We start from the raw sequence: 144179 nt of genomic DNA, 5'->3' as shown, positions 1-144179 counted from the left end.
ATATGTATATGAACATATCACCAAACTAACATTCTTTTTATACATATATCGAGCGGGCCAGGCAGATGGCAGCGAGGAGTTCAGGGGCAGATAGTGCTAGGCCTGGTCGCTGTGCCGCCATCATACACGCCACCACTCACATTGATTGTAAAGGAACATTGAATTTTCTTTATTGACTTCCAGACCATATGTATATGAACATATCACCAAACCATCATTTTCTTTATACATATATCGAGCGGTCCAGGCAGATGGCCGCAAGGTGTTCATGGGCAGATAGTTCTAGGCCTGGTCCAAGATCCTCCGCCATACCCGTCACTACTCACAATGATTGTAAACGAACATTGAACTTTCTTTATTGATTTCCATGACCGTATTTATATCAACATATCACCAAACCAACATTCTCTTTATATATATATATCGAGCGCACCAGGTGAGATGGTGCAAGGTGTTCAGAGGAAGATAGTTCTTGGCCTAGTCCCAGCTCCTCATACCTGTCACCACTCAAAATAATTGTAAAGGAACTTTGAATTTTTTTTAATGATTTTCCAGACCATATGTATATGAAGATATCACCAACCCAACATTTTCTTTATACTTATATCGAGCGGGTGAGGCAGATGGCGGCAAGGAATTCAGGGGCAGATAGTGTTAAGCCTGGTCCGAGTTTCGCCCTCATTAGCGTCACCAATCACATTGATTGTAAAGGAGCATCGAATTTTCTTTATTGATTTCCCAGACCATATGTATATGAACATATGACCAAACCAACATTTTCTTTATACATATATCGAGTGGGCCACGCAGATGGCGGCAAGGAGTTCACGGGCAGATAGTGCTAGGCCTGGTCCCAGTTCCTCCACCATAACCTTCACCACTCACATTGATTGTAAAGGAACACTGAATTTGTTCTATTGATTTTCCTGGCTATATGTATATGAATATATCACCAAAACAACATTTTCTATTTACATATATCGAGCGGGCCAGTCAGATGGTGGCAAGGAGATCAGGTGCAGACAGTTCTGAGCCTTGTCCGAGGGTCGCCCTCATTACCGTCACCACTCAAATAGATTGTAAAGGAACATTAAATTTTCTTTATTGATTAACAGACCATATATATATGAACGTATCACCAAACCATAGCTCCCTTTTTACATGTGTTGAGCGTGCCAGGCAGATGGCGGCAAGGGGTTCAGGAACAGATTGTGCTAGGCCTGGTCACAGTGCCACCCTCATACCCATTACCACTCACATTGATTGTAAAGGAACACTGAATTTGTCTTATTGATTTTCCTGGCCACATGTATATGAATATATCACCAAACCAACATTCTCTTTTTACATATATCGAGTGGGCCAGGCAGATGGCGGCAAGGAGTTCAGCTGCAGATAATTCTAGACCTGGTCCGAGTGACGCCCTCATACCCGTCACCACTCGTATTGATTGTAAAGAACCATAGAATTTTCTTTATTGATCTCATAGACCATATGTATATGAACATATCAGCAAACCAACATTTTCCTTATACATGCATCGAGCGTGCCAGGCAGATGGCAACAAGGAGTTCAGGGGCAGATAGTTTTAGGCCTGGTCCGAATGCTGCCCTCATACCCGTCACCACCCACATTGAATGTAAATGAACATTAAAATTTCGTTATTGATTTCCAGACCATATGTATATGAACATATCACTAAACCAACATTTTCCTTATACGTATATCCAGAGGGCCAGGCAGATGGTGGCAAGGAGTTCAGGGGCAAATAAATCTATGCCTGGTCTGAGTGTCGCCCTCATTACAGTCACCACTCACGTTGATTGTAAACGAACATTGAATTTACTTGTTTGATTTCCCAGACCATATGTATATGAACATATCACCAAACCAACATTCTTTTTATACATATATCGAGCGGGCCAGGCAGATGGCAGCAAGGAGTTCAGGGGCAGATAGTGCTAGGCCTGGTCCCAGTGCCGTCGTCATACCCGTCAGCAGTCACTTTGATTGTAAAGGAACATTGAATTTTCTTTATTGATTCCAGACCACACGTATATGAACATATCACCAAAACCAACATCCTCTTTATACATATGTCGAGCGTGCCAGGCAGATGGCAGCAAGGAGTTCAGGAGCAGATAGTGCTCTTCCTGGTCGCAGTGCCGCCATCATACACGCCACCACTCACATTGATTGTAAAGGAACATTGAATTTTCTTTATTGACTTCCAGACCATATGTATATGAACATATCACAAACCATCATTTTCTTTATACATATTTCGAGCGGTCCAGGCAGATGGCGGCAAGGTGTTCATGGGCAGATAGTTCTAGGCCTGGTCCCAGATCCTCCGCCATACCCGTCACTACTCACAATGATTGTAAACGAACATTGAACTTTCTTTATTGATTTCCATGACCATATTTATATCAACATATCACCAAACCAACATTCTCTTTATACATATATCGAGCGCGCCAGGAGAGATGGTGCAAGGTATTCAGAGGAAGATAGTTCTGGGCCTAGTCCCAGGGCCGCCCTCATACCTGTCACCACTCAAAATAATTGTAAAGGAACTTTGAATTTTTTTTAATGATTTTCCAGACCATATGTATATGAAGATATCACCAACCCAACATTTTCTTTATACTTATATCGAGCGGGCGAGGCAGATGGCGGCAAGGAGATCAGGGGCAGATAGTTCTGGGCATGGTCCGAGAGTTGCTCTCACTACCGTCACCACTCACATTGACAGTAAAAGAACATTGAATTTTCCTTATTGATTTCCCAGACCATATGTATATGAACATATCACCAAACCAAATTTTTCTTTATACATATATCGAGGGAGCCAGGCCTATGGCGGCAAGGAATTCAGGGGCAGATAGTGTTTAGCCTGGTCCGAGTTTCGCCCTCATTACTGTCACCAATCACATTGATTGTAAAGGAGCATCGAATTTTCTTTATTGATTTCCCAGACGATATGTATATGAACATATGACCAAACCAACATTTTCTTTATACATATATCGAGTGGGCCAGGCAGATGGCGGCAAGGAGTTCACGGGCAGATAGTGCTAGGCCTGGTCCCAGTTCCTCCGCCATAACCTTCACTACTCACATTGATTGTAAAGGAACACTGAATTTGTTCTATTGATTTTCCTGGCTATATGTATATGAATATATCACCAAAACAACATTTTCTATTTACATATATCGAGCGGGCCAGTCAGATGGCGGCATGGAGATCAGGGGCAGAAAGTGCTAGGGTTGGTCCCTGTGCCGTCATACACGTCTGCACTCAAATTGATTGTAAAAGAACAAAGAATTTTCTTTATTGATTTCCCAGATCATATGCATATGAACGTATCACCAAACTAACATTCTCTTTATACATATATTGAGCGGGCCAGTCAGATGGGGGCAAGGAGTTCAGCGGCAGATAGTTCTGGGCCTAGTCCCAATGGAGGCCTCGTACCCATCACTACTCACATAGATCGTAAAGGAACAATGATTTTTCATTATTGATTTCCCAGACAATATGTATATGAACATATCACAAAATCAACATTCTCTTTATACATATATCGAGCAGGCCAGGTAGATGTCGGCAAGGAGTTCAGGGGCAGATAGTGCTAGGCCTGGTCATAGCGCCGCCGTAATACTCATCACCACTCTCATTGATTGCAAAGGAACACTGAATTTTCTTTATTGATTTCCCAGACCATATGTATATGAACATATCACCAAACAAACATTCACTTTATACATATACCAAGCAGGCCAAGCAGATGGTGGCAAGGAGTTCAGGGGCAGATAGTTCTGTGCCTAGTCAAAAAGCTTGCCTCATACCTGTCACCACTCATGTTGATTGTAAAGGAACATTGGATTTTTTTAATGATTTCCCAGACCTTATGTATATCAACTCATCACCAAACCAACATTCTCCTTATACATATATCGAAGAGTCCGTGCTGATTGCGGCAAGGAGTTCGGGGACAGATAGATCTGGGACTGGTCGGAGTACCACCTTTATTACCGTCACCACTCATATTAATTTTAAAGGCACATTGAATTTTCTTTCTTGATTTCCCAGACCATATGTATATGAACATATCACCAAATCAACATTCTCTTTTTATGAATATAGAGCGGGCCAGTCAGATTGTGGCAAGGAGTTCAGGGGCATGCAGTTCTGTGCCTGGTCCGAGTGTCGCCCTCATTACCGTCGTCAGCCACATTGATTGTAAAGCGACATTGAATTTTCATTATTGATTTCCGAGAACATATGTATATAAACATATCACCAAATGAACATTCTCTTCATACATATATCAAGTACGCCCGGAGAGATGGCGCAAAGAGATCATTGAAAGATAGTTCTGGGCCTAGTCCCAGTGCTGCCCTCATACCTGTCACCACTCACAATGATTGTAAAGGAACATTGAATTTCTTTAATGATTTCCCAGTCCATATGTATATGAACATATTACCAAACCAACATTCTCTTTATACATATATTGAGTGGGCCAGTCAGATGGGGGCAAGGAGTTCAGCGGCAGTTAGTCCTGGGCCTAGTCCCAGTGCCGGCCTCATACCTGTCACCACTCACATTGATTGTAAAGGAACATTGAATTTTTTTTTATTGATTTCCCAGATCATATGTATTGGAACATATCACCAAGCCAACATTCTCTTTATACATATATCGAGAGGGCTAGGCAGATGTTGGCAAGGAGTTCAGGGGCAGATAGTTATGGGCCTAGTCCCAGTACCGACCTCATACCCGTCACCATTCATATTGATTGTGTAGGAAAATTGAATTTATTTTAATGATATCCCAGACCATATGTATATGAACACATCACCAAACCAACACTTTCTTTATACATATATCAAGCAGGCCAGGGAGATTGCGGCAAGGAGTTCAGGTGGTAGGCCTGGCCCCAGTGCAGCCATCATACAAGGCCGCACTCACATTGATTGTAGAGGAACATTGAATTTTCTTTATTGATTTCCCAGACCATATGTATATGAACATATCACCAAACCAACATATTCTTTATACATATATCGAGAGGGCCAGGCAGATTGCGGCAAGGAGTTCAGGGGCAGGTAGTTCTGGGTCTATTCCCAGTGTCGCCCTCATTACCGTCACCACTCACAATGATTGTAAAGGAACATTGAATTTTCTTTATTGATTTCGCAGACCATATGAATATGAACATATCACCAAACCAACATTCACTTTATACATATATCGAGCGGGCCAAGCAGATGTCGGTAAGGAGTTCAGGGGCAGATAATTCTTAGCCTAGTCCCAGTGCTGGCCTCATACCTGTAACCACTCATATTGATTGTAAAGGAACATTGAATTTTTTTTAAATGATTTTCCAGACCTTATGTATATCAACACATCACCAAACCAACATTTTCTTTATACATATTTAAAGAGGGCCAGCAGATGTTTCAAGGAGTTCCGGGTCAGATAGTTCTAGGAATGGTCCGAGTGTCGCCCTCATTACTGTCACCACTCACATTGATTTCAAAGGAAAACTGAATTTGCTTTACTGATTTCCCAGATCATATGTATATGAACATATCACCAAACCAACATTCTCTTTATACATATATTTAGCGGGCCAGTCAGATGGGGGCAAGAAGTTCGGCGGCAGCTAGTTCTGGGCCTAGTCCCAGGGAGGCCTCGTACCCGTCACTACTCACATTGATTGTAAAGGAACAATGATTTTTCATTATTGATTTCCCAGACCATATGTATATGAACATATCACAAAATCAACATTCTCTTTATACATATATCGAGCAGGCCAGGTAGATGTCGGCAAGGAGTTCAGGGGCAAATAGTGCTAGTCCTGGTCATAGCGCCGCCGTAATACTCATCACCACTCACATTGATTGCAAAGGAACAGTGAATTTTCTTTATTGATTTCCCAGACCATATGTATATGAACATATCACCAAACCATTATTCTCTTTTTACATGTATCGAGCGGGCCGGGGAGATGGCGGCAAGGGGTTTAGGAGCAGATTTTGCTAGGTCTGCTCCCAGGGCCGCACTCATACCCATTACCATTCACATTGAGTGTAAAGGAACATTGAATTTTTTTAATGATTTTCCAGACCTTATGAATATGAACATATCACCAAATCAACATTTTCTTTATACATGTATCGAGCTGGCCAGGCAGATGGTGGCAAGGAGTTCGGGGGCAGATAGTTCTGGGCGTAGTCCCAGTGCCGGCCTCAGACCCATCACCACTCACATTGATTGTAAGGAAAAATTGAATTCCTTTTAATGATTTCCCAGACCATATGTATATGAACACATCACCAAACCAAAATTTTCTTTATACATACATCAAGCAGGCCAGGGAGATTGCGGCAAGGAGTTCAGGGGGTAGGCCTGGCCCCAGTGCCGCCATCATACCCATCAGCACTAACACTGATTGTAAGGGAACATTGAATTTTCTTTATTGATTTCCCAGACCATATGTATATGAACATATCACCAAACCAACATTCTCTTTATACATATATCGATCAGGCAAGGCAGATGGCGCCAACGAGTTCAGGGGCAGATAATGCTAGGCCAGGTCCCATTGCCGCCGTCATACTCATCACAACTCACGTTGATCGAAAATAAACATTAAGATTTCTTTATTGATATCCCACACCATATGTATATATAATATCATCAAATCAACATTCTCTTTTTACATGTATATTGTGGGCCAGGCAGATGGCGGCAAGGTGTTCGAGAGCAGATAGTGCTAGGACTGGTGACAGTGCCGCCCTCATAACCGTCACCACTCCCATTAATTGTATAGGAACATTGAATTTTCCTTATTGATCTCATAGACCATATGTATATGAACATATCACCAAACCAACATATTCTTTATACATCTATCGAGCGTGCCAGGCAGATGGCAACACGGAGTTCAGGGACAGATATTTCTAAGCCTAGTCTGAGAGCCGCCCTCATACCTGTCACCACCCACATTTAATGTTCCTTTACAATCAAATTTCTTTATTGACTGCCCAGATCATAAGTATATGAACATGTCACTAAACCAACATTTTCTATATACATATATCGAGTAGGCCAAGTAGATGGCGGCAAGGAGTTAAGGGCAGATAGTTCTAGGCCTGTCCCAGTGCCGCCGTCATACCTGTCACCACTCACATTGATTGTAAAGGAACATTGAATTTTCTTTATTGATTTCATAGACCATATGCATATGAACATATCACCAACCCAACATTTTCTTTATATATATGTCGAGTGGGCCAGGCAGATGGCAGGTAGGAGTTCAGGGGCAGATAGTATTAGGCCTGATCCCAGTGCTGGCTTCATACCCGTCACCACTCACATTGATTGTAAAGGAACATTGAATTTTCTTTATAGATTTCCCACACCATATGTATATGAACATATCACCAAACTAACATTCTCTTTATATATATATTGGGTGGGACAGACTCATGGCAGTAAGAAGTTCAGGGGCAGATAGTCCTGGGCCTGTTCCGAGTGTCTCCCTCATTACTGTCACAACTAACATTGATTGTAAAGGATCATTGAATTTTCTTTATTGATTTCCCAAACTATATGTATATGAACATATCACCAATCCAACATTTTCTTTACACATATATCGAGCGGGCCAGTCAGATGGCGGCAAAGAGTTCAGGGGCAGATAATTCTAGGCCTCGTCCAAGTGCTGCCTTCATACCCGTCACCACTCACATTAACTATAAAACAACATTGAATTTTTCATATTGATTTACCAGACCATATGGATATGAACATATGACCAATTGAACATTCTCTTTTTACATATATCGAGTGGGCCAGGCAGATGGCGGCAAGGAGTTAAGGGGCAGATAGTTCTAGTCCTGTTCCAGTGCCACCCTCATACCTGTCACCACTCACATTGATTGTAAAGGAACATTGAATTTTCTTTATTGATCTCCCAGACCCTATGTATATGAACATATCACCAAACAAACATTGTCTTTATACATATATCGAGTGGGCCAGGCAGATGGCAGCAAGGAGTTTAGGGTCAGATATTTCAAGGCGTGGTCCAAGATCCTCCCTCATACACGTCACCACTCACATTGGTTGTTAAGGAACACTCAATTTTTTTATTGAATTTCCAGGCCATATGTATATCAATATATCACAAAACCAACATTCTCTTTTTACATATATCGAGCGGGTCAGGAAGATGGCAGCGAGGAGTTAAGGGGAAGATGGTTCTAGGCTTGTTCCAGTGAAGCGCTTCATACCTGTCACCACTCACATTGATTGTAAAGGAATATTGAGTTACCTTTATCGATCTCCCAGACCATGTGTATGTGAACATATCACCAAACGAACATATTCTTTACACATATATTGAGCGGACCAGGCAGATGGTGCCAAAGAGTTCAGGGGCAGATTGTGCTAGTCCTGTTCCAGTGCCACCCTCATACCTGTCACCACTCACATTGATTGTAAAGGAACATTGAATTTTCTTTATTGATCTCCCAGACCCTATGTATATGAACATATCACCAAACAAACATTGTCTTTATACATATATCGAGCGGGCCAGGCAGATGGCAGCAAGGAGTTTAGGGTCAGATATTTCAAGGCGTGGTCCAAGATCCGCCCTCATACACGTCACCACTCACATTGGTTGTTAAGGAACACTCAATTTTTTTTATTGAATTTCCAGGCCATATGTATATCAATATATCACAAAACCAACATTCTCTTTTTACATATATCGAGCGGGTCAGGAAGATGGCAGCAAGGAGTTAAGGGGAAGATGGTTCTAGGCTTGTTCCAGTGAAGCGCTTCATACCTGTCACCACTCACATTGATTGTAAAGGAATATTGAGTTACCTTTATCGATCTCCCAGACCATGTGTATGTGAACATATCACCAAACCAACATATTCTTTACACATATATCGAGCGGACCAGGCAGATGGTGCCAAAGAGTTCAGGGGCAGATTGTGCTAGACCTCGTCCCAGTGCCGCCGTCATACCTGTCGCCACTCACATTGATTGTAAGGGAACATTGAATTTTTTTTATTGATTTCCTAGACCAAATGTATATGAACATATCACCAAACCAACATTCTCTTTTTACATGTATCAAGCGGGCCAGGCAGATGGTGGCAAGGGTTTCAGGAGCACGTAGCGCTAGGCCTTTCCCCAGTGACGCCCTAATACCTGTTACCACTCACATTGATTGTAAAGGAACCCTGAATTTTTTTTTATTGATTTTCCTGGCCATATGTATATGAATATTTCACCAAACATACATTATCTTTATACATATATTGGGCAGGCCAGGTAGATGGTGGCAAGGAGTTCAGGGGCAGATAGTTCTAGGCCTGGTCCCTCATACCCGTCACCACTAACATTGATTGTAAAGGAACATTTGATTTTCTTTATTGTTTTCCCTGACCATATGTATATGAACCAATCACCAAACAAAACCTTTTCAATTTACATATATCGAGCGGGCCAGGCAGATGGCAGCAAGGGGTTAGGGGCAGATATTTCTAGCCCTGGTCCGAGTGCCGCCCTCATACCCGTCACCTCTCACATTGACTGTAAGACAACATTGAGTTTTTCTTATAGATTTACCAGACCATATGTATATAAACATATCACCAATTGAACATACTCTTTTTACATATATTGAGGGGCCAGGCAGATGGTGGGAAGGAGTTCATGGGCAGATAGTTCTATGCCTGGACCGAGTGCCACCATCGTATCCATCACCACTCACATTAATTGTAAAGGAACATTGAATTTTCTCTATTGATCTCCATACCGTGTGTATATGAACATATCACTGAACCAACAGTTTCTTTATACATATATTGAATGGGCCAGGGAGATAGCAACAAGGATTCCATGGGCAGATAGTTCTATGCCTGGTCCGAGTGCCGCTCTCATATGCGTCACCACCCACATTGATTGTAAAGGAACATTGAAATTTCCTTATTGATTTCCCTGACCATATGTATATGAACATATCACCAAACCAACATTTTCTTTATAAATATATCGAGCAGGCCAGACAGATGGCGGCAAGGAGTTAAGGGCAGATAGTTATAGGCCTGTTCCCAGTGCCGCCCTCATACCCGTCACCAGTCATATTGATTGTAAAGGAATACTGAATTTTCTTTATTGATTTCCCAGACCATATGTAGATGAACATAGCAACTAACCAACATTTTCTTTATCCATACATCGAGCGGGATAGGCAGATGGCGGCAAGTAGTTAAGGGGCAGATAGTTTTAGACCTGGCCCGAGTGCCACCCTCAAACGCATCTCCACTCACATTGATTGTGAAGGAAGATTAAATTTTCTTTATTGATTTCCCTGACCATATGTATATGAACCAATCACCAAACCAACATTTTCTATATACATATATCGAGCGGGCCAGGCAAATGGCAGCAAGGGGTTCAGGGGCAGATAGTTCTAGGCCTGGTCCCAGTGTTGCCCTCATACCTGTCACCACTCACAATAATTGTGATTTAAAATTGAATTTTCTGTATTGATCTCCCAGACCATATTATATGAACATATTACCAACCCAATATATTCTTTAAACTTATATCGAGCGGGCCAGGAAGATGGCAACAAGGAGTTAAGGGCAGATAATTCTAGGCCGGTTCCGAGAGCCGCCCTCATACCCGTCACCACTCCCATTTATTGTAAAGGAACATTGAATTTTTGTTATTGATTTACCAGACCATATGTAAATGGACAGATCACCAAACCAACACTTTCTTCATACATATAACGAACAGGCCAGACAGATGGCGCCAAAGAGTTCAGGGGCAGATAGTTCTAGGCCTGGTCTGAGTTCCGCCCTCTTACCCGTCACCACTCACATTTATTGTAAAGAAACATTAACTTTTCTTTATTGATTACCAAGACCACATGCACATGAAAATATCAGCAAATCAACATTTTCTTTATACATATATCGAACGGGACAGGGAGATGGGAACAAGAAATTCAGGGCAGATAGTTATAGGCCTGGTCTGAGTGCTACTCTCATACCCGTCACCAGTCACATAGATTGTGAAGGAACATTGAATTTCCGTTATTGATTTCCCAGACCATATGTATATGAACATATCACCTATCCCACATTTTCTTTATACATATATTGAGCGGGCCAGGCAGATGGCGGCAACGAGTTCAGGGGCAGATAGTTCTAGGCCTGGCCCGAGTGCCGCCCTCATACGGGTCACCTCTCACATTGATTGTAAAGGAACATCGAAATTTCTTTACTGATTTCCCAGACCATATGTATATGAAGATATCACCAGTTGAACATTCTCTTCTTACATATATCAAGCTGGCCAGGCAGATGGCGGCAAAGAGGTAAGGGGCAGATAGTTATAGGCCTGTTCCTGTGCCGCTCTCATACCTGTCACCACTCACATTGATTATAAAGGAACATTGAATTTTCTTTATTGATCTCCCAGACCATATGTATATGAACATATCTCCAAACCAACATTTTCTTTATACATATATCGAGCGGGCTGGGCAGATGACGGCAAGGGGTTCAGTGGCAGATAGTTCTAGGCCTGGTCCCAGTGTTGCCCTCATACCCGTCACCACTCACGTTAATTGTGATTTAAAATTGAATTTTCTGTATTGATCTCCCAGACCGTATGTATGTGAACATATTACCAACCCAATATATTTTTAAACTTATATCGAGTGGTCCAGGAAGATGGCAACAAGGAGTTCAGGGGCAAATAATTCTAGGCCTGGTCCGAGTGCTGCCCTCATACACGTCACCACTCACATTTATTGTAAAGGAACATTGAATTTTTGTTATTGATTTACCAGACCATATGTATATGAACATATCACTAAATCAACATTTTCTTACTACTTACATCGAGTGGGCCAGGCAAATGGCGGGAAGGAGTTCAAGGGCAAATAGTTCTGGGCCTGGTCCGAGTGTCGCCTTCATTACCGTCACCACTCACATGGATTGTAAAGGAACATTGAATTTTCTTTATATATTTCCCAGACCATATGTATATGAACATATCACCAAACCAACATTTTCTTTATACTTATATTGGGTATGCAAGGCTAATGGTGGCAAGGAGTTCAGGGGCTGATAGTGCTAGACCTGGTCGCAGTGCCAACATCATACATGACACCACGCACTTTAATTGTAAAGGAACTTCGAATTTTCTTTATTGATCTCCCATACCATATGTATATGAACATACCACCAAACCAACATATTCTTTAAACATATATCGAGCGGGCCAGACAAATGGCAGCAAGGAGTTCAGGGGCAGATAGTTCTAGGCATGGCCCTTGTGCTGCCTTCATACCTGTCAACACCCACATTGATTGTAAAAGAACATTCAGTTTTCTTTATTGATTTCCCAGGCCATATGTATATGAACATATCACTAAACCAACATTTTCTTTATACATATATCGAGCTGGCCAGGCAGATGGCGGCAAGGGGCTCAGTGGAGGATAGAGCTATGCCTGGTCCCAGTGCTGCCCTCATACCCATCACCACTCTTTTTACATATATCGAGTGGGCCAGGCAGATGGCGGCAAAGAGTTAAGGGGCAGATAGTTCTAGTCCTGTTCCATTGCCACCCTCATACCTGTCACCACTCACATTGATTGTAAAGGAACATTGAATTTTCTTTATTTACACTCCTGGAAGTTGAAATAAGAACACCGTGAATACATTGTCCCAGGAAGGGGAAACTTTACTGACACATTCCTGGGGTCAGATACATCACATGATCACTCTGACAGAACCACAAACACATTGACACAGGCAACAGAGCATGCACAATGTTGGCACTAGTACAGTGTATATCAACCTTTCGCAGCAATGCAGGCTGCTATTCTCCCATGGAGACGATTGTAGAGATGCTGGATGTAGTCCTGTGGAACGGCTTGCCATGCCATTTCCACCTGGCACCTCAGTTGGATCAGCGTTCGTGCTGGACGTGCAAACCACATGAGATGACGCTTCATCCAGTCCCAAACATGCTCAATGGGGGACAGATCCTTAGATCTTGCTGGCCAGGGTAGTTGACTTACACCTTCTAGAGCACGTTGGGTGGAACGGGATACATATGAACGTGCTTTGTCCTGTTGGAACAGCAAGTTCCCTTGCCGGTCTACGAATGGTAGAACAATGGGTTCGATGACGGTTTGGATGTACCGTGCAATATTCAGTGTATTTCCCACAACATATGTATATAAACGTATCACCAAACCAAAATTTTCTTTATACATATTTCAAACGGAACAGGCAGATGCCGCCAAGGGGCTCAGGGTCACATAGTTCTAGGCCTCTTCAGAGTGTCACCCTCATACCCGTCACCACTCACCCTTAAATTGTAAAGGAACATTGAATTTTCTTTATTGATTTCCCGCACCATATATATATGAACATATCACCAAACCAAAATTTTCTTTATACATATATCGAATGGACCAGGCATATGGTGGCAAGGAACTCAGGGGCAGATAGTACTTGGCCTGGCGCTAGTGCCGCCCTCATACCCACCACCGCTCACATTAATAGTAAAGGAACATTGAATTTTCTTTATTGATTTCCCAGACCATATGTATATGAACATATCACCAAACCAACATTCTCTTTATACATATATCAAGAGGGGCAGGCAGATGGTGGCAAGGGTTTCAGAAAAAGATAGTTCTGGGCCTGGTCCGAGTGTCGCCCTCATTACTGTAACCACTCACATTTATTGTAAAGGAACATTGAATTTTCTTTATTGATTTCCCAGACCATATGTATATGAACATATCACCAAACCAACATTCTATTAATACATATATCGAGAGGGGCAGTCAGATGGCGGCAAGGAGTTCAGGGGAAGATAGTTCTAGACCTGGTCCAAGTGCCACCCACATACCTGTCACCACTCACATTGTTTATAAAGGAACATTGTATTCTTTTATTGATATCCCAGGCCATATGTATATGAATATATCACCATATCTAAATTCTCGTTATACATACATAGAGTGGACCAAGCAGATGGCGGGAGGGAGTTCAGGGGCAGATAGTGCAAGGCCCGCTCCCAATGCAGCCCTCATACCCGTCATCACTCACATTGATTGTAAAGGAACATTGAATATTCTATATTGATTTTTAAGACCATATGTATATGAACATACCACCAAACCAACATATTCTTTAAACATATATCGAGATGGCCACGCAGATGGCGGCTATGAGTTCAGTGGCAGAATGTTCCAGGCCTGGTAGGAGTGTCGCCCTCCTACCACACACCACTCAAATTAATGGTAAAGAAACATTGAATTTTTTTATTGATTTGCCACACCATATGTATATGAACATACCACAAAACCAACATATTCTCTAAACATATATTGAGCGGGCCAGACAAATGGCAGCAAGGAGTTCAGGGGCAGATAATTGCAGGCCTGGTCCCAGTGCCGCCCTCATACCTGTCACCACTCACATTGATTGTGAAGGAACATTGAATTTTCTATATTGATTACCAAGTCCTTATGTATTTGAAAATATCACCAAAAAACATTCTCGTTTTACATATATCGAGTAGGCCAGGCAGATGGCGGCAAGGATTTCAGGGGCAGATAGTTCTCGGCCTGGTTCCGGTGCTGCACTCATACCAGTTACACTCACATTGATTGTAAAGGAACATTGAATTTTCTTTATTGATTTCCCTGACCATATGTATATGAACAAATCACCAAACCAACATATTCTTTAAACATATATTGAGCGGGCCAGACAAATGGCAGCAAGGAGTTCAGGGGCAGATAGTTCTAGGCCTGGCGCTTGTGCTGCCCTCATAGCTGTCAACACCCACATTGATTGTAAAACAACATTCAATTTTCCTTATATTTCCCAGATCATATGTATATGAACATATAACCAAACCAACATTCTCTTTATACATATATAGAGTGGGCCAGGCAAATGGCAGGAAGGATTTAAGTGGCAGATAATTTTGGGAATGTTCGGAGTGTCGCCCTTATTACTGTCTCCACTCGCATCGCCCTCATTACTGTCTCCACTCACATTGATTGTAAAGGAACATTGAATTTTCTTTATTGATTTCCCACACCATATATATATGAACATATCACGAAACCAAAATTTTCTTTATACATATATCGAACGGCCAGGCAGATGGCGGCTTGCCGCTCAGGTGCAGATAGTTTCAGTCCTGGCCGGAGAGCTGTCCTCATACCCACCACCACACACATTGATTGTAAAGGAACATTGAATTTTCTTTATTGATTTCCCACACCTTATGTATATGAACATATAAGCAAACCAACATTGCCTTTATACATATATCGGGCGGGCCAGGCAGATGGCGGTAAGGAGTTCAGGGGCAGATTTTTCTAGGCCTGGTCCGAGTGCCGCACGCATACCTGTCACCATTCACATTGTTAGTAAAGGAACATTGAATTTTTTTAATGATTTCCCAGGCCATATATATATGAACATATCACTAAACCAACATTTTCTTTATACAGGAAGATGGCGGCAAGGAGTTCAGGTGCAGATAGTCCTGGGCCTCATCCGAGTGTCGCCCTCATTACCGTCACCACTGACATTGTTTGTAAAGCAACATTGCATTTTCTTTATTGATTTCCCAGACCATATGTATATGAATATATCACCAAACCAACAAATTCTTTATATATATATATATCGAGCAGGCCATGCAGATGGCGGCAAGGAGTTCAAGGACAGATAGTGCTAGGCCTGGTCCCAGTGCAGCGTTCATACCCATCACCACTCATATTGATTGTAAAGGAACATTGAATTTTTTTACAAATTTCCCAGACCATATGTATATGAACATATCACCAAACCAACATTTTCTTTATGCATATATCGAGCGGGCCAATCAGATGGCGACAAGGAGATCAGGGTCAGATAGTTCTAGGCCTGGTCCCAGTGCCGCCCTCATACCTGTCACTACTCATTTTGATTCTAAAGAAACATTGATTTTTTATATTGATTTCCCAGGCCATATGTATATGAATATATCACCATACAAAAATTCTCGTTATACATATATAGAGCGGACCAGGCAGATGGCGGGAGGGAGTTCAGGGGCAGATACTGCAAGGCCTGTTTTGAGTGCAGCCCTCATACCCGTCATCACTCACATTGATTGTAAAGAAACATTGAAGTTTTTTTACTGATTTCCCAGACCATATGTCTATGAACAGATGACCAAATCAACATTTTTTTTTTTATCATGTATAGAGCAGGCCAGTCAGATGGCGACAAGGAGTTCAGGGGTAGATAGTTCTAGGCCTGCTACCAGTGCCGCCCTCATACCCGTCACCACTCACACTGATTGTTAAGAAACATTGAATTTTTATTATTGATTTCCCGGGCCACCATACCAAACCAATATATCACCATACCAAAATTCTCCTTATACATATATAGAGCGGACCATATGTATATGAACATATCATCAAACCAACATTTTCTTTATACATATATCGTGTGTCCCATGCAGATGGCGGCAGGGAGTTCAGGGAAAGATAGTGCAAGGCCTGGTCCGAGTGCAGCCCTCTTACCCGTCATCACTCACATTGATTGTAAAGGAACATTGATTTTTTTTTACTGATATCCCACACCATATGTATATGAACATAACACCAGACCAACATTCTCTTTTTACCTATATCGAGTGGGAAAGGCAGATGTTGGCAAGGATTTCAGGGCCAGATAGTTCTAGGCCTGGAACCAGTGTTGCCCTCATTCCACTTACCACTCACATTGATAGTAAATGAGCATTGAAGTTTCTTTATTGATTTCCCACACCATATGTACATGAACATATCACCAAACCAACATTTTCTTTTTACATATATTGAGTGGGGCATGCAGATGGCAGCAAGGAGTTTAGGGGCAGATATTGCTAGTCCTGGTCCGAAATCCGCCCTCATACACGTCACCACTCACATTGATTGTAAAGGAACATTGAATTGTCTTTATTGATTGCCCAGACCATATGTATATGAACATATCACCAAACGATAATTTGTTTTATACATATATCGGGGGGGCGGGCAGTAGGCAGCAAAGAGTTGGTTGGTCATTACTGTCTCCACTCACATTGATTGTAAAGGAACATTGAATTTTCTGTATTGATTTCCCACACCATATATATATGAACATATCACGAAACCAAAATTTTCTTTATACATGTATCCTACAGGCCAGGCAGATGACGGCAAGGAGTTCAGGGGCATATAGTTCTAGGCTTGGTCCGAGTGTCGCCCTCACACCCGTCACCACTCACATTGATTGTAAGGGAACATTGTATATTCTTTATTGATTTCCAAGACCATATGTATATGAACATATCTCCAAACAAAAATTTTCTTTATACATATATCGAACGGGCCAGGCACATAGCGGCAAGGAGTTCAGGGCAGATAGTTCTGGGTCTGGTCCGAGTGTCGCACTCATTACCATCACGACTCTCATTGTTTGTGAAGGAACATTGAATTTTCTCTATTGATTTCTCAGACCATATGTATATGAACATGTCACCAAATCAACATTTTCTTTATACATATATTGGTCCGGCCAGGCAGATGGCGCCAAGGAGTTCAGGCGCAGATACTTTTAGCCCTGGTCCGAGTGACACCATCATACCTGTCACCACTCACATTATTTGTAAAGGAACATTGAATTTTCTTTATTCATTTGCCAGACCTTATGTATATGAACATATCACCAAACCAAAACTTTCTTTATACATATATCGAACGGGCCAGGCAGATGGCGGCAAGGAGTTCCGGGGCAGATTGTTCTGGGTCTGGTCCAAGTGTCGCCAACATTACAGTCACAACTCTCATTGATTGTGAAGGAACACTGAATTTTCATTATTGATTTCCCAGACCATATGTATATGAACATATCACAAACCAACATTTTCTTTATACATATATCGGGCATGCCACGCAGATGGCTCCAAGGAGTTCAGGGGCAGATACTTTTAGGCCTGGTCCGAGTGACACCATCATACCCGTCACCACTCACATTAATTGTAAGGGAACATTGAATTTTCTTTATTGATTTCCCAGACCTTATGTATATGAACATATCACCAAACCAACATTTTCTTTATACATGTTTCGAGCGGGCCAGGCAGATGGCGGCAAGGAGTTCAGGGGTAGATAGTTCTAGGCCTGGTTCCAGTGCTGCCCTCATAGCTGCCACCACTCACATTCATTGTAAAGGGACATTGAATTTTCTTTTTTGATTTCCCATACCATATGTATATGAACATATCACCAAACCAACATTCTCTTTTTATGTATCCTGAGCGGGCCAGGCAGATGGCGACAAGGATATCAGTGGCATATAGGTCTATGCCTCTTGCGAGTGCGCCCTCATACCCGTCACCACTCACATTGACTGTAAGGAACATTGAATTTTCTTTATTGATTTCCCAGAGCATATGTATATAAACATATCACCAAACCAACATTTTCTTTATACATGTTTCGAGCGGGCCAGGCAGATGGCGGCAAGGAGTTCAGGGGTAGATAGTTCTAGGCCTGGTTCCAGTGGTGCCCTCATTACTGTCACCACTCACTTTGATTGTAAAGGAACATTGAATTTTCTTTATCGATTTCCCAGACCATTTGCATATGAACATATCACCAAACCAATATTTTCCTTATACGTATATCGAGCGGGCCATGCAGATGGCGGCTAGGATTTCAGGGGCAGATAGTTCTAAACCTGGTGAAGTGCTGCCCTCACACGTTTCTCCACTCACATTGATTGTAAAGGAACAATGAAGTTACTCTATTGTTTCCCAGACCATATGTATATGAACATATCACTAAACCAACATTTTCTTTATACATATATCGAGCAGGCCAGGCAGATGGCGGAGAGGAGTTCAGGGGCTGATAGTTCTAGGCCTGGTACGAGTGCCGCCCTGGTATATGTCTTCACTCAAATTGATTGCATAGGAACATTAAATTTTCTTTATTAATTTCCCACACCATATGTATATGAACATGTCAGCAAACCAAAATTATCGTTTTACATTTATCGAGCTATTTAGGCAGATGGCGGCAAGGAGTTCAGGAGCAGATAATTCTAGGCCTGGTCTGAATGCCTCCCTAATACCCAACACCACTCCCATTGATTGTAAAGGAACATTGAATTTTCTATATTGATTACCCAGGCCATATATATATGATCATATGACCAAACCAACATTTTATTTATACATATATCGAGTGGGCCAAGCAGATGGCGGCACGGAGTTAAGGGCAGATAGTGCTAGGCCTGATTCCATTTCCGCCCTCATACCCGTCACCACTCACATTGATTGTAGAGGAACATTGAATTTTCTTTATTGATTTCCCAAACCATATGTATATGAACATATCACCAAACCAACATTCTCTTTATACATATATCGAGCAAGGCAGGCAGATAGCGGCAAGGATATCAGGGGCAGATAGTTCTACGCCTCTTGCAAGTGCCGCCCTCATACCCATCACCACACACTTTGATTGTAAAGGAACATAATTTTTCTTTATTGATTTCCCAGACCATATGTATATGAACATATCACCAAACCAACACCCTCTTTCTACGTATATTGATCGGGCCAGGCAAGTGGCAGCAAGGATATCTGGGGCAGATAGTTCTAAGCCTGGTTCCAGTGCTGCCCTCATACCTGTCACCACTCATATTGTTTGTAAGGGAACATTGAATTTTCTTTATTGATTTCACAGACCATATGTATATGAACATATCACCAACCGAACACTCTCTTTATACATATATCGAGCGGGCCATTCAGATTGCGGCAAGGATTTCAGGGGCAGATAGTTCTAGGCCTGGTCAAGTGCTGCCCTCACACGCTTCACCACTCACATTGATTGTAAAGGAACAATGAATTTCCTTTATTGTTTTCCAGACCATATGTATATGAACATATCAGTAAACCAACATTTTCTTTATACATATATCGAGCAGGTCAGGAAGATGGCGGAGACTAGTTCAGGGGCAGATACTTCTAGGCCAGGTCCGAGTGCCTCCCTCGCATATGTATTCACTCAAATTGATTGTGAAGGAACATTGAATTTTCTTTACTAATTTCCCACACCATATATATATGAACATGTCAACAAACCAAATTCTCTTTTTACATTTATCGAGCAGTCCAGGCAGATGGCGGCAAGGAGTTCAGGAGTAGATAGTTCTAGGCCTAGTCTGAGTGCCTCCCTAATACCCAACACCACTCCCACTGATTGTAAAGGAACATTGAAGTTTTTACATTGATTTCCCAAACCATATGTATATGAATATATAACCAAACCAACATTCTCGTTTTACATATATCGAGTGGGCCAGGCAGATGGTGGCAAGGATTTCAGGGGCAGATATTCCTAGGCCTTGTTCCACTGCTGCTCTCATACCTATCACCTCTCACATTGATTGTAAAGGAACATTGAATTTTCTTTATTGATTTCCCAGAACATATGTATATGAACATATCACCAACTCAACATTCTCTTTATACATATATTGAGCGGGACAGGCAGATGGCGGCACGGAGTTAAGGGGCCGATATTGCTAAGCCTATTTCCAGTGTCGCCCTCATACCCGTCACCACTCACATTGATTGTAAAGTAACATTGAATTTTCATTCTTGATTTCCCAGACCATATGTATATGAACATGTCACCAAAAAACATTCTCGTTTCACATATATCGTGCGGGCAAGGCAGATGGCGGCACGGGGTTAAGGGGCAGATAGTGCTAGGCCTGGATCCAGTGCCGCCCTCATACCCATCACCACTCACAATGATTGAAATGTAACATTGAATTTTCTTTATTGATTTCCCAGACCAAATGTATATGAACATATCACCAAACCAACACTCTCTTTTTACATATATCGAGCAGTCCAGGCAGATGGCGGCAAGGATTTCAGTGGCATATAGTTCTAGTTCTGGTACGAGTGCCACCCTCATACTGTCACCACTCACTTTGATTGTAAAGGAACATTGAATTTTGTTTTTTGATTTCCCAAACCATATGTACATGAACATATCACCAAACCAACATTCTCTTTATACATATATCGAGCTGGCCAGGCAGATGGCGGCAAAAATTTCAGGGGCAGATAGTTCTACGCGTCTTGCGAGTGCCGCCTTCATAACTGTCACCACACACTTTGATTGTACAGGAACATTGAATTTTCTTTATTGATTTCCCAGACCATATATATATGAACATATCACCAAACCAACATTCTCTTTATACACATATCGAGCGGGCCAGGCAGATGGCGGCAAGGAGTTCAGGGGCATATAGTTCTAGGCCTGGTGCGAGTGCCACCCTCATACCTGTCACCACTCACATTGGTTGTAAAGGAACATTGAATTTTCTTTATTGATTTCCCAAACCCTATGTATAAGAACATATCATCAAACCAGCATTCTCTTTATACATATATCGAGCGGGCCAGGCAGATGGCTGTAAGGATTTCAGGGGCAGAGAGTTCTACTGCTCTTGCGAGTGCTGCCCTCATACCCGTCACCACACACATTGATTGCAAAGGAACATTCCATTTTCTTTATTGATTTCCCAGACCATATGTATATGAACATATCACCAAACCAACACTCTCTTTCTACATATATCGAGCTGGCCAGGCAGGTGGCGGCGAGGATTTCTGGGGCAGATATTTCTAGGCCTGGTTCAAGTGCTGCCCTCATACCTGTCACCACTCACATTGATTGTAAGAGTACATTGAATTTTCTTTATTGATTTCCAAGACCATATGTATATGAACATATCAGCAAACCAACATTTTCTTTATACATATATCGAGCGGGGCAGGCAGATGGCGGCAAGGGGTTCAAGAGCAGATAGTTCTAGGCCTGGACTGAATGCCGCCTTCATACCCGTCACCAGTCACATAGATTGTAAAGGAACATTGAATTTTTTTTATTGATTTCCCAGGCCGTATGTATATGAATATATCACCAAACCCACCTTTTCTCTGCCTCGGTGAATACGTGCACGTCACTCAGTACTCGTTTGCATTTGGTGGGCCCATACAGAATCTCTCCATGCTGCCTAATGTTTTCCTAACGTCACACTCGTCACGTACTTCACTTTTATTTCATAATCATTTCTGAGAGGTAAAGGAATTGCATGAAAACCTGCAGAGCTAGTGGCTCAAAATTAACACATATACTTGATGTGACTCATAAGCTGAACGAGTTATTCCCCGACGTTGTCTTAGATGTGCAAGTGCCAGTCAAAACACGCGGCGACGGCACTCTGCCGACTATTTCGCCAGTTAACACCGGTCTTGTTGTGTGTGTTTCGAGCTCAAGAGCATCTCCAAGCATGAAATGGTCAACAGCAATATTCAGACGGTTTCGTACTGCTCAATTGCTACACTAAAACGGTATGTTTCTTTTCCAGAACTGGAAAAACACTACCGTGACAGGATTCGAACCTTCAATCTTCGCATCCGAAGTTCGACGCCTTATCCAGATTTTTTTTTTTATTTTAGCTCTCATTTTGTGTGCTTTTCTCCGTTGTATCTGCTCGGGGCTGACGTTGTAAGACATCCGATGAAGTTCATTGATGACTGATTAACTCAGTTTTTTTTTATGACAGAGGGTACGTAACCGTCTGACCGAACACGCTGAGCTACCGTGCAGGCAAAAATATCGTATTGTTCGTTTCATCTGCTCGTTGTGCACGTCGTAAGACGTCCATTTCAGTTCGTCGTTGATCCATTAACTCAGTTTTTTTTTATTGCAGAGGGCAGCTAACACTGTGACCGGACACGCTGAGCTACCGTGCTGTCGACACCATTTCGCTAGTTAACACCGGTGTTGTTGTGTGTGTTTCAAGCTCAAGAGCATCTCCAAGCAGGAAATGGTCAACAGCAACATTCAGACGGTTTCGTACTGCTCAATTGCTACACTAAAACGGTATGTTTCTTTTTCAGAACTGGAAAAACACGACCGTGACAGGATTCGAACCTTCAAGTCCGACGCCTTATCCATTTTATTTTTTTATTTATTTTTATTTATATTTATTTATTTATTTATTTATTTTTTTGATGGAGCAGGGAGGGGGCTGGCGGAGGCAAGGTGGGCAGGGGCCGCGACCCAAGGCCTGTCCACGATGCCTGCCCCCTCCCATCCTGGGGATGTGATGTGGTACAAAGGATACAGTTGGTGTATTATTGTGATTTTTTTATTTATTCATTTATTTATTTTTAATTTTTTTTAACAGTTAGGAACAGAAAACTAGTAAGTGCACTCCTTGCGTCGAGTTGGGGACGCACGTAACTAAAACCATGCTAATAGTTGTAGAAAAAGGCATAAATAAATAGAGCAAAGTGCGGGGCTAAGGAAACCATGAAACAAAACTGAAGGGTGGAATCCATACCACCATTAACCAGTGCTACATCTTGCACCGGATGGTATAACTAAAACTGCGAAGACCTTTTCGCACCGGGGACAAAAAGAGGAAACGGGACAAATACTGCTACAGAGTGTGAGAGTTCACAACGAAACTCTCCATCTGCTGTATCATCCAGGTATGACTTCTCGTAATGATGAAAGTAGATCCCACGTTGTACCGTGTAGTGTTCTATTATCGTATTGTAATTTTAGCTTCTCTTACCCGTGACGTTCCAGCTACGTGGAGGGTCGTGGAACGCACTCCACAAAAAATTGGAAAAATATTGTCGCTACTTTGGGTTACGGAGGATCTTGCAATGTCGTTCCCGCAAATAGTTCCAAAAGTCTAAAGTGTCCTTAGTGCCGTCTTGAAACAAATAATGCACTGCATGTCCACGAAGCCACGTCATTGCATTAGTTTTAGTCCGTGGGTAATACGTTTCATCCGGGTATAAGGTAGTCTTAGGGGCGATCTGATTTGGCGTTACCGGAAGGAAGTATGCTGACATTTGCCTCACTAAGTGCCACACTGCTGTAGACTCGCCACAGCTAAGACGGTGTTCATCGTTGTCTTGAACGCCACAGCTCGTGCACGTGGGTGAGTCTACCATGTGGTTCGCATGTAGCCTTGATCTGGTCACCTGCTTACCGTTGACAGTGATATACCACATCGCCGTGACGTCAGTGTCTAGTGTTACGTGGTGAATTGTCCTCCACACTACCCTCCAGTTGACGTTCGGGTGCTTCCTCTCCACTACGTTGTCGGGTCGTCCACGTTGCAGGACCCTACAAACCGTCTTTGCCGACGCCAGTTGAGTCGCTGGTAAGGCAAGTCGAACGTAACTGAGTTCGAGGTAAAAGACACCGATGTAGAAGAGCGAAGAGGGGACGTGGTGTATCGGCACAGGCGGCAACAGGGAGGGCGGTGCTAGTTCTTCTATTGACAAACTGGTCAGACTGTCCGGACGGCGGTGCCATAGTTTGACTAATGTGCTCACAAATAGGGCAACCGCTCTGTCATAAACGTGATAAAGGCCAAGCCCTCCCCGATCCGGGGGAAGGGTGAGAGTCTCACATTTGATCTTGAAAAGCATTCTAGAACTCACGAAGGACCCAAAAGCCGCAAGTATACGGCGAGCTAACATCACCGGTATAGGTAATATCTGGGCGTAGTGCGGAATGTGTGACGCTAAATGTGTGTTGACATACTGAGACCGTTGGACGATATCCAGGGCTCGTAGGCGGTTGTTGGCAATTCCAGTCCGAACATTTCGTAAAAGCCGTCGAAAGTTGTGAGCAGCAGTCCGTCGTATATCGTCTGTAAAATCAATGCCGAGACATTTCAAACTATCACTGAGCTGTAAGGGGGTGACACTGTTCTCAGACAATCCGACCCCGATGTTCATCGCCACAGATTTTGCGTTGATACGACTACCAGTGGCCATGCCATATTTCGCTATCCAAGTTAGTGCGCTAGCGGTGTCGTCACCGTTGCGGATGACAATCAGCAGGTCGTCAGTGTACGCTTTACATCGGAAAGTGTGGCCTCGTAACGTCATACCCGTTAGTCGTTGGCGCAGGCTGCAGAGGAGAGGTTCCATGGCCACAGCGTAAAGTAAAGTGGACAGAGGGCAGCCTTGGCGTATCGATCGAGAAATTGTGAGGGGCTGCGAAGGTCGGCCGTTGACGATCACCTTGGACGTCACGCCACGGAGTAGTCGCATGACGACAGTGACGAATGGCTGTGGGTACCGCATATGTTGGAGGACCGCTTCCAAATAGTTGTGGTCCACTCGGTCGAAAGCTTGACTAAAATCGATGGCCGCCAGTGCACCCTTCAGACGACATGCCCTCGCCAGTGAGATCAAGTCACGATATTCGCTGAGTGCCGTTTGAATATTATTGTCGCCTCCCAATTATGTCTGATCGGGTGAGATAACATTGCGTAGGGTCTGGCGTATCCGCGCCGCCAACAGTCGAGAAAAGATCTTAAAGTCGCAGTTCAATAGCGTCAACGGGCGGTAGTCCTGCAGTCGTCAGCCACCAGACGGTTTGTGAATAGGAATAATCATCCCTTCCGCAAGGGCCGCAGGGAGCGGCACGTCCGGGGATAGTAGTTCGCGACAGATGTCCGTCCATCGGGAGGCTAATAAATATTGAAAAGTCCGATAAAATTCCAAGGGGAGGCCATCAGGACCCGGAGACTTGTTGACAGCTCCTTTTCTAATGGCGTTGATCACTTCTTCTTCTGTAATTTCTTCCATCAAGGCCGCTTTTATTACCGGGGTGACGGTGCCGTAAATCGTCTGAGAGACGTCCTCCAGTGCTGTCGGATCACGGGTCTGAGCGGAATAGAGCTGGGCATGATGATTGTAGAACGCTGTGTTTATGTCTTGTTGCGTGGTGAGGCGATGACCGTCCTCCGTATCGATGAAGCGTATCAGCGCTCGTTGGCGTCGTTTACGTTCACGAAGGACGTGGAACATTGACGGGCGTTCGCTAGGTATCCGATCCTGCGTCCTCGAGCGGATGACTACCCCCTCTAGGTGGCGTCGCATATGAGCGAGGATCTGAGCCTTGGCACGGTGGACCGCCCTTTGTCGTTCCGGAGACGGCGCCATAGCATCGCAGGTGCGCAAGACCCGGAAGTAAAAGTCGAGTGTATGTCTTCGCCAAGTAGCATGGTCGCGACCGTAGGTTATCAACGTTCGCCTCAGTGCCGGTTTGGCGCAGTCCAACCACCAGCGGATCGTTGTGTGATACGCACGGAGGCGATTTTCACACGAATGCCACGTATCCTCAACGGCTTGGCGGCAATCCGGGTACGACAGGTGAGCGATTTTTAATTTCCACGGGCTGCGGCTTCTCCACATTTGTTGCCGCCGCAGGGTGACGGCACAAATGTAAGCTGAGTGGTCCGAGAATGCTGCAGGCCACAGTTCCACATCCTGTGTTCCAGCGGCGAGAGAGCGTAAGACATAAATCCTGTCGATACGACTGGAAGAGTGACTCGTGAAGTGCGTGAATCCCGGTCGGTGGCCGTGAAGATGTTCCCAAGTGTCCACCATCTGCAGGTCTCGAATTAGCGTCTCGAGTTCCGGGCACGGATTATGATTTGGTAGTTGGTCTCTGGGTGCCAGTACGCAATTGTAGTCACCTCCAAACAACAGACGGTCGTGGGGGCCTTGGAAGAGCGGGGCGACGTCTTCCGCAAAGAATCGTGAACGTTCGCGACGTTTGTCCGTCCCGGAAGGTGCGTAGATATTGATAAGGCGGACACCCAGTACTGTGAGTGCCATTCCTCTTGCCCCAGGCAGAAACATCATATCGTCCGCCACTATCCCTTCCCGAAGAAGTACAGCGACACCGATGCATGTTGGGGAAGCTGGAGAGACGCAAGCATCGTAACCGTACATGCCTGGGAAGTCGTTGACGTACACTTCCTGGAGGAGGGCTATGTCGATGGAAGCAGAGTTCAACATATCCTGAAGCAAGGATAACTTAGCGCGCGTCCGTATAGTGTTGATGTTTATAGTTGCAATGCGATAAGTTTGAGGTCTATCCACAGCATCCGTGTTGGCCATCAGTACCCCTGTAAGGCTGTCTCGTCACTCTAACTGATGGCGGGAAAGGGTCAGCACTGGTGGGATAAATTTCCCCCCGTGTCGTCCGACACGATGGGCAAGGAGTGTGCCACACAGTCGTCTGCCCAGTCGCCATGAAATACCATCGGCTGTTGGTGGCTGTTAGTGGCTGCTGCGGCACTCGGCGCTGACTCCATCGGCTCTTCTGGCTGGGAATCGGCAGCGGCTGCCTGCTTGTTATCCTGCTGTTCTGTGGGGTCGGAGGGGCTGAAGCCGTCACCACGGCGATCTGTTGAGTTTGAAGTTACAGCGGGCTCTGTACCGCCGGTACCGTCGTCGGAATTTCCACTGTCCATGTCACACGATCGCTGCAAACACTCGTCCGATGGAGCACGCCGCCGTCTCTTGTGTTTTCGCGGGGAACGCTGTTTACGGTCGTGTGCTTCAGTATCTGAATGTGGGTGGATTTCTTCAGCTGCTCCGGTGTCTGGAAGAAAAGCCGCTGTCGGCACAACCCGTGGGTCAATGTCCATCCTGGCATCCACGCCTTCTTGCATGGTCGGTCGGCGATTATCTTCAGGTGGGGGTGCCGTTGTAGAAACCGGATCCTGTACTGTAGAGGCCATTATGTTCTCGCCGTCGGGGGCGGCTATCGGACTAATGTCGTCAGTATCGGTAAAGGTTGCTTCCCGTGTAACTTCGGCGTAATTGAGAGGAAGGGTCGTCACCGTAGAAGGAGTCATAGATTCACCTGTCGGGATTTGAGTAAGCCGTCGTCGGGGACAATCCGAACGGACGTGCCCTACTTGACCACAACCAGAGCAAGTGCGTGGCTGACCGTCATACATAATGATCGCCCTACATCCGCCGATGACAAGATAGGACGGTACATGTTTGGTCAATTCAATTTTAATCTGTCGTACCCCGTTCTTAACGGGGTACGTTGTAAAGGTGGTCCATTTTTCTGCCATATGGCTGATCACTCCGCCGTAGGGCTGGAAAGCCGCGCCGAATACGTCCGGTGGTACTTCAAAAGGGAGTTCGAAGACGCGTATCGTACGTAGGCCAAGCCCCGCGTGATCGATAGAGACCGCCAAAATATGGCCATCAGAATGTTTGAATTTAAGACCGTTCGCATGTGCGCACACGATTCTGTTGCACACCTCGTCATTTACTAGCTTGACGTAGACAACACTGGTCGTGATAGAGAGATGGATACCAATTATGTCTCGCGGGTCAATTTTAACGTCGTCACGTAAGAAACGTTCCACTTCAAAAGCTCGCGGTCGTGCATGATCGGGTTGAAAACTGATCTTGATGGTGGTTTGTCTGTATGAATGTGCCATGGTGCGTCGGTAGTGACAACGCAGTAGTAAACAAGTACGAGCACTCGCGACCACGCGGACGGGACGTAAACAAGACGTCCTCGCCGCAGCGCTGCGGAAAGCAGACTGACCATTAGGCCACACGGTCACTGACGACCATGTATAACTTATATACGACTCATCTCGAAACGTTCACACCCCGGAGGAATTGTGTTTTCGTTCTACACAGACGCTGCCCCTTGCTGTTTCCCACCCTTTCGTCACATTCAACCTCTTACGAGACCGACCAAATATAGACTGGGAAACAAAACCACACACTTTGTGCATTCGCAATCGAAGACAGGGCGTCTCTCGCCGCATTTGCTACGATGGCCATTTGCTACTTCTGCAGAAGCGGCGGCGACGACGACGACCGAGAGAGACTCTGAGATATATGAAAAATACATCTACTGCCTCGTCCCACATTATGCTGTACCGCTTTGACAAATGCTTTATCTGCTCCATTCGCCTTAATCACATCTGAGAGTAATTCTTAATAAAACGCCTGTCGCTAAATGTTCGTCATCCCAGTTACTGTTTGCTATACGGCCACGACGCGCAACTGATTTCCAAAATTCGTCTGCCTCCTGTGAGAATCGAACTCATGACCCCTGGTTTACTAGACCAGTGCTCTGTAACTTCTTTTTTTTTTTTTTTTTTTTTTTTTTGATGTGGGGAGAGTGATATTGCCCCAGCGAGTAAAACGTGTACCTCTGGTGGGACTCGAACCCACAATCCCCAGTTTAGGAGACCGATGCCTTACCCATTTTCTATAACGCGCATTTCCGGTACCTGGAATCGAACCCGGGCCTCTTGGGTGGGAGCCAGGTATCCTAGCCACTTATTTTTCTTTTTATCTTTTTTTTCCCCTCCTCTGAGGATTGAACTCACGACCTCTGGTTTACCACACCAGTGCTCTGCCACTTTTTTTTTAATATACAATCATCTATATGAAGGAGATTATAACTGAAAATTATCGCGGCTCCATTGCCTTGTGGTAACAGAAAAAGAAGTGAAAGGAAAAGGGAAAATCAATCCACTGAGGTAAAGATGCGCGGCCTAGCGGTACTTTTGCGTACTTCGTCCTTACGGTCGTCTGGATAATCAGTCTTCAGCTGACAACACTTCATATTGCCGACTAATATTTGCAGCTATGGCTACCCATTACTGCTTGGCTACACATCTGACACGTAACCGCTGTGATCTCCAACCAACACCACTTCCATTTCAGAACATGTCTTTCAAACATGTCTACAAAATCACCTTCACCTACAAATACAGTTTCCTTGCGACTGACGGAGACTTAGGCAAAGTTTAAAGTTGCTATTTCCATTAAATCACGTTAATCAGAAAAACGGTAATTTACATCTGCAGCGGAACCAAATTCCGTTCCGCCCAGCGTGGGGCTCGAACCCACGACCCTGAGATTAAAAGTCTCATGCTCTAGCGACTGAGCTAGCCGGGCTGCCTCTGTGAATATATGCCGGGTACCACGTCACACAGTACTCGTTTGGGTTGGGTGGTCCCATACAGAATCTCTCCATGCTGCCTAATGTGTTCCTAACGTCACACTCGTCACGTACTTCACTTTTATTCCATAATCATTTCTGAGAGGTAAAGGAATTGCATGAAAACCTGCAGAGCTAGTGGCGTCAAAATTAACACACATACTGGATGTGACTCATAAGCCGAACGAGTTACTTTCCGACGTTGTCTTAGATGTACAAGTGCCAGTCAAAACTCGCGGCGACGGTACTCTGCCGATCATTTCGCTAGTTAACACCGGTCTTGTTGTGTGTGTTTCAAGCTGAAGAACATCTCCAAGCAGGAAATGGTCAACAGCAACATTCAGACGGTTTCGTACTGCTCAATTGCTACTCTAAAACGGTATGTTTCTATTTCAGAACTGGAAAAAACACGACCGTGACAGAATTCAAACCTGCAGTCTTCGGATCCGAAGTCCGACGCCTTATCCTTTTTTTTAAAAAAAATCTCATTTTGTGCGCTTTTCTTTGTTGTATCTGCTCGGGGCGGACGTTGTAAGACATCCGATGAAGTTCATTGATGATCGATCAATTCAGTTTTTTTTTTTGTTTTTTTTTTTTTATGACAGAGGGTACGTAACCCTCTGACCGAACACTCTGAGCTAACGTGCCGGCAAAAATGTCACATTGTTCGTTTCATCTGCTAGTGGCGGACGTCGTAAGACGTCCGTTTCAGTTCGTCGTTGATCCCTTAACTCAGTTGTTTTTTTAGTACAGAGGGCAGCTAACACTGAGCGAACACGCTGAGTTACCGTGCTGGCAAGACCATTTCGCTAGTTAACATCGGTCTTGTTGTGTGTGTTTTAAGCTCAAGAGCATCTCCAAGCAGGAAATGGTCAACAGCAACATTCAGACGGTTTTTGTAGAGCACAATTCCTACACTAAAACGGTATGTTTCTTTTTCAGAACTGGAAAAACACAACCGTGACAGGATTCGAAAGTGCAATTTTCGGAATCGAAGTCCGACGCCTTATCCATTAGGCCACACGGTCACTGACGACCAAGTATAACTTATATACGACTCATCTCGAAACGCTCACACCCCTGAGGAATTGTTCTTACGTTCTACACAGCCGCTGCCCCTTGCTCTTTCCCACCCATTCGTTACATTCAACCTCTTACGAGAACGACCAAATATAGACTGGGAAACAAGACCACACTCTTTGTGCATTCGGAATCGAAGGCGGGGCGTCTCTCGCCGCATTTGCTACAATGGCTATTTGCTACTTCTGCAGAAGCGGCGGCGACGACGGCCGCGAGAGGCTCTGAGATATCTGAAAAATACATCTATAAGATATAATTCAGACTGCCTCGTCCCACCTTATGCTGTACCGCTTTGGCAAATGCTTTATCTGCGCTATTCGCCTTAATCACATCTGAAAGTAATTCTTAATAAAACGCCTGTCGCTAATTGTTCGTCATCCCAGATACTGTTTGCTATACGGTCACGACGCGCAACTGATTTCGAAAATTCGTCGGCCTCCTGTGAGGATCGAACTCACGACCCCTGGTTTACTAGACCAGTACTCTGCCACTGAGCTAAAGAGGCGCGGCCTAGCTGTTCTGTTGCGTACTTCGTTCTTACGGTGGTCTGGATCATCAGTCTTCAGCTGACAACACTTCGTATCACCGACTAATATTTGCAGCTTTGGCGACCCATTACTGCTTGGCTACACATGTGACACGTAACCGATGTGCTCTCCAAACAACAACACTTGCATTTCAGAACATGTCTTTCACACATGTCTACAAAATCACCTTCACCTTCAAATACAGTTTCCTTGCGACTGACGGAGACCTAGGCAAAGTTTAAAGTTGCTATTTCCATTACATCACTTTAATCAGAAACACGGTGATTTACATCTGCAGCGGAACAAAATTCCGTTCCGCCCAGCGTGGGGCCCGAACCCACGACCTTGAGATTAAGAGTATCATGCTCAAGCGACTGAGCTAGCCGGGCTGCCTTTTAAAAATTTTTTTAATTTTTTTATTGTTTATTTTTTTTATGCATCTCAGCGCTAGGCAGTCGGCGGCAAGGCGGGCAGGCGTCGCATCCTGAGGCCTGGCCACGATGTCACCGCCATACCCCGCACTCATTCGCATGGTTTTGTGATTTTATGTTATGGCTATTTGTGTATTATTCATTTTTGTATTAATTTTCAAAGTGGCATCATGTGCGCCAGTGTTTTTATACATATAAACAGAATGTTAAAATAAATCCATGTATGGTCTTAGGATTACGCAGCACACTATGAAATCCAGCACAGCAGATACTCTAAGTTGGTCTTCGCGTACAAATAATTTTCCCAGTTTCCATGTCGTTTATTGGTATGGTGAATTCTGTTGCCAGATGGTTGATTGTGGATTTCTGCTTCTCAAAACATTGAGCATGCTATGCGTTTGAAGATGCGCGCTGGTAACGTGGGGGCACCATAGAGCAGGGACATGCCAAACAACCATTTCCCGTATTATAAGTCCTCTTGATAGGAATAATAGAAGCTGCAGAAAACTTCTGGTTCTTACTAAATCTTTGTGCAGCTTTGATGAAAGATAATGCGAAATGAAAGTAAACAAATGAGGATCCTCTTCTGGGTGTCGCACTGCGGAACCAAAGGTAAAGTGCTTTCATTGCAAAACGAAAAGGAACACCAAAATACAATTAAATGTTCGAGGCCGAGTGCACGATGTACTCTGTACCGTCTATTGATCCATGATGCAAATCACCCACATCTGACGGTGCGGAGCAGACCAATCCATGGAAACAATAACAATAATAACAAAGTAGTGAAAAAAAAAGAAAAACTCCGCCCAATGTATTTAGAAACTTAAATTCTTCCATCTCTTAAAGCAATAGTGAGAAAATATTGGAACTGGTCTTTATACTCTCGCAATTTCTTAATCGCATAGTACTCTTCTATGAGGTACATCTGATAATCGTGTAGCGTTGCCGTTGTATGGACGAGCATGTAATAGACGAACTGGCCTATGAGCCAGACATAACTATTATTCTTAGATTGAGGATAAAGCTGCCAGTCCGGTCGGAGCGCGTCTTGAAGTTGAATGGAAGTATCCGACGTCCTATTAATGACAGCGAGTTTCTTTCGTGTCCACTGCCATATCTGTGTTTGATCCCTGCAGTGGAAGAGATGCGGCAGGGTTTCCACTAGGTTACACTTGGCACAAAACGGGGTGGGCCGCAGCTTGATTTTGTGCAATTTCTCTCCAGTGGGAATCACCTTATTGACAGCGTCATACCAAACAGATCCAACTCTGGAACGAAGGAACGGATAACTAATGTTCTTCCATATATTTCTATAGTTCATGCCTAAATGTTTCTTCTCAATTGGGTTATTCAGCTGCCGTTTAGTAAGAGCACGATAGATCTCCGCCGTGTGGAACGGATGCGGGTTATCCTGAACATAGCTGAGCTCCACATAATATCGCCAGACATAGCTGAGCTCAGGATGAATGTGTCCCACATACGTTGGCGCAGACAACTCCTTTGGACGTAAGGTCTTGAAAAGCTGTTCCGTAAGGCTATTTTGGTTACTGTGTAGTATGCGGGAAGTACGAGTTAAAAAAGTAGCCACACATTGGGATTCAACGTCTTTGACGCCTAAGCCACCTCTGGAACGAAGTAACGAGGTAGCTTTAAAGGAAACTTTAAAGATGTTCCCTCTCCAGACATACCAGCAAGCAAGTGCTAAAAATTTTTTCGCAATGGCTGTTGGGATTGGTAAAACAGCGGCAGTATGATAGAGCTTACTGAAAACGTAACTATTAATAAACTGTGCCCTCTGCATCCGGTCTAAAGACCGCATGTTATGTTCTTTGATCACCGCACGTAAGATGGTAAGCTTGCGTTCCCAATTCGCGTTGAGCATTGCCTGGGGATGTGGTGATATAACCAGGCCTAAATGCCACAGATGTTCGGTCTTCTCCAACCAAGAAATATCGATGGAGTTCGGATTACGACCCAACGGCATGATTTTGGACTTTCGCTCATTAAGTCTGGCGCCACAAGCGACAGAGTACTGATGGACAATCCGACGAACTGACCCCAGCTCTTCGGTGGTAGTAATAATCACACTGATATCGGCGGCATAGGCGTGGCAGACCGTTTTGTTGTTTAACGTTTGCAACCCATGTAAAGTTATGTAAAACTTTTTAAGAAGTGGCTCAATAGCAATCGAGAATAAAGTCATGGAAAGGGGGCACCCTTGTCGTACTGCTTGTCGTATAGGCACAGGGGCGGTTAACTGGCCGTTAACCTTCACGCGTGAAGACGTTCCGCAGATACATTTCTTAATAAGCTGTCGAAAACGCTGACTGAATCCCATTTTACTCATTGTGCGCAATAAAAATCCGTGATTAATTCTGTCAAACGCCTTATCGAAGTCGAGAAATAGTAACGCCAAATCAGTGTTGGTAATCCAAGTTAAATAAGCCAGGTCACGATATTCACACAGGGCATTTAACATAGATCGACCACTGACTGAACTCGTCTGATAAGGGCCAAGTACTTTGCCAAGAAGCACTTTAAGCCTGTTGCTTATAATCCTAGTCAAGATCTTGAAATCGGAGTTAAACAACGTAATGGGCCGAAAATCATTTAACATAGTCGGATTTGATGTTTTAGGAACCAGGACAACCATTCCTTGCGTGAACTGCGGGGGGAAGGCAGCATGCGAGAGCAATTCATTGTACATTCGGGTCAATTCGTCGCCGATCACATCCCAATACCGTGAATAAAATTCGACCGGTAAGCCGTCTAAGCCAGCAGCTTTGTTCTTGGCAGCGCACGCAATAATGGACTTCACTTCAGAGTTGGTGACATTGGCCAAGAGATCAGCGTTATCATCCTGATCCACTTTGGAGGCGATGTCGGTTAAAAATCATCCCCCGCCGATAGATCGGTATCTGACTCGGAATAATGTTCTCGAAAATAATTGAAGACATACGCCTTGATAGCACCCTGCACATTGTACAGATGCCCCCCAGCATCCGTAAGATGAGCAATAAGTTTTTGTTTACCACGTTTCTTTTCCCGTATGATATGGAATAACGATGTGGACTCGTGGGAAACGTCATCAGAAGAGCGCGATCGTACCCGTTTACCAACAAGTGCTTCACGAACTAAAGCTGTAAGTTTTGCTTTGATACGCTTGATGCGGATCAGGTTGTCGGACAATGCGGAGGGATCGCTGTACAGCTGGCGTAAACCGAGGAAATAAAATTCTAGAGACTGTTTCCTCCAATAAGCCCTGGTCCTGGCAAACTGGCAAAGACATTTCTGAATCCGCGGCTTAACAAAATCCGTCCACCAAAGAATGCGCTCCCTATACCGAGCTTGCCTCTGGAGGCACTGCTGCCACGTGGCAACGAGGCAACGCCTTAAGTCCGCTTCTTCTAGCAGAGAGACATTCAGCTGCCACGTGCCGCGTCCCAAAAATGTCTTCTGTCGCAAATGCCTTAACGTTATGTGGTATGCGGAGTGGTCACTAAAACTGCGCGGCCATAGTTCACAATCACGAATGGTATTTAAAAGATCTTGAGAAACATAAAACCTATCCAGACGGCTGGAAGAAGCAGCGCTCACATAGGTATATCCCATCGTGTGTGGTCGAAGGTGACACCAACTATCTTTTAAATGCAGTCCATCTGTTAACATTAGTAGCTCGGGACAAAAATTAAAATTCGGACGTTGATCTGCTTTGCGCAAAACGCAGTTAAAATCCCCACCCAGGATGATCTTCAGACGAACGTTTGTCAATAATGGCACAACTTCAGCCCTAAAAAAATCACTTCTGTCCCGTCTGCCAGCGGACCCTGTCGGGGCGTACACGTTCAGGAGAAGCAAATCCTGTAATTGGGCGGCAATGCCGCGTCCCGTTTCTAAGATCGCTGTAGGTTGGTAAGCGATGCCAGCTTTGAATAAAATCGCAGTTCCCGTCTCAGTGCCTAGATTTAATATGGCATCATACCCAGGTATTTCTCTAACCTTGGGTGACACAACTTCTTGGAAGAAAACTATATCGATATCTGCTGCATGTAGAGAGTCGGTCAAACATTTAAGTTTGACATCGGATGCGATCCGATTTAAATTAACTGTGGCAAGTGTGTAATCTTGCATGGTGGGGATAGGAAGGGTCCGTTTTATTCACTGTCGTCGGCCCAAGACTTTTCGGATGGCGTATGCTGATGGCCAGTATCCATCAGCTCAGGACTCGGACGGTCGACATGCATGTCCATATCGGCCTCCCCCACGTGGCGCGCGACGGAACCCATTTCATCTGTGCTGCCGCGGTCACTGCCGTCTTTTCGGATCTGCTTTATGGTGCGCTGCAGTTTCTTTTCCAGAGTGCGTATCTCCTCCTCACTCTGCTTCCGTGCCGCCCGCTTAGATTTCCCCGTTCTTTGGGGAGGTGCGTCGGCGTCAGAAACGGTTTTGGTATCCGTCAAGAGGCTGTGCGTAGAGCCTTCCTCAGATTGGTCACTGCCGGGAGGGAGGGGTGTGGGGGCGCAACGTCAGGGGTGCAAGAAACGCGCGACCTGTCGCCACCATCCGACAACTGTTTCAGCTCAGCGAACATGGTTGGAGTAATGACGGGAGTCGGTCCTGCATGGTCGGCACGACGGCAGACAGTCGTGGAAACCTGCAGGTGTGCAGCGTGGCTGTCGGCATCGGTGACATCACTACGAACGGGACATTGGGGGGTTGTCGCAGAGTTGTTGACAACAACTGCGCCGGCGTCTGGGGTCACCGCAGCCGCTTGGTGGAGCGTCGGGTGTGTCACAGGCGACTCCATCAGAGTCTGGGCGTAAGACAACCGATTGTCATCTTGCCCATCGAGAGGCGTAAGACGATGTTGCGTTCTTCGTCGACCCGCCCGGACACGGGGACAAGCAGATTTTAAATGGTCGGTAGAACCACAAATTACGAAAGTTCTCGGTTGTCCTTCGTACAACACCACCGCTCGAAAACCCTGCACCAAAACGTTGGACGGGATGTGCTTCGTCAAATCAATTTTCGCATTCCTAAAGCCATTATCTACATTGAAATGTCTGTAACCCCTCCACTGCTCGGCATGAATTTGCAGGACATTACTGTAGCGAGACAAAGCTTGCCGAATTCTATCGAAGCTAACTTCGAAAGGCAGATTAAATATCCGGACGGTTCGTAGCCCTAGGCCAGCATGACTAACAGACACTTTGCATATTTCGCCTTTAGAATTCACAAAATCCGCTGTGCCCTCCGTGAGGGTCATAATACAAACGCAAGGATCGTCACTAACAAATTTTACATACACAGCGTTCGCAAGAAAATCATATGAAAAGCCAAGAACTTCTTCATCTCGCAGTCCTAAACGATCGTAAAACCAGTCAACGAGTTCGTGAACCTGAGGTCAAGCATATCCATACGGAAATCCAAATCGTAGCGTGTACCGTCTCAACTCATCTTCCATCACTTTCTTGAAGTACTACTTACAGTACCAACAGCTGCGGGCGACGCCAAGCACAGGCGAAGCGACCACTACCGCACGTCTGCACACGGCCGCGGCCGCGGCGGAACTATGTGCCTAGGTGAATATGTGCCGGGTAGCACGTCACACAGTACTCGTTTGGGTTGGGTGGTCCCATACAGAATCTCTCCATGCTGCCTAATGTTTTCCTAACGTCACACTCGTCACGTACTTCACTTTTATTTCATAATCATTTCTGAGAGGTAAACGAATAGCATGAAAACCTGCAGAGCTGGTGGCGTCAAAATTAACACACATACTTGATGTGATTCATAAGCCGAACGAGTTACTTTCCGACGTTGTCTTAGATGTGCAAGTGCCAGTCAAAACTCGCGGCGACGGCACTCTGCCGACCATTTCGCTAGTTAACACCGGTCTTGTTGTGAGTGTTTCAAGCTGAAGAACATATCCAAGCAGGAAATGGTCAACAGCAACATTCAGACGGTTTCGTACTGCTCAATTGCTACACTAAAACAGTATATTTCTTTTTCAGAACTGGAAAAAACGACCGTGACAGGATTCGCACCTCCAATCTTCGGATCCGAAGTCCGACGCCTTATCCATTAGGCCACACGGTCACTGACGACCAAGTATAACTTATATACGACTCATCTCGAAACGCTCACACCCCTGAGGAATTGTGTTTTCGTTCTACACAGCCGCTGCCCCTTGCTGTTTCCCACCCATTCGTTACATTCAACCTCTTACGAGACTGACCAAATATAGACTGGGAAACAAGACCACGCATTTTGTGCATTCGGAATCGAAGGCGGGGCGTCCCTCGCCGCATTTGCTACGATGGCCATTTGATACTTCTGTAGAAGCAGCGGCGCCGCCGCCGCCGACGACGACGCCGACCGCGAGTGGCTCTGAGATATGTGAAAAATACATCTATAAAATATAATTCAGACTGCCTCGTCCCACATTATGTGTACCGCTTTGGCAAATGCTTTATCTGCGCCATTCACCTTAATCACATCTGAGAGTAATTCTTAATAAAACGCCTGTCGCTAATTGTTCGTCATCCCAGATACTGTTTGCTATACGGCCACAACGCACAACTGATTTCCAAAATTCGTCTGCCTCCTGTGAGGATCGAACTCACGACCCCTGGTTTACTAGACCAGCGCTCCGCCACTTTTATTTTTTTATTTTTATTTTTTTTGCAGGCTGTGTGTACTATGTCCCTCTTGTTGTAAGCACTAGACAATCAGAACAGCTACAGGGCGGAGTAATTCACATCCTCAGCGGTAATTGCATTGTCACAAAGGCAGAGCAATTCCATAGGCGTCAGCTTCAAAAAGATCGCATGCCGATACCCGGGTTCGAACTAGGGACCTTTAGATCTTCAGTCTAACGCTCTCCCAACTGAGCTTTTTTTTTTAATCAACAACTAAAACACTCTTCTTTGCTTGTCTCTGATTGCTTCTGGAGAAGTATAGAAAAAAAAAATAGCACCGTTGCTAACACAAGAATTGTCCTCATTTTCCGGCGTACTGGAGTCTGCGAGTGGCGGGGGTGGGAACCAGGACGCGTCACAGAAGCAGTGGGGCCTCTTCGCGGCACCACTGGTGTCCTGCGGCCCGGGCCCACCCACTTACACTCACATGTCTCACCCTATACCCATTCTATTAAATGTTAATTTAAGCATATTGCCGAAAATGTTGCCATGATTAGGATATCCGCAGGTTTTTGCGAATTCGATGTCCATAAACAGCTTGAATTCTAAGTGATCGTCACCACCAAGTTTATTAAAAACATAGCTGGAATAGGTGCCCAGCAACCACATAACTACATTACTTTTCGACGGCGGATAAAATCGCACGTCGGGTCGAGACAACATAGTTGAAGGTATGTTGGTGGTTGTGGTCCTCGTAATAATAGCTAGTTTTTTTCTCAGCCAACCCCAATTTCGTGCACGTTCTCCGCAGGTATAACGGTGCATAACGGTATCCACCAGTTGACGGCTATGGCACAGAGTTGTATCACTGAGTCCGATTTTATGTAGCCTCTCACTTGTACTAATCACTTCATTGATTGCTTTGTACCATGCAGTTCGAGCGGCTGAAGTAAGGATCCTGGAACTGACATTACGCCACACTATATCCCAGTTGATGCCACTGCACTTCGTAACAATTGGATTTGGTCCTTCATGTTGTCGCCAGTATGCCAATACTGATGATGTAGCTGCATGCTGATGTAGCTGCATGCAAGGAAATAGTCGTGGATGTATTTGAGCTTGTAACTGATGGTCTGAATGTTCAGCGGGGGGTCAAGACTTTGCGGCCTGACAGCATAGAATAATTGCGCCGTAATGCCCGAAGGGCAGTTGGTAAGGATAGAGACCGTCCTTGTGACATAGAGAGCCGCTGCCTTTTTCTTGATGTCGACTAAGCCCATCCCTCCGTTCAGGGGGTGGAGTGTAGTAGTTTTGGCAGATACACGAAAAATTTCCACGCGCTAAATAAAATTTGTTATCGTCGACATAATATTTCTAGCAATGACAGCAGGGAGCGGCAGAAGCTGCGCCATGTAGTAGGCTTTTGATAAGATACAGGCATTGATAAGTTGAATGCGATCAAATTGGTTGAGGCTGCGATGGTAATTATCAATTAGGGCTTTATTTATTTTACGTGCTACATCTCGCCAGTTAGCCGCTATCTTCTGTAGAGAGGACGCCGTCAACATGATCCCCAGAGCCTTGTGTTCTCTGACTTGTTTAGCATAATCAACACGCAAATGCTGGAGGCCACAGAGGTTCAGAAATTTGCTTTTGTGTTCATTTAACTGCGCCCCTGACACCAGACAGTATTTCCGAAGTTCAGCCTCTAATACGGTGACATCATCGACATCGCGAATCACCACACCCACATCGTCGGCATAAGCTCCGATTACACTTTTTACCCCAGAAATTGTAATCCCAGTGAGTTTCGTCTGCAACTGTTGTAACAGAGGTTCAAGGAAAAGTACAAAAAGCAACATAGACAGAGGGATCGCTTGTGGAACCCCACGGTTGATTGGTATTGGTCGCGTCAGGTGTGAGTTGACAGAAAGTTTTGCAGTGATTCCCATGGCCGCGTTTTTAATCATGTCAATCGTGTTCCGAGAGTAGCACAATCTTTGCATAGTCTCGAGAAGGTAAGTATGATTTACGAGATCAAAAGCTTTAAAAAAATCAAGAAAGATCAGCCCACATTTCATTTTACTAGCGTTCGTTAACGCAATGACGTCGTGGTAAAAAGCAGCCGTTTGCAGAATTGTTCTCCTGAAGGCGCATGTCTGCTGTTGGCCAATGATTTTAGCAGTGAGTGGCGTGAGTCTCATGTTAATTGCGCGAGCCACGATCTTATAATACGAGTTTAACTACGATATTGGCCGGAAATTGGTGATAGTTTTAGTACCTCTGTTTTTAGGGAGAAGCACAATTTTACATTCCTTAAAGAAGGGTGGGACAGACGTTCCTTGCAAGACTTCGTTCACGACGTGAGTGATTTTGTCCCCGATAATGTGCCAATATTGCTTGTAAAATTCAATTGGTAAGCCATCAGGGTCCGGCGATTTCCCAATCGGCGAACTGCAGACAACCCCCAAAACATCTTTATTACTGAAGGCCAACGAGATAGAGTCATTGTCTTCCCTAGTTACGGTAGATGAAATGGCACTAAACAGTCCATCATAGCAGTCATCGTGTAGAGTCACTGATGCGTAGGTGTTGACAAAATAGTTGTGCAGTGCTGTGACAATCTCTCGTTGTGTGTCAACCGTTGTTCCATCCTCGAGTTTCAGGGCGTCAATAAAAGTCCGCCTCCTGTTCCTTGTATGTTTGACGAGGTGGTACAGAGCCGCTGCTTCATCATCTCTGACCGACGTCACTTTAGATTTTATCTTAAGGCCGTCCAGTTGCATCCTCTTCAGACTGATTAATTTTGCCTTTATTTTCCGAATGTCGTCAATTCTGGTGGCCGTCGCGTCTGCACGATCGTACAGGTCCCGTAAGATTGTGTAATAAAATTCCATCGTCTTTTTGATTTCCGCCGCCCTTTCAATTCCGAATGACATGATAACTTTTCGCAGTTTCGGCTTTGCCTGCAGAGTCCACCACTCTATAGTGCTGCGAAACTTGTGAGTAGTGCGCACCACCTCCTCCAGCTCAACATCCGATAACAAAGACACATTCAGGTTCCATTGATCTTTATACCATCGCGTGGGTTGGGGACGTAATTTCAAGCACGCGATGACACCACTGTGATAGGAGAAACTGGAGGGGATCGTCTCTACTTTTAATAAATCATTCTCGATAACATCGGAAACATAAATCCGGTCGATTCTGCTACAGGAATTTGCGACGATGTGAGTGAAGCGTACCAATGTCGGGTACCTAATTTCCCACGCATCTTTAAGTTTGAGGTCGGTCACGAGGCGCTTTAATTCAGACGAATAACTAAAAGTTGGGGACTGATCTTTCCTGGATAAGACACAATTAAAATCACCACCAACGATAATGTGTCGGGGATTTTTCCGAAAGAAAAAAAGTAGATCGTTCCGCTGTATAGGTATTACCAGAAGGTGCGTACAAGTTGATGATGGTGACGCCGAAAACGGTGATCCCGATCCTTCTACCCGATTCCAATTTGTCGATCTGAGTAACTGGAATCCCTTCTCTAATTAAGACTGCGGTGCCCACGGTCGTTTCCAGGGAAAAATTTGCAATGCCGACAAACCCAGGAAGAGTAAATTGTGGCATCGACACCTCCTGCAAAAGTGGTATATCAGTACCGGGCTCATATAGATATTGTTTTAATGCATGCAGTTTCACTTCTGATCTGATTTTATTAATATTGAGGGTCGTGATCGTATAGGCCTGTGACATAATAACAGGACGTCTGAGAGAAGGAGGGATCAACTGCCGTTAATTGCCCACATCTCCATGCCATTCCATGTGAGTAGCGGCCGCGGAATTCCTGTCTGGAACGTCACTGAGTTGATCTCTTGCATCTTTGTTTTTACTCTTTTTCCGGACAGCATTAACATTGGGTGGTACTCGGATCCTGTGACGGACACTCTGCAGCACCGCTGCAGTCGGAGGTGTGGGAGGGTCTTGGGTGATGTCAATCATCTCTCCCGACACATCTTGCGCCGGGAGCGCATGCGCCGAAACCGCTGGCGAGCGATCAGCTGAGCCACCACTTTCACTATCAACTTGTTTGGCAACCCTCGCTGCAAGAAGTTGTTTGTTGTCACTGACAGTCCCAGGCTGCTGTGTTTGTATACCGTCGCGGAGTTGCTGACATTCATGTTGTTCTGAGGCTAGGGTCGGAGCAGTTGCCACGTGTTGTGTACCGTCCGCTCCCGGAGACATTGTTTGTATACCATCACGGCGAGCCGCGATGTGAGTACTTCCAGTAGATACGTGAGCCACATCTACTTGTTGACTTTCCTGAGTGTGCTGTTGCGGAAGTTCTGAGACATGAGCCTGTGGTAACTGAACGGCTTCGACGGAAGTATCGACGCTTGAAATTGCGGTAGAAGAATCGTCCACAATCGCTGCACCGGTTATAACTTTAGTATCCGAAGCGATCCCCCGTACGACCGATTCCGCGGTCTCGTGCGCACTGAAGGTTTTATCATCAGAGTCACGGCTGTCACAAGTTCAACGCCTCTTATTAGTCGTGGCATCGACCTTCGCGGGTGGCTTAGCACCATTGTCTCTCCTAACCAGAGCTGGAAACTCTTCAGGGCGAAATTCTTATATCTCTTCCGAAGGTACGGCAGAACTAGGGACCTCACCCTCTACGATAGGGTTATCCGAAACTACATCAGCCAACGTAAGACTTTTACGCTTCTGTAGCGAATTTTTTAGCACAAACATTCGCCTGGGACAGTCATGACGCAGGTGACCACTCTCATTACATATATGGCATGTGGGAGTTTGGCCACTGTAAGTAACATGAGCCCTATAGTCACAAACGGTAACATGCGAGGGTATATTCTGCTTTATATGCATTTCTACTGATCGGACGCCACTGTAACATTGTAACCTGTGCTGGTCTGACCACCGTTCGTTACGAATCTGCTTGATATCCCCGAATTTGGACAGAACTTCCTTCAGATAACAATTTTCTACTTCAAGGGGTAGGTTAAAGATACGCACATTGGTATACTCCACATCGGCATTGGAAATGAGCACAGTACTTACAGACTCGTCCCGGTGTCGAAAAACAGCTCTCCCTCCCTGTTTCGTCAGAATCTTTTCCAGTAATACAGGATTCAGCAATTTTACAAAGAAGCAATATTGCTCGGTATCATAATACGCCATGTGCACTTGATCAGAGGTAATTCCAATGACATCCACAACCCAATCTGGTATTTCCAAGGAACTAGGCTGCACAGAACGGGTAGACTTGTCAAATTCAAATCAGAGTGTACACTTTCTCGAAAATAACCTGGACATTGCAAAATGATAACTAGCAAAGGAACCGCTAGAAGAACACAAGAATGAAAATCAAACTCAAGAACAATATACACTAAATAAAAACACTTCACGATAAAGAGAAAACTTAAGTTGTTATCACTACTTGTAAACACGTGGCGGAGTGGAGAACTTTACACGTCCGATCAGCACGGTGTCACAGGCGCGACTTCCACTGAGCTAAAGAGGCGCGGCCTAGCGGTTCTTTTGTGTACTTCGTCCTTACGGTCGTCTCGATCATCAGTCTTCAGCTGACAACACTTCATATCACCGACTTATATTTGCAGCTTTGGCGAACCATTACTGCTTGGCTACACATCTGACACGTAACCGATGTACTCTCTAACCAACACCACTTGCATTTCAGAAAATGTCTTTCTCACATGTCTACAAAATCACCTTCACCTTCAAATACAGTTTCCTTGCAACTGACGGAGACCTAGGCAAAGTTTAAAGTTGCTATTTCCATTACATCACGTTCATCAGAAAAACGGTTATTTACATCTGCAGCGGAACAAAATTCCGTTTCGCCCAGTGTGGGGCTCGAACCCACGACCCTGAAATTAAGAGTCTCATGCTCTAGCGACTGAGGTAGCCGGGCTGCCTCGGTAAATATGTGCCGGGCAGCACGTCACACAGTACTCGTTTGGGTTGGGTGGTCCCATACAGAATCTCTCCATGTTGCCCAATGTTTTCCTAACGTCACACTCGTCACGTACTTCACTTTTATTTCATAATCATTTCTGAGAGGTAAAGGAATTGAATGAAAACCTGCAGAGCTAGTGGCGTCAAAATTAACACACATACTTGATGTGGCTCATAAGCCGAACGAGTTACTTTCCGACGTTGTCTTAGATGTGCAAGTGCCAGTCAAAACTCGCGGCGACGGAACTCTGCGGACCATTTCGTTAGTTAACACCGGTCTACCGGTCTTGTTGTGTGTGTTTCAAGCTCAAGAGCATCTCCAAGCAGGAAATGGTCAACAGCAACATTCAGACGGTTTTTGTACAGCACAATTGCTACACTAAAACGGTATGTTTCTTTTTCAGAACTGGAAAAAAACGACCGTGACAGGATTTGAACCTGCAATCTTTGGATCCGAAGACCGCCGATTATCCATTTTTATTATTATTATTATTTTTCTTCTGCTTACGAGATGAAGCTTGAAAATCTTGCCAATCGAATCCTTCAATATGGTTGTAACTTGGGAGTCGGTCAACATGATATATTATTCGCCTTATAGATGGTCCGCCTTTTTGCAGTGAATATCTGCTGAACGTTCTGTAACATGAAATTCAATCAGTTGACCTGTTAGTTTCTTTATTTTACGTCACAGTTTAGAGCAGGTAGTTGGCGAAGTGATCCTTGTAGTTTTGTGTTTTCATTAGCAGATGGTGCTGAGTTGTAAGATAGACCCAGAAGTCTTCTTTACTCTTTTCTTCTTTTGTAAATAAGTAGTGTACTGTAGCGGATTTTAACCAGTTTAGTGCGTTCCTTCTCGTCCGTGGGTACGGAGTATCATCCGGCGTTAGAAAGGCAGCAGGCGTTATATATCTGGGAGATGTTCTGCTGATGAGCGCCAACTTGTTCGTGATATATGCCCATATATCTTTTACTTTGTCGCACACAAATCTGTGTTCATCAGTATCTATTAAATTACACGTGATGCATAGAGGTGATTCTGCGAGGTGTATGTTATGTAGTTTGAAGTTAGTGGCCAATTTTCTGTTAACTGCGAAATACCAAGTGGCTTGCATTGCTGACGGCTAGTGTGGACAATGGATGTTCACCCAGATTACCTTCCAGTCGTAAAAATTGTATTTGTCTTCGACGTTATTTGGCTTCTTATCTTTCATGAGTTCCTGGTACACGCGTTTCACTGCCGTCATTGCTTGTACGGGGATCCTTGTCTGTGCATAACTGTACTCCAATAAAAACCGTTTTAAATGATGAAGTCCGTTTGGAATATGTTGCACCGTGATGGGTGGACTGAGGTCGGCCGGAGCTATCTCAGTAAGCAGGTGAGCAGCGAGACTATCAGCTGAGTGTTTACATTGGTGGAAAGTTTTTGATATGTATAAAGCTTGCGCCTTCTCTCCAACATCGACAAGCTTTAAGCCACCATTTTTTGTGGCCAGCGTTAAGGTGTCAAACTGAACTTTAAAAATGTGACGATGGCTGACAAATTGTCCTAATGCTGACATAATTCGTTTTGCAGTGAGTGCAGACATTGGTAAAATTTGAGCGATATAATTGAGTTTTGAGGTGAGATATACATTTGCGACCGTGACTTTCTGAATTTCATTTAGTTTTCGTACACTGTGTTCCCGTATGCCGGCACGAATAGTCTGTAGAAGCTTTCTATAGTTGGTTGCAATTGTGTGCCGGATATTACGCTGAAAATCAATTCCAAGACACTTGAAGATCTTCAGCTGACGTAGTTGCCTGTGAAGGCGCGATCCTAGGCCGCGGCCAATATTGAATATTCCAGACTTTGTCCAGTTTAGCTGTGCAGCGGACGCTTGCTCATATTGCCTGACTGTCTGTAGTGCGGTTTCCACTTCAGTTCTATTTATGATAAGGAAACCGACATCATCTGCATACGCCTTGCACACAACTCGGGATCCATGTATGACGATGCCCTGTAAACTTTTCGTCAGGGTAGCTAACAATGGCTCAATGGCAATCGCAAAAAGCGCCATGGACATTGGGCAGCCCTGCCTGACGGAACTGACTATCTCTATTGCTCGGGTAGGCTGGCCATTGATGATGATTCTGGATGAATTAGTCGCTACCATCTGTTGTATAATGGCAACGAACCCAGGTGGAAAACCCATCGCAGACATGTTACGAAAGAGATACTGGTGGTTTACCCTGTCAAAGGCTTTGTCGAAATCTAAGGACATGATGGCACATTTCAGTTTACAGACTTCCGCAATGGAGATTAAATCACGGTAGTCGCATAAAGTCTGTTGAATTTTGCGATCCTTGCCCACGCTGGTCTGGTAAGGGCCAATGATGCTGGTCATCGTGGATTTAAGCCTTTGGGCCAATAGTCTCGCAAAGATTTTATAGTCGCTGTTGAGCAGCGTTATCCGTCTTAGATTTTTTACCTTGGCACCGCCTGAGTTTTTTTTAATTAGAACGATTGCGCCTTCACAGAAGCTGGTGGGGATCACGTTGTTGTGGTCTAGAAGTTCGTTACACATGCAAGTGATCTTCGCCTTTATGGTGTTCCAGAATTTTTGATAGAATTCGGCGGGAATTCCGTCAGGTCCGGGGGATTTATTCTTAGCACTTTCCCAGATGACATATTCCACGTCGTCTTCGGTTGCCACGGCTAATAGCTGTTCCGCGTTCGCGAGACTGACTCTGTTGTGCAAATTATTCAAAAGATCGTCCCGCACTTGCACGTTAACTTCTATTTTTGACATCAAGGTGGTGAAGTAGTTTAGCACCGCCGCCTTAATCTCATTGTGCGTAGTCAGCGTTGCGCCATCCTCAGCAGTTAACTCCGTCAGAATTTTACGGGATCCTTTCCTACTTTCTTGGATCATATGGTAGACTGAGATGAGTTCTTGGTGTGCAGTAGTCTGGACCCGCGACCTGAATTTGTAGCCTTCTAGCTGCGTCCTCCTTAGGGTTAGGATTTTAGCCTGGATTTTCTTAATTCGTTTACATTGCTCGACGGCCGAAGTGCCGAGCGCATAAAGTTCACGCAGACAATGAAAATAGAAATGGATCGTCCTGTGAAGCCAAAAGCTCCTTTCCCGTGATTAGTTCATGAAACACCACCTAATTTTAGGTTTGGCGCACCTGAGCCACCAATCAATGGCTGTATTGTAAGAGGCAAATCTTTGTTCACATTCTCGCCAGGTTTGGAGGTAGGCTTCTTGACACGCCGAGTCTTGAAGATGTGAAATATTTAATTTCCACAGGCCCCTGTATCGATACGTTCGTTGTCGGTCTAGAGTGATAGTACAGATGTATGCAGCATGATCTGAGAACGCCACTGGCCATACTTCTGACTGCAGAATGTTATTCCTCAAATTAGGTGTGACATAAATTCGATCGAGACGGCTTGCCGAATGGGTCGTAATATGGGTAAACCCAGGTGCAGCCCCATGCTTGAGCTCCCAAGAGTCAATTAAGCGTAAGTCTCGTACAATTAGTTCCAGTTCAAGTGATCTGTTAAGATTGGGAGTCTGGTCCTTTGCACTGATGACACAGTTAAAGTCACCTCCGAAGATAACATTGTCGTGGCGGACGCCAAAGATTGGAACTATTTCTCCTTTAAAAAAATCTGCTCTTTGACGTCTATTACTGGAACCGGATGGGGCATATACATTAATTAGTCTGTTGTTATAAAAAGTGCCCGCAATGCCCCTACTGTTCGGCAATTCTGTGACGTCAGTGATAATAATACCTTCCTTGGCAATAAAAGCTGTACCTAGTTCACAACCGGCTCCAGGATTAGTAATCATATTATAACCTGGTATGCAATCAAGTCCGACCTCTGTTACTTCTTGGACAAATAAAATGTCTACATCAGCTGCATATAAAAAGTCCTTTAAATGTTGTAATTTACAAGCGCTACGTATCTTATTAATATTTAGAGTAGCAAGTCGATAGGCCTGTGGCTGAATTGTGGGTGACTAAACAGAAGCAATGCCTAAAATCCGTCCAATATCAATCATAAATAGCGCTGGAAAAGCAAACCACGTCGAAAATGCACTGTGCAAGCAATTTAAAAACATCTATGGACAGTCACTGTAAAGGCAGAGTTAAAAATATTCTCCGTTTGAAAATGGATCAGTCGCGAGTTCTTTTTGCACAGTAGTTTCTGTCGAGGCGTTACCTTTCTCATTAACATCGTCGTCCTTGGGGACCGAAGTTATGGCTGTCACCGTTTCTGAAGTATCCATACTGTCTACTTCGACATTGGATTCTGTATCGTCTGCCCAACTAGTTGGCTGTGGGCCTGTCGAGGTGGTTATTGACGCTTCAACAGGATAGAGGTCGATCATGTGGTTATCACGGTCGGCTCGAAGTGTAGCTGACTGTTCGGGGTTCAGAGGTAGAGCATCGGAGACATTGTCAAGGACTGATGGTAAACTAGCTGAGGGATGATCATGGTTTGTGCTATCAGATGCTTTTGCACTGATTTGTTCACCGAGCCTTTTCGCGCAGAACCGGTGCAATCAGTTCGGCACCCTGGCGGGCAACTCTCCGTTTTTTAGTTTTTCTGGGAGATGCACACTTTTGTGGGCTTTTATCATCACCTGCTTGAGATTCCCCCCGTGGAGTAGCATCGGCCGGTGGAGACGCAGCCGTTTGCAACGCAGATGCCCGTTCTTCGGTGACTACGATAGACGTCGATATTTCTGCTGGTTTAGGTTGACTCTGATCAGGCGTTTCAGCAGTCTCTATTCGTCTCACAGTCGCAGGCAGTTAAGTGGTTTCACTAACTTCTGGGACCGTGGGTGTAGCCGAAAGCCCACGCGCCACGGCCACATACGTTACAGACAGTGTTGTCATTGAGGGGGGCGTGGCAGCCCCGCCGATAGGCAGCTGCGCCACTCGCCTCTGCATGCATTCGGCTTGCACGTGACCTGTCGAGTTGCATGCTGCACATGTTCGAGGCTGGTCATCGTACATTACTATCACACGATACCCGCAAACGTGAACATAAGACGGGATGTGCTTCTGCAGCTCGATTCTTAATTGCCGCACCCCGTTAAGAACTGGGAATTTATGTGCACTAGACCAGCGTTCGGCAATATTGCTTATGATTTTACCGTAAGGACAAAGCACTGCGTTTATCTGTTCACTGGTTATTTCAAATGGAAGTTCAAAAATTCGAACAGTCCGTATTCCTAGGCCGGCATGCGAAACAACAACTTCTCCCACATTTCCATCGCTATGTTTAAACGTTAGGATACCACCACAAGATGCAACAATTTTCTCGCACATGTCGGATCTCGCTAATTTAACGAAAACGGTGCTACTGACAATCGAAAGATGTCCTGGCGACTGACAGAGACGTAGGCAAAGTTTAAAGTTGCTATTTCCATTACATCACGTTAATCAGAAAAACGGTAATTTACATCTGCAGCGGAACAAAATTCCGTTCCGCCCAGCGTGTGGCTCGAACCCACGACCCTAGGATTGAGTGTCTGACGCTCTACCGACTGAGCTAGCCGGCTACCTCGTTGAATACCTGCCGGATAGCACGTCACACAGTACTCGTTTGGGTTGGGTGGTCCCATACAGAATCTCTCCATGCTGCCTAATGTTTTCCTAACGTCACACTCGTCACGTACTTCACTTTTATGTCATAATCATTTCTGAGAGGTAAAGAAATTGCATGACAGCATGCAGAGCTAGTGGCGTCAAAAATAACACACATACTTTATGTGACTCGAAAGCCGAACGAGTTACTTTCCGTCGTTGTTTTAGATGGGCAAGTGCCAGTCAAAACTCGCGGTGTCGGCACTCTGCCGACCATTTCGCTAGTTAACACCGGTCTTGTTGTGTGTGTTTCAAGCTCAAGAGCATTTCCAAGCAAAAAATGGTCAACAGCAAAATTCAGACGGTTTCGTACTGCTCAATTGCTACATTAAAACGGTATGTTTCTTTTTCAGAACTGGAAAAACACGACCGTGACAACATTCGAACCTGTAATCTTCAGATCCGAAGTACGACGCCCTATCCAGACGGTTTCGTACTGCTCAATTGCTACATTAAAACGGTATGTTTCTTTTTCAGAACTGGAAAAACACGAGCGTGACAGGATTCGAACCTGTAATCTTCAGATACGCAGTCCGACGCCTTAGCCATTAGGCCACACGGTTTCTGACGACCAAGTATAACTTGTATACGAATCATCTCGAAACGCTCACACTACTGAGGATTTGTGTTTTCGTTCTACACAGCTGCTACCCCTTGCTCTTTCCCATCCATTCGTTACATTTAACCTCTTACGAGACCGACCAAATATAGACTGGGAAACAAGACCACAAACTTTGTGCATTCGGAATCGAAGGCAGGGCGTCCCTCGCCGCATTTGCTACGATGGCCATTTGCTACTTCTGCAGAAGCGGCGGCGGCGACAACCGACGACCGACGACGACGACGACGACGACGACCGCGAGAGGCTCTGAGATATGTGAGAAATACATCTATAAAATGTAATTCAGACTGCCTCGTCCCACCTTATGTTGTACCGCTTTGGCAAATGCTTTATCTGCGCCATTCGCCTTAATCACATCTGAGAGTAATTCTTCATAAAACGCCTGTCGCTAACTGTTATTCATCACATATACTGTTTGCTATACGGCCACGGTGCGCAACTGATTTCCAAAATTCGTCTTCCTCCTGTGACGATGGAACCCACGACCCCTGGTTTACTAGACCAGTGCTCTACCACTTTTTTTTTTTTTTTTAGTACTGGGTGAGAGCCAGGTATCCTAGCCACTTTTTTTTTATTGACCCCTGGTTTACAAGACCAGTGCTCTCCCCGTTTTTTCTTTTTTTTCCATTATTTTGTGTCGTTTTCGTCTGCCATTGTTTAAAAGTTAGGGGTGACAATCAGATTCAGGCCTACGGAAACAAAGCGGGCAGGGGTCGAAACTCGTGGCCTGGCCACGATGATTCCACCGTCCTGTTTCCGAATGGCACCTGTACAACGGCGTCGTACTTACCCCTACTGTCCCGGTTCTTGGTCTTACGTTTGTTTCTCTTGTTCGCCCTAAAGGTCCACGGAAACTTCAGTCCAGGTGTAGAGAAGAATTTTACATAAAGGCGGCAAAACCAGCTACAGTATAAAAGAAATCGGCTAACACAGGCGACCTTAGCCAACACCCTCCCTTTCAAATGTCAGGCTAAGCATATTTGCAAAATCTTTACGGAGTCCTGGCAAGCGCAATCGGTTCCAGTAAGCAGTAACGATGTACTGCCGAAACGTTAGGTGTTCATGCTCTTCATGACAACTATTGACAAAATGTACGAAGTGTCCAAACAACCACATAACGGTATTGAGCTTCGTTCGCGGATAAAAGGAAGATTCGGGCCGTACGATGATGTCAATGGTATAAGCGGTTTCAGCAGTCCTAGTGACAAAAGCCAGTTGTTTCCTGAGCCAAAGCCAATTAGCAAGGTGCCCACTGCAGGTGAATCGATGCTCAAGTGTGTCCAGGAGACCACACCGAGTGCAGTTGTCCGTGTCGGAAAGACCAATACGGTGCAGTCGTACGTTGGTGGGGACCAAACAATTAACTACCCTATACCACGTGGACGCCACAGCCATAGAGTGGATCGGCAGACTAACATTCTTCCAGACGTTCCTCCAGGACACTGATGGAGACGCCAGTTCGATTGGATTGGGACCAGCCAGCCCCTCACAACGGGCAATCAAGCTCTTGGTCGTTGGCACCGGTCGTCGCAAGAAGACGTCACCGACGTAACTAACCGCAATATAAAATTCCCGGACGTGTTTCAACTTAAAATTGAGGCGACCGACGTCGACAGGTGGAGCAAGGCTCTTCGGACGCAGAACAGTAAAAAGTCTGGATGTAATTGAAGTCACTTCTTGCGTAACAATTAGAGTCGTACGGTGGACGTACAAGGCAGATGCCTTGCGAGTAATGTCAGTGAGGCCCAAGCCTCCGGAGATACGCGGTTTCGTCATAACCTCGTAACGCAACTTGAATAGATGACCCTTCCATATAAACCTGCTAGATAATTGGCGCAACCTTTTCGCCACCATAATGGGAAGTGAGAACAGCTGAGCAACATAATAGGCTTTACATAACACGTATGTGTCTAAAATTCTGACTTCTTGCAAAATGGTAGCAGAGCGCTGCTCATGGACCATCAGAGCCCCCTGTATCTTCTCGGTGACAGATTTCCAATTAAGAGCCGCCATTTTTATAGGACACCGATCAACGGTAATCCCCAATGACGTATGGCGATCGACAAAAGTGTCCCAAGGGACACCAGCATCGCGCAACTCTCGAATATCAAGGAACTTACATTTACCCTTATTGAGACGCGCTCCAGAGACACAACAGTATGCATCAACTGCCCCTTTCAACAATGTGATATCATCACGTTGACGGAGGAGAACAACGACATCGTCCGCGTACGCCTTAACAGTGAGCTTCCCACCAGAGAGGGTCATACCCTGAAACTTGAAAGCAAGAGTCCGAAGCAGCGGTTCCAGGGACAATATGAATAGAGACATAGTGAGCGGACTACCCTGAGGTACCCCTCGGCGGATAGCAATGGGCGGCGTCAGCTGCCCATTGACTGACACCCGAGCAGTTATTCCCCTATACAAATTGCCAAGAACACCACGTGATGAAGCGTTAAAACCTATTGTATCTAAAACACGATCTAAAAACACATGACTGACGTGATCAAAAGCCTTATAAAAATCGAGGAAAGCAAAGGCACAATGAACATTTGTAACCGCCGCAACCGAGACAACATCCCGATATTCGGCTACTGGGGTCAGAATAGATCTACCAGGAAAACAACATTGATGTGCACCAATCACACCCCGAAGCAGAGAAGACAATCGACTATTGAACGCTCTAGCAGCTGTCTTGTAATCAAAGTTCAGCAATGTGAGCGGACGAAGATTGGCAGCAGATAAACGACCAGTGGGCTTCGGAATTAAAACAATTTTCCCTACTTTAAAATCGGCTGGCACATCCATCCCCCTGACAATGTAATTTAAAATCTGAGTGAAAGTGCCACCCAAAAGAGGCCAAAAACGGAGATAAAATTCTTTAGGCAGGCCGTCTGGACCCGGCGATTTACCGGACGGAGAGCAAGCAATAAAATCAAAAACATCATCTACCTGGAACTCCCGGAGAAAGTCGCCGTTCGCGTCAGGCGAGATCGTCGCAGGAAGATCCTCAAGGACATCATCAGAAAGTGACGCACCAGAATCATCGGCAGAATAGAGACTAGCGTAATACTGATGAAGAGCACGAGTCATTTCCTCCTGTGCAATAAGCTGTTGTCCATCATCCACCATAAGAGAAGAGATGAAGGAGCGACGACGTCGAGTCTGATGCCGCAGCAGGTGGTACAAAGAAGTCAGTTCACCTTCAACAAGAGAGTGAGTTTTCGACTTTACTCGCAGACCATCCAACTGTCGTCGTTTGAGGGTCAAGAGCTTGGCTTTAATACGACGAACATCATGGATCCGCAGAGGAGAAGGACCCGCCGCGTCATACAGTTCACGCAGGACAGAGTAGTAAAATTCATACGTGTTCTTAAAATCACGCGCCCTTGCGGCACAGTAAAAAATCAAAGACTGACGAATCTTGGGCTTGGCAAACGCAGTCCACCAAACGAGCAAGGAGGGGTAACGCGGGACAGAGCGAAGACATCGCTCCCACACGGCACTTACAACTTCATCAATGGCGCTGTCGGCAAGGTGGGAAACATTTAACATCCACTGGGAACGATAAAGTTTTGCAGGTTGGTGACTAAGATTTACAGTTGCAGTAAAAGCACAATGGTCAGAAAAACTAGTAGGAATAACATCGACAGAAAGAATGTTATCACATAAAAAATCAGAGAAGTAGAATGTGTCGAGTCTACTGCATGAGGACGCGGTAAATACGTAAATTTCACCAGGGTTGGATATTTGTGTTCCCAAACATCACGCAGGTGCATCGTACGAACCAAGTCATGTAAATCACGGCAATAATTAAAATTGGGGGACTGGTCTTCAGGGCGTAAAACACAATTAAAATCGCCTCCGAGCAGGAGACTACGAGGACTCTTGCGCAAAAGATAAATAAGCTCTTCCTTATAAAAGCGCGATCGAGCCACAGTGCGACCCGAACCAGAGGGGGCATACAAAACAACTAGGCAGATATCAAAAAGACGACAACCAATCCCACGGCCAGAGTCAAGGAATTCAATGTCAGTAACAGGAATACCTTCTCGAAAGAAAAGAGCAGTTCCTGTTGAATTTTCCGGTGCGACATTAAAAACAGTTTGAAATCCAGGTAGAGAGAGATCAGAAAACAATACTTCCTGCAAAAATACCACGTCCGCACAGGAGTCGTAGAGAAACTGCCGCAAAGAGGCAATGCGAACATCGGACTCAATACGGTTAACATTTAAGGTAATAAAGGTGTATGCTTGAACCATGGAGAGAAAAGCGGGAGAAGAAACCACCTACACCGACGCATCAACAGCACAGTCCATATCAGGGGAGACGGAGGCATCCGAGGGAGGGGGACTGCTACCCCCTTCCGCGGATCCCTTACGTTTCGGTTTTTTACGAACAGCATTGACGTTCGGCTGAACGCGCAACTTGCGTCGGCTGACGGGCAAGGAAGCGGCAGCCGCCGGTGACGTAGGAGGGTCAAGTTCTGTATCCGACACCACCCGCGCCGGTCCACAGTCAGGGTCCGGCGTCGCGGGGGAAACATCCGACGAAACGGACTGGTCTACACCAATACTAGCTTCCGGCAAACATGGACTACACGGAGGCGAAACGTGAGCAGGAAGCTCCGAAGCTGCTAAGTTGGAAGGAAGCGGAGCAGCTCCGCTGGCAGAGGTGTGGGGCAGCGAAGCAGGAAGTTGTTGCGACTCAACTTGTTGTGACAACGAAATCGGTTCGGAAGGCGGCGCCAACAGGCCCGACCGACGAGCCGACTCGAGAGAAGCCGCGTCGGAAGCCGGAGGGGCGTCAGCAGCCGCTACTGGAACAGCTACTTCAGGGGAACAGGGAGCATCTACACTACTCTGTGGCTCGGAGTATGTCGGTCTCTCGGAGTGGGGCATCTCGGGGAGATCCTCATCCGTACTATTTCCATCTTGTGCGCGACGCCGTTTATTATTCAAAAGCGGCACACCCACCTGAAGAACAGACGGAACAACATCAGATTTGGCACGCAAAGGAGGAAATTCTGTGTCAGGGGCGTGCAAAACCTGCGGCTGGGTGCTTCTACCACTGGACTGTTCGACACCAAGAGCAGTACCACCTGCAACGAGGTCAGCGACCGTTAACTTGCGACGCTGTTCGAGAGAATTTTTTAACACAAAAAACCTCCGCGGACAGTTGGTACGCACGTGGCCACTCTAATTACACAAAAAACAGGTGCCAACCTGACCACTATATGTTACATGGACACGATATCCAACGATCTGCAGGTGCGAGGGAATATTCTGCTTCACGTGCATTTCGACGGAACGAATGCCACTGTAACACTGCAGGCGATGTTGGCTGGATCAGCGTTCAAGGCGAATACTCTTAACATCACCATACGTGAGTAAACCCTCCCTAAGATACACATTATCAACCTCCGGCGGAAGGTTGTAAACACGAACACTGGTGTACGTAATGGAAGCATTTGAAAGCAGTACGGTACTGACAGAACCATCCCGATGCCGAAAGAGAACCTGATGACCAAATTTGGAAATAATTTTATCAACCTGAAGGGGGTCCAATAAATTTAACAAAGAAAACATAGAGTTCTGTATCAAAATAAGCAGTGTGCACCTGATCGGAATGAATGAAAAAGGTATCTACTAACCAATCATGAATCTCAAGGCAACTAGGTTCCACATGGCGGGTGGACTTGTCAAAAGCAAAATTAACTGTAGCCTGACGAGGAATAACCTGAGACGACATATTCAAAAACTACGCGGTATAAACCGCTACACAAAAAAACACTGAAATACACACAGAAAGTAACACAAGGAACGAAACAAAGACGGAGAAAAACTCACAAAAGGTACAACACTACACATAACCAAACGATATCCCACTATACGTAACGCTACGGCGGAGCGGAAGACTAGGCACGTCCACACTGCACGGCGTCTGAAGCGGAACTGTCACTGAGCTAAAGAGGAGCGGCCTAGCGGTACTCTTGCGTACTTCGTCCTTACGGTCGTCTGGATCATCAGACTTCAGCTGACAACACTTCATATTACCTACTAATATTTGTAGCTATGGCGACCCATTACTGCTTGGCTACACATCTGACACGTAACCGATGTGCTCTCCAAACAACAACACTTGCATTTCAGAACATGTCTTTCACACATGTCTACAAAATCACCTTCACCTTCAAATACAGTTTCCTTGCGACTGACAGAGACGTAGGCAAAGTTTAAAGTTGCTATTTCCATTACATCACGTTAATCAGAAAAACGGTAATTTACATCTGCAGCGGAACAAATTCCCGTTTGTCCCAGCGTGGGGCTCGAACCCACAACCCTGAGATTAAGAGTCTCATGCTCTACCGACTGAGCTATCCGGGCTGCCTCGGTGAATACATGCCGGGTAGAACGTCACACAGTACTCGTTTTGGTTGGGTGGTCCCATACAGAATCTCTCCATGCTGCCTAATGTTTTTCTAACGTCACACACGTCACGTACTTCTCTTTATTTCATAATCATTTCTGAGAGGTAAAGAAATTGCATGACAACCTGCAGAGCTAGTGGCGTCAAAATTAACACACATACTTGATGTGACTCAAAAGGCGAACGAGTTACTTTCCGACGTTGTTTTTGATGTGCAAGTGCCAGTGAAAACTCGCGGTGACGGCACTCTGATAACCATTTCGCTAGTTAACACCGGTCTTGTTGTGTGTGTTTCAAGCTCAAGAGCATCTCCAAGCAGAAAATGGTCAACAGCAACATTCAGACGATTTCGTACTGCTCAATTGCTACATTAAAACGGTATGTTTCTTTTTCAGAACTGGAAAAACACGAGCGTGACAGGATTCGAACCTGTAATCTTCAGATACGCAGTCCGACGCCTTAGCCATTAGGCCACACGGTTTCTGACGACCAAGTATAACTTGTATACGAATCATCTCGAAACGCTCACACTACTGAGGATTTGTGTTTTCGTTCTACACAGCCACTGCCCCTTGCTCTTTCCCACCCATTCGTTACATTCAACCTCTTACGTGTCCGACCTAATGTAGTCTGGGAAACAAGACCACACACTTTGTGCATTCGGAATCGAAGGCAGGGCGTCCTCCGCCGCATGTGCTACGATGGCCATTTGCTACTTCTGCAGAAGCGGCGACAACGACGACGACCGCGAGCGGCTCTGACGTATGTGAGAAATACATATATTATATGTAATTCAGACTGCGTCGTCCCACCTTATGCTGTACCTTTTATTTTCTTTATTGTTATTTTAAACCTATACATAGGTAGGCCAGCAGCGGCGTAACTAAGCCGCTCTTCGTCCACAGACATGAACATAGTACAAGCAGTAATAGGGACACAGAGACATGGAAGTTAAAAAACAATAGGCAAAACAGAGTAAAATAACAGAAGCCGTTCACTGTGGAGCAGTCAAGTTAAAAGTGATTCACAATGCACATAACGGAGAGATACAAAGTAGCACACGTGAACGATGGAGCACGGAACAAGGGACACGGATGCACTAGCAGGACGGCAAGACACATAAGCACTGCGGTGACAATCTCTGGCAGTCGGTGATGTACTTGTCACACGAGTAAGGCCGGGGACCTGCCAGAGGGAAGGGGCGAGGGTAGGAGGGAATGAGGGAGGGGTTGATGCCAATGGGGAGAGGATGGGAGAGGGAGGGGTGGTGTGCCGAAGCCCAGGGAGAGGTGGAGGGGAGGGAAGGAGGGAGGGAGAGAAGGGAGAGAGGTTGCCCACAGGATAAGGAGAGGAGAGGGAAGGCAAGGCTCAAAGTTGGTAGGAGGGGTAGATGGAGAGGAGGAGGGCATCATCTGGGAGGGGGAGTTGGCGGAAGCCACCTTGGGAGAGGGTGTGGAGAGTGTGAAGATGGAGAGCAGGTGGGATACAGGAGTACAGGTGCGGCAGCGGGTTGGGGTGGGAGAGGATGGGAGAGACAAGCGGGTGGGGAGGATCAAGCTTGCGGGAGGTGTAGAGGATCCGTATCCGTTCGAGGAAGAGGAGGAGGTGTGGGAAGGGGATGAGGTCATAGAGGATCCGCGTGGGGGAAGGAAGGCGGATGCGATAGGCGTGGCGGAGTGCATGGCGTTCAAGGATTTGAAGGGATTGGTAAAAGGTAGGAGGGGCGGAGATCGAGGCGGGATGGGCATAACAAAGGATAGGACGGATGAGGGATTTATAGGTGTGGAGTACGGTGGACGGGTCCAGACCCCATGTGCGGCCAGAGAGGAGCTTGAGGAGGCGGAGTCGGGAGCGTGCCTTGGCTTGGATTGTCCGGAGATGAGGGGTCCAGGAGAGGCGACGATCAAGGGTGACGCCAAGGTACTTGAGGGTGGGGGTGAGGTTAATAGGACGGCCATAAATGGTAAGATAGAAATCAAGGAGATGGAAGGAAGGGGTGGTTTTGCCTACGATGATTGCCTGGGTCTTGGAAGGATTGACCTTGAGCAACCACTGGTTACACCAAGAGGTGAACCGGTTAAGATGGGATTGGAGAAGGTGCTGGGAGCGTTGCAGGGTGGGGGCGAGGGCTAGGAAGGCGGTGTCATCGGCGTACTGGAGAAGGTGTAGGGGGGTGCATTCGGAGGCATGTCCGCCATATAAAGAATGTAAAGAAGAGGGGAAAGGACGGAGGCTTGGGGCACACCGGCAGAGGGGTAGAAGGTGTAGGAAACCGTGTTGTGGATGGTGACATAGGAAGGACGGTGGGAAATGAAGGAGGCGACCAGACAGACGTAGTTTATAGGAAGGGCAAAAGTTTGGAGCTTGAAGAGGAGACCAGAATGCCATACACGGTCATAAGCGTGTTCAAGGTCGAGGGAGAGGAAGATGGCAGAGTGACGGGAGTTGAGTTGTTCTGAGAGGAGGTGAGTGAGGTGAAGGAGAAGGTCATCGGCAGAGAACGATGGCCGAAAGCCACATTGGGTGGAGGGAAGGAAGCGGTGCTGGTGGAGGGGCTGGTGGATGCGGCAGGTAAGAATGGATTCCAGGACCTTGCTGAAGACCGAGGTAAGGCTTATAGGACGGTAGGAGGAGACAGCGGAAGGTGGTTTATCAGTTTTGAGGAACATTAGGATCCGGGAGGTTTTCCACAGGTCGGGGTAGAAGCCGGTGGACAAGACCACAGTGTACAGTCTGGCCAGGGTGGAGAGGAAGGAGGCGGGAGCTTCACGGACGTGACGGTAAGTAACACGGTCGTGACCAGGAGCGGTGTTGCGTTTGGTGCGGAGTATAGCTAGGATGTCTTGAGTAGTGATAGGGGTATTGAGTTCGGTGTGTGTAATATTGTCCAAGTATTGGAAGCCAGGAGCGTGTGGAGGTTCAGAGGTGTCAGTTCGATCGCGGACATCGGGGAAGAGGGAATAATCGAACTGGGGATCGTCAGGGACGGTAAAGATATCCGTGAGGTAGGAGGCAAAATGGTTGGCCTTACTAAGGTTGTCAGGAAAGGGACGGTCATTATGGAGGATAGTAAGGGGGGGAGGTTTAGATCCGGTAATGCGGCAGAAGGCAGACCAGTACTTGGACGAGTTAAGAGGTAAGGTAGCATTAAGACGGGTGCATGTCTGTCGCCAGTCCCGGCGTTTCTTAGCCGCGAGCAAGTTCCGGATGTGTCTCTGGAGTTGCCGGTGGCGTCGTAGTGTGTCCCGGTCACGCGTGTGAAGGAGGGCACGGTAAAGACGACGGGATTCTCGAAATAGGAGAACGGCCTGTGGGGGTAAAGTGGGACGGTGCGGGTGAATAGCGACGGTAGGGGTGTGGGCCCCCACGGCCTCAGACAAGGTCTGCTGGAGAAAGGACGCGGCATGGGTGATGTCATCAGGTTGGTGGTAGGTGAGGGGGTGGCTATCGACTCGGGCCATAAGGGTATCCCGGTAGGCATTCCAGTCGTCACGGGAGTAATCATTGACATACTTGCTGCGTGGGTCAAGGCAAGGGTCGGGATCGGGGCGACGACAGTCAGATATGGTAAGGAGGACAGGGAGATGGTCACTGCCAATAGGATCAAGGACGTCCACCACTATGCGGCCAAGGAGTTTGGGGGAGGCCAGGACAACATCGGGAGTGGTATTGGATTCAGGGCGGGTGTGTTGGGGAAGAGGAAGGACATCTCTTTGGAGGGTGGCGAGGAACCGATGCCACCACCATAGCTGGGCAGCGGAGCGACTATGGATGTTAAGGTCGGCGGCAATCACGTAGGAGGAGAAGGTACGGTCGATGTGAGAAAGGAAGTCGAAAGGAATAGGGGCAGTGGAGCGGACATAAATGGTGGCACAGGTAATGGTGAGGCCGGGGAAGTAGAGGCTGAGGATCAGATGTTCTGTGGGATCAGGAAGGAGGGGTTGGAGCCGAACAGGGATCTGGCGGTGGTGGCCAATGGCGACTCCACCACGCGCTATCGGGAGGGGATTGTCGGAGCGATGAAGGAGGTAGGGGGAGGTGTGGACGGTGATGTGGGGCTGGAGAAAGGTTTCGTTCAGGAGGAAGGCATCCACGCAGTGGGTCGTGAGGGTATGCAGAAGGAGGTTCTTGTTGACAGGAAGGGAGCGGATGTTATTGAACAAGATACGGTGCTGTCGCGCTATGATGGGAATTTAGATGAGGGTGTCAAGACGGGAGAAGGTGAAGTGGGCCTGGTTATGGGAGTAGGTGGCATAGGTATTGAGATGGAACACGGAGCGTGTGGCGAGGGATATCTGCTGGAGGGTGTGGGGGCGCTGAAAAGGATGGACGTTTTGGAGGACAATGGTGACAAAGTGGATGATGTCCTCAGAGGTGGGGGGGGGGCGAAGGGAGTTACCAGGGGGGGTAGGGTCATCCAGAGGGCAGACAGGAACGGTGAGTTCAGGAGTGGAAGGGGCTGGTCGAGCCTTGCATTTCTGGGAGTATGTGGGGTGAGGGAGGTTACAGGTGTTGCAGGATGGAGGAGACTGAAGTTTGGGGCACTGCCGGAGGAAGTGCGCTTGCTTGCAGTGCGGGCAGACAGGGGCCTCGCGGCACTCAGATGTTAGGTGTGCATTATAGCGCAGGCACGTCTGGCATCGGATGGACTGGGGAGGGGAGCGGGAAGGGTCGACCTTGTAGCGGCGGTTGAAGAGGAGGGCACCCTCCTTAAGGAGAAGGTCGATTGAAGGAGCGTGCTCAGAAAAAACCCGCATAAAGCAGGTGGGGCCAGCAGGGTTGTGGATCCGGCGAACGGCACGAACATCGAGGTAGGGATGCGCCTTAAGCTCTGCCAACACCTCCTCCTCCGCGATCGTCGGACTAAGCCGAGTGATCACGGCGGTGAGGGTTGGCAGGCGTCGCGGGGGTTGGGGTTGACGGGAGGAGGAAGGGGAAGGAGCAGAAGCGAGAGAGGCATTGGGGCCGAAGCAGGTAATGGAGATGCGGGATAGGATGTCGGTGTGGAGGGTGGGGCTATAGGAGGTGATAAGGACGGAGTCCCTACGGGGGGTGAGAAGGGAGATAGGGGCGCCAGGAAAGTGTTGGCAGAGGAGCAAGGTGAGGTTGCGGGCCTCCAGGAGAGAGGGATCCGCATGGGAAAGGAGGTAACTGTAGGAGGGGGTGGTAGAGGAAACAGTAGAAGGGGCGGGCGGGGAGTCTTCCATGGCATCTTTGGGGGGAGGAGGGGGAAGGGGCTGCGATTTCTTGGGAGTGGAGTGGGCAGGGGTGCCACTTGGACGTTTTACAGGATGGGAAGAGGGGCGGGGTACTGGAGCAACCGGGAGATGGTGGGGGGAGACAGGTACCGGCAGTGGAGCTGGGGCCGGTGCTGCAGATGATGCAGGTGCGGGCGCAGGTGCTGGTGCTGGTGCTGGTGCTGCTGAAGGTGCGGCAGGGGTGGTGGCTCTCCGAGCCACAACCCTGGCGGGGGCTGCATGAGCGGATGAAGTGGCGTGGGGGAGTGGAGGGAAGGGGTCAAGTGAGGTGGTTGGGGGAGAAGGAGTGACAAAGGGAGCTGGGGAGGGAAGGGTGAGGAGGGGTGGGATGTAGGGGGCGGGGGGTGTTTGAGCACACCAAGTTATGGTGGTGGTAGCTGCTGAGGGGGAGGTGTAAGTTATGGCTGTGATAGAGGCGGTGGTGGTAGGGGTGGTCATGGTGAAATGAAACAACTGAACGGGATGAGGGAAAAGAAACACTAAGGATGACAGACAACGAAGACGAAGATGAAGACGAACACTACACTACACTGCACAAGTCCAGGAAGGCGAAGGCGGCGGCGGCGGCTGCTGCTGCGACGGCGGGGAGCGGGGTCCGGGGCCCCGCCCTGCTGCTGCGGCGGCGGAGGAGGACGGGCTCGGCGGCGGGCTGGCGGAGGCGGTGGCGATGACGACGAACGGGGCAAACTGCGTCAGCCGGCGACGAGAACGGCGAGCAGGAAGGGCTGCACCGGCGACAGGAGTCGCGCTGCGGGGGCGGCGGCTGCTGCTGCTGCTGCTGCTGCTGCTGACACTGGTGCCTGCGCTGCCGAAACTGCTGCTGCTAAATCTATCGCTTCGACGATTGCGGAAATCAATCCTCGAAGTGCGCAACTCTCTCTAGTTCCGATGAAGAAATATGCTGTACCGCTTTGGCAAAGGCTTTATCTGCGCAATTCGCCTTAATCACATCTGAGAGTAATTGTTAATAAAAGGCCTGTCGCTAATTGTTCGTCATCACAGACACTGTTTGCTATACGGCCACGACGCGCAACTGATTTCCAAAATTCGACGTCCTCCTTTGAGGATGGAACTCACGACCCTTGGTTTACTAGACCAGTGCACTACCACTGAGCTAAAGAAGCGCGGCCAAGCGGTACTTTAGCGTACTTCGTCCTTACGGTCGTCTGGATCATCAGACTTCAGCTGACAACACTTCATATTACCGACTAATATTTGCAGCTATGGCGACCCATTACTGCTTTTCTACACATCTGACACATAACCGATGTGCTCTCCAAACAACAACACTTGCATTTCAGAACATGTCTTTCACACATGTCTACAAAATCACCTTCACCTTCAAATACAGTTTCCTTGCGACTGACAGAGACGTAGGCAAAGTTTAAAGTTGCTATTTCCATTAAATCACGTTAATCAAAAAACGGTAATTTACATCTGCAGCGGAACAAAATTCCGTTCCGCCCAGCGTGGGGCTCGAACCCACGACCCTGAGATTAAGAGTCTCATGCTCTACCGACTGAGCTAGCCGGGCTGCCTCGGTGAATGCCTGGCGGGTAGCACGTCACACAGTACTCGTTTGGGTTGGGTGGTCCCATACAGAATCTCTCCATGCTGCCTAATGTTTTCCTAACGTTACACTCGTCACGTACTTCACTTTTATTTCATAATCATTTCTGAGAGGTAAAGGAATTGCACGACAACCTGCAGAGCTAGTTTCGTCAAAATTAACACTCATACTTGATGTGACTCTAAAGGCGAACGAGTTACTCTCCGACGTTGTTTTAGATGTGCAAGTGCCAGTGAAAACCCGCGGTGACGGCACTCTGCCGACCATTTCGCTAGTTAACACCGGTCTTGTTGTGTGTGTTTCAAGCTCAAGAGCATCTCCAAGCAGAAAATGGTAAACAGCAACATTCAGACGGTTTCGTACTGCTCAATTGCTACATTAAAACGGTATGTTTCTTTTTCAGAACTGGAAAAACACGAGCGTGACAACATTCGAACCTGTAATCTTCGGATCCGAAGTCCGACGCCTTATCCATTTTTTTTTATTATCAGATTGACTTGGTATATTTCACGAGAATTCAGAAAACCATAGTCAAATCATCATTTAATATTAGCTGCAAAATGAAAATCAACAAATTAGTTGAAACACAAATGAAACATTTCTTCTGAAGGGGAAGACCAACCCGTCATCCCACTCGTATGAATTTTGGGTGTATATATATACATGCAAAAGAGAAAAAAAAATTACGAAAAAATAGAACAAGGGAGGGGACTCAAGCTCAGTGAAGAAACAGGAATCACAGGGGAACTTATCCAACACCTTGACGGTTAAACACAAGAAAAAGCATATTCGCAAAAAGCGTTCGGTATTGTGGTAACCGCTGCCATTTCCAATGCGCAGTTGACAAATAATGGTGAAAAACGCGGGGATCTGGGTCATTACCGCCTTCAATGACGTAGTGGACATAGTAACCCATGAGCCAGACAATCGTGTTCGTTTTCGTCTGAGGAAAATAAGAGATGTCCGGATGTAAGAAGATGTCGTCTGGGAATGCGGTTTCAGGCCCTCTAGTAAGAAAAGCTAATTGACGGCGGACCCAGAGCCAATGATCCCGTCCGCAAGCAACTAGCCTGTGAAGTAAGGTGTCAGTTTGATGACATTCCTCACACTGATCAGTCGGACGAAGGCCAATACGAAAAAGACGATCACCAGTAGGTATCAGACGGTAAATGACCTTATACCACGTTGAAACAATCTCCATCGGCAAAATGGGAAGACTAAGATGAGACCAGACCGTTTTCCATGACGTTGACGGGGAAGCAAGTTCAACAGAAGAAGGGAAACATGCTGTACCCAAACGGATTTGTAGCATGTTGGTAGTAATATGCGTCATAGAAAGTATATCAGCACCCAGAATACCGACAAGTACAAAGTATTCACGAATGTGCCGCAATTTAGGATTAATCCGTCCAACATCAACAGGAGGGGTCAGACTGGCCGGCCGGAGGCGGGAAAGTAAACGAGAGGTGACTGAATGCGGAGCCCGCGTACAGGTTAAAACATTGCGGCGGGCAAATAAGATGGACGTCTTCACTTTGATATCTGAAAGACCCAATCCTCCAAGCTTCCGAGGCCTGGCCACAACTTCATACCGGACACGGAAGACATGGCGGCGCCACAGAAATCGACTAGACAGCTGTTTCAGCCTGCGGGCCATCATCGCGGGAAGCGGGAAGACCTGCGCAACGTAGTATATTTTACTGAAGACATAGGTCTCTAAAACCCGTGCCTTGTGAATGAGGCTAAGGGAACGGCGGTCATGTTCAAGGATCGCCCCGTGAACACGACTCGTAACCTCACGCCAATTTAGTGCCGCCATTTTGATCGGATTACGATCCACTATGATCCCCAAGGTCTTATGGCGATCGACAACCGTCGCCCAAGGAATGACGACATGATCAAAGCCTCTCAACGGCAGGAACGTGCATTTGCGATCATTAATGCGAGCACCAGCAAGACCACAAAATGAATCCAAGGTATCCTTAAGCCGCGGTATGTCCTCGGCATGTCGTACTAAAACCATGACGTCATCGGCGTATGCACGGACTGCAAAAATTTCCCCCAATATATTCCAGCCACGTAATTGCATGGTGAGATGGCGAAGTAAGGTCTCTAAGGATAGAACAAAAAGTGACATGGATAAGGGGCTTCCCTGGGGTAACCCCCGTCTGATCGATATCCGGGGGGGTAGGGTGACCGTTCACAATCACCGAGACACTGATACCGGTAAAAAGATTAGTTAAGACTTGTCGAGCATCATTATTAAAGCCGACAGCGGTGAGCACTCTCGATAAAAAATCATGGCTGACGCGATCCAACGCTTTTTGGAAATCAAGAAAAAGCAAAGCCCCTGGGATATTAGCGGCAGCCGCCACCGAGATTACATCGCGACATTCGAGAACGGAAGTCAGTATCGTGCGTCCAGGCACACAGCTTTGGTGGGCGGCAATAATGGTATCGAGCAGCTTAGAGAGACGGATATTAATTGCTCGAGCGACAAGTTTATAATCAAAGTTAAGGAGAGTAATGGGACGGAGGGAATCAATTGCAGGTCGACCTGTGGATTTCGGGAGGAGGACCATTCTGCCTTCCTGAAAAGGAGCAGGAAGTGAGACTCCCCGCATCACTTCATTTACCATTGACGTTAAGGTGTCACCAATGAGCGGCCAAAATTGAACATAGAACTCCTTAGGAATACCATCTAATCCAGGCGACTTGCGGGACTGCGATCCTGCAACAACATCATATATGTCATCCTTCTGAAAGGGACGCAGAAAGGCGTCGTTTAATTGAGGAGTGACGACGCGAGGCAGCAAGGAGGTAAAGTCGTCAAGAGAGGTTTCCGCCGGGACATGAGTATCGTACAGATCAGTAAAATAGGTGTAAACGAAGTCAGAAATGTCACGGTGAGAGGTGAAAACGCGGCCGTCAGCGGTTGTGAGGGAGGCAAGGCACCCACGTTTCTGGCGCAACCGTAAACGGACTAGATGGTAGAGTGACGTCAGTTCCTCTTGTAGAAGGGAACGTGGTTGAGACCTCGTCCGCAGGCCCTCCATTTGAATGCGTTTGAGCTGCAGCAATTTGGCTTTGATGCGCTGTATATCAGTAACCCGTAGGGGAGCATGCGTAGCACTATCGTACAGTTGACGTAAGACAGAATAGTAAAATTCTTGCGTTCGTCGATCTTCTGCCACCTTCGCAGCCCCAAAACGCATGAGAGCCCTACGGATGTGTGGTTTTGCATACAGTGTCCACCATGACACGATAGACGGGTACCGGTCCATAGTACGAGAACAACGAGTCCAAATGTCCTCCAGGACGATACCAAGGGAGGTATCTTGCAAATACGCGATATTGAGCATCCAAGGAGGACGAAACAATTTTACCGGTTGTCGCTCGTAATTAAACGTAACGGCTACAGCGCAATGATCAGTGAAACAGGCTGGTATCACATCAACAGCCAGAAGTTGCCCACACAAGGAATCGGAAAGGTAAAAGCGCTCGAGGCGACTGCTAGACGTGGGAGTAAAGTAGGTATGTCGCACAAGTGTAGGATAGCGAGAAACCCACACGTCATGCAGGTGCAAGGAGCGCACAAGGTCGTCGAGTTCTTTACTGAAATTAAAATTAGGAGACTGATCTACCGGCCGTAGAACACAATTGAAGTCCCCACCTAAAATTATCTTTGTCGGGGATTTACGAAGCAGGTAAATGACTTCTTCTTTATAGAAACTCGAACGTGCGGTAGTACAACCCGAACCAGAAGGGGCATAAAGAAGGAGTAAACTGAGATCATAAAACGTGCACCCGATCCCCCTTCCACTGTCGAGTACTTCGAAATTCATCAACGGAATGCCTTCTCTATAAAACAAGGCAGTGCCCGTAGAAAGTTCGGAAGCGACATTAAAAAACGTCGAGAACCCAGGAATGGAAAACTGGTCGAATAGGACTTCCTGTAAAAAAAACAACATCTGCCCCAGACTGATAGACAAACTGTCGCAAAGCGGCGAGCAGAAGCTCAGAACATATTCTGTTAATATTCAGAGTAAGAAATGTATATGCTTGCATGGAACTTCAACCCAGAAAGAAGAACAAAGATCGGTAGAGAGCCGTCAGCTGACGGAGCAACATACAAGTAATCATACCAGAAACAAGCGCTGAACCACAGAGAGAAAAACTACTAAACAGAACCCTCATCTTCCCACTGCTTTTTCTTCGGCCGTGACGCGGCTCTCTGTGGCTGTTTACGGATTCGACTGCGGCTCCGCGGTGCCGACGCTGCAGCGTTCGGCTGCGTGGGAGCACCATGTAGACATTCCGTGTCAGATTGCGGAAGAGAGGCCTCTACATCCCACTCGTTCGCAGACATGGGTTCACGGTGGGACAGTTGGTGAATAACAACGGGATCCACTGGCTCTGGAGAATCAATCAGTTGTTTGATGGGAGGAGGCTGTGACCCAGAGGGGGCGACAGAAATTCCAGAAGGGGGATACGAAACAGAGTCAATAGGAGAAGTGTCAGAGAGAACCGGAGAAGACACGTGGCAACCAGAAGCAGGTTCCGTCACGGGCGTCTCCGAAGAGGCTGCCGCGGCAGCAGGAACAACGTCAGATAAGGTGTCAGGGAGCTTCTGCAAAGGCGTGATAGCACCTGTGGCGTCCTCATCCACGATTTCCGACTGAGAAACAGAGTCCTTTACCGGAGGCCCATCGGAAGGGCGAGCCAATAAGGAAGATTCATCAGCCGCATCATCCTGTGTTCGCCGACGCTTGTTGTGAGAAATCAGCGCGGGCACATCGGAATTAAGGGCAGCAACATCCCTACTCAAGGACAACGGGGGAAAATCACGGCCGTTGTCGGGCAACGGATCACTGCGTCCCTCAGTAACAATGAGCGATTCAGTCCGAGATCCTTGCGTGAGAAGATAAGCTAAAGTCAATTTTTTACGCTGTTCGTATGTAGGTTTTAATACCACCACACGCAGCGGACAATTAGTACGGAAATGACCAGTTTCATTACAATAATAACATGTTCCTTCCTGGCCACTGTACGTGATATGGACCCTATAACCACATACCTGTAGGTGAGAAGGAATAGGTTTTTTGACCACCATTTCCACCGACCGAATACCACTATATACCTGTAAGCGGTGCTGAGCAGACCAGCGTTCTTTTCGAATATGGCGTACGTCCCCATAAGGAAGCAAAACGGACTTCAGAAAACAGTCGTCAACCTCGGGCGGAAGGTTAAATACCCGAACATTCGTATATATCACTTCTGCATTTGCCAAGAGAACCATACTAGTGGAACCATCACGGTGCGTAAAGGGTACCTGAGAACCATGACGAGAAAGTAGCCTATCAACCTGGAGCGGGTCAAGAAACTTAACAAAAAACACATATAATTCGCTGTCGAAATATGCGGTATGCACCTGATCAGTAGTGACCTTAACTGTATCGACTAACCAGTCATGTATCTCCAAAGAACCGGGCTGGACGTGACGCGTGGATTTGTCAAAGGTAAAGCTGACTGTACCTGTACGCGGAACTTTCGTGGGAACCATGGTGGACATCACGGCGAGAGACGACGCCGCGACAGGAAGGGCCGCACGAACACCAAACACCAGCCGACAACCAGCGATGCGACGCGCACGGAGACCAACACGGCACTAAACTGACAGGAGGAAAACACGCTGCGCTACGGTAGAGGCGGAACTAAGAGCACAACCTAGTCGCCCGACGCGCGAAGCGAGAATGAAATTCGTCTTCCTCCTTTGAGGATGGAACTTACGACCCCTGGTTTACTACACCAGTGCTCTACCACTGAGCTAAAGAGGCGCGGCCTATCCATTAGGCCACACGGTCACTGACGACCAAGTGCAACTTGTATACGACTCATCTCGAAACGCTCACACCCCTGATGATTTGTGTTTTCGTTCTACACAGTCGCTGCCCCTTGCTCTTTCCCACCCATTCGTTACATTCAACCTCTTACGAGACCGATCAAATATAGACTGAGAAACAAGACCACACACTTTGTGAATTCGGAATCGAAGGCAGGGTGTCCCTTGCCGCATTTGCTACGATGGCCATTTGCTACTTCTGCAGAAGCGGCGACGACGACGACGACGACGGCGACCGCTTGAGGCTCTGAGATATGTGAGAAATACATCTATAAAATGTAATTCAGACTGCCTCGTCCCACCTTATGCTGTACCGCTTTGGCAAAGGCGCCATCCGACTTAATCACATCTGAGAGTAATTCTTAATAAAAGGCCTGTCGCTAATTGTTCGTCATCACAGATACTGTTTGCTATACGGCCACGACGCGCAACTGATTTCCAAAAGTCGACTACCTCCTTTGAGGATGGAACTCACGACCCTTGGTTTACTAGACCAGTGCTCTACCACTGAGCTAAAGACTTGCGGCCTAGCGGTACATTTGCGTACTTCGTTCTTATGGTCGTCTGGATCATCAGACTTCAGCTGACAACACTTCATATTACCGACTAATATTTGCAGCTATGGCGACCCATTACTGCTTGGCTACACATCTGACACGTAACCGATGTGCTCTCCAAACAACAACACTTTCATTTCAGAACATGTCTTTCACACATGTCTACAAAATCACCTTCACCTTCAAATACAGTTTCCTTGCGACTGACAGAGACGTAGGCAAAGTTTAAAGTTGCTATATCCATTAAATCACGTTAATCAAAAAACGGTAATTTACATCTGCAGCGGAACAAAATTCCGTTCCGCCCAGCGTGGGACTCGCACCCACGACCCTGAGATTAAGAGTCTCATGCTCTACCGACTGAGCTAGCCGGGCTGCCTCGGTGAGTGCCTGGCGGGTAGCACGTCACACAGTACTCGTTTCGGGTGGGTGGTCCCATACAGAATCTCTCCATGCTGCCTAATGTTTTCATAACGCCCATTCGTCACGTACTTCACTTTTATTTCATAATCATTTCTGAGAGGTAAAGGAATTGCACGACAACCTGCAGAGCTAGTGGCGTAAAAATTAACACTCATACTCGATGTGCCTCAAAAGGTGAAAGAGTTACTTTCCGACGTTGTTTTAGATGTGCAAGTGCCAGTGAAAACTCGCGGTGACGGCACTCTGCCGACCATTTCGCTAGTTAACACCGGTCTTGTTGTGTGTGTTTGAAGCTCAAGAGCATCTCCAAGCAGAAAATGGTCAACAGCAAAATTCAGACGGTTTCGTACTGCTCAATTGCTACATTAGAACGGTATGTTTCTTTTTCAGAGCTGGAAAAACACGAGCGTGACAACATTCGAACCTGTAATCTTCAGATCCAAAGTCCGACGCCTGATCCATTAGGCCACACGGTCACTGACGACCAAGTGCAACTTGTACACGACTCATCTCGAAACGCTCACACCCCTGATGATTTGTGTTTTCGTTCTACACAGCCGCTGCCCGTTGCTCTTTCCCACCCATTCGTTACATTCAACCTCTTACGAGACCGACCAAATATAGTCTGGGAAACAAGACCACACACTTTGTGCATTCGGAATCGAAGGCAGGGCGTCCCTCGCCGCATTTGCTACGATGGCCATTTGCTACTTCTGCAGAAGCAGCGACGACGACGACGACGACGACGACGACCGCTTGAGGCTCTGAGATATGTGAGAAATACATCTATAAAATGTAATTCAGACTGCCTCGTCCCACCTTATGCTGTACCGCTTTGGCAAAGGCGCCATTCGCCTTAATCACATCTGAGAGTAATTCTTAATAAAAGGCCTGTCGCTAATTGTTCGTCATCACAGATACTGTTTGCTATACGGCCACGACGCGCAACTGATTTCCAAAAGTCGACTACCTCCTTTGAGGATGGAACTCACGACCCTTGGTTTACTAGACCAGTGCTCTACCACTGAGCTAAAGACTTGCGGCCTAGCGGTACATTTGCGTACTTCGTTCTTATGGTCGTCTGGATCATCAGACTTCAGCTGACAACACTTCATATTACCGACTAATATTTGCAGCTATGGCGACCCATTACTGCTTGGCTACACATCTGACACGTAACCGATGTGCTCTCCAAACAACAACACTTTCATTTCAGAACATGTCTTTCACACATGTCTACAAAATCACCTTCACCTTCAAATACAGTTTCCTTGCGACTGACAGAGACGTAGGCAAAGTTTAAAGTTGCTATATCCATTAAATCACGTTAATCAAAAAACGGTAATTTACATCTGCAGCGGAACAAAATTCCGTTCCGCCCAGCGTGGGACTCGCACCCACGACCCTGAGATTAAGAGTCTCATGCTCTACCGACTGAGCTAGCCGGGCTGCCTCGGTGAGTACCTGGCGGGTAGCACGTCACACAGTACTCGTTTCGGTTGGGTGGTCCCATACAGAATCTCTCCATGCTGCCTAATGTTTTCATAACGCCCATTCGTCACGTACTTCACTTTTATTTCATAATCATTTCTGAGAGGTAAAGGAATTGCACGACAACCTGCAGAGCTAGTGGCGTAAAAATTAACACTCATACTCGATGTGCCTCAAAAGGTGAAAGAGTTACTTTCCGACGTTGTTTTAGATGTGCAAGTGCCAGTGAAAACTCGCGGTGACGGCACTCTGCCGACCATTTCGCTAGTTAACACCGGTCTTGTTGTGTGTGTTTGAAGCTCAAGAGGATCTCCAAGCAGAAAATGGTCAACAGCAAAATTCAGACGGTTTCGTACTGCTCAATTGCTACATTAGAACGGTATGTTTCTTTTTCAGAGCTGGAAAAACACGAGCGTGACAACATTCGAACCTGTAATCTTCAGATCCAAAGTCCGACGCCTGATCCATTAGGCCACACGGTCACTGACGACCAAGTGCAACTTGTACACGACTCATCTCGAAACGCTCACACCCCTGATGACTTGTGTTTTCGTTCTACACAGCCGCTGCCCGTTGCTCTTTCCCACCCATTCGTTACATTCAACCTCTTACGAGACCGACCAAATATAGTCTGGGAAACAAGACCACACACTTTGTGCATTCGGAATCGAAGGCAGGGCGTCCCTCGCCGCATTTGCTACGATGGCCATTTGCTACTTCTGCAGAAGCAGCGACGACGACGACGACGACGACGACGACCGCGAGAGGCTCTGAGATATGTGAGAAATACATCTATAAAATGTAATTCAGACTGCCTCGTCCCACCTTATGCTGTACCGCTTTTTCTTTTTTTTTTCTTTATTGTTATTTGAAACCTATACATAGGTAGGCCAGCAGCGGTGTAACTAAGCCGCTCTTCGTCCACAGACATGAACATAGTACAAGCAGTAATAGACACACAGAGACATCGAGGTTAAAAAACGGTAGACACAACAGAGTAAAATAACAGAAGTTGTTCACTGTGGAGCAGTCAAGTTAAAAGTGATTCACACAGCACATAACGGAGAGATACAAAGTAGCACAAGTGAACGATGGATCACGGAACAAGAGACACGGATGCACTAGCGGGACGACAAAACACATAAGCACTGCGGTGACAATCTCTGGCGGTTGGTGATGTACTTGTCACACGAGTAAGCCGGGGGACCTGCCAGAGGGAAGGGGCGAGGGTAGGAGGGAATGGGGGAGGGGTTGATGCCAATGGGGAGAGAATGGGAGAGGGAGGGGTGGTGTGCGGAATCCCAGGGAGAGGGGGAGGTGAGGTAAGGAGGGAGGGAGATAAGGGAGAGAGGGTGCCCACAGGATAAGGAGAGGAGAGGGAAGGCAAGGCTCAAAGTTGGTTGGAGGGGTAGATGGAGGGGAGGAGGGTATCATCCGGGAGGGGGAGTTGGCGGAAGCCACCTTGGGAGAGGGTGTGGAGAGTGTGAAGATGGAGAGCAGGTGGGATACAGGAGTACAGGCGCGGCAGCGGGTTGGGGTGGGAGAGGATGGGAGAGACAAGCGGGTGGGGAGGATCAAGCTTGCGGGAGGTGTAGAGGATCCGTATCCGTTCGAGGAAGAGGAGGAGGTGTGGGAAGGGGATGAGGTCATAGAGGATCCGCGTGGGGGAAGGGAGGCGGATGCGATAGGCGAGGCGGAGTGCATGGCGTTCAAGGATTTGAAGGGATTGGTAAAAGGTAGGAGGGGCGGAGATCCAGGCGGGATGGGCATAACAAAGGATAGGACGGATGAGGGATTTATAGGTGTGGAGTACGGTGGACGGGTCCAGACCCCATGTGCGGCCAGAGAGGAGCTTGAGGAGGCGGAGTCGGGAGTGTGCCTTGGCTTGGATTGTCCGGAGATGAGGGGTCCAGGAGAGGCGACGATCAAGGGTGACGCCAAGGTACTTGAGGGTGGGGGTGAGGTTAATAGGACGGCCATAAATAGTAAGATAGAAATGAAGGAGACGAAAGGAAGGGGTTGTTTTGCCTACGATGATTGCCTGGGTCTTGGAAGGATTGACCTTGAGCAAACCACTGGTTACACCAAGAGGTGGACCGGTCAAGATGGGATTGGAGAAGGTGCTGGGAGCGTTGCAGGGTGGGGGCGAGGGCTAGGAAGGCGGTGTCATCGGCGTACTGGAGAAGGTGTAGGGGGGGTGCAGGCAGAGGCATGACCGCCGTATAAAGAAGGTAAAGAAGAGGGGAAAGGACGGAGGCTTGGGGCACACCGGCAGAGGGGTAGAAGGTGTAGGAAACCGTGTTGTGGATGGTGACATAGGAAGTACGGTGGGAAATGAAGGAGGCGACCAGACGGACGTAGTTTATGGGAAGGGCAAAAGTTTGGAGCTTGAAGAGGAGGCCAGAATGCCATACACGGTCATAAGCGTGTTCAAGGTCGAGGGAGAGGCAGATGGCAGAGTGACGGGAGTTGAGTTGTTCTGAGAGGAGGTGAGTGAGGTGAAGGAGAAGGTCATCGGCAGAGAACGATGGCCGGAAGCCACATTGGGTGGAGGGAAGGAAGCGGTGCTGGTGGTGGTGCTGGTGGATGCGGCGGGTAAGAATGGGTTCCAGGACCTTGCTGAAGACCGAGGTAAGGCTTATAGGACGGTAGGAGGAGACAGCGGAAGGTGGTTTATCAGGTTTGAGGAACATTAGGATCCGGGAGGTTTTCCACAGGTCGGGGTAGAAGCAGGTGGACAAGACCACAGTGTACAGTCTGGCCAGGGTGGAGAGGAAGGAGGGGGGAGCTTCACGGAGGTGACGGTAAGTAACACGGTCGTGACCAGGAGCGGAGTTGCGTTTGGTGCGGAGTATAGCTAGGATGTCTTGAGTAGTGATAGGGGTATTGAGTTCGGTGTGTGTAATGTTGTCAAAGTATTGGAAGCCTGGAGCGTGTGGAGGGACAGAGGTATCAGTTCGATCGCGGACATCGGGGAAGAGGAAATAATCGAACTGGGGATCGTCAGGGACGGTAAAGATATCCGTGAGGTAGGAGGCAAAATGGTTGGCCTTACTAAGGTTGTCAGGAAAGGGACGGTCATTATGGAGGAGAGGATAGTAAGGGGGGGGGGGAGGTTTAGATCCGGTAAGGCGGCGGAAGGCAGACCAGTACTTGGACGAGTTGAAAGGTAGGGTAGCATAAAGACGGGTCTGAATGTTGCTGTTGACCATTTTCTGCTTGGAGATGCTCTTGAGCTTGAAACACACACAACAAGGCCGGTGTTAACTAGCGAAATGGTCGGCAGAGTGCCGTCACCGCGAGTTTTCACTGGCACTTGCACATCTAAAACAACGTCGGAAAGTAACTCTTTCGCCTTTTGAGTCACATCAAGTATGAGTGTTAATTTTCACACCACTATCTCTGCAGGTTGTAATGCAATTCCTTTACCTCTCAGAAATGATTATGAAATAAAAGTGAAGTACGTGATGAGTGTGACGTTAGGAAAACATTAGGCAGCATGGAGAGTTCTGTAAGGGACCACCCAACCAAAACGAGTACTGTGTGACGTGCTACCCGGCAAGTATTCACCGAAGCAGCTCGGCTAGCTCAGACGGTAGAGCATGAGACTCTTAATCTCAGGGTCGGGAGTTCGAGCCCCACGCTGGGCGGAACGGAATTTTGTTCCGCTGCATATGTAAATTACCGTTTTTCTGATTAACATGATGTAATGGAAATAGCAACTTTAAACTTTGCCTACGTCTCTGTCAGTCGCAAGGAAACTGTATTTGAAGGTGAAGGTGATTTTGTAGACATGTGTGAACGACATGTTCTAAAATGCAAGTGTTGTTGTTTGGAGAGCACATCGGTTACGTGTCAGATGTGCAGCCATGCAGTAATGGGTCGCCATAGCTGCAAATATTAGTCGGTAATATGAAGTGTTGTCAGCTGAAATCTGGTGATCCAGACGACCGTAAGGACGATTCCGAATGCACAAACTGTGTGGTCTTGTTTCCCAGTCTATATTTGGTCGGTCACGTAAGAGGTTGAATGTAACGAATGGGTGGGAAAGAGCGAGGGGCAGCGGCTGTGTAGAACGAAAACACAAATCATCTGGGGTGTGAGCGTTTCGAGATGAGTCGTATACAAGTTGCACTTGGTCGTCAGTGTCCGTGTGGCCCAATGGATAAGGCGTCGGACTTCGGATCTGAAGATTACAGGTTCGAATGCTGTCACGCTCGTGTTTTTCCAGTTCTGAAAAAGAAACATACCGTTTTAATGTAGCAAATGAGCAGTACGAAACCGTCTGAATGTTGCTGTTGACCATTTTCTGTTTGGAGATGCTCTTGAGCTTGAAACACACACAACAAGACCGGTGTTAACTAGCGAAATGGTGATCAGAGTGCCGTCACCGCGACTTTTCACTGGCACTTGCACATCTAAAACAACGTCGGAGAGTAACTCGTTCGGCTTTTGAGTCACATAAAGTAAGATTCTTAATTTTGACGCCACTAGCTCTGCATGTTGTCATGCAATTTCTTTACCTCTGCCTCTTGCGTCTTCGGCGTTCTTGAATGATATGGTGGAGGGAAGGTCGTTCACCACGAACATCATCAGTCGTCCTCGCTCGCACCCGCACACCCGCAAGACGTACGGCGTTGATACGAAGGAATTGTGCCTTGACGCATTGTACTGCTGATTGTCGCTCTGGCGACGGCGGTTGTACAGCCAGTTCGCGGAGCGCAGTATAGTAAAAATCGGTAGTCGCAGTATACCAGCGCGCTCGGTCGCGTCCATAGCTGACTAATGTTCGGCACAGTGCGGGTTTTGCACACCGTAACCACCATTGAAGTACAGAACGGTAGGCGGGTAAACGCCGGTGGCAATTGCTCCATGTGGACTCGACTGCGCGTCTGCAATTTATCTCATCAAGAAGGGCCACATTGAGGCGGCACGGACCCCTACTTCGGCGGACGTGCTGGCGGGGAAGGGTGAGAGTACACACATATGCGAGGTGATCCGTGAACGCTGCCGGCCACATCTCAGCGTCGACAACGGCCGATCGTAGGCCGCGGGTGACGTAGGCTCGATCCAGTCGGCTCGCGGAGTGACTAGTAAAGTAGGTGTGTGCTCGACGGTCGCCGTGTTGGATGATCCAGGTGTCCAACAAGGCCAAGTCCTGTACAAGTGCCTGGAGTGCCGGGCAGGTGGTATAGTGTGGCTTCTGGTCGGATGGGCGGAGCACACAATTAAAATCGCCGCCTACTACCAAGTGGTCGGTATTGCCCTGGAAGAGCGGGGCTATATCTTCGGCAAAAAAAAGGTGCGCCGTTCTCTCCTTTTGCCGGTGCCTGAAGGAGCATATAAGTTCACCAGACGTACTGTACCAATCGTGAGTGCGACCCCCCGGGCCGACGGTAAATAGGAGATATCAGTGGCCATTATCCCTTCCCGCAGTAGAATCGCCGTACCTCCGCCGCCCACATCTGCAGGCATAGTGTAGGAGTCATATCCGTAGGCATCGAGACAGAGTCCTGATCGGACTTCTTGAAGGAAAACAATGTCCAGAGCCGCAGCGCGTAACGTATCCTTCAGCATACGGGTCTTGACATCAGATGTAATGCCATTGACGTTGATCGTGGCGAGGCGGTATGCCTGGTCCATCAAGTCTCGGGAGGTGACCACGGTATGACAGGAGGGCAGTAGTCGTGACGTGGAGCGCCGGTCTTGCGAAGTGCTAGGCAGCGACGAGAGGTGCTCATGCCGCCCTAGGCGTCTGTCGCCGGCCGCGTAGACGCTGCCATCGGCATCGGTGCATCGTCTTGGTCCTGAAACGCATCCTGCAACTCCATCTCCTGCGCCCAGTCGCCCAGGGACGTTGACACCACTGGATCTCGAGAGTCAGACGGAGGCAAGGGTGCATCCCCGGTGTCGGAGCTGCGGTGATCTCCCGCATCCCCATGTGGTCCAGACCCAGCGGCAGTGGGAGAAGACGTCGAACCGTGTGAGACGGTAGGGTCGCCTGTGTCGGCGCGGTGGAGCGGTTGAGGCACCTCGCCATCCAGCGGTGTCCCCTCGGGCTGTTCTACGTCGTCGGTTGTCTTGCGCCGCTTCTTATGACGCTTGGGTGATTTCTGCTTGCGCTGCCGCGCCTCTGTTTCCGACGTAGGGCAAGGGGAGGACGCTGCATCCTGTGCGTCAACTTCCATCGCACCGTCGGCGAGCCGTTGTGACGGTGCGCCGGGGTCCGACGAAAGGACATCAGTAGCATCAGCACTGAGAGACGCTTGGGGCTCCGTGGAAGCTACTGCAGGGTCCTCCAAAGCTCGCACCAATACAGTGGGGTCGTCATATACAGCTGGCGTCTCTCGTCTCGCCGCCGCAACATACGTAATCGGCAGAGAGGTCGGTGTCGACGGACGAATCTGGTCGGTCGAGGGTGTCTGCACGAGACGCCGTTGCAGGCATTCGGTACGCATGTGTCCCGTCTGGCCACAACCGGAGCAGGTTCTCGGCTGACAGTCGTAAATAATTATTGCCAAGCAACCAGCGATCGTGAGATACGAAGGAATATGGCGATGCAGGTCAATACGGACTTGTCGCACCCCGTTAAGGACAGGGTAGGTGTCGAAGGTCTTCCATTTTTCGGCCGTGTGGCCGAGAACTGTTCCATAGGGTCGAAGAGGAAGGGTGACCAAATCCGCTGGAACTTCAAAAGGGAGCTCAAACACGCGCACATTTTGGATTCCCAATCCAGCACGTTCAAGCGTCACCACACCCACGTTTCCGTCTGAGTGGCAGAACCGATAACCTGCCGTCGAGCGACTGAGAAGTTTGTCACATGCTTCGTCGTCAGTGAACTTAAGATATACGACGCTGGAGACAATAAATAAGTGGATACCTATCAGGTCGTTAGGATCAACATGTACCACATCGCGTAAAAAAACGCTCTACTTCGTGTGCCTTGGGTCTAGAGTACGTAGTGTCGAACTGCAACTTGATCGTGGCTTTCCGATACGAAAGAGCCATCGTGTGTCAGGAACGTGACGGCAATACGTAACACTAGCGCGCCGGCGCGGTAAACAACAACACACCCGGAAACGAGACACGGAGCGGCCGGGACGTACCGCACCGCTCCACAGCCAAAGGCCGACTACCACTGAGGTAAAGAGGCGCGGCCTAGCGGTACTCTTGGGTACTTCGTCCTTACGGTCGTCTGCATCATCAGACTTCAGCTGACAACACTTCATATTACCGGCTAATATTTGCAGCTATGGCGACCCATTACTGCTTGGCTACACATCTGACACGTAACCGATGTGCTCTCCAAACAACAACACTTGCATTTCAGAACATGTCTTTCACACATGTCTACAAAATCACCTTCACCTTCAAATACAGTTTCCTTGCGACTGACAGAGACGTAGGCAAAGTTTAAAGTTGCTATTTCCATTAAATATCGTTAATCAGAAAAACGGTAATTTACATCTGCAGCGGAACAAAATTCCGTTCGGTCCAGCGTGTGGCTCGAACCCACGACCCTGGGATTAATAGTCTGTCGCTCTACCGACTGAGCTAGCCGGCTACCGCGGTGAATACCTGCCGGGTAGCACGTCACACAGTACTCGTTTCGGTTGGGTGGTCCCATACAGTTTCTCTCCATGCTGCCTAATGTTTTCCTAACGTCACACTCGTCACGTACTTCACTTTTATGTCATAATCATTTCTGAGAGGTAAAGAAATTGCATGACAACATGCAGAGCTAGTGGCGTCAAAATTAACACACATACTTTATGTGACTCAAAAGCCGAACGAGTTACTTTCCGACGTTGTTTTAGATGTGCAAGTGCCAGTCAAAACTCGCGGTGTCGGCACTCTGCCGACCATTTCGCTAGTTAACACAGGACTTGTTGTGTGTGTTTCAAGCTCAAGAGCATCTCAAAGCAAAAAATGGTCAACAGCAACATTCAGACGGTTTCGTACTGTTCAATTGCTACATTAAAACGGTATGCTTCTTTTTCAGAACTGGAAAAACACGAGCGTGACATCATTCGAACCTGTAATCTTCAGATCCGAAGTCCGACGCCTTATCCATTAGGCCACACGGTCACTGACGACAAACATTTACATGTATACGACTCATCTCGAAACGCTCACACCCCTGAGGATTTGTGTTTTCGTTCTACACAGCCGCTGCCCCTTGCTCTTTCCCACCCATTCATTACATTCAACCTCTTACGAGACAGAACAAATATAGACTGAGAAACAAGACCACACACTTTGTGCATTCGGAATCGAAGGCAGGGCGTCCCTCGCCGCATTTGCTACGATGGCCATTTGCTACTTCTGCAGAAACGGCGGCGACGACGACGACGACGACGACGACGACTGCGAGAAACTCTGAGATATGTGAGAAATACATCTATAAAATGTAATTCAGACTGCCTCGTCCCACCTTATGCTGTACCGCTTTGGCAAATGCTTTATCTGCGCCATTCGCCTTAATCACATCTGAGAGTAATTCTTAAAAAAACGCCTGTCGCTAATTGTTCGTCATCACAGATACTGTTTGCTATACAGCCACGACGCGCAACTGATTTCCAAAATTCATCTTTCTCCTGTGAGGATGGAACTTACGACCCCTGGTTTATTAGACCAGTGCTCTACCACTGAGCTAAAAAGGCGCGCCCTAGTGGTACTCTTGGGTACTTCGTCCTTACGGTCGTCTGCATCATCAGACTTCAGCTGACAACACTTCATATTACCGGCTAATATTTGCAGCTATGGCGACCCATTACTGCTTGGCTACACATCTGACACGTAGCCGATGTGCTCTCCAAACAACAACACTTGCATTTCAGAACATGTCTTTCACACATGTCTACAAAATCACCTTCACCTTCAGAAACAGTTTTTCCTGCAACTGACAGAGACGTAGGCAAAGTTTAAAGTTGCTATTTCCATTAAATATCGTTAATCAGAAAAAACGGTAATTTACATCTGCAGCGGAACAAAATTCCGTTCCGCCCAGCGTGTGGCTCGAACCCACGACCCTGGGATTAAGAGTCTGACGCTCTACCGACTTTTTTTTCTTTTTTTAATTCTTTTTTTTAGCCATCTTTTTTTTCTTTTATTTTTTTTTGTTTTTTATTTTTCTCCTTTTTTCTTTTTTTCTTTTTTTTTTAATTTATTTTTTATTTTTTTTGTTCCATATGAGATAGGTGAGTGACGAAGTAAATGTATACAAGTAAATAAAATCCCTTCTTTTGAGGTTATGGAAAAAAAGTAGTTCCGCTACTATCTTCCATCATTGTATGGGAGTGATTTTTATAGGAGAGCCAGGCTTACATCAGCCTGATGGCTTCTCATCGGTGTGTCAGCAACCTATTAGTGCTGCGACACGAGGGTGAAGGGCAAACGAAATAGCCACCTTGTTGGCGAAAAATGAATGAGATGCTTAATAGATAATTAGATAATTTCATAAAGGAAAAAAAAAGGAATCTTGAGGTTGAACTACATGTCGTTTGATCGTTCTTCAGCTCTGTCGGTGAGTCAATGTTCGGTTCAAAAAATTTGCGTAGTTGTCTTTGTATTTCATTTGTCGTTCGAGCTTTTGATGTTCTGTCATCTGGTACATCCAATAATCTGCTTCACTTTTCGTCATAGCCGTTGAGATGTAATGGACTGTCAGTCCTTTGAGCCAGTTGGCTGACCTTCTTTTAGTGTTAGGATATGGCACGTCATCAGGCAGAAGGACGTGTGTCGGTGAAATTGTGTTAGGTGACGTACGTAGCACATGTGCTAGTTTTTGCCTGAAGAGATTCCACACGTCTTTCACATCTTCACAGACGAAGCGATGTTCTGCATTGTCGACGACATTGCAGCTGGAACAGTTTGGTGTGTGTGCCAGACGTATCGCGTGCAGTTTGGAGTTGGTTGGGATTTTTCTATTGACTGCGAGGTACCACGTCGATCGCACATTGGATGGTAGATGGGGGTCAGATATGTTGTCCCATATGTTTTTCCAATTATAATGTCGAAACTTGTTTTCTATTCGATTGCTCAATTTTCCTTCCAGCAAGGTGTTGTAAACCTCCTTAACCCGATATATGTCCTTCTCCGGTATTCTATGGCGTACATAGCTGTATTCCACCAGAAAATGTTTATAGTGGTACAGCTCGTGGGAGATGTGATGCACATCGATTGGTGGATCTCTGCTGACTGGGGTGATTTCACGTAAGAGATGAGCCACTAAGGTCCGCGGTGATCGTTGCCACTATTTATAAGTTTTGCTAACGTATAACGCTTGCGCTTTAAGGTAGATGTCTGTCAGTTGTAGCCCTCCATTGCGTGTCGGTAGCGCCAAGGTATCATATGAAACCTTAAATATCTGACCTCTGCTGACAAAATAACCAAGCGCTGCTTGCATTTGGTGTGCAATGGTTCGTGGCAGAGGCAGCACTTGAGCAACATAGTTGACTTTGGAAGTGATGTATGTATTGGCCAGTTGCACTTTTCGTATTACGTTTAAATTACGCAAGCTGTGTTGTTTTATGCTTGCCCGTAAGGTGGCAAGTAATTTTCGATAATTGAGAGCGGCCGTGCGGCGGATATTACTCGTATATTCTATTCCAAGGCATTTGATTTTTTCCACAGTGTTGATACTTCCAGCTGCTCTGATCTCTATACCCCGACCAAGATTCATAATACCAGATTTATTGCGGTTGAGTTTAGCTCCTGACGCCATTTCGTAGGTCGCCACAACTTCAAGTACTGTTTCCACCTCTCTTTCGTCAGTCACAAGTACCCCTACATCGTCCGCGTAGGCTTGACATATGATCTTCTGTCCGTGTATATGTAATCCACGGAGTTGCCGAGTCAGAGATACTAAGAGAGGTTCAAGCGCAATCGCGAAAAGCGTCATGGACATTGGGCAACCTTGTCTTACCGAGCTCTGAATATTGATCGGGTGACTGAGTTGTCCGTTGACACTGGTTCTTGACGTGCTATTCGTCAGTATGTTTTTCACGGAGGCTATAATTTTCTGGGGGAAGTGCATGGATGTCATACACAGGAGCAGGTACGAATGATTAACTTTATCAAAAGCTTTTTCAAAGTCAAGCGACATCAGAGCACAGCGAATGTTGCAGGCTTCCGATATCGCTATAATGTCTCTGTAGTCGCATAAGGTCTGAAATATCGTTCTGTCCTTTCCCACACTTGTCTGGTAGGCTCCTGTCACTGTACGAATAACAGAATTGAACCTTTGCATCATGATACGGGCGAAGATTTTATAATCACTATTGAGAAGTGTTATGGGTCGAAGATTCTCCACGGTTTTGCCTCCTGGTGTTTTGGGCACTAAGACCACTGTACCTTCACAGAATTCCTTCGGAAGGTCAGTGTCCGCATTTAGTATTTCATTGCATACGAGTGTCAATTTAGCAATTATTTGTTCGCGAAAAGTTTGATAAAATTCAGCGGGTAGCCCATCTGGTCCAGGTGATTTGTTCTTTGGGCTCTTCGAGATGGCATCTTCGACGTCTTCGTCCGTTATTCTCTTTGCGAGCACATCAGCTTCTTCTGGAGTGAGTCGCTCTGTCGTCCTAGCAGTGAGAGCTTGCTGCGCTGTTTCATCTGTCTGTGTATTGGCCAGCAATTCACTAAAGTGTCGATGGATCTCGTCTCGTATTGCAGCTTGATCGGTCAAGAGTCTCCCGTCTGAAGTTTTGAGTTCCGTCAGTATTTTAAGTTTTTGTCTTTTGTTCTCTTGGAGAATGTGGTACATCGATGTTGTTTCTTCTCGTGTACCGTTCTGCAAACGCGTTCGTATTTTACAGCCTTCGAGATGGTGTCTCTGCAGGTTGAGCAATTTTGCTTTTATTCTGTTGATTTGCCCATAATTTGTTATGACTGTAGCATCACGAACGCACAAGTCTCTCAGACAGCTGAAGTAAAACTCTACTGTCCGCTTCCGCCAGGCGACTTTTTCACGGGAGTAAGTTTTCATTGTCTTTATTATTGCGGGCTTCGCGCAGTTTAGCCACCAATTCAGCGCCGTGCCGTACAAGTGGAACTTCCTTTCACATTCTGCCCAAGTGGTGTGGAAGGCGGCGTGACATCCAGGATCCGAAAGATGAGTAACGTTTAGCTTCCACTGACCTCTCGCCCTGTAAGTGCCTTGTTTCTCTAAATTTACCGTACATATGTACGCGATATGATCAGAGAAAATCGTGGGCCATAGCTCGGACTGTAAAACGTGTCTCCTTAAATTGGATGTTGCGTAAATTCTGTCGATACGACTGGCAGAATGGCTGGTGATATAGGTGAAACCTAGCCTATCACCGTGTTTTAGTTCCCAAGTATCAAACAGTTGGAAGTCTCTGACGATGTCCTCCAGCTCCAGAGATTTGTTAAAATTTGGCGTCTGATCCTTGGGACTCAGCACGCAATTAAAGTCACCCGCAAAAATTATTTGGTCAAATCGCACCGCGAAAAGGGGGGCGATGTCCTCTTTGAAAAATTCGGCCCTGCGGCGCTTGTTTCCGGTTCCTGACGGGGCATATATGTTGATAAACCTGGTGTTGTTTATCGTGACAGCGAGACCTCTACTGTTAGGCAGTTGCGCCACGTCTGTAAGTAGGATCCCCTCTTTAGTCATAATCGCTGTGCCGAGGCTATTGTCATTGCCAGGATTGATGACGGCGTTGTAGCCAGTGATGTCGTCCAAACGGATAGCCGTTACTTCTTGCAGCATTAAGATGTCAATATCAGCGGCGTACAGAAAATCTTGGAGATTTCTCAGATTGAGGGTGCTGCTAATTTTATTTATATTCAAAGTTGCAATTCTGCACGCCTGTAAAGACGTCATGTCGACTATACCGTGTCAGGTGGGGTACTGTTTGCCAAGGGAAGTGGATGCTTGCTCCACTTAGAAGAAGTCGGCATCATCATCTGCCGCACGAATATCTTTGATTGTGGTTTGTTGCCGGGTGGACACATCCTGTCGACGGTCGGGTGCCGTTCGCCCTGAACGTTGTGCTATGTCAGCCATCTCTGCATCATGGCTTTGCTCCTCCATGTCATCCGCCCAGTCTCGCGTGCACGTAACTTCCCGCGTGTACGTGTTGGGTACAGGTGGAAGGTCCTTCAGACTAGCTGTACCGTCTTCAATGTGGATTCCACGGTCGGGGTCAGTGTCCTCATTTCGAGTCTTCTTTTTTGTTGTTCGATCTTCCAGAGGAGTTGCCTGTGTCGTCTCCGCCAGTTCTTGGCCTATTTGTTTCGCCTTTTCGCGCAGAATTGGCGCGGCTTCTGCTGCTCCCTGACGGGCTATTCGACGTTTCTTCCGTTTCTTTGGTGAAACAGTTATAGGCTGCTGGTCATTATCCTCCGACGTGGCAACCGTATCTTCTTTGTGTTGCCCGACTTCTTAAAGTGATTTGCACATGCCTTCTTCTGCCGTCTTAGCCTGGTCTTGTTCTCCACGCCTGTCAGTTTCCTCGTCTTGTGAGTGTGCTGGACCTGTAGCTTCTGTGCTGCTAGTATCCATGGCTACGCTACCATCGGGAACGTCGGCATAAGCAACTATCGCCGTGTCGATACACATGTCTGGGGCGACCTCACTGCGTAGTGCGGCGGCGTACGTCACGGGTAGCGTGGCCATTTGACTAGGCGGGTCTCGCTCCCCAGTCGGCAGTTGCGTCACACGCCGTTGAACACACTGCGGGCGGACGTGTTGCGTAGAACCACAGCCCGAGCAGGTTCTCGGCTGGCCATCGTAAATGATGATCGCTCTATATCCACCAATCCAGAGATACGACGGGATATGTTTCAGCATGTCAATTTTAACTTGCCTGACTCCATTTAATACTGGATACTTGTGCAAGCTAGACCACTTTTCGGCGACATTGCTGATAATGGCGCCATAGACTCTCAGTTTGTTGTTAATCTCCTCGGGCGTTATTTCAAAGGGGAGCTCAAAGATTCGAACCGTTCGTATTCCCATTCCGGCACGCGAAACCGTGACCTGCCCTATGTGTCCGTCTGAATGTTTGAATTTTGCCACCCCACCACATGCTTCTACAATTTGGTCGCACTTGTCAGAACTGGATAACTTAAGGAACACAGTCGGACTGACAATCGACAGGTGTATTCCAATCAATTCATCCACTTTGATCTGAAAAGTTTCTTCGATAAATGCCTCAACCTCGTAAGATTTCGGTTGAGTGTAGTTCGGATCGAAAATCAACTTCAAAGTATCGCGTCGCGTTGTCTGATCCATTATGTCAATCTAAAAATGTTATCGTGAACTATGACTAACGCAGAAGGCGCGCACTCACCACACAGCGCCGGCCGCTCGCAGCACGATGTAAACATCGCAACAGCCGCACCGCACGTCCGCACAGCACGGCCGCTGGCGGCGGAATGCCGACTGAGCTAGCCGGCTACGGCGGTGAATACTTGCCAAGTAGCACGTCACACAGTTCTCGTTTCGGTTGGGTGGTCCCATACAGTTTCTCTCCATGCTGCCTAATGTTTTCTTAACGTCACACTCGTCACGTACTTCACTTTTATGTCATAATCATTTCTGAGAGGTAAAGAAATTGCATGACAACATGCAGAGCTAGTGGCGTCAAAATTAACGCACATACTTTATGTGACTCAAAAGCCGAACGAGTTACTTTACGACCTTGTTTTAGATGTGGAAGTGGCAGTAAAAACTCGCGGTGTCGGCACTCTGCCGACCATTTCGCTAGTTAACACAGGTCTTGTTGTGTATGTTTCAAGCTCAAGAGCATCTCAAAGCAAAAAATGGTCAACAGCAACATTCAGACGGTTTCGTACTGCTCAATAGCTGCATTAAAACGGTATGTTTCTTTTTCAGAACTGGAAAAACACGAGCGTGACAGCATTCGAACCTGTAATCTTCAGATCCGAAGTCCGACGCCTTATCCATTAGGCCACACGGTTACTGACGACAAACATTTACATGTATACGACTCACCGCGAAACGCTCACACCCCTGAGGATTTGTGTTTTCGTTCTACACATCCGATGCCTCTTGCTCTTTCCCACCCATTCGTTACATTCAAGCTCTTACGAGACCGATCAAATATAGACTGAGAAACAAGACCACACACTTTGTGCATTCGGAATCGAAGGCAGGGCGTCCCTCGCCGCATTTGCTACGATTGCCATTTGCTACTTCTGCAGAAGCGGCGGCGGCGGCGGTGGCGACGACGACGACGACGACGACCGCGAGAGTCTCTGTGATATGTGAGAAATACATCTATAAAATGTAATTCAGACTGCCTCGTCCCACCTTATGCTGTACCGCTTTGGCAAATGCTTTATCTGCGCCATTCGCTTTAATCACATCTGAGAGTAATTCTTAAAAAAAACGCCTGTCACTAATTGTTCGTCATAACAGATACTGTTTGCTATACAGCCACGACGCGCAACTGATTTCCAAAATTCATCTTTCTCCTGTGAGGATGGAACTTAGGACCCCTGGTTTATTAGACCAGTGCTCTACCACTGAGCTAAAGAGGCGCGGCTTAGCGGTACTCTTGGGTACTTCGTCCTTACGGTCGTCTGCATCATCAGACTTCAGCTGACAACACTTCATATTACAGGCTAATATTTGCAGCTATGGCGACCCATTACTGCTTGGCTACACATCTGACACGTAGCCGATGTGCTCTCCAAACAACAACACTTGCATTTCAGAACATGTCTTTCACACATGTCTACAAAATCACCTTCACCTTCAAATACAGTTTTCTTTCGACTGACAGAGACGTAGGCAAAGTTTAATGTTGCTATTTCCATTACATATCGTTAATCAGAAAAACGGTAATTTACATCTGCAGCGGAACAAAATTCCGTTCCACCCAGCGTGCGGGTCGAACCCTCGACTCTGGGATTAAGAGTCTGTCGCTCTACCGACTGAGCTAGCCGGCTACCGCGGTGAATACCAGCAGGGTAGCACGTCACACAGTACTCGTTTCGGTTGGGTGGTCCCATACAGTTTCTCTCCATGCTGCCTAATGTTTTCCTAACGTCACACTCGTCACGTACTTCACTTTTATGTCATAATCATTTCTGAGAGGTAAAGAAATTGCATGACAACATGCCGAGCTAGTGGCGTCAAAATTAACACACATAGTTTATGTGACTCAAAAGCCGAACGAGTTACTTTCCGACGTTGTTTTAGATGTGCAAGTGCCAGTCAAAACTCGAGGTGTTGGCACTCTGCCGACCATTTCGCTAGTTAACACAGGTCTTGTTGTGTGTGTTTGAAGCTCAAGAGCATCTCAAAGCAAAAAATGGTCAACAGCAACATTCAGACGGTTTCGTACTGCTCAATTGCTACATTAAAACGGTATGTTTCTTTTTCAGAACTGGAAAAACACGAGCGTGACAGCAGTCGAACCTGTAACTTCAGATCCGAAGTCCGACGCCTTATCCATTAGATAACACGGTCACTGACGACCAACATTTAGATGTATACGACTCATCTGGAAACGCTCACACCCCTGAGGATTTGTGATTTCGTTCTACACAGCCGCTGCCCCTTGCTCTTTCCCACCCATTCGTTACATTCAAGCTCTTACGAGACCGATCAAATATAGACTGAGAAACAATACCACACACCTTGTGCATTCGGAATCGAAGGCAGGGCGTCCCTCGCCGCATTTGCTACGATGGCCATTTGCTACTTCTGCAGAAGCGGCGGCGACGACGACGACGACGACTGCGAGAAACTCTGAGATATGTGAGAAATACATCTATAAAATGTAATTCAGACTGCCTCGTCCCACCTTATGCTGTACCGCTTTGGCAAATGCTTTATCTGCGCCATTCGCTTTAATCACATCTGAGAGTAATTCTTAAAAAAAAAACGCCTGTCACTAATTGTTCGTCATAACAGATAATGTTTGCTATACAGCGACGACGCGCAACTGATTTCCAAAATTCATCTTTCTCCTGTGAGGATGGAACTTACGACCCCTGGTTTTTTAGATCAGTGCTCTACCACTGAGCTAAAGAGGCGCGGCCTAGTGGTACTCTTGGGTACTTCGTCCTTACGGTCGTCTGCATCATCAGACTTCAGCTGACAACACTTCATATTACCGGCTAATATTTGCAGCTATGGCGACCCATTGCTGCTTGGCTACACATCTGACACGTAACCGATGTGCTCTCCAAACAACAACACTTGCATTTAAGAACATGTCTTTCACACATGTCTACAAAATCACCTTCACCTTCAAATACAGTTTCCTTGCGACTGACAGAGACGTAGGCAAAGTTTAAAGTTGCTATTTCCATTAAATATCGTTAATCAGAAAAACGGTAATTTACATCTGCAGCGGAACAAAATTCCGTTCGGCCCAGCGTGTGGCTCGAACCCACGACACTGGGATTAAGAGTCTGTCGCTCTACCGACTGAGGTAGCCGGCTACGGCGGTGAATACTTGCCAGGTAGCACGTCACACAGTTCTCGTTTCGGTTGGGTGGTCCCATACAGTTTCTCTCCATGCTGCCTAATGTTTTCTTAACGTCACACTCGTCACGTACTTCACTTTTATGTCATAATCATTTCTGAGAGGTAAAGAAATTGCATGACAACATGCAGAGCTAGTGGCGTCAAAATTAACACACATACTTTATGTGACTCAAAAGCCGAACGAGTTACTTGACGACCTTGTTTTAGATGTGCAAGTGGCAGTAAAAACTCGTGCTGTCGGCACTCTGCCGACCATTTCGCTAGTTAACACAGGTCTTGTTGTGTATGTTTCAAGCTCAAGAGCATCTCAAAGCAAAAAATGGTCAACAGCAACATTCAGACGGTTTCGTACTGCTCAATAGCTGCATTAAAACGGTATGTTTCTTTTTCAGAACTGGAAAAACACGAGGGTGGCAGCATTCGAACCTGTAATCTTCAGATCCGAAGTCCGACGCCTTATCCATTAGGCCACATGGTTACTGACGACAAACATTTACATGTATACGACTCACCGCGAAACGCTCACACCCCTGAGGATTTGTGTTTTCGTTCTACACATCGATGCCCCTTGCTCTTTCCCACCCATTCGTTACATTCAACCTCTTACGAGACCGATCAAATATAGACTGAGAAACAAGACCACACACTTTGTGCATTCGGAATCGAAGGCAGGGCGTCCCTCGCCGCATTTGCTACGATGGCCATTTGCTACTTCTGCAGAAGCGGCGGCGACGACGACGACGACGAATATCGCGAGAGGCTCTGAGATATGTGAGAAATACATCTGTAAAATGTAATTCAGACTGCCTCGTCCCACCTTATGCTGTACCGCTTTGGCAAATGCTTTATCTGCGCCATTCGCCTTAATCACATCTGAGAGTAATTCTTAAAAATACGCCTGTTGCTAATTATTGGTCATCACAGATACTGTTTGCTATACAGCCACGACGCGCAACTGATTTCCAAAATTCGTCTTTCTCCTGTGAGGATGGAACTTACGACCCCTGGTTTATTAGACCAGTGCTCTACCACTGAGCTAAAGAAGCGCGGCCTAGTGGTACTTTTGGGTACTTCGTCCTTACGGTCGTCTGCATCATCAGACTTCAGCTGACAACACTTCATATTACCGGCTAATATTTGCAGCTATGGCGACCCATTAATGCTTGGCTACAAATCTGACACGTAAGCGATGTGCTCTCCAAACAACAACACTTGCATTTCAGAACATGTCTTTCACACATGTCTACAAAATCACCTTCACCTTCAAATACAGATTCCTTGCGACTGACAGAGACGTAGGCAAAGTTAAAAGTTGCTATTTCCATTAAATATCGTTAATAAGAAAAACGGTAATTTACATCTGCAGCGGAACAAAACTCCGTTCACCCAGCGTATGGCTCGAACCAACAGCCCTGGAATTAAGAGTCTGACGCTCTACCGACTGAGCTAGCCGGCTACCGCGGTGAATACTTGCCGGGTAGCACGTCACACAGTACTCGTTTCGGTTGGGTGGTCCCATACAGTTTCTCTCCATGCTGCCTAATGTTTTCCTAACGTCACACTCGTCACGTACTTCACTTTTATGTCATAATCATTTCTGAGAGGTAAAGAAATTGCATGACAACATGCAGAGCTAGTGGCGTCAATATTAACTCACATACTTTATGTGACACAAAAGCCGAACGAGTTACTTTACGACCTTGTTTTAGATGTGCAAGTGCCAGTCAAAACTCGCGGTGTCGGCACTCTGCCGACCATTTCGCTAGTTAACACCGGTCTTGTTGTGTGTGTTTCAAGCTCAAGAGCATCTCCAAGCAAAAAATGGTCAACAGCAACATTCAGACGGTTTCGTACTGCTCAATTGCTACATTAAAACGGTATGTTTCTTTTTCAGAACTGGAAAAACACGAACGTGACAGCATTCGAACCTGTAACCTTCAGACCCGAAGTCCGACGCCTTATCCATTAGGCCACACGGTTACTGACGACATACATTTACATGTATACGACTCACCTCGAGACGCTCACACCCCTGAGGATTTGTGTTTTCGTTCTACACAGCCGATGCCTCTTGCTCTTTCCCACCCATTCGTTACATTCAACCTCTTACGAGACCGATCAAATATAGACTGAGAAACAAGACCACACACTTTGTGCATTCGGAATCGAAGGCAGGGCGTCCCTCGCCGCATTTGCTACGATGGCCATTTGCTACTTATGCAGAAACGGCGGCGACGACGACGACGACGACGACTGCGAGAAACTCTGAGATATGTGAGAAATACATCTATAAAATGTAATTCAGACTGCCTCGTCCCACCTTATGCTGTACCGCTTTGGCAAATGCTTTATCTGCGCCATTCGCCTTAATCACATCTGAGAGTAATTCTTAAAAAAACGCCTGTCGCTAATTGTTCGTCATCACAGATACTGTTTGCTCTACAGCCACGACGCGCACCTGATTTCCAAAATTCATCTTTCTCCTGTGAGGATGGAACTTACGACCCCTGGTTTATTAGACCAGTGCTCTACCACTGATCTAAAGAGGCGCGGCCTAGTGGTGCTCTTGGGTACTTCGTCCTTACGGTCGTGTGCATCATCAGACTTCAGCTGACAACACTTCATATTACCGGCTAATATTTGCAGCTATGGCGACCCATTACTGCTTGGCTACACATCTGACACGTAGCCGATGTGCTCTCCAAACAACAACACTTGCATTTCAGAACATGTCTTCACACATGTCTACAAAATCACCTTCACCTTCAAAAACAGTTTTTCTTGCGACTGACAGAGACGTAATCAAAGTTTAAACTTGCTATTTCCATTAAATATCGTTAATCAGAAAAACGGTAATTTACATCTGCAGCGGAACAATATTCCGTTCCGCCCAGCGTGTGGCTCGAACCCACGACCCTGGGATTAAGAGTCTGATGCTCTACAGACTTAGCTAGCCGGCTACCGCGGTGAATACCTGCCGGGTAGCACGTCACACAGTACTCGTTTGGGTTGGGTGGTCCCATACAGAATCTCTCCATGATGCCTAATGTTTTCCTAACGTCACACTCGTCACGTACTTCACTTTTATGTCATAATCATTTCTGAGAGGTAAAGAAATTGCATGACAACATGCAGAGCTAGTGGCGTCAAAATAAACACACATACTTTATGTGACTCAAAAGCCGAACGAGTTACTTTACGACCTTGTTTTATATGTGCAAGTGCCAGTCAAAACTCGCGCTGTCGGCACTCTGCCGACCATTTCGCTAGTTAACACTGGTCTTGTTGTGTGTGTTTCAAGCTCAAGAGCATCTCAAAGCAAAAAATGATCAACAGCAACATTCAGACGGTTTCGTACTGCTCAATTGCTACATTAAAACGTTATGTTTCTTTTTCAGAACTGGAAAAACACGAGCGTGGCAGCATTCGAACCTGTAATCTTCAGATCCGAAGTCCGACGCCTTATCCATTAGGCCACACAGTTACTGACGACAAACATTTAGATGTATACGACTCACCTCGAAACGCTCACACCCCTGAGGATTTGTGTTTTCGTTCTACACAGCCGATGCCTCTTGCTCTTTCCCACCCATACGTTACATTCAACCTCTTACGAGACTGATCAAATATAGACTGAGAAACAAGACCACACACTTTGTGCATTCGGAATCGAAGGCAGGGCGTCCCTCGCCGCATTTGCTACGATGGGCATTTGCTACTTCTGCAGAAACGGCGGCGACGACGACGACGACGACGACGACGACGACGACTGCGAGAAACTCTGAGATATGTGAGAAATACATCTATAAAATGTAATTCAGACTGCCTCGTCCCACCTTATGCTGTACCGCTTTGGCAAATGCTTTATCTGCGCCATTCGCTTTAATCACATCTGAGAGTAATTCTTAAAAAAAACGCCTGTCGCTAATTGTTCGTCATCACAGATACTGTTTGCTATACAGCCACGACGCGCAACTGATTTCCAAAATGCATCTTTCTCCTGTGAGGATGGAACTTACGACCCCTGGTTTATTAGACCAGTGCTCTACCACTGAGCTAAAGAGGCGCGGCCTAGTGATGCTCTTGGGTACTTCGTCCTTACGGTCGTGTGCATCATCTGACTTCAGCTGACAACACTTCATATTACCGGCTAATATTTGCAGCTATGGGGACCCATTACTGCTTGGCTACACATCTGACACGTAGCCGATGTGCTCTCCAAACAACAACACTTGCATTTCAGAACATGTCTTTCACACATGTCTACCAAATCACCTTCACCTTCAAATACAGTTTCCTTGCGACTGACAGAGACGTAGGCAAAGTTTAAAGTTGCTATTTCAATTAAATATCGTTAATCAGAAAAACGGTAATTTACATCTGCAGCGGAACAAAATTCCGCTCCGCCCTGCGTGTGGCTCGAACCCACGACCCTGGGATTAAGAGACTGACGCTCTACCGACTGAGCTAGCCGGCTACCGCGGTGAATACCTGCCGGGTAGCACGTCACACAGTTCTCGTTTCGGTTGGGTGGTCCCATACAGTTTCTCTCCATGCTGCCTAATGTTTTCCTAACGTCACACTCGTCACGTACTTCACTTTTATGTCATAATCATTTCTGAGAGGTAAAGAAATTGCATGACAACATGCAGAGCTAGTGGCGTCAAAATTAACACACATACTTTATGTGACTCAAAAGCCGAACGAGTTACTTGACGACCTTGTTTTAGATGTGCAAGTGGCAGTAAAAACTCGTGCTGTCGGCACTCTGCCGACCATTTCGCTAGTTAACACTGGTCTTGTTGTGTGTGTTTCAAGCTCAAGAGCATCTCAAAGCAAAAAATGATCAACAGCAACATTCAGACGGTTTCGTACTGCTCAATTGCTACATTAAAACGTTATGTTTCTTTTTCAGAACTGGAAAAACACGAGCGTGGCAGCATTCGAACCTGTAATCTTCAGATCCGAAGTCCGACGCCTTATCCATTAGGCCACACAGTTACTGACGACAAACATTTAGATGTATACGACTCACCTCGAAACGCTCACACCCCTGAGGATTTGTGTTTTCGTTCTACACAGCCGATGCCTCTTGCTCTTTCCCACCCATTCGTTACATTCAACCTCTTACGAGACTGATCAAATATAGACTGAGAAACAAGACCACACACTTTGTGCATTCGGAATCGAAGGCAGGGCGTCCCTCGCCGCATTTGCTACGATGGGCATTTGCTACTTCTGCAGAAACGGCGGCGACGACGACGACGACGACGACGACGACGACGACGACTGCGAGAAACTCTGAGATATGTGAGAAATACATCTATAAAATGTAATTCAGACTGCCTCGTCCCACCTTATGCTGTACCGCTTTGGCAAATGCTTTATCTGCGCCATTCGCCTTAATCACATCTGAGAGTAATTCTTAAAAAAACGCCTCTCGCTAATTGTTCGTCATCACAGATACTGTTTGCTCTACAGCCACGACGCGCACCTGATTTCCAAAATTCATCTTTCTCCTGTGAGGATGGAACTTACGACCCCTGGTTTATTAGACCAGTGCTCTACCACTGATCTAAAGAGGCGCGGCCTAGTGGTGCTCTTGGGTACTTCGTCCTTACGGTCGTGTGCATCATCAGACTTCAGCTGACAACACTTCATATTACCGGCTAATATTTGCAGCTATGGCGACCCATTACTGCTTGGCTACACATCTGACACGTAGCCGATGTGCTCTCCAAACAACAACACTTGCATTTCAGAACATGTCTTCACACATGTCTACAAAATCACCTTCACCTTCAAAAACAGTTTTTCTTGCGACTGACAGAGACGTAATCAAAGTTTAAACTTGCTATTTCCATTAAATATCGTTAATCAGAAAAACGGTAATTTACATCTGCAGCGGAACAATATTCCGTTCCGCCCAGCGTGTGGCTCGAACCCACGACCCTGGGATTAAGAGTCTGATGCTCTACAGACTTAGCTAGCCGGCTACCGCGGTGAATACCTGCCGGGTAGCACGTCACACAGTACTCGTTTGGGTTGGGTGGTCCCATACAGAATCTCTCCATGCTGCCTAATGTTTTCCTAACGTCACACTCGTCACGTACTTCACTTTTATGTCATAATCATTTCTGAGAGGTAAAGAAATTGCATGACAACATGCAGAGCTAGTGGCGTCAAAATAAACACACATACTTTATGTGACTCAAAAGCCGAACGAGTTACTTTACGACCTTGTTTTATATGTGCAAGTGCCAGTCAAAACTCGCGCTGTCGGCACTCTGCCGACCATTTCGCTAGTTAACACTGGTCTTGTTGTGTGTGTTTCAAGCTCAAGAGCATCTCAAAGCAAAAAATGATCAACAGCAACATTCAGACGGTTTCGTACTGCTCAATTGCTACATTAAAACGTTATGTTTCTTTTTCAGAACTGGAAAAACACGAGCGTGGCAGCATTCGAACCTGTAATCTTCAGATCCGAAGTCCGACGCCTTATCCATTAGGCCACACAGTTACTGACGACAAACATTTAGATGTATACGACTCACCTCGAAACGCTCACACCCCTGAGGATTTGTGTTTTCGTTCTACACAGCCGATGCCTCTTGCTCTTTCCCACCCATACGTTACATTCAACCTCTTACGAGACTGATCAAATATAGACTGAGAAACAAGACCACACACTTTGTGCATTCGGAATCGAAGGCAGGGCGTCCCTCGCCGCATTTGCTACGATGGGCATTTGCTACTTCTGCAGAAACGGCGGCGACGACGACGACGACGACGACGACGACGACGACTGCGAGAAACTCTGAGATATGTGAGAAATACATCTATAAAATGTAATTCAGACTGCCTCGTCCCACCTTATGCTGTACCGCTTTGGCAAATGCTTTATCTGCGCCATTCGCTTTAATCACATCTGAGAGTAATTCTTAAAAAAAACGCCTGTCGCTAATTGTTCGTCATCACAGATACTGTTTGCTATACAGCCACGACGCGCAACTGATTTCCAAAATGCATCTTTCTCCTGTGAGGATGGAACTTACGACCCCTGGTTTATTAGACCAGTGCTCTACCACTGAGCTAAAGAGGCGCGGCCTAGTGGTGCTCTTGGGTACTTCGTCCTTACGGTCGTGTGCATCATCTGACTTCAGCTGACAACACTTCATATTACCGGCTAATATTTGCAGCTATGGGGACCCATTACTGCTTGGCTACACATCTGACACGTAGCCGATGTGCTCTCCAAACAACAACACTTGCATTTCAGAACATGTCTTTCACACATGTCTACCAAATCACCTTCACCTTCAAATACAGTTTCCTTGCGACTGACAGAGACGTAGGCAAAGTTTAAAGTTGCTATTTCAATTAAATATCGTTAATCAGAAAAACGGTAATTTACATCTGCAGCGGAACAAAATTCCGCTCCGCCCTGCGTGTGGCTCGAACCCACAACCCTGGGATTAAGAGACTGACGCTCTACCGACTGAGCTAGCCGGCTACCGCGGGGTGAATACCTGCCGGGTAGCACGTCACACAGTTCTCGTTTCGGTTGGGTGGTCCCATACAGTTTCTCTCCATGCTGCCTAATGTTTTCCTAACGTCACACTCGTCACGTACTTCACTTTTATGTCATAATCATTTCTGAGAGGTAAAGAAATTGCATGACAACATGCAGAGCTAGTGGCGTCAAAATTAACACACATACTTTATGTGACTCAAAAGCCGAACGAGTTACTTGACGACCTTGTTTTAGATGTGCAAGTGGCAGTAAAAACTCGTGCTGTCGGCACTCTGCCGACCATTTCGCTAGTTAACACTGGTCTTGTTGTGTGTGTTTCAAGCTCAAGAGCATCTCAAAGCAAAAAATGATCAACAGCAACATTCAGACGGTTTCGTACTGCTCAATTGCTACATTAAAACGTTATGTTTCTTTTTCAGAACTGGAAAAACACGAGCGTGGCAGCATTCGAACCTGTAATCTTCAGATCCGAAGTCCGACGCCTTATCCATTAGGCCACACAGTTACTGACGACAAACATTTAGATGTATACGACTCACCTCGAAACGCTCACACCCCTGAGGATTTGTGTTTTCGTTCTACACAGCCGATGCCTCTTGCTCTTTCCCACCCATTCGTTACATTCAACCTCTTACGAGACTGATCAAATATAGACTGAGAAACAAGACCACACACTTTGTGCATTCGGAATCGAAGGCAGGGCGTCCCTCGCCGCATTTGCTACGATGGGCATTTGCTACTTCTGCAGAAACGGCGGCGACGACGACGACGACTGCGAGAAACTCTGAGATATGTGAGAAATACATCTATAAAATGTAATTCAGACTGCCTCGTCCCACCTTATGCTGTACCGCTTTGGCAAATGCTTTATCTGCGCCATTCGCCTTAATCACATCTGAGAGTAATTCTTAAAAAAAACGCCTGTCGCTAATTGTTCGTCATCACAGATACTGTTTGCTATACAGCCACGACGCGCAACTGATTTCCAAAATGCATCTTTCTCCTGTGAGGATGGAACTTACGACCCCTGGTTTATTAGACCAGTGCTCTACCACTGAGCTAAAGAGGCGCGGCCTAGTGGTGCTCTTGGGTACTTCGTCCTTACGGTCGTCTGCATCATCAGACTTCAGCTGACAACACTTCATATTACCGGCTAATATTTGCAGCTATGGCGACCCATTACTACTTGGCTACACATCTGACACGTAGCCGATGTGCTCTCCAAACAACAACACTTGCATTTCAGAACATGTCTTTCACACATGTCTACCAAATCACCTTCACCTTCAAATACAGTTTCCTTGCGACTGACAGAGACGTAGGCAAAGTTTAAAGTTGCTATTTCAATTAAATATCGTTAATCAGAAAAACGGTAATTTACATCTGCAGCGGAACAAAATTCCGCTCCGCCCGGCGTGTGGCTCGAACCCACGACCCTGGGATTAAGAGACTGACGCTCTACCGACTGAGCTAGCCGGCTACCGCGGTGAATACCTGCCGGGTAGCACGTCACACAGTTCTCGTTTCGGTTGGGTGGTCCCATACAGTTTCTCTCCATGCTGCCTAATGTTTTCCTTACGTCACACTCGTCACGTACTTCACTTTTATGTCATAATCATTTCTGAGAGGTAAAGAAATTGCATGACAACATGCAGAGCTAGTGGCGTCAAAATTAACACACATACTTTATGTGACTCAAAAGCCGAACGAGTTACTTTCCGACGTTGTTTTAGATGTGCAAGTGCCAGTCAAAACTCGCGGTGTCGGCACTCTGCCGACCATTTCGCTAGTTAACACTGGTCTTGTTGTGTGTGTTTCAAGCTCAAGAGCATCTCAAAGCAAAAAATGGTCAACAGCAACATTCAGACGGTTCCGTACTGCTCAATTGCTACATTAAAACGGCATGTTTCTTTTTCAGAACTGGAAAAACACGAGCGTGAGAGCATTCTAACCTGTAATCTTGAGATCCGAAGTCCGACGCCTTATCCTTTAGGCCACACGTTTACTGACGACAAACATTTACATGTATACGACTCACCTCGAAACGCTCACACCCCTGAGGATTTGTGTTTTCGTTCTACACAGCCGATGCCTCTTGCTCTTTCCCACCCATTCGTTATATTCAACCTCTTACGAGACTGATCAAATATAGACTGAGAAACAAGACCACACACTTTGTGCATTCGGAATCGAAGGCAGGGCGTCCCTCGCCACATTTGCTACGATGGCCATTTGCTACTTCTGCAGAAACGGCGGCGACGACGACGACGACGACGACGACTGCGAGAAACTCTGAGATATGTGAGAAATACATCTATAAAATGTAATTCAGACTGCCTCGTCCCACCTTATGCTGTACCGCTTTGGCAAATGCTTTATCTGCGCCATTCGCCTTAATCACATCTGAGAGTAATTCTTAAAAAAACGCCTGTCGCTAATTGTTCGTCATCACAGATACTGTTTGCTATACAGCCACGACGCGCAACTGATTTCCAAAATTCATCTTTCTCCTGTGAGGATGGAACTTACGACCCCTGGTTTATTAGACCAGTGCTCTACCACTGAGCTAAAGAGGCGCGGCCTAGTGGTGCTCTTGGGTACTTCGTCCTTACGGTCGTCTGCATCATCAGACTTCAGCTGACAACACTTCATATTACCGGCTAATATTTGCAGCTATGGCGACCCATTACTGCTTGGCTACACATCTGACACGTAGCCGATGTGCTCTCCAAACAACAACACTTGCATTTCAGAACATGTCTTTCACACATGTCTACCAAATCACCTTCACCTTCAAATACAGTTTCCTTGCGACTGACAGAGACGTAGGCAAAGTTTAAAGTTGCTATTTCCATTAAATAACGTTAATCAGAAAAACGGTAATTTACATCTGCAGCGGAACAAAATTCCGCTCCGCCCTGCGTGTGGCTCGAACCCACGACCCTGGGATTAAGAGACTGACGCTCTACCGACTGAGCTAGCCGGCTACCGCGGTGAATACCTGCCGGGTAGCACGTCACACAGTTCTCGTTTCGGTTGGGTGGTCCCATACAGTTTCTCTCCATGCTGCCTAATGTTTTCCTAACGTCACACTCGTCACGTACTTCACTTTTATGTCATAATCATTTCTGAGAGGTAAAGAAATTGCATGACAACATGCAGAGCTAGTGGCGTCAAAATAAACACACATACTTTATGTGACTCAAAAGCCGAACGAGTTACTTTACGACCTTGTTTTATATGTGCAAGTGCCAGTCAAAACTCGCGCTGTCGGCACTCTGCCGACCATTTCGCTAGTTAACACTGGTCTTGTTGTGTGTGTTTCAAGCTCAAGAGCATCTCAAAGCAAAAAATGATCAACAGCAACATTCAGACGGTTTCGTACTGCTCAATTGCTACATTAAAACGTTATGTTTCTTTTTCAGAACTGGAAAAACACGAGCGTGGCAGCATTCGAACCTGTAATCTTCAGATCCGAAGTCCGACGCCTTATCCATTAGGCCACACAGTTACTGACGCCAAACATTTAGATGTATACGACTCACCTCGAAACGCTCACACCCCTGAGGATTTGTGTTTTCGTTCTACACAGCCGATGCCTCTTGCTCTTTCCCACCCATACGTTACATTCAACCTCTTACGAGACTGATCAAATATAGACTGAGAAACAAGACCACACACTTTGTGCATTCGGAATCGAAGGCAGGGCGTCCCTCGCCGCATTTGCTACGATGGGCATTTGCTACTTCTGCAGAAACGGCGGCGACGACGACGACGACGACGACGACGACGACGACTGCGAGAAACTCTGAGATATGTGAGAAATACATCTATAAAATGTAATTCAGACTGCCTCGTCCCACCTTATGCTGTACCGCTTTGGCAAATGCTTTATCTGCGCCATTCGCTTTAATCACATCTGAGAGTAATTCTTAAAAAAAACGCCTGTCGCTAATTGTTCGTCATCACAGATACTGTTTGCTATACAGCCACGACGCGCAACTGATTTCCAAAATGCATCTTTCTCCTGTGAGGATGGAACTTACGACCCCTGGTTTATTAGACCAGTGCTCTACCACTGAGCTAAAGAGGCGCGGCCTAGTGGTGCTCTTGGGTACTTCGTCCTTACGGTCGTGTGCATCATCTGACTTCAGCTGACAACACTTCATATTACCGGCTAATATTTGCAGCTATGGGGACCCATTACTGCTTGGCTACACATCTGACACGTAGCCGATGTGCTCTCCAAACAACAACACTTGCATTTCAGAACATGTCTTTCACACATGTCTACCAAATCACCTTCACCTTCAAATACAGTTTCCTTGCGACTGACAGAGACGTAGGCAAAGTTTAAAGTTGCTATTTCAATTAAATATCGTTAATCAGAAAAACGGTAATTTACATCTGCAGCGGAACAAAATTCCGCTCCGCCCTGTGTGTGGCTCGAACCCACGACCCTGGGATTAAGAGACTAACGCTCTACCGACTGAGCTAGCCGGCTACCGCGGTGAATACCTGCCGGGTAGCACGTCACACAGTTCTCGTTTCGGTTGGGTGGTCCCATACAGTTTCTCTCCATGCTGCCTAATGTTTTCCTAACGTCACACTCGTCACGTACTTCACTTTTATGTCATAATCATTTCTGAGAGGTAAAGAAATTGCATGACAACATGCAGAGCTAGTGGCGTCAAAATTAACACACATACTTTATGTGACTCAAAAGCCGAACGAGTTACTTGACGACCTTGTTTTAGATGTGCAAGTGGCAGTAAAAACTCGTGCTGTCGGCACTCTGCCGACCATTTCGCTAGTTAACACTGGTCTTGTTGTGTGTGTTTCAAGCTCAAGAGCATCTCAAAGCAAAAAATGATCAACAGCAACATTCAGACGGTTTCGTACTGCTCAATTGCTACATTAAAACGTTATGTTTCTTTTTCAGAACTGGAAAAACACGAGCGTGGCAGCATTCGAACCTGTAATCTTCAGATCCGAAGTCCGACGCCTTATCCATTAGGCCACACAGTTACTGACGACAAACATTTAGATGTATACGACTCACCTCGAAACGCTCACACCCCTGAGGATTTGTGTTTTCGTTCTACACAGCCGATGCCTCTTGCTCTTTCCCACCCATTCGTTACATTCAACCTCTTACGAGACTGATCAAATATAGACTGAGAAACAAGACCACACACTTTGTGCATTCGGAATCGAAGGCAGGGCGTCCCTCGCCGCATTTGCTACGATGGGCATTTGCTACTTCTGCAGAAACGGCGGCGACGACGACGACGACGACGACGACTGCGAGAAACTCTGAGATATGTGAGAAATACATCTATAAAATGTAATTCAGACTGCCTCGTCCCACCTTATGCTGTACCGCTTTGGCAAATGCTTTATCTGCGCCATTCGCCTTAATCACATCTGAGAGTAATTCTTAAAAAAAACGCCTGTCGCTAATTGTTCGTCATCACAGATACTGTTTGCTATACAGCCACGACGCGCAACTGATTTCCAAAATGCATCTTTCTCCTGTGAGGATGGAACTTACGACCCCTGGTTTATTAGACCAGTGCTCTACCACTGAGCTAAAGAGGCGCGGCCTAGTGGTGCTCTTGGGTACTTCGTCCTTACGGTCGTCTGCATCATCAGACTTCAGCTGACAACACTTCATATTACCGGCTAATATTTGCAGCTATGGCGACCCATTACTACTTGGCTACACATCTGACACGTAGCCGATGTGCTCTCCAAACAACAACACTTGCATTTCAGAACATGTCTTTCACACATGTCTACCAAATCACCTTCACCTTCAAATACAGTTTCCTTGCGACTGACAGAGACGTAGGCAAAGTTTAAAGTTGCTATTTCAATTAAATATCGTTAATCAGAAAAACGGTAATTTACATCTGCAGCGGAACAAAATTCCGCTCCGCCCGGCGTGTGGCTCGAACCCACGACCCTGGGATTAAGAGACTGACGCTCTACCGACTGAGCTAGCCGGCTACCGCGGTGAATACCTGCCGGGTAGCACGTCACACAGTTCTCGTTTCGGTTGGGTGGTCCCATACAGTTTCTCTCCATGCTGCCTAATGTTTTCCTAACGTCACACTCGTCACGTACTTCACTTTTATGTCATAATCATTTCTGAGAGGTAAAGAAATTGCATGACAACATGCAGAGCTAGTGGCGTCAAAATTAACACACATACTTTATGTGACTCAAAAGCCGAACGAGTTACTTTCCGACGTTGTTTTAGATGTGCAAGTGCCAGTCAAAACTCGCGGTGTCGGCACTCTGCCGACCATTTCGCTAGTTAACACTGGTCTTGTTGTGTGTGTTTCAAGCTCAAGAGCATCTCAAAGCAAAAAATGGTCAACAGCAACATTCAGACGGTTCCGTACTGCTCAATTGCTACATTAAAACGGCATGTTTCTTTTTCAGAACTGGAAAAACACGAGGGTGAGAGCATTCTAACCTGTAATCTTGAGATCCGAAGTCCGACGCCTTATCCTTTAGGCCACACGTTTACTGACGACAAACATTTACATGTATACGACTCACCTCGAAACGCTCACACCCCTGAGGATTTGTGTTTTCGTTCTACACAGCCGATGCCTCTTGCTCTTTCCCACCCATTCGTTATATTCAACCTCTTACGAGACTGATCAAATATAGACTGAGAAACAAGACCACACACTTTGTGCATTCGGAATCGAAGGCAGGGCGTCCCTCGCCACATTTGCTACGATGGCCATTTGCTACTTCTGCAGAAACGGCGGCGACGACGACGACGACGACGACGACTGCGAGAAACTCTGAGATATGTGAGAAATACATCTATAAAATGTAATTCAGACTGCCTCGTCCCACCTTATGCTGTACCGCTTTGGCAAATGCTTTATCTGCGCCATTCGCCTTAATCACATCTGAGAGTAATTCTTAAAAAAACGCCTGTCGCTAATTGTTCGTCATCACAGATACTGTTTGCTATACAGCCACGACGCGCAACTGATTTCCAAAATTCATCTTTCTTCTGTGAGGATGGAACTTACGACCCCTGGTTTATTAGACCAGTGCTCTACCACTGAGCTAAAGAGGCGCGGCCTAGTGGTGCTCTTGGGTACTTCGTCCTTACGGTCGTCTGCATCATCAGACTTCAGCTGACAACACTTCATATTACCGGCTAATATTTGCAGCTATGGCGACCCATTACTGCTTGGCTACACATCTGACACGTAGCCGATGTGCTCTCCAAACAACAACACTTGCATTTCAGAACATGTCTTTCACACATGTCTACCAAATCACCTTCACCTTCAAATACAGTTTCCTTGCGACTGACAGAGACGTAGGCAAAGTTTAAAGTTGCTATTTCCATTAAATAACGTTAATCAGAAAAACGGTAATTTACATCTGCAGCGGAACAAAATTCCGCTCCGCCCTGCGTGTGGCTCGAACCCACGACCCTGGGATTAAGAGACTGACGCTCTACCGACTGAGCTAGCCGGCTACCGCGGTGAATACCTGCCGGGTAGCACGTCACACAGTTCTCGTTTCGGTTGGGTGGTCCCATACAGTTTCTCTCCATGCTGCCTAATGTTTTCCTAACGTCACACTCGTCACGTACTTCACTTTTATGTCATAATCATTTCTGAGAGGTAAAGAAATTGCATGACAACATGCAGAGCTAGTGGCGTCAAAATAAACACACATACTTTATGTGACTCAAAAGCCGAACGAGTTACTTTACGACCTTGTTTTATATGTGCAAGTGCCAGTCAAAACTCGCGCTGTCGGCACTCTGCCGACCATTTCGCTAGTTAACACTGGTCTTGTTGTGTGTGTTTCAAGCTCAAGAGCATCTCAAAGCAAAAAATGATCAACAGCAACATTCAGACGGTTTCGTACTGCTCAATTGCTACATTAAAACGTTATGTTTCTTTTTCAGAACTGGAAAAACACGAGCGTGGCAGCATTCGAACCTGTAATCTTCAGATCCGAAGTCCGACGCCTTATCCATTAGGCCACACAGTTACTGACGACAAACATTTAGATGTATACGACTCACCTCGAAACGCTCACACCCCTGAGGATTTGTGTTTTCGTTCTACACAGCCGATGCCTCTTGCTCTTTCCCACCCATACGTTACATTCAACCTCTTACGAGACTGATCAAATATAGACTGAGAAACAAGACCACACACTTTGTGCATTCGGAATCGAAGGCAGGGCGTCCCTCGCCGCATTTGCTACGATGGGCATTTGCTACTTCTGCAGAAACGGCGGCGACGACGACGACGACGACGACGACGACGACGACTGCGAGAAACTCTGAGATATGTGAGAAATACATCTATAAAATGTAATTCAGACTGCCTCGTCCCACCTTATGCTGTACCGCTTTGGCAAATGCTTTATCTGCGCCATTCGCTTTAATCACATCTGAGAGTAATTCTTAAAAAAAACGCCTGTCGCTAATTGTTCGTCATCACAGATACTGTTTGCTATACAGCCACGACGCGCAACTGATTTCCAAAATGCATCTTTCTCCTGTGAGGATGGAACTTACGACCCCTGGTTTATTAGACCAGTGCTCTACCACTGAGCTAAAGAGGCGCGGCCTAGTGGTGCTCTTGGGTACTTCGTCCTTACGGTCGTGTGCATCATCTGACTTCAGCTGACAACACTTCATATTACCGGCTAATATTTGCAGCTATGGGGACCCATTACTGCTTGGCTACACATCTGACACGTAGCCGATGTGCTCTCCAAACAACAACACTTGCATTTCAGAACATGTCTTTCACACATGTCTACCAAATCACCTTCACCTTCAAATACAGTTTCCTTGCGACTGACAGAGACGTAGGCAAAGTTTAAAGTTGCTATTTCAATTAAATATCGTTAATCAGAAAAACGGTAATTTACATCTGCAGCGGAACAAAATTCCGCTCCGCCCTGCGTGTGGCTCGAACCCACGACCCTGGGATTAAGAGACTGACGCTCTACCGACTGAGCTAGCCGGCTACCGCGGTGAATACCTGCCGGGTAGCACGTCACACAGTTCTCGTTTCGGTTGGGTGGTCCCATACAGTTTCTCTCCATGCTGCCTAATGTTTTCCTAACGTCACACTCGTCACGTACTTCACTTTTATGTCATAATCATTTCTGAGAGGTAAAGAAATTGCATGACAACATGCAGAGCTAGTGGCGTCAAAATTAACACACATACTTTATGTGACTCAAAAGCCGAACGAGTTACTTGACGACCTTGTTTTAGATGTGCAAGTGGCAGTAAAAACTCGTGCTGTCGGCACTCTGCCGACCATTTCGCTAGTTAACACTGGTCTTGTTGTGTGTGTTTCAAGCTCAAGAGCATCTCAAAGCAAAAAATGATCAACAGCAACATTCAGACGGTTTCGTACTGCTCAATTGCTACATTAAAACGTTATGTTTCTTTTTCAGAACTGGAAAAACACGAGCGTGGCAGCATTCGAACCTGTAATCTTCAGATCCGAAGTCCGACGCCTTATCCATTAGGCCACACAGTTACTGACGACAAACATTTAGATGTATACGACTCACCTCGAAACGCTCACACCCCTGAGGATTTGTGTTTTCGTTCTACACAGCCGATGCCTCTTGCTCTTTCCCACCCATTCGTTACATTCAACCTCTTACGAGACTGATCAAATATAGACTGAGAAACAAGACCACACACTTTGTGCATTCGGAATCGAAGGCAGGGCGTCCCTCGCCGCATTTGCTACGATGGGCATTTGCTACTTCTGCAGAAACGGCGGCGACGACGACGACGACGACGACGACTGCGAGAAACTCTGAGATATGTGAGAAATACATCTATAAAATGTAATTCAGACTGCCTCGTCCCACCTTATGCTGTACCGCTTTGGCAAATGCTTTATCTGCGCCATTCGCCTTAATCACATCTGAGAGTAATTCTTAAAAAAAACGCCTGTCGCTAATTGTTCGTCATCACAGATACTGTTTGCTATACAGCCACGACGCGCAACTGATTTCCAAAATGCATCTTTCTCCTGTGAGGATGGAACTTACGACCCCTGGTTTATTAGACCAGTGCTCTACCACTGAGCTAAAGAGGCGCGGCCTAGTGGTGCTCTTGGGTACTTCGTCCTTACGGTCGTCTGCATCATCAGACTTCAGCTGACAACACTTCATATTACCGGCTAATATTTGCAGCTATGGCGACCCATTACTACTTGGCTACACATCTGACACGTAGCCGATGTGCTCTCCAAACAACAACACTTGCATTTCAGAACATGTCTTTCACACATGTCTACCAAATCACCTTCACCTTCAAATACAGTTTCCTTGCGACTGACAGAGACGTAGGCAAAGTTTAAAGTTGCTATTTCAATTAAATATCGTTAATCAGAAAAACGGTAATTTACATCTGCAGCGGAACAAAATTCCGCTCCGCCCGGCGTGTGGCTCGAACCCACGACCCTGGGATTAAGAGACTGACGCTCTACCGACTGAGCTAGCCGGCTACCGCGGTGAATACCTGCCGGGTAGCACGTCACACAGTTCTCGTTTCGGTTGGGTGGTCCCATACAGTTTCTCTCCATGCTGCCTAATGTTTTCCTAACGTCACACTCGTCACGTACTTCACTTTTATGTCATAATCATTTCTGAGAGGTAAAGAAATTGCATGACAACATGCAGAGCTAGTGGCGTCAAAATTAACACACATACTTTATGTGACTCAAAAGCCGAACGAGTTACTTTCCGACGTTGTTTTAGATGTGCAAGTGCCAGTCAAAACTCGCGGTGTCGGCACTCTGCCGACCATTTCGCTAGTTAACACTGGTCTTGTTGTGTGTGTTTCAAGCTCAAGAGCATCTCAAAGCAAAAAATGGTCAACAGCAACATTCAGACGGTTTCGTACTGCTCAATTGCTACATTAAAACGTTATGTTTCTTTTTCAGAACTGGAAAAACACGAGCGTGGCAGCATTCGAACCTGTAATCTTCAGATCCGAAATCCGACGCCTTATCCATTAGGCCACACAGTTACTGACGACAAACATTTAGATGTATACGACTCACCTCGAAACGCTCACACCCCTGAGGATTTGTGTTTTCGTTCTACACAGCCGATGCCTCTTGCTCTTTCCCACCCATACGTTACATTCAACCTCTTACGAGACTGATCAAATATAGACTGAGAAACAAGACCACACACTTTGTGCATTCGGAATCGAAGGCAGGGCGTCCCTCGCCGCATTTGCTACGATGGGCATTTGCTACTTCTGCAGAAACGGCGGCGACGACGACGACGACGACGACGACGACGACGACTGCGAGAAACTCTGAGATATGTGAGAAATACATCTATAAAATGTAATTCAGACTGCCTCGTCCCACCTTATGCTGTACCGCTTTGGCAAATGCTTTATCTGCGCCATTCGCTTTAATCACATCTGAGAGTAATTCTTAAAAAAAACGCCTGTCGCTAATTGTTCGTCATCACAGATACTGTTTGCTATACAGCCACGACGCGCAACTGATTTCCAAAATGCATCTTTCTCCTGTGAGGATGGAACTTACGACCCCTGGTTTATTAGACCAGTGCTCTACCACTGAGCTAAAGAGGCGCGGCCTAGTGGTGCTCTTGGGTACTTCGTCCTTACGGTCGTGTGCATCATCTGACTTCAGCTGACAACACTTCATATTACCGGCTAATATTTGCAGCTATGGGGACCCATTACTGCTTGGCTACACATCTGACACGTAGCCGATGTGCTCTCCAAACAACAACACTTGCATTTCAGAACATGTCTTTCACACATGTCTACCAAATCACCTTCACCTTCAAATACAGTTTCCTTGCGACTGACAGAGACGTAGGCAAAGTTTAAAGTTGCTATTTCAATTAAATATCGTTAATCAGAAAAACGGTAATTTACATCTGCAGCGGAACAAAATTCCGCTCCGCCCTGCGTGTGGCTCGAACCCACGACCCTGGGATTAAGAGACTGACGCTCTACCGACTGAGCTAGCCGGCTACCGCGGTGAATACCTGCCGGGTAGCACGTCACACAGTTCTCGTTTCGGTTGGGTGGTCCCATACAGTTTCTCTCCATGCTGCCTAATGTTTTCCTAACGTCACACTCGTCACGTACTTCACTTTTATGTCATAATCATTTCTGAGAGGTAAAGAAATTGCATGACAACATGCAGAGCTAGTGGCGTCAAAATTAACACACATACTTTATGTGACTCAAAAGCCGAACGAGTTACTTGACGACCTTGTTTTAGATGTGCAAGTGGCAGTAAAAACTCGTGCTGTCGGCACTCTGCCGACCATTTCGCTAGTTAACACTGGTCTTGTTGTGTGTGTTTCAAGCTCAAGAGCATCTCAAAGCAAAAAATGATCAACAGCAACATTCAGACGGTTTCGTACTGCTCAATTGCTACATTAAAACGTTATGTTTCTTTTTCAGAACTGGAAAAACACGAGCGTGGCAGCATTCGAACCTGTAATCTTCAGATCCGAAGTCCGACGCCTTATCCATTAGGCCACACAGTTACTGACGACAAACATTTAGATGTATACGACTCACCTCGAAACGCTCACACCCCTGAGGATTTGTGTTTTCGTTCTACACAGCCGATGCCTCTTGCTCTTTCCCACCCATTCGTTACATTCAACCTCTTACGAGACTGATCAAATATAGACTGAGAAACAAGACCACACACTTTGTGCATTCGGAATCGAAGGCAGGGCGTCCCTCGCCGCATTTGCTACGATGGGCATTTGCTACTTCTGCAGAAACGGCGGCGACGACGACGACGACGACGACGACTGCGAGAAACTCTGAGATATGTGAGAAATACATCTATAAAATGTAATTCAGACTGCCTCGTCCCACCTTATGCTGTACCGCTTTGGCAAATGCTTTATCTGCGCCATTCGCCTTAATCACATCTGAGAGTAATTCTTAAAAAAAACGCCTGTCGCTAATTGTTCGTCATCACAGATACTGTTTGCTATACAGCCACGACGCGCAACTGATTTCCAAAATGCATCTTTCTCCTGTGAGGATGGAACTTACGACCCCTGGTTTATTAGACCAGTGCTCTACCACTGAGCTAAAGAGGCGCGGCCTAGTGGTGCTCTTGGGTACTTCGTCCTTACGGTCGTCTGCATCATCAGACTTCAGCTGACAACACTTCATATTACCGGCTAATATTTGCAGCTATGGCGACCCATTACTACTTGGCTACACATCTGACACGTAGCCGATGTGCTCTCCAAACAACAACACTTGCATTTCAGAACATGTCTTTCACACATGTCTACCAAATCACCTTCACCTTCAAATACAGTTTCCTTGCGACTGACAGAGACGTAGGCAAAGTTTAAAGTTGCTATTTCAATTAAATATCGTTAATCAGAAAAACGGTAATTTACATCTGCAGCGGAACAAAATTCCGCTCCGCCCGGCGTGTGGCTCGAACCCACGACCCTGGGATTAAGAGACTGACGCTCTACCGACTGAGCTAGCCGGCTACCGCGGTGAATACCTGCCGGGTAGCACGTCACACAGTTCTCGTTTCGGTTGGGTGGTCCCATACAGTTTCTCTCCATGCTGCCTAATGTTTTCCTAACGTCACACTCGTCACGTACTTCACTTTTATGTCATAATCATTTCTGAGAGGTAAAGAAATTGCATGACAACATGCAGAGCTAGTGGCGTCAAAATTAACACACATACTTTATGTGACTCAAAAGCCGAACGAGTTACTTTCCGACGTTGTTTTAGATGTGCAAGTGCCAGTCAAAACTCGCGGTGTCGGCACTCTGCCGACCATTTCGCTAGTTAACACTGGTCTTGTTGTGTGTGTTTCAAGCTCAAGAGCATCTCAAAGCAAAAAATGGTCAACAGCAACATTCAGACGGTTCCGTACTGCTCAATTGCTACATTAAAACGGCATGTTTCTTTTTCAGAACTGGAAAAACACGAGGGTGAGAGCATTCTAACCTGTAATCTTGAGATCCGAAGTCCGACGCCTTATCCTTTAGGCCACACGTTTACTGACGACAAACATTTACATGTATACGACTCACCTCGAAACGCTCACACCCCTGAGGATTTGTGTTTTCGTTCTACACAGCCGATGCCTCTTGCTCTTTCCCACCCATTCGTTATATTCAACCTCTTACGAGACTGATCAAATATAGACTGAGAAACAAGACCACACACTTTGTGCATTCGGAATCGAAGGCAGGGCGTCCCTCGCCACATTTGCTACGATGGCCATTTGCTACTTCTGCAGAAACGGCGGCGACGACGACGACGACGACGACGACTGCGAGAAACTCTGAGATATGTGAGAAATACATCTATAAAATGTAATTCAGACTGCCTCGTCCCACCTTATGCTGTACCGCTTTGGCAAATGCTTTATCTGCGCCATTCGCCTTAATCACATCTGAGAGTAATTCTTAAAAAAACGCCTGTCGCTAATTGTTCGTCATCACAGATACTGTTTGCTATACAGCCACGACGCGCAACTGATTTCCAAAATTCATCTTTCTCCTGTGAGGATGGAACTTACGACCCCTGGTTTATTAGACCAGTGCTCTACCACTGAGCTAAAGAGGCGCGGCCTAGTGGTGCTCTTGGGTACTTCGTCCTTACGGTCGTCTGCATCATCAGACTTCAGCTGACAACACTTCATATTACCGGCTAATATTTGCAGCTATGGCGACCCATTACTGCTTGGCTACACATCTGACACGTAGCCGATGTGCTCTCCAAACAACAACACTTGCATTTCAGAACATGTCTTTCACACATGTCTACCAAATCACCTTCACCTTCAAATACAGTTTCCTTGCGACTGACAGAGACGTAGGCAAAGTTTAAAGTTGCTATTTCCATTAAATAACGTTAATCAGAAAAACGGTAATTTACATCTGCAGCGGAACAAAATTCCGCTCCGCCCTGCGTGTGGCTCGAACCCACGACCCTGGGATTAAGAGACTGACGCTCTACCGACTGAGCTAGCCGGCTACCGCGGTGAATACCTGCCGGGTAGCACGTCACACAGTTCTCGTTTCGGTTGGGTGGTCCCATACAGTTTCTCTCCATGCTGCCTAATGTTTTCCTAACGTCACACTCGTCACGTACTTCACTTTTATGTCATAATCATTTCTGAGAGGTAAAGAAATTGCATGACAACATGCAGAGCTAGTGGCGTCAAAATTAACACACATACTTTATGTGACTGAAAAGCCGAACAAGTTACTTTCCGACGTTGTTTTAGATGTGCAAGTGCCAGTCAAAACTCGCGCTGTCGGCACTCTGCCGACCATTTCGCTAGTTAACACTGGTCTTGTTGTGTGTGTTTCAAGCTCAAGAGCATCTCAAAGCAAAAAATGGTCAACAGCAACATTCAGACGGTTTCGTACTGCTCAATTGCTACATTAAAACGGCATGTTTCTTTTTCAGAACTGGAAAAACACGAGCGTGAGAGCATTCTAACCTGTAATCTTGAGATCCGAAGTCCGACGCCTTATCCTTTAGGCCACACGGTTACTGACGACATACATTTACATGTATACGACTCACCTCGAAACGCTCACACCCCTGAGGATTTGTGTTTTCGTTCTACACAGCCGATGCCTCTTGCTCTTTCCCACCCATTCGTTATATTCAACCTCTTACGAGACCGATCAAATATAGACTGAGAAACAAGACCACACACTTTGTGCATTCGGAATCGAAGGCAGGGCGTCCCTCGCCACATTTGCTACGATGGCCATTTGCTACTTCTGCAGAAACGGCGGCGACGACGACGACGACGACGACGACGACTACGACTGCGAGAAACTCTGAGATATGTGAGAAATACATCTATAAAATGTAATTCAGACTGCCTCGTCCCACCTTATGTTGTACCGCTTTGGCAAATGCTTTATCTGCGCCATTCGCCTTAATCACATCTGAGAGTAATTCTTAAAAAAACGCCTGTCGCTAATTGTTCGTCATCACAGATACTGTTTGCTATACAGCCACGACGCGCAACTGATTTCCAAAATTCATCTTTCTCCTGTGAGGATGGAACTTACGACCCCTGGGTTATTAGACCAGTGCTCTACCACTGAGCTAAAGAGGCGCGGCCTAGTGGTGCTCTTGGGTACTTCGTCCTTACGGTCGTGTGCATCATCAGACTTCAGCTGACAACACTTCATATTACCGGCTAATACTTGCAGCTATGGCGACCCATTACTGCTTGGCTACACATCTGACACGTAGCCGATGTGCTCTCCAAACAACAACACTTGCATTTCAGAACATGTCTTTCACACATGTCTACAAAATCACCTTCACCTTTAAAAACAGTTTTTCTTGCGACTGACAGAGACGTAGGCAAAGTTTAAAGTTGCTATTTCCATTAAATATCGTTAATCAGAAAAACGGTAATTTACATCTGCAGCGGAACAATATTCCGTTCCGCCCAGCATGTGGCTCGAACCCACGACCCTGGGATTAAGAGTCTGACGCTCTACAGACTTAGCTAGCCGGCTACCTCGGTGAATACCTGCCGGGTAGCACGTCACACAGTAATCGTTTGGGTTGGGTGTACCCATACAAAATCTCTCCATGATGCCTAATGTTTTCCTAACGTCACACTCGTCACGTACTTCACTTTTATGTCATAATCATTTCTGAGAGGTAAAGAAATTGCATGACAACATGCAGAGATAGTGGCGTCAAAATTAACACACATACTTTATGTGACTGAAAAGCCGAACGAGTTACTTTCCGACGTTGTTTTAGATGTGCAAGTGATAGTCAGAACTCGCGGTGTCGGCACTCTGCCGACCATTTCGCTAGTTAACACCGGTCTTGTTGTGTGTGTTTCAAGCTCAAGAGCATCTCCAAGCAAAAAATGGTCAACAGCAACATTCAGACGGTTTCGTACTGCTGAATTGCTACATTAAAACGATTTGTTTCTTTTTCAGAACTGGAAAAACACAAGCGTGACAGCATTCGAACCTGTAATCTTCAGATCCGAAGTCCGACGCCTTATCCATTAGGCCACACGGTCACTGACGACCAACATTTACATGTATACGACTCATCTCGAAACGCTCACACCCCTGAGGATTTGTGTTTTCGTTCTCCACAGCCGCTGCCCCTTGCTCTTTCCCACCCATTCGTTACATTCAACCTCTGACGAGACCGACCAAATATAGACTGAGAAACAAGACCACACACTTTGTGCATTCGGAATCGAAGGCAGGGCGTCCCTCGCCGCATTTGCTACGATTGCCATTTGCTACTTCTGCAGAAGCGGCGGCGGTGGCGGCGGCGACGACGACGACGACGACGACGACGACGACCGCGAGAGGCTCTGTGATATGTGAGAAATACATCTATAAAATGTAATTCAGACTGCCTCGTCCCACCTTATGCTGTACCGCTTTGGCAAATGCTTTATCTGCGCCATTCGCCTTAATCACATTTGAGAGTAATTCTTAAAAAAAACGCCTGTCGCTAATTGTTCGTCATCACAGATACTGTTTGCTATACGGCCACGACGCGCAACTGATTTCCAAAATTCATCTTTCTCCTGTGAGGATGGAACTTACGACCCCTGGTTTATTAGACCAGTGCTCTACCACTGAGCTAAAGAGGCGCGGCCTAGCGGTACTCTTGGGTACTTCGTCCTTACGGTCGTCTGCATCATCAGACTTTAGCTGACAACACTTCATATTACCGGCTAATATTTGCAGCTATTTCGACAAATTACTGCTTGGCTACACATCTGACACGTAACCGATGTGCTCTCCAAACAACAACACTTGCATTTCAGAACATGTCTTTCACACATGTCTACAAAATCACCTTCACCTTCAAATACAGTTTCCTTGCGACTGACAGAGACGTAGGCAAAGTTTAAAGTTGCTATTTCCATTAAATCTCGTTAATCAGAAAAACGGTAATTTACACCTGCAGGGGAACAAAATTCCGTTCCGCCCAGCGTCTGGCTCGACCCCACGCCCCTGGGATTAAGAGTCTGACGCTCTACCGACTGAGCTAGCCGGCTACCTCGGTGAATACCTGCCGGGTAGCACGTCACACAGTACTCGTTTGGGTTGGGTGGTCCCATACAGAATCTCTCCATGATGCCTAATGTTTTCCTAACGTCACACTCGTCACGTACTTCACTTTTATGTCATAATCATTTCTGAGAGGTAAAGAAATTGCATGACAACATGCAGAGCTAGTGGCGTCAAAATTAACACACATACTTTATGTGACTGAAAAGCCGAACGAGTTACTTTCCGACGTTGTTTTAGATGTGCAAGTGATAGTCAGAACTCGCTGTGTCGGCACTCTGCCGACCATTTCGCTAGTTAACACCGGTCTTGTTGTGTGTGTTTCAAGCTCAAGAGCATCTCCAAGCAAAAAATGGTCAACAGCAACATTCAGACGGTTTCGTACTGCTCAATTGCTACATTAAAACGTTATGTTTCTTTTTCAGAACTGGAAAAATACAAGCGTGACAGCATTCGAACCTGTAATCTTCAGATCCGAAGTCCGACGCCTTATCCATTAGGCCACACAGTCACTGACGACCAACATTTACATGTATACGACTCATCTCGAAACGCTCACACCCCTGAGGATTTGTGTTTTCGTTCTACACAGCCGCTGCCCCTTGCTCTTTCCCACCCATTCGTTACATTCAACCTCTGACGAGACCGACCAAATATAGACTGAGAAACAAGACCACACACTTTGTGCATTCGGAACCGAAGGCAGGGCGTCCCTCGCCGCATTTGCTACGATTGCCATTTGCTACTTCTGCAGAACCGGCGGCGGCGGCGACGGCGACGACGACGACGACGACGACGACGACGACGACGAATATCGCGAGAGGCTCTGAGATATGTGAGAAATACATCTATAAAATGTAATTCAGACTGCCTCGTCCCACCTTATGCTGTACCGCTTTCGCAAATGCTTTATCTGCGGCATTCGCCTTAATCGCATCTGAGAGTAATTCTTAAAAAAAACGCCTGTCGCTAATTGTTCGTCATCACAGGTACTGTTTGCTATACGGCCACGACGCGCAACTGATTTCCAAAATTCATCTTTCTCGTGTTAGGATGGAACTTACGACTCCTGGTTTATTAGACCAGTGCTCTACCACTGAGCTAAAGAGGCGCGCCCTAGCGGTAGTCTTGGGTACTTCGTCCTTACGGTCGTCTGCATCATCAGACTTTAGCTAACAACACTTCATATTACCGGCTAATATTTGCAGCTATTTCGACAAATTACTGCTTGGCTACACATCTGACACGTAACCGATGTGCTCTCCAAACAACAACACTTGCATTTCAGAACATGTCTTTCACACATGTCTACAAAATCACCTTCACCTTCAAATACAGTTTCCTTGCGACTGACAGAGACGTAGGCAAAGTTTAAAGTTGCTATTTCCATTAAATCTCGTTAATCAGAAAAACGGTAATTTACACCTGCAGCGGAACAAATGTCCGTTCCCACGACCCTCGGATTAAGAGTCTGACGCTCTACCGACTGAGCTAGCCGGCTACCTCGGTGAATACCTGCCGGGTAGCACGTCACACAGTAATCGTTTGGGTTGGGTGTTCCCATACAGAATCTCTCCATGATGCCTAATGTTTTCCTAACGTCACACTCGTCACGTACTTCACTTTTATGTCATAATGATTTCTGAGAGGTAAAGAAATTGCATGACAACATGCAGAGCTAGTGGCGTCAAAATTAACACACATACTTTATGTGACTGAAAAGCCGAACGAGTTACTTTCCGACGTTGTTTTAGATGTGCAAGTGATAGTCAGAACTCGCTGTGTCGGCACTCTGCCGACCATTTCGCTAGTTAACACCGGTCTTGTTGTGTGTGTTTCAAGCTCAAGAGCATCTCCAAGCAAAAAATGGTCAACAGCAACATTCAGACGGTTTCGTACTGCTGAATTGCTACATTAAAACGATTTGTTTCTTTTTCAGAACTGGAAAAACACAAGCGTGACAGCATTCGAACCTGTAATCTTCAGATCCGAAGTCCGACGCCTTATCCATTAGGCCACACGGTCACTGACGACCAACATTTACATGTATACGACTCATCTCGAAACGCTCACACCCCTGAGGATTTGTGTCTTCGTTCTACAAAGCCGCTGCCCCTTGCTCTTTCCCACCCATTCGTTACATTCAACCTCTGACGAGACCGACCAAATATAGACTGAGAAACAAGACCACACACTTTGTGCATTCGGAATCGAAGGCAGGGCGACCCTCGCCGCATTTGCTACGATTGCCATTTGCTACTTCTGCAGAAGCGGCGGCTGTGGCGGCGGCGACGACGACGACGACGACGACCGCGAGAGGCTCTGTGATACGTGAGAAATACATCTATAAAATGTAATTCAGACTGCCTCGTCCCACCTTATGCTGTACCGCTTTGGCAAATGCTTTATCTGCGCCATTCGCCTTAATCACATTTGAGAGTAATTCTTAAAAAAAACGCCTGTCGCTAATTGTTCGTCATCACAGATACTGTTTGCTATACGGCCACGACGCGCAACTGATTTCCAAAATTCATCTTTCTCGTGTTAGGATGGAACTTACGACTCCTGGTTTATTAGACCAGTGCTCTACCACTGAGCTAAAGAGGCGCGGCCTAGCAGTACTCTTTTGTACTTCGTCCTTACGGTCGTCTGCATCATCAGACTTTAGCTGACGACACTTCATATTACCGGCTAATATTTGCAGCTATGGCGACAAATTACTGCTTGGCTACACATCTGACACGTAACCGATGTGCTCTCCAAACAACAACACTTGCATTTCAGAACATGTCTTTCACACATGTCTACAAAATCACCTTCACCTTGAAATACAGTTTCCTTGCGACTGACAGAGACGTAGGCAAAGTTTAAAGTTGCTATTTCCATTAAATCTCGTTAATCAGAAAAACGGTAATTTACACCTGCAGCGGAACAAAATTCCGTTCCGCCCAGCGTCTGGCTCGAACCCACGACCCTGGGATTAAGGGTCTGACGCTCTACCGACTGAGCTAGCCGGCTACCTCGGTGAATACCTGCCGGGTAGCACGTCACACAGTACTCGTTTGGGTTGGGTGTTCCCATACAGAATCTCTCCATGATGCCTAATGTTTTCCTAACGTCACACTCGTCACGTACTTCACTTTTATGTCATAATGATTTCTGAGAGGTAAAGAAATTGCATGACAACATGCAGAGCTAGTGGCGTCAAAATTAACACACATACTTTATGTGACTGAAAAGCCGAACGAGTTACTTTCCGACGTTGTTTTAGATGTGCAAGTGATAGTCAGAACTCGCTGTGTCGGCACTCTGCCGACCATTTCGCTAGTTAACACCGGTCTTGTTGTGTGTGTTTCAAGCTCAAGAGCATCTCCAAGCAAAAAATGGTCAACAGCAACATTCAGACGATTTCGTACTGCTGAATTGCTACATTAAAACGTTTTGTTTCTTTTTCAGAACTGGAAAAACACAAGCGTGACAAGATTCGAACCTGTAATCTTCAGATCCGAAGTCCTACGCCTTATCCATTAGGCCACACGGTCACTGACGAACAACATTTACATGTATACGACTCATCTCAAGACGCTCACACCCCTGAGGATTTGTGTTTTCGTTCTACACAGCCGCTGAACCTTGCTCTTTCCCACCCATTCGTTACATTCAACCTCTGACGAGACCGACCAAATATAGACTGAGAAACAAGACCACACACTTTGTGCATTCGGAATCGAAGGCAGGGCGTCCCTCGCCGCATTTGCTACGATTGCCATTTGCTACTTCTGCAGAAGCGGCGGCGGCGGCGGCGGCGGCGGCGACGGCGACGACGACGACGACGACGAATATCGCGAGAGGCTCTGAGATATGTGAGAAATACATCTATAAAATGTAATTCAGACTGCCTCGTCCCACCTTATGCTGTACCGCTTTGGCAAATGCTTTATCTGCGGCATTCGCCTTAATCGCATCTGAGAGTAATTCTTAAAAAAAACGCCTGTCGCTAATTGTTCGTCATCACAGGTACTGTTTGCTATACGGCCACGACGCGCAACTGATTTCCAAAATTCATCTTTCTCGTGTTAGGATGGAACTTACGACTCCTGGTTTATTAGACCAGTGCTCTACCACTGAGGTAAAGAGGCGCGCCCTAGCGGTACTCTTGGGTACTTCGTCCTTACGGTCGTCTGCATCATCAGACTTTAGCTGACAACACTTCATATTACCGGCTAATATTTGCAGCTATTTCGACAAATTACTGCTTGGCTACACATCTGACACGTAACCGATGTGCTCTCCAAACAACAACACTTGCATTTCAGAACATGTCTTTCACACATGTCTACAAAATCACCTTCACCTTCAAATACAGTTTCCTTGCGACTGACAGAGACGTAGGCAAAGTTTAAAGTTGCTATTTCAATTAAATCTCGTTAATCAGAAAAACGGTAATTTACACCTGCAGCGGAACAAAAGTCCGTTCCCACGACCCTCGGATTAAGAGTCTGACGCTCTACCGACTGAGCTAGCCGGCTACCTCGTTGAATACCTGCCGGGTAGCACGTCACACAGTAATCGTTTGGGTTGGGTGTTCCCATACAGAATCTCTCCATGATGCCTAATGTTTTCCTAACGTCACACTCGTCACGTACTTCACTTTTATGTCATAATCATTTCTGAGAGGTAAAGAAATTGCATGACAACATGCAGAGCTAGTGGCGTCAAAATTAACACACATACTTTATGTGACTGAAAAGCCGAACGAGTTACTTTCCGACGTTGTTTTAGATGTGCAAGTGATAGTCAGAACTCGCTGTGTCGGCACTCTGCCGACCATTTCGCTAGTTAACACCGGTCTTGTTGTGTGTGTTTCAAGCTCAAGAGCATCTCCAAGCAAAAAATGGTCAACAGCAACATTCAGACGGTTTCGTACTGCTGAATTGCTACATTAAAACGATTTGTTTCTTTTTCAGAACTGGAAAAACACAAGCGTGACAGCATTCGAACCTGTAATCTTCAGATCCGAAGTCCGACGCCTTATCCATTAGGCCACACGGTCACTGACGACCAACATTTACATGTATACGACTCATCTCGAAACGCTCACACCCCTGAGGATTTGTGTCTTCGTTCTACACAGCCGCTGCCCCTTGCTCTTTCCCACCCATTCGTTACATTCAACCTCTGACGAGACCGACCAAATATAGACTGAGAAACAAGACCACACACTTTGTGCATTCGGAATCGAAGGCAGGGCGACCCTCGCCGCATTTGCTACGATTGCCATTTGCTACTTCTGCAGAAGCGGCGGCTGTGGCGGCGGCGACGACGACGACGACGACGACCGCGAGAGGCTCTGTGATACGTGAGAAATACATCTATAAAATGTAATTCAGACTGCCTCGTCCCACCTTATGCTGTACCGCTTTGGCAAATGCTTTATCTGCGCCATTCGCCTTAATCACATTTGAGAGTAATTCTTAAAAAAAACGCCTGTCGCTAATTGTTCGTCATCACAGATACTGTTTGCTATACGGCCACGACGCGCAACTTATTTCCAAAATTCATCTTTCTCGTGTTAGGATGGAACTTACGACTCCTGGTTTATTAGACCAGTGCTCTACCACTGAGCTAAAGAGGCGCGGCCTAGCAGTACTCTTTTGTACTTCGTCCTTACGGTCGTCTGCATCATCAGACTTTAGCTGACAACACTTCATATTACCGGCTAATATTTGCAGCTATGGCGACAAATTACTGCTTGGCTACACATCTGACACGTAACCGATGTGCTCTCCAAACAACAACACTTGCATTTCAGAACATGTCTTTCACACATGTCTACAAAATCACCTTCACCTTCAAATACAGTTTCCTTGCGACTGACAGAGACGTAGGCAAAGTTTAAAGTTGCTATTTCCATTAAATCTCGTTAATCAGAAAAACGGTAATTTACACCTGCAGCGGAACAAAATTCCGTTCCGCCCAGCGTCTGGCTCGAACCCACGACCCTGGGATTAAGGGTCTGACGCTCTACCGACTGAGCTAGCCGGCTACCTCGGTGAATACCTGCCGGGTAGCACGTCACACAGTACTCGTTTGGGTTGGGTGTTCCCATACAGAATCTCTCCATGATGCCTAATGTTTTCCTAACGTCACACTCGTCACGTACTTCACTTTTATGTCATAATGATTTCTGAGAGGTAAAGAAATTGCATGACAACATGCAGAGCTAGTGGCGTCAAAATTAACACACATACTTTATGTGACTCAAAAGCCGAACGAGTTACTTTACGACCTTGTTTTAGATGTGCAAGTGATAGTCAGAACTCGCTGTGTCGGCACTCTGCCGACCATTTCGCTAGTTAACACCGGTCTTGTTGTGTGTGTTTCAAGCTCAAGAGCATCTCCAAGCAAAAAAATGGTCAACAGCAACATTCAGACGGTTTCGTACTGCTGAATTGCTACATTAAAACGATTTGTTTCTTTTTCAGAACTGGAAAAACACAAGCGTGACAGCATTCGAACCTGTAATCTTCAGATCCGAAGTCCGACGCCTTATCCATTAGGCCACACGGTCACTGACGACCAACATTTACATGTATACGACTCATCTCGAAACGCTCACACCCCTGAGGATTTGTGTTTTCGTTCTACACAGCCGCTGCCCCTTGCTCTTTCCCACCCATTCGTTACATTCAACCTCTGACGAGACCGACCAAATATAGACTGAGAAACAAGACCACACACTTTGTGCATTCGGAATCGAAGGCAGGGCGTCCCTCGCCGCATTTGCTACGATTGCCATTTGCTACTTCTGCAGAAGCGGCGGCGGTGGCGGCGGCGGCGGCGGCGACGACGACGACGACGACGACCGCGAGAGGCTCTGTGATATGTGAGAAATACATCTATAAAATGTAATTCAGACTGCCTCGTCCCACCTTATGCTGTACCGCTTTGGCAAATGCTTTATCTGCGCCATTCGCCTTAATCACATTTGAGAGTAATTCTTAAAAAAAACGCCTGTCGCTAATTGTTCGTCATCACAGATACTGTTTGCTATACGGCCACGACGCGCAACTGATTTCCAAAATTCATCTTTCTCGTGTTAGGATGGAACTTACGACTCCTGGTTTATTAGACCAGTGCTCTACCACTGAGCTAAAGAGGCGCGGCCTAGCGGTACTCTTGGGTACTTCGTCCTTACGGTCGTCTGCATCATCAGACTTCAGCTGACAACACTTCATATTACCGGCTAATATTTGCAGCTATGGCGACCCATTACTGCTTGGCTACACATCTGACACGTAACCGATGTGCTCTCCAAACAACAACACTTGCATTTCAGAACATGTCTTTCACACATGTCTACAAAATCACCTTCACCTTCAAATACAGTTTCCTTGCGACTGACAGAGACGTAGGCAAAGTTTAAAGTTGCTATTTCCATTAAATCTTGTTAATCAGAAAAACGGTAATTTACACCTGCAGCGGAACAAAATTCCGTTCCGCCCAGCGTCTGGCTCGAAGCCACGACCCTGGGATTAAGAGTCTGACGCTCTACCGACTGAGCTAGCCGGCTACCTCGGTGAATACCTGCCCTGTAGCACGTCACACAGTACTCGTTTGGGTTGGGTGTTCCCATACAGAATCTCTCCATGATGCCTAATGTTTTCCTAACGTCACACTCGTCACGTACTTCACTTTTATGTCATAATGATTTCTGAGAGGTAAAGAAATTGCATGACAACATGCAGAGCTAGTGGCGTCAAAATTAACACACATACTTTATGTGACTGAAAAGCCGAACGAGTTACTTTCCGACGTTGTTTTAGATGTGCAAGTGATAGTCAGAACTCGCTGTGTCGGCACTCTGCCGACCATTTCGCTAGTTAACACCGGTCTTGTTGTGTGTGTTTCAAGCTCAAGAGCATCTCCAAGCAAAAAATGGTCAACAGCAACATTCAGACGGTTTCGTACTGCTCAATTGCTACATTAAAACGTTTTGTTTCTTTTTCAGAACTGGAAAAACACAAGCGTGACAAGATTCGAACCTGTAATCTTCAGATCCGAAGTCCTACGCCTTATCCATTAGGCCACACGGTAACTGACGACCAACATATACATGTATACGACTCATCTCAAAACGCTCACACCCCTGAGGATTTGTGTTTTCGTTCTACACAGCCGCTGACCCTTGCTCTTTCCCACCCATTCGTTACATTCAACCTCTGACGAGACCGACCAAATATAGACTGAGAAACAAGACCACACACTTTGTGCATTCGGAATCGAAGGCAGGGCGTCCCTCGTCGCATTTGCTACGATTGCCATTTGCTACTTCTGCAGAAGCGGCGGCGGCGGCGGCGGCGACGACGACGACGACGACGACGACGACGACGAATATCGCGAGAGGCTTTGAGATATGTGAGAAATACATCTATAAAATGTAATTCAGACTGCCTCGTCCCACCTTATGCTGTACCGCTTTGGCAAATGCTTTATCTGCGGCATTCGCCTTAATCGCATCTGAGAGTAATTCTTAAAAAAACGCCTGTCGCTAATTGTTCGTCATCACAGGTACTGTTTGCTATACGGCCACGACGCGCAACTGATTTCCAAAATTCATCTTTCTCGTGTTAGGATGGAACTTACGACTCCTGGTTTATTAGACCAGTGCTCTACCACTGAGCTAAAGAGGCGCGCCCTAGCGGTACTCTTGGGTACTTCGTCCTTACGGTCGTCTGCATCATCAGACTTTAGCTGACAACACTTCATATTACCGGCTAATATTTGCAGCTATTTCGACAAATTACTGCTTGGCTACACATCTGACACGTAACCGATGTGCTCTCCAAACAACAACACTTGCATTTCAGAACATGTCTTTCACACATGTCTACAAAATCACCTTCACCTTCAAATACAGTTTCCATGCGACTGACAGAGACGTAGGCAAAGTTTAAAGTTGCTATTTCCATTAAATCTCGTTAATCAGAAAACGGTAATTTACAGCTGCAGCGGAACAAAAGTCCGTTCCCACGACCCTCGGATTAAGAGTCTGACGCTCTACCGACTGAGCTAGCCGGCTACCTCGGTGAATACCTGCCGGGTAGCACGTCACACAGTACTCGTTTCGGTTGGGTGGTCCCATACAGAATCTCTCCATGATGCCTAATGTTTTCCTAACGTCACACTCGTCACGTACTTCACTTTTATGTCATAATCATTTCTGAGAGGTAAAGAAATTGCATGACAACATGCAGAGCTAGTGGCGTCAAAATTAACACACATACTTTATGTGACTGAAAAGCCGAACGAGTTACTTTCCGACGTTGTTTTAGATGTGCAAGTGATAGTCAGAACTCGCTGTGTCGGCACTCTGCCGACCATTTCGCTAGTTAACACCGGTCTTGTTGTGTGTGTTTCAAGCTCAAGAGCATCTCCAAGCAAAAAATGGTCAACAGCAACATTCAGACGGTTTCGTACTGCTGAATTGCTACATGAAAACGATTTGTTTCTTTTTCAGAACTGGAAAAACACAAGCGTGACAGCATTCGAACCTGTAATTTTCAGATCCGAAGTCCGACACCTTATCCATTAGGCCACACGGTCACTGACGACCAACATATACATGTATACGACTCATCTCGAAACGCTCACACCCCTGAGGATTTGTGTTTTCGTTCTACACAGCCGCTGCCCCTTGCTCTTTCCCACCCATTCGTTACATTCAACCTCTGACGAGACCGACCAAATATAGACTGAGAAACAAGACCACACACTTTGTGCATTCGGAATCGAAGGCAGGGCGTCCCTCGCCGCATTTGCTACGATTGCCATTTGCTACTTCTGCAGAAGCGGCGGCGGTGGCGGCGGCGGCGGCGGCGACGACGACGACGACGACGACGACGACGACCGCGAGAGGCTCTGTGATATGTGAGAAATACATCTATAAAATGTAATTCAGACTGCCTCGTCCCACCTTATGCTGTACCGCTTTGGCAAATGCTTTATCTGCGCCATTCGCCTTAATCACATTTGAGAGTAATTCTTAAAAAAAACGCCTGTCGCTAATTGTTCGTCATCACAGATACTGTTTGCTATACGGCCACGACGCGCAACTGATTTCCAAAATTCATCTTTCTCGTGTTAGGATGGACCTTACGACTCCTGGTTTATTAGACCAGTGCTCTACCACTGAGCTAAAGAGGCGCGGCCTAGCGGTACTCTTGGGTACTTCGTCCTTACGGTCGTCTGCATCATCAGACTTTAGCTGACAACACTTCATATTACCGGCTAATATTTGCAGCTATGGCAACAAATTACTGCTTGGCTACACATCTGACACGTAACCGATGTGCTCTCCAAACAACAACACTTGCATTTCAGAACATGTCTTTCACACATGTCTACAAAATCACCTTCACCTTCAAATACAGTTTCCTTGCGACTGACAGAGACGTAGGCAAAGTTTAAAGTTGCTATTTCCATTAAATCTCGTTAATCAGAAAAACGGTAATTTACACCTGCAGCGGAACAAAATTCCGTTCCGCCCAGCGTCTGGCTCGAACCCACGGCCCTGGGATTAAGAGTCTGACGCTCTACCGACTGAGCTAGCCGGCTACCTCGGTGAATACCTGCCGGGTAGCACGTCACACAGTACTCGTTTGGGTTGGGTGGTCCCATACAGAATCTCTCCATGATGCCTAATGTTTTCCTAACGTCACACTCGTCACGTACTTCACTTTTATGTCATAATGATTTCTGAGAGGTAAAGAAATTGCATGACAACATGCAGAGCTAGTGGCGTCAAAATTAACACACATACTTTATGTGACTGAAAAGCCGAACGAGTTACTTTCCGACGTTGTTTTAGATGTGCAAGTGATAGTCAGAACTCGCTGTGTCGGCACTCTGCCGACCATTTCGCTAGTTAACACCGGTCTTGTTGTGTGTGTTTCAAGCTCAAGAGCATCTCCAAGCAAAAAATGGTCAACAGCAACATTCAGACGGTTTCGTACTGCTGAATTGCTACATGAAAACGATTTGTTTCTTTTTCAGAACTGGAAAAACACAAGCGTGACAGCATTCGAACCTGTAATCTTCAGATCCGAAGTCCGACGCCTTATCCATTAGGCCACACGGTCACTGACGACCAACATTTACATGTATACGACTCATCTCGAAACGCTCACACCCCTGAGGATTTGTGTTTTCGTTCTACAAAGCCGCTGCCCCTTGCTCTTTCCCACCCATTCGTTACATTCAACCTCTGACGAGACCGACCAAATATAGACTGAGAAACAAGACCACACACTTTGTGCATTCGGAATCGAAGGCAGGGCGTCCCTCGCCGCATTTGCTACGATTGCCATTTGCTACTTCTGCAGAAGCGGCTTCGGTGGCGGCGGCGGCGACGACGACGACGACGACGACGACGACGACGACGACGACGACGACGACCGCGAGAGGCTCTGTGATATGTGAGAAATACATCTATAAAATGTAATTCAGACTGCCTCGTCCCACCTTATGCTGTACCGCTTTGGCAAATGCTTTATCTGCGCCATTCGCCTTAATCACATTTGAGAGTAATTCTTAAAAAAAACGCCTGTCGCTAATTGTTCGTCATCACAGATACTGTTTGCTATACGGCCACGACGCGCAACTGATTTCCAAAATTCATCTTTCTCGTGTTAGGATGGAACTTACGACTCCTGGTTTATTAGACCAGTGCTCTACCACTGAGCTAAAGAGGCGCGGCCTAGCGGTACTCTTGGGTACTTCGTCCTTACGGTCGTCTGCATCATCAGACTTTAGCTGACAACACTTCATATTACCGGCTAATATTTGCAGCTATGGCGACAAATTACTGCTTGGCTACACATCTGACACGTAACCGATGTGCTCTCCAAACAACAACACTTGCATTTCAGAACATGTCTTTCACACATGTCTACAAAATCACCTTCACCTTCAAATACAGTTTCCTTGCGACTGACAGAGACGTAGGCAAAGTTTAAAGTTGCTATTTCCATTAAATCTCGTTAATCAGAAAAACGGTAATTTACACCTGCAGCGGAACAAAATTCCGTTCCGCCCAGCGTCTGGCTCGAACCCACGACCCTGGGATTAAGGGTCTGACGCTCTACCGACTGAGCTAGCCGGCTACCTCGGTGAATACCTGCCGGGTAGCAAGTCACACAGTACTCGTTTGGTTTGGGTGGTCCCATACAGAATCTCTCCATGATGCCTAATGTTTTCCTAACGTCACACTCGTCACGTACTTCACTTTTATGTCATAATCATTTCTGAGAGGTAAAGAAATTGCATGACAACATGCAGAGCTAGTGGCGTCAAAATTAACACACATACTTTATGTGACTGAAAAGCCGAACGAGTTACTTTCCGACGTTGTTTTAGATGTGCAAGTGATAGTCAGAACTCGCTGTGTCGGCACTCTGCCGACCATTTCGCTAGTTAACACCGGTCTTGTTGTGTGTGTTTCAAGCTCAAGAGCATCTCCAAGCAAAAAATGGTCAACAGCAACATTCAGACGGTTTCGTACTGCTCAATTGCTACATTAAAACGTTATGTTTCTTTTTCAGAACTGGAAAAATACAAGCGTGACAGCATTCGAACCTGTAATCTTCAGATCCGAAGTCCGACGCCTTATCCATTTTTTTTTTTAGACTCGAACTTTTTTACTTTTTTGTTTTATTTTTTCTTTTATTTTTTTATTTTTTTTGTTTTTTTTATTTTTTTCTCTATAAAGTAATTTCCCTTAAAAGCCCCTTAGGAAAATGGAACTAAAAAAACCCCTAAGTGCCACCGCCCTCTCATCCTATAACAAAAAATCTGATCCACTTCAGGCGTTGGCTCCTGAGTAAACCCACCCCAGAGAGCTGCCTATATATCAGGGGAAATATGGGAAATCAAGGTTAGGGCTATCCTTTGCCACTTTTTTTTGTTACATGTGAATTCTAGTAAGTAAGTGTTACAAGTAAGTGTTACAACAACAAAGGTGGCATAAAAGAGTAATCCAGAAATAAAAACATAAATCACTGATGTAATTCCAACTAAAAGGTTCTTCAATAATGTAACTGGTTCCACTTGGAGCCTCGTCATCGTTATCTGATATCTCCAATTGCGCCTTTGAAGGGCATCTGCAACGGAGGCATTCAGCTTCGCTAGTGCCTCAAGGAAAACAGCATCCTTGCAGCAGCTTGTTTCTTCCTTCGCTCATGGCTGACAAGGCAGAACGTTCAGCCGTTTGTGTGATGCGGCACAGAACATTAACCGCAGCTCGGCACTCCCCAGCTGAGTGGGGGGTTAACGAAAACGCTGCGTAAATAATTTGCGAAGAGCGTACGGTATTTCGGTGTGCGTTCGAGGGCATTGTGAGCATTTTGCAGGAACCACCAGTAATCAAGCTGCTCTTTCTCTCCGTCGCGAAAGATGTAGGCGACTGTAAGTCCTTTGAACCATGTAAGCGCATGATATTTTGCAGCCGGAAAGTAAGTTCCATCGGGACAGAGTAGGGTCTGAGGGTCAATCATATCAGGTGTGACCCGGAGGTAACAAGCCAATATCTTCTGTGTTAGTCGCCAGACTCCGGACGATGATGCGCAAGTAAAACGATGTTCATCAGTATCCAAAAGGTGACAATCTGGGCAATAAGGGGAGTCTGCCAGTCCAATAGTGTGAAGTCGCTGTAGTGTGGCATATTTTTTGTTGGCAATCTGATACCACTTCGAACGCACCGTGGAGGACAGAAAGTTGTGGTGTATCGTTTTCCACACTCTTGGCCAGTGAACCGTAGGGTACTTGTTTTCCACCACGTTATGGGGAACAGCACGCATAAGGTTGGTGTAAAAATCTTTCGCCTTTGGTGGACGCGTGGCGGAGAGGTTCGAGCTGACATAGCTGTAATCAAGAATGAAGGTCGACACATGGGAGAGCTGTGGTGCGACGTGCGCAACCGACACCGGCGGGACGTTAGAGACTGGCATCAGAACCTGTAGTAAACGACCCGTGAGAGAGGTATAAAGACTTTTCCATCGTTTCCTCATGTTGCTCATGTAAAGGCTAGCTGCTCTCGCCCTGACGTTGACCAATCCCAGCCCTCCTTTGTGCACTGGGAGGGTAAGAGTGTCGTATCGTACTTTAAAGATATGACCTGTGGAAACGTAGTAACTGAAGGCCGCTTGAAGCCGGCGACCTATCTGCAGCGGTAGTGGGAGGACTTGTGCCACGTGATTGAGTTTTGATGCCACGTAGAGGTTCAGGTATTCAACACGTTGTAGCTGGTTCAAGTCCCGGAGCAGGTTCTGTCGCACCATTGCGCGTATGATCTGTAATAACCGTCGGTAGTTTGCTGCAGCTGTTTTACGTACATCTTTCTTGAACGTGATTCCCAAATATCGCAGATCAGAAACTGGTGGGAGGGGAGCGAGGGCTTCCGGTCCGAGACCTCGCCCAATATCCAACGCCGCCGACTTGTTGATGTTCAGAAGACTGCCGGCGGCCTGTCCGTATCGCTCAATCCAGGTTAGTACGCTTTGAACTTCGTCATTGGAACGAACCAGCAGTAGCAGGTCGTCAGCGTATGTCCTATAGCGAAAGGTGACGTCCCGCAGCGTGATGCCAGATAGGCGGTGGTTAAGGCCCCCTAGGAGTGGCTCGAGTGCGATGGCATAAAGGTAGGTAGAAAGGGGACAACCCTGTCGTAGAGACCTCTTAATGGGTACTGGTCCTACCGTCCTTCCATTAACCTGGACGTGTGAGCTGGCTGCGGTCCAAAGACGCCGTAGGGTGTCGATGAGGCCCGGGGGGAATCCCATACAGTCCATCACTCGTAGGAGGAAGTTGTGGTGCACTCTATCAAAGGCGCGGTTGAAATCTACGGAGACGATCGCCGCTCTCAGACGGCACGCAGAAGCGATTGCTATTAAATCCCTGCAGTCACCTGTGGCCATGTGTATGTTGGCTTCTCCCCCCTGCGACGTCTGTTCAGGAGCGAGGATCATCGGCAAAGTCGTCTTAATACGGCTCGCCATAATCCTGGTGAAAATCTTGTAATCGGCGTTCAGCATTGTAAGCGGCCGATAGTCGTTAATCGATAGCCCTCCACCTGGCTTATGTACCGGTATGAGAAGTCCTTCTACAAACGCTGGCGGCACAACACAGTCTGGAGACGTAAGTTCGCGGAACATTATAACCCAGCGAGGCATCATGATGTCACGGAAAGTCCGGTAGAATTCGATGGGCAATCCATCAGGTCCAGGAGACTTATTGGCCGCACCTTTGTCCACGGCGTCTTCGACTTCTTCAAGTGAGATTTCCTCTGTTAGTGCATTCACGGTAGCCTCGTCGATAGTACGTGTTACCTGCTGTAACACTTCAGTAGTGGCCTCGTCATCGACGATTCTTTCCTTGTAAAGATGACGAAAATGATCCTCCACCGCCTTTACTATGGTTGCTTGGGTCGTACATAAGCGACCGTCGTGTGTCCTGAGTTGTGTAATTAAGTGTTGGCGTTGTCGGCGCTTATCCGCCACAACGTGATGCATAGTGGGTTCCTCCGCAAACGTTCGGTCGTGCCGTCGCGAGCGGACGACTGCACCTTCTAGTCGGCGCTTCGTCAATGATAGTATGTGAGCCTTGATTCTGCTTTGATCATGTTGTCTCTCCGGGGAAGGGGGTAAGGCGTCGAGGTCCCTGAGAGTCGCGTAGTAAAAATCGAGGGTCTGTCGATGCCACGCAGTCACGTCCTTGCCATATTGCATAAGTGTCCTACGGATTGCTGGTTTGGCACAGAGGAGCCACCACTCCAGGGTCGAGGCGTATCGAGGGTGGCGGCGTTCACAGTCAGTCCACGTTGCTGCAACTTGCCGACGGCAATCCAGGTCCTGGAGATGAGTTATGTTGAGCTTCCAAAAGCCATTGGTGCGCCAGACTTGTTGGGGGCGTAGGTGTATAGTGCAGATATAGGCACTGTGATCAGAATAGGCTTGAGGCCATAGTTCGGCGTCCACCACACCTTGTGTGAGATCTTGTGACACATATATGCGGTCGAGTCGGCTGGCCGAATGACTGGTAAGATGAGTGTGGCCAGAGCGGTTACCGTGGACTTTTTCCCACGTGTCGCACAAGTGAAGTTCTTGGATCATCGCACCCAGTTCCGGACAAGGCGTGTAATGTGGGATTTGGTCCTTGGGGTGAAGTACACAATTAAAATCGCCGGCGAAGACGCTGTGGTCGTATCGCCCTAGGAAAAGGGGAGCGACATCTGTGGAGTAGAATCTGGCGCGGTCGTGACGTCTTGTGGTACCCGACGGCGCGTAAACATTAATGAATCGGGTGTTGAGTGCCGTAAATGCTATTCCTCGAGCGGAGGGAAGAAACGTGACGTCGGTAACTTCAATTCCTTCACGCACTAATATTGCCACTCCGGTATCTGCAGGGCTACCGGGCGTCACATGTGTGGTGTACCCGTAAAAGTGCGGGAGTGCCGTCGTTTTCGCTTCTTGTAGGAAAGCAAAGTCAACCCCCAAGGCTCGTATGGTTTCTTTCAAAAGTTGGATCTTGACAGGAGAACTGATCATGTTGATATTCATTGTCGCCAGGCGGTAAGCCTGGCAACGAGTTGTTTGGGCGAGGTTATCCATGGTGAAGGTGGAGAGAAGCGAACATCGGAAGTGATGTCACCCCCCGCCGAACGCGGTCCTCCTTGTGCTGCTTATGCTGCATGATCCGGCGGCGCCTCAGCTGGCCGCGGGTCGTGATCTTGTGTCTCAACGTCCTCGGCCCATGAAGCGGGCGCGGATGTCTGTTCATGGTCCATAGCCTCAGAATGTTTGATAGTAAGGGACCGGGCGACTTCGCTACCTGCACTGGTACCTTCCCGCTGCTCAATGTTTCTGTCAATGGGCCGATGGTCGAAAGCTGCACGTTTTTCTGTCTGTTCTGCAAGGTTGGAGTCAGTGGAAACAGCTTCAGCTTCGCGGCTGGCTTCTTGAGTGGTCAGTCGTTCTTCCCCGGCCGAATGCGAACCGCTGTGTTCCGACACGGTCCGACGACGCCGCTTTCGGCGTTTCGGTGATCGCTGTTTCCGTACGTGGCCTTCATTGTCAGAAGACGGCACTGACTCATGTTCCGCCGGAACAAACGCTTCGGTCGGTACAATAAGGGAATCAATTGCCATCTTACTGGCGTCAATGTCTGTCGCGTTCGGTAGCTCCAGAGTCGTAGTGCTATTTTCCACCACTGGCCAGGTCGGCGGATCATCCAGGTCTTTGTCCGTGGAAAGTGATTCTTGTTCCGCTGAAGCGGTCGGCCGTGTCTGTTGTGTGGAGAACGTCGTGAGCGCCGCCGCGTAAGTAACGGGTAGAATAGTCTTCGCCGCTGGTGGTGCAACGTCCTTCGGTGGGAGTTGTGTGATCCGACGCTGGAGGCACTCGGAACGAAGGTGACCTTCCTTACCGCATCCGGAGCACGTCTTTGGTTGGCCGTCATAAATAACTATGGCCCGGCATCCACCTATCTGTAGATAGGATGGCACGTGTCGTTGGAGATCTATACGCACTTGGCGTACTCCATTGAGTACTGGATACGTCTTAAACTGGGTCCATTTTTCAGCCACGTGTTCGTGTACCGTGCCGTAGGGGCGGAGCGCCGCTACAACTTCTGCCGCCGGGAGTTCAAATGGAAGTTCGAAGATGCGTATAGTCCGCAGTCCCATTGCGGCATGGCCGACCTCGACGTTGCCAACATTTCCATCTGCGTGGCAGAAGCGGAGTTCTTGTTTCATCTCTCGAAGCACCTTGTCGCAAGTAGTTTCGTTTATGAGCTTTACATAGACCGTGCTACTGACGATCGAGAAGTGAATGCCGACAATGTCGGCAGCCGGGATCTTGGCTTCCTCTTTTAAAAAACGTTCGACTTCGAGCGCCTTTGGTCGGGTAAAGTCGTTCCGAAATGTGAATTTCAAGGTTGATCTTCTGTACTGGTTTGCCATGGTCTTGGAGCGCTACGGCGTCACGTTAGTGTCGGCCGAAGAAAGTAAACAAGGCGCGCGGGCCCTCTCTGCCAGCGGAGAGCACACACCGCACGTCCGCTTCGCTCGGCTGCGAGAGCCGCACTGTATCCATTAGGCCACACAGTCACTGACGACCAACATATACATGTATACGACTCATCTCGAAACGCTCACACCCCTGAGGATTTGTGTTTTCGTTCTACACAGCCGCTGCCCCTTGCTCTTTCCCACCCATTCGTTACATTCAACCTCTGACGAGACCGACCAAATATAGACTGAGAAACAAGACCACACACTTTGTGCATTCGGAATCGAAGGCAGGGCGTCCCTCGCCGCATTTGCTACGATTGCCATTTGCTACTTCTGCAGAAGCGGCGGCGGCGGCGGTGGCGGCGACGACGACGACGACCGCGAGAGTCTCTGTGATATGTGAGAAATACATCTATAAAATGTAATTCAGACTGCCTCGTCCCACCTTATGCTGTACCGCTTTGGCAAATGCTTTATCTGCGCCATTCGCCTTAATCACGTTTGAGAGTAATTCTTAAAAAAAACGCCTGTCGCTAATTGTTCGTCATCACAGATACTGTTTGCTATACGGCCACGACGCGCAACTGATTTCCAAAATTCATCTTTCTCGTGTTAGGATGGAACTTACGACTCCTGGTTTATTAGACCAGTGCTCTACCACTGAGCTAAAGAGGCGCGGCCTAGCGGTACTCTTGGGTACTTCGTCCTTACGGTCGTCTGCATCATAAGACTTTAGCTGACAACACTTCATATTACCGGCTAATATTTGCAGCTATTTCGACAAATTACTGCTTGGCTACACATCTGACACGTAACCGATGTGCTCTCCAAACAACAACACTTGCATTTCAGAACATGTCTTTCACACATGTCTACAAAATCACCTTCACCTTCAAATACAGTTTCCTTGCGACTGACAGAGACGTAGGCAAAGTTTAAAGTTGCTATTTCCATTAAATCTCGTTAATCAGAAAAACGGTAATTTACACCTGCAGCGGAACAAAATTCCGTTCCGCCCAGCGTCTGGCTCGCACCCACGACCCTGGGATTAAGGGTCTGACGCTCTACCGACTGAGCTAGCCGGCTACCTCGGTGAATACCTGCCGGGTAGCACGTCACACAGTACTCGTTTGGGTTGGGTGGTCCCATACAGAATCTCTCCATGATGCCTAATGTTTTCCTAACGTCACACTCGTCACGTACTTCACTTTTATGTCATAATCATTTCTGAGAGGTAAAGAAATTGCATGACAACATGCAGAGCTAGTGGCGTCAAAATTAACACACATACTTTATGTGACTGAAAAGCCGAACGAGTTACTTTCCGACGTTGTTTTAGATGTGCAAGTGATAGTCAGAACTCGCTGTGTCGGCACTCTGCCGACCATTTCGCTAGTTAACACCGGTCTTGTTGTGTGTGTTTCAAGCTCAAGAGCATCTCCAAGCAAAAAATGGTCAACAGCAACATTCAGACGGTTTCGTACTGCTCAATTGCTACATTAAAACGTTATGTCTCTTTTTCAGAACTGGAAAAATACAAGCGTGACAGCATTCGAACCTGTAATCTTCAGATCCGAAGTCCGACGCCTTATCCATTACGCCACACGGTCACTGACGACCAACATTTACATTTATACGACTCATCTCGAAACGCTCACACCCCTGAGGATTTGTGTTTTCGTTCTACACAGCCGCTGCCCCTTGCTCTTTCCCACCCATTCGTTACATTCAACCTCTGACGAGACCGACCAAATATAGACTGAGAAACAAGACCACACACTTTGTGCATTCGGAATCGAAGGCAGGGCGTCCCTCGCCGCATTTGCTACGATTGCCATTTGCTACTTCTGCAGAAGCGGCGGCGGCGGCGGTGGCGGCGACGACGACGACGACGACCGCGAGAGTCTCTGTGATATGTGAGAAATACATCTATAAAATGTAATTCAGACTGCCTCGTCCCACCTTATGCTGTACCGCTTTGGCAAATGCTTTATCTGCGCCATTCGCCTTAATCACGTTTGAGAGTAATTCTTAAAAAAAACGCCTGTCGCTAATTGTTCGTCATCACAGATACTGTTTGCTATACGGCCACGACGCGCAACTGATTTCCAAAATTCATCTTTCTCGTGTTAGGATGGCACTTACGACTCCTGGTTTATTAGACCAGTGCTCTACCACTGAGCTAAAGAGGCGCACCCTAGCGGTACTCTTGGGTACTTCGTCCTTACGGTCGTCTGCATCATCAGACTTTAGCTGACAACACTTCATATTACCGGCTAATATTTGCAGCTATTTCGACAAATTACTGCTTGGCTACACATCTGACACGTAACCGATGTGCTCTCCAAACAACAACACTTGCATTTCAGAACATGTCTTTCACACATGTCTACAAAATCACCTTCACCTTCAAATACAGTTTCCTTGCGACTGACAGAGACGTAGGCAAAGTTTAAAGTTGCTATTTCCATTAAATCTCGTTAATCAGAAAAACGGTAATTTACACCAGCAGCGGAACAAAATTCCGTTCCGCCCAGCGTCTGGCTCGCACCCACGACCCTGGGATTAAGGGTCTGACGCTCTACCGACTGAGCTAGCCGGCTACCTCGGTGAATACCTGCCGGGTAGCACGTCACACAGTACTCGTTTCGGTTGGGTGGTCCCATACAGAATCTCTCCATGATGCCTAATGTTTTCCTAACGTCACACTCGTCACGTACTTCACTTTTATGTCATAATCATTTCTGAGAGGTAAAGAAATTGCATGACAACATGCAGAGCTAGTGGCGTCAAAATTAACACACATACTTTATGTGACTGAAAAGCCGAACGAGTTACTTTCCGACGTTGTTTTAGATGTGCAAGTGATAGTCAGAACTCGCTGTGTCGGCACTCTGCCGACCATTTCGCTAGTTAACACCGGTCTTGTTGTGTGTGTTTCAAGCTCAAGAGCATCTCCAAGCAAAAAATGGTCAACAGCAACATTCAGACGGTTTCGTACTGCTCAATTGCTACATTAAAACGTTATGTCTCTTTTTCAGAACTGGAAAAATACAAGCGTGACAGCATTCGAACCTGTAATCTTCAGATCCGAAGTCCGACGCCTTATCCATTACGCCACACGGTCACTGACGACCAACATTTACATTTATACGACTCATCTCGAAACGCTCACACCCCTGAGGATTTGTGTTTTCGTTCTACACAGCCGCTGCCCCTTGCTCTTTCCCACCCATTCGTTACATTCAACCTCTGACGAGACCGACCAAATATAGACTGAGAAACAAGACCACACACTTTGTGCATTCGGAATCGAAGGCAGGGCGTCCCTCGCCGCATTTGCTACGATTGCCATTTGCTACTTCTGCAGAAGCGGCGGCGGCGGCGGTGGCGGCGACGACGACGACGACCGCGAGAGTCTCTGTGATATGTGAGAAATACATCTATAAAATGTAATTCAGACTGCCTCGTCCCACCTTATGCTGTACCGCTTTGGCAAATGCTTTATCTGCGCCATTCGCCTTAATCACATTTGAGAGTAATTCTTAAAAAAAACGCCTGTCGCTAATTGTTCGTCATCACAGATACTGTTTGCTATACGGCCACGACGCGCAACTGATTTCCAAAATTCATCTTTCTCGTGTTAGGATGGAACTTACGACTCCTGGTTTATTAGACCAGTGCTCTACCACTGAGCTAAAGAGGCGCGCCCTAGCGGTACTCTTGGGTACTTCGTCCTTACGGTCGTCTGCATCATCAGACTTTAGCTGACAACACTTCATATTACCGGCTAATATTTGCAGCTATGGCGACAAATTACTGCTTGGCTACACATCTGACACGTAAGCGATGTGCTCTCCAAACAACAACACTTGCATTTCAGAACATGTCTTTCACACATGTCTACAAAATCACCTTCACCTTGAAATACAGTTTCCTTGCGACTGACAGAGACGTAGGCAAAGTTTAAAGTTGCTATTTCCATTAAATCTCGTTAATCAGAAAAACGGTAATTTACACCTGCAGCGGAACAAAATTCCGTTCCGCCCAGCGTCTGGCTCGAACCCACGACCCTGGGATTAAGGGTCTGACGCTCTACCGACTGAGCTAGCCGGCTACCTCGGTGAATACCTGCCGGGTAGAACGTCACACAGTACTCGTTTGGGTTGGGTGGTCCCATACAGAATCTCTCCATGATGCCTAATGTTTTCCTAACGTCACACTCCTCACGTACTTCACTTTTATGTCATAATCATTTCTGAGAGGTAAAGAAATTGCATGACAACATGCAGAGCTAGTGGCGTCAAAATTAACACAAATACTTTATGTGACTGAAAAGCCGAACGAGTTACTTTCCGACGTTGTTTTAGATGTGCAAGTGATAGTCAGAACTCGCTGTGTCGGCACTCTGCCGACCATTTCGCTAGTTAACACCGGTCTTGTTGTGTGTGTTTCAAGCTCAAGAGCATCTCCAAGCAAAAAATGGTCAACAGCAACATTCAGACGGTTTCGTACTGCTCAAGTGCTACATTAAAACGTTATGTTTCTTTTTCAGAACTGGAAAAATACAAGCGTGACAGCATTCGAACCTGTAATCTTCAGATCCGAAGTCCGACGCCTTATCCATTAGGCCACACGGTCACTGACGACCAACATTTACATGTATACGACTCATCTCGAAACGCTCACACCCCTGAGGATTTGTGTTTTCGTTCTACACAGCCGCTGCCCCTTGCTCTTTCCCACCCATTCGTTACATTCAACCTGTGACGAGACCGACCAAATATAGACTGAGAAACAAGACCACACACTTTGTGCATTCGGAATCGAAGGCAGGGCGTCCCTCGCCGCATTTGCTACGATTGCCATTTGCTACTTCTGCAGAAGCGGCGGCGGCGGCGGCGGCGGCGGCGACGACGACGACGACCGCGAGAGTCTCTGTGATATGTGAGAAATACATCTATAAAATGTAATTGAGACTGCCTCGTCCCACCTTATGCTGTACCGCTTTGGCAAATGCTTTATCTGCGCCATTCGCCTTAATCGCATCTGAGAGTAATTCTTAAAAAAACGCCTGTCGCTAATTGTTCGTCATCACAGGTACTGTTTGCTATACGGCCACGACGCGCAACTGATTTCCAAAATTCATCTTTCTCCTGTGAGGATGGAACTTACGACCCCTGGTTTATTAGACCAGTGCTCTACCACTGAGCTAAAGAGGCGCGGCCTAGCGGTACTCTTGGGTACTTCGTCCTTACGGTCGTCTGCATCATCAGACTTTAGCTGACAACACTTCATATTACCGGCTAATATTTGCAGCTATTTCGACAAATTACTGCTTGGCTACACATCTGACACGTAACCGATGTGCTCTCCAAACAACAACACTTGCATTTCAGAACATGTCTTTCACACATATCTACAAAATCACCTTCACCTTCAAATACAGTTTCCTTGCGACTGACAGAGACGTAGGCAAAGTTTAAAGTTGCTATTTCCATTAAATCTCGTTAATCAGAAAAACGGTAATTTACACCTGCAGCGGAACAAAATTCCGTTCCGCCCAGCGTCTGGCTCGAACCCACGACCCTGTGATTAAGAGTCTGACGCTCTACCGACTGAGCTAGCCGGCTACCTCGGTAAATACCTGCCGGGTAGCACGTCACACAGTACTCGTTTGGGTTGGGTGGTCCCATACAGAATCTCTCCATGATGCCTAATGTTTTCCTAACGTCACACTCGTCACGTACTTCACTTTTATGTCATAATCATTTCTGAGAGGTAAAGAAATTGCATGACAACATGCAGAGCTAGTGGCGTCAAAATTAACACACATACTTTATGTGACTGAAAAGCCGAACGAGTTACTTTCCGACGTTGTTTTAGATGTGCAAGTGATAGTCAGAACTCGCTGTGTCGGCACTCTGCCGACCATTTCGCTAGTTAACACCGGTCTTGTTGTGTGTGTTTCAAGCTCAGGAGCATCTCCAAGCAAAAAATGGTCAACAGCAACATTCAGACGGTTTCGTACTGCTCAAGTGCTACATTAAAACGTTATGTTTCTTTTTCAGGACTGGAAAAATACAAGCGTGACAGCATTCGAACCTGTATTCTTCAGATCCGAAGCCCGACACCTTATCCATTAGGCCACACGGTCACGGACGACCAACATATACATGTATACGACTCATCTCGAAACGCTCACACCCCTGAGGATTTGTGTTTTCGTTCTACACAGCCGCTGCCCCTTGCTCTTTCCCACCCATTCGTTACATTCAACGTCTGACGAGACCGACCAAATATAGACTGAGAAACAAGACCACACACTTTGTGCATTCGGAATCGAAGGCAGGGCGTCCGTCGCCGCATTTGCTACGATTGCCATTTGCTACTTCTGCAGAAGCGGCGGCGGCAACGACGACGACGACGACGACGACGACGAATTTCGCGAGAGGCTCTGTGATATGTGAGAAATACATCTATAAAATGTAATTCAGACTGCCTCGTCCCACCTTATGCTGTACCGCTTTGGCAAATGCTTTATCTGCGCCATTCGCCTTAATCGCATCTGAGAGTAATTCTTAAAAAAACGCCTGTCGCTAATTGTTCGTCATCACAGGTACTGTTTGCTATACGGCCATGACGCGCAACTGTTTTCCAAAATTCATCTTTCTCCTGTGAGGATGGAACTTACGACCCCTGGTTTATTAGACCAGTGCTCTACCACTGAGCTAAAGAGGCGCGGCCTAGCGGTACTCTTGGGTACTTCGTCCTTACGGTCGTCTGCATCATCAGACTTTAGCTGACAACACTTCATATTACCGGCTAATATTTGCAGCTATTTCGACAAATTACTGCTTGGCTACACATCTGACACGTAACCGATGTGCTCTCCAAACAACAACACTTGCATTTCAGAACATGTCTTTCACACATATCTACAAAATCACCTTCACCTTCAAATACAGTTTCCTTGCGACTGACAGAGACGTAGGCAAAGTTTAAAGTTGCTATTTCCATTAAATCTCGTTAATCAGAAAAACGGTAATTTACACCTGCAGCGGAACAAAATTCCGTTCCGCCCAGCGTCTGGCTCGAACCCACGACCCTGGGATTAAGGGTCTGACGCTCTACCGACTGAGCTAGCCGGCTACCTCGGTGAATACCTGCCGGGTAGCACGTCACACAGTACTCGTTTGGGTTGGGTGGTCCCATACAGAATCTCTCCATGATGCCTAATGTTTTCCTAACGTCACACTCGTCACGTACTTCACTTTTATGTCATAATCATTTCTGAGAGGTAAAGAAATTGCATGACAACATGCAGAGCTAGTGGCGTCAAAATTAACACACATACTTTATGTGACTGAAAAGCCGAACGAGTTACTTTCCGACGTTGTTTTAGATGTGCAAGTGATAGTCAGAACTCGCTGTGTCGGCACTCTGCCGACCATTTCGCTAGTTAACACCGGTCTTGTTGTGTGTGTTTCAAGCTCAAGAGCATCTCCAAGCAAAAAATGGTCAACAGCAACATTCAGACGGTTTCGTACTGCTCAAGTGCTACATTAAAACGTTATGTTTCTTTTTCAGAACTGGAAAAATACAAGCGTGACAGCATTCGAACCTGTAATGTTCAGATCCGAAGTCCGACGCCTTATCCATTAGGCCACACGGTCACGGACGACGAACATTTACATGTATACGACTCATCTCGAAACGCTCACACCCCTGAGGATTTGTGTTTTCGTTCTACACAGCCGCTGCCCCTTGCTCTTTCCCACCCATTCGTTACATTCAACCTCTGACGAGACCGACCAAATATAGACTGAGAAACAAGACCACACACTTTGTGCATTCGGAATCGAAGGCAGGGCGTCCCTCGCCGCATTTGCTACGATTGCCATTTGCTACTTCTGCAGAAGCGGCGGCGGCGACGACGACGACGACGAATATCGCGAGAGGCTCTGAGATATGTGAGAAATACATCTATAAAATGTAATTGAGACTGCCTCGTCGCACCTTATGCTGTACCGCTTTGGCAAATGCTTTATCTGCGCCATTCGCCTTAATCGCATCTGAGAGTAATTCTTAAAAAAACGCCTGTCGCTAATTGTTCGTCATCACAGGTACTGTTTGCTATACGGCCATGACGCGCAACTGTTTTCCAAAATTCATCTTTCTCCTGTGAGGATGGAACTTACGACCCCTGGTTTATTAGACCAGTGCTCTACCACTGAGCTAAAGAGGCACGGCCTAGCGGTACTCTTGGGTACTTCGTCCTTACGGTCGTCTGCATCATCAGACTTTAGCTGACAACACTTCATATTACCGGCTAATATTTGCAGCTATTTCGACAAATTACTGCTTGGCTACACATCTGACACGTAACCGAAGTGCTCTCCAAACAACAACACTTGCATTTCAGAACATGTCTTTCACACATATCTACAAAATCACCTTCACCTTCAAATACAGTTTCCTTGCGACTGACAGAGACGTAGGCAAAGTTTAAAGTTGCTATTTCCATTAAATCTCGTTAATCAGAAAAACGGTAATTTACACCTGCAGCGGAACAAAATTCCGTTCCGCCCAGCGTCTGGCTCGAACCCACGACCCTGGGATTAAGAGTCTGACGCTCTACCGACTGACCTAGCCGGCTACCTCGGTGAATACCTGCCGGGTAGCACGTCACACAGTACTCGTTTGGGTTGGGTGGTCCCATACAGAATCTCTCCATGATGCCTAATGTTTTCCTAACGTCACACTCGTCACGTACTTCACTTTTATGTCATAATCATTTCTGAGAGGTAAAGAAATTGCATGACAACATGCAGAGCTAGTGGCGTCAAAATTAACACACATACTTTATGTGACTGAAAAGCCGAACGAGTTACTTTCCGACGTTGTTTTAGATGTGCAAGTGATAGTCAGAACTCGCTGTGTCGGCACTCTGCCGACCATTTCGCTAGTTAACACCGGTCTTGTTGTGTGTGTTTCAAGCTCAGGAGCATCTCCAAGCAAAAAATGGTCAACAGCAACATTCAGACGGTTTCGTACTGCTCAATTGCTACATTAAAACGTTATGTTTCTTTTTCAGGACTGGAAAAATACAAGCGTGACAGCATTCGAACCTGTAATCTTCAGATCCGAAGTCCGACACCTTATCCATTAGGCCACACGGTCACTGACGACCAACATATACATGTATACGACTCATCTCGAAACGCTCACACCCCTGAGGATTTGTGTTTTCGTTCTACACAGCCGCTGCCCCTTGCTCTTTCCCACCCATTCGTTACATTCAACGTCTGACGAGACCGACCAAATATAGACTGAGAAACAAGACCACACACTTTGTGCATTCGGAATCGAAGGCAGGGCGTCCGTCGCCGCATTTGCTACGATTGCCATTTGCTACTTCTGCAGAAGCGGCGGCGGCGACGACGACGACGACGACGACGACGACGACGACGAATTTCGCGAGAGGCTCTGTGATATGTGAGAAATACATCTATAAAATGTAATTCAGACTGCCTCGTCCCACCTTATGCTGTACCGCTTTGGCAAATGCTTTATCTGCGCCATTCGCCTTAATCGCATCTGAGAGTAATTCTTAAAGAAACGCCTGTCGCTAATTGTTCGTCATCACAGATACTGTTTGCTATACGGCCACGACGCGCAACTGATTTCCAAAATTCATCTTTCTCGTGTTAGGATGGAACTTACGACCCCTGGTTTATTAGACCAGTGCTCTACCACTGAGCTAAAGACGCGCGGCCTAGCGGTACTCTTGGGTACTTCGTCCTTACGGTCGTCTGCATCATCAGACTTTAGCTGACAACACTTCATATTACCGGCTAATATTTGCAGCTATTTCGACAAATTACTGCTTGGCTACACATCTGACACGTAACCGATGTGCTCTCCAAACAACAACACTTGCATTTCAGAACATGTCTTTCACACATGTCTACAAAATCACCTTCACCTTCAAATACAGTTTCCTTGCGACTGACAGAGACGTAGGCAAAGTTTAAAGTTGCTATTTCCATTAAATCTCGTTAATCAGAAAAACGGTAATTTACACCTGCAGCGGAACAAAATTCCGTTCCGCCCAGCGTCTGGCTCGAACCCACGACCCTGGGGTTAACAGTCTGACACTCTACCGACTGAGCTAGCCGGCTACCTCGGTGAATACCTGCCGGGTAGCACGTCACACAGTACTCGTTTGGGTTGGGTGGTCCCATACAGAATCTCTCCATGATGCCTAATGTTTTCCTAACGTCACACTCGTCACGTACTTCACTTTTATGTCATAATCATTTCTGAGAGGTAAAGAAATTGCATGACAA

The 144179-nt window shown here is 46.7% G+C and overlaps 1 protein-coding gene and 18 non-coding genes across 19 annotated transcripts; 1 reads left to right on the top strand and 18 right to left on the bottom strand.

The window, feature by feature from the left end:
• Positions 1–29916: 29916 nt before the first annotated feature.
• Positions 29917–29989, bottom strand: Trnak-uuu (transfer RNA lysine (anticodon UUU)). The gene has a single exon. It is a non-coding gene; the product is annotated as a tRNA-Lys (tRNA).
• A 1556-nt stretch (positions 29990–31545) lies between these two features.
• Positions 31546–31617, bottom strand: Trnat-agu (transfer RNA threonine (anticodon AGU)). The gene has a single exon. It is a non-coding gene; the product is annotated as a tRNA-Thr (tRNA).
• Positions 31618–31955: 338 nt separating this feature from the next.
• Trnak-cuu (transfer RNA lysine (anticodon CUU)) lies at positions 31956–32028 on the bottom strand. The gene has a single exon. It is a non-coding gene; the product is annotated as a tRNA-Lys (tRNA).
• Positions 32029–44588: 12560 nt separating this feature from the next.
• Trnak-cuu (transfer RNA lysine (anticodon CUU)) lies at positions 44589–44661 on the bottom strand. The gene has a single exon. It is a non-coding gene; the product is annotated as a tRNA-Lys (tRNA).
• Positions 44662–55262: 10601 nt separating this feature from the next.
• Positions 55263–55874, bottom strand: LOC126278311 (testis-specific gene A8 protein-like). The gene has a single exon (XM_049978325.1). The coding sequence runs from the start codon at positions 55872–55874 to the stop codon at positions 55263–55265; it is 612 nt and encodes a 203-aa protein (XP_049834282.1).
• A 1411-nt stretch (positions 55875–57285) lies between these two features.
• On the bottom strand, positions 57286–57359 carry Trnak-cuu (transfer RNA lysine (anticodon CUU)). The gene has a single exon. It is a non-coding gene; the product is annotated as a tRNA-Lys (tRNA).
• A 6762-nt stretch (positions 57360–64121) lies between these two features.
• On the bottom strand, positions 64122–64194 carry Trnak-cuu (transfer RNA lysine (anticodon CUU)). The gene has a single exon. It is a non-coding gene; the product is annotated as a tRNA-Lys (tRNA).
• A 6797-nt stretch (positions 64195–70991) lies between these two features.
• On the bottom strand, positions 70992–71064 carry Trnak-cuu (transfer RNA lysine (anticodon CUU)). Its single transcript has one exon. It is a non-coding gene; the product is annotated as a tRNA-Lys (tRNA).
• A 1424-nt stretch (positions 71065–72488) lies between these two features.
• Positions 72489–72561, bottom strand: Trnak-cuu (transfer RNA lysine (anticodon CUU)). The gene has a single exon. It is a non-coding gene; the product is annotated as a tRNA-Lys (tRNA).
• Positions 72562–76180: 3619 nt separating this feature from the next.
• Positions 76181–76253, top strand: Trnak-cuu (transfer RNA lysine (anticodon CUU)). Its single transcript has one exon. It is a non-coding gene; the product is annotated as a tRNA-Lys (tRNA).
• Positions 76254–94085: 17832 nt separating this feature from the next.
• Positions 94086–94163, bottom strand: Trnai-aau (transfer RNA isoleucine (anticodon AAU)). Its single transcript has one exon. It is a non-coding gene; the product is annotated as a tRNA-Ile (tRNA).
• Positions 94164–97121: 2958 nt separating this feature from the next.
• Positions 97122–97199, bottom strand: Trnai-aau (transfer RNA isoleucine (anticodon AAU)). The gene has a single exon. It is a non-coding gene; the product is annotated as a tRNA-Ile (tRNA).
• Positions 97200–98622: 1423 nt separating this feature from the next.
• Positions 98623–98700, bottom strand: Trnai-aau (transfer RNA isoleucine (anticodon AAU)). The gene has a single exon. It is a non-coding gene; the product is annotated as a tRNA-Ile (tRNA).
• Positions 98701–101646: 2946 nt separating this feature from the next.
• Positions 101647–101724, bottom strand: Trnai-aau (transfer RNA isoleucine (anticodon AAU)). The gene has a single exon. It is a non-coding gene; the product is annotated as a tRNA-Ile (tRNA).
• Positions 101725–103154: 1430 nt separating this feature from the next.
• Positions 103155–103232, bottom strand: Trnai-aau (transfer RNA isoleucine (anticodon AAU)). The gene has a single exon. It is a non-coding gene; the product is annotated as a tRNA-Ile (tRNA).
• Positions 103233–106178: 2946 nt separating this feature from the next.
• Positions 106179–106256, bottom strand: Trnai-aau (transfer RNA isoleucine (anticodon AAU)). The gene has a single exon. It is a non-coding gene; the product is annotated as a tRNA-Ile (tRNA).
• A 1430-nt stretch (positions 106257–107686) lies between these two features.
• Trnai-aau (transfer RNA isoleucine (anticodon AAU)) lies at positions 107687–107764 on the bottom strand. The gene has a single exon. It is a non-coding gene; the product is annotated as a tRNA-Ile (tRNA).
• Positions 107765–109203: 1439 nt separating this feature from the next.
• Trnai-aau (transfer RNA isoleucine (anticodon AAU)) lies at positions 109204–109281 on the bottom strand. The gene has a single exon. It is a non-coding gene; the product is annotated as a tRNA-Ile (tRNA).
• Positions 109282–110711: 1430 nt separating this feature from the next.
• Positions 110712–110789, bottom strand: Trnai-aau (transfer RNA isoleucine (anticodon AAU)). Its single transcript has one exon. It is a non-coding gene; the product is annotated as a tRNA-Ile (tRNA).
• Between the last annotated feature and the right edge of the window lie 33390 nt (positions 110790–144179).

The sequence above is a fragment of the Schistocerca gregaria genome, chromosome 6 (genome assembly GCF_023897955.1).
Source record: "Schistocerca gregaria isolate iqSchGreg1 chromosome 6, iqSchGreg1.2, whole genome shotgun sequence".
NCBI classification, from domain to species: Eukaryota; Metazoa; Arthropoda; class Insecta; order Orthoptera; family Acrididae; genus Schistocerca; species Schistocerca gregaria.
Note: the sequence above shows the minus strand (reverse complement) of the source record. Positions and strands in the feature narration are given on the sequence as shown.

Coding starts and splice junctions, on each gene's coding strand:
- LOC126278311 (XM_049978325.1), bottom strand. CDS start 55,874: ATGCCCCACTCCGAGAGACCGACATACTCCGAGCCACAGAGTAGTGTA.